The sequence below is a fragment of the Saccostrea echinata genome, unplaced genomic scaffold, assembly GCF_033153115.1.
Source record: "Saccostrea echinata isolate AGI-Se365-2 ecotype Australia unplaced genomic scaffold, CSIRO_AGI_Sech_v1 ptg000034l, whole genome shotgun sequence".
Taxonomy (NCBI): domain Eukaryota; kingdom Metazoa; phylum Mollusca; class Bivalvia; order Ostreida; family Ostreidae; genus Saccostrea; species Saccostrea echinata.
The window spans coordinates 3,755,026-3,899,204 of record NW_026889783.1 but is presented as its reverse complement, the minus strand read 5'-3'; the positions used below and the strand labels follow the sequence as shown (position 1 = coordinate 3,899,204).

The following is a 144,179-nucleotide window of genomic DNA, read 5'->3' as shown; positions in this document are numbered from 1 at the left end:
TAAAAAATTGTACTTTATCAATCTAATATGTTTGATTTTACATGGGTTAAACATACGAAAAAAATTAGGGCTCATTTATCCATATCCATGGGTATTTTATAATCTGGTGATGTTTTAAAGCCTGATTTCAATGGATAGTATCGTCTACACCCCCCCCCCCTCCCCTAAAAAGAGTTGTAATTTTAAAGAAGAACTTTTTGACACTGGTACTTGATTATTAATCAATTACTATTGAACTCTTCTTTACATTCAAAAAAGTTTTAATGGCCAAATTGTCAATGATATTGAATTAAATGGGTGTATAATTTAGGCAGGAATCGAGAGTTAGTGGGCGTAGTTCTTTTTCATGTTAATGACTTTTGTAAAAGTGTTTTGCAGTTTTTTGAGAATCCACTTTTGATTTTACACCAATTCTCGAACAAGTAAACCTTACTACAGCAAGAATTTTTGTTCTTCGTAAATAAGATTGTAATGAAAGAAGTCTAAATGTGGCATCACTAGTCCAACATTTTGATTTAACTAAGTGTGCACCCGTATACATGTTATATTATTATAATCTGACTGTGAAATAAGTCTATTGTTTGGGACAAAATAGTTTACATTGGCTTCTACTTAGGTGTAAAGGCAAAGATTATAAGAATGCTTTTTTTTAAGTACAGCCATTTATTTGATATGGTTTCGGGGTTCTTCGAGTTGAAGTATTATTGATGATAGTTATAATGTATATGCTTGGAAAATTCCAAGCTTGCCTGGAAATATATGTATATTATAAAAAGGCATTTTCCTAATATTCGGGGTAGATCATCATCATATGTACACGAGTTTCTCCACGAGGCCCAATCTAGCTGGAACTTACGAAAACGGACCGGTAATTTTTCTTTAATTTTGGATATATATTTGTATGTTCCGAGCTTAGAAAAATTTGATTGAAATTTTGTTTCCTTATCTTGATTGTAGCAGAATGGGGGGAAGTTCAAAATATGGACCATTTTTGTGGTTTTATACACAATTATATGCCAAAACTACCTTATAAAAAAAACACCCGGATGTAAAATTCCAAATTACGAGGCATTTGATCTTTCGATTAGGGAAAAAATTCGGCCTGGTAAGTTTACGAATTGCGACAAGACTCGTTCATTTCTTAACATTAGATCAAACTGTCTTGAGATAGATCATGCACTCGTGCAGAAATCACACTGTGACAGTTCAAAAACTCATGGAATTGACAAATCAAAAAAAAAAAAAAAAAACTAAATGGTGAATTTTTTGCTTTTCACACATTATGCAATATCCATTCTTCATTTAAAAAAATGAAAAGAAAATCGGGGGTATCCTTTATTGTAGTGAAAAGGGGGCTTATCAAAACACAAAAATAGGACTTAAAATTATATCTAAGGTACTTTATAAGTCGCAGTAGGTTTACATATATCAACAAATGATTGTTGCATTGAATACGTTTCCCAAAATTAAATACCCCTTACATTATGAAAATTTTTTCTCTCCATTCTTCATTTTATTTGACACAAAACGTTGTTTTACGTGGAAACAGAAGGGGGGGGGGGGTAAAACGGCAATAAGATTACAAAGTTTATGTACTTTATGCAGGAAACTAAAATATTCCTTCTTGGTTGCATTTAAATGACAGAATTTTTTTAAAAAGTTAATCTACTGCATGCATATTGAAGTTATCAACAAAACTGGTAAATAAACATTTACAAGGAGAAAGACTACATGTAATTACTTTGGTTGCAGTAGTTTTTCAATCCAAAAACTAAAATAAAATAAAACTTGTAATTTACTTAGAAATTGAAAATATCTCAAAAAGAAATTGCATATATATTACAAAGTGGCTTATTAATTTCAACAAGCACAATCAACTTGAATCAAGACCTACCAGGTATGCAAGAACAGCGAAATATTTTAGTGAAATTTGACGTCATTTTTACTGTGATATTATTGTATTCAATTGTTACGGCAATCAAGGACATTATGACGCATCTGAAACGCTGCGTTAAAACAAATGCGCAGATCAAGTAGGTTTGGCCTTGTTAATTATATGCCTTAATGGACTTTTAAGAATGATCACTGTTTGTTATCTTCCTTTTATCATTTCCTTCAGATTAACTATGGAATCAGAAGTATAGAGAGGTCAAAGTCGCCATAATTTGATGAGGGCTAAAAAATTTTTTACCCAAGATTCTTCTTGGCTCAAAGCTGTTCACAATACAATTGACAAAACAAACTGGAAAAGGTAGGTATTTATTTTGAATATAACTCTCAACAAAAAAAATATGTAAGTTATATTATGAACATGATGTATTTTCAATATTATGATGTTTATATTACAAGCATATATATTAATTATAACATGGGACAAATTATAGGAACATAGCATTCCATCCATATTAAAATATTTACAACTGGATTTGTTGGAAGTAAGATCAGTGCATTGTGGCAAAATGTTTATACTAAAGAAAATGTAAAAAAAAATACGTAAAACCCAAGAAATATTTAAGGCTACAGCATTATTGCAAATTATATAAATGATGCAGAATATGATTTACAACAATCTGATGATGTATACATACTTGTATGTGCAAAATTTTCAATGAAGAAGTTTACAAATTTTTAATAAAATAATGAAGAGAATTTCTCAATGATAATCACAGTTTAAATTGCATTGGTTAATGATGTAATATTTAACTATCACCAATGTGACAATGGTTGGATGACAAGCAAGGAACAGGCGATGACAAATTGGTACAACAATGACAACCCTTCACACCAGAGGTGATCAAAACCATGAAGTAAGCTTAAACAAAATGTATTATATACATACTTAAGTCAAAAATCTATAAATGTGTTGCTAGCATTCCTGGTAACAAATGTCAACCACATAAGGCTGACAGTAGGTGTACAGTAATAATTTGACACAAATTCAGAAATCTTTGCAATGAGTGGCTTTCCATAACTTTATGAGCAGAGCAGCAGTCAGCAAGTTTTTTTCTCAAAAAAGCTTCTAAACAAATTTACAATGAGAAGAAAAAGAAATATGTGTATGTTGCATACATTTCTGTAGCAGCATTAAGCTTCATGCCTGAATTATTAAAAATATTAAAAACTTGATCATGCACTGTATAAGATGTTTTCAACATCTGAAAAAGTAAACAAAATTCAGCACAAGATAAATGAATGTATAGTTCCTCCATTTTTGAAATAATGGAACATCTCTTCATAACCCCACACTTCTGCACTGGGTGTCCCCGCACTCCTCCTCGGGACATCCCCAGAAGATGCAATTCCCCACACAGTTGTAACAAATAAGAAACACAGCAGCAATGAAAACGATGCTGCATATTGTGCAGGGTTTTCTCTCCAAGAAAAACCCAGTCAGATAGAGTACCAGGAACATGGCATGATTATGGAGCAATGCTGGGTTCAGGGGTTTGGGGATAAGTAACACTGGAATCAACCACTGAAGACAATACATTATGATGCTTCTTTAAGTGATGATAATTGCTTTCATGATGATGTTCTCTGCAGTCGTGGTATTTCCCCAATATTGCGTATTACGCCATATTTTACGCAGCCGTAACAATGTTGTATTTGCTTTTCTTTCAGACTATACTGTTTCCAATGATGATTTCTTTTATTAAAGTTATTCTTTCTAAACAAAATTCTTTCCGTTGTTAAAAGAATCCAAAACAGCAAAAATTCCTCTCATTTCCCAAGATTTGTGAAGATTGTAAACAAGCAAATCTACTTTCGGTTTATGACGCATCCAAATCTGCCCATTGTTCTTCTGATGTAAAAAAGCCCGGAGCAAAATAACCTTTTCTGAGTAGAAATCGGATTAAATTAATTTCATATGAAACTGTAATATTGTAAAGTGAAATCATATATTTTTCTTAAAACAATAATGCTTTTAAGCCAAGTTTTATACTTTTTAAGACAGCTAAAAGCTGAGCATTATTACAATGGGGGCAGATTGACTCGTGCACTGCTTTCAATCATTTTCGCATTTAAAAAAATAAAAATAAAAAAAATATGATTGATTGAAGTTAATTTAATTCAAAAATTGTTCTGTGAAAAGAAATATATAACTGCATTATTAAGGCATTTAGTATATTATTATTTTTATATTTTCGAAAAAATATGCGAGAACATCAGTCTAACTTCATTTCCAGAAAAGGAAAGGTGAAGGTCGTGCTAACACGATGAGTGAATAAAAGACTAAAAGTAAAATATTTATTTCTGGAGGAAAAAAAAAACATGGGGAAGAATAAACCCAAAAGTAAGTAAGATAATGCTGCAGTTGTTTAGAACGATATATTTGTTTAATTGTGTAGAATAAAATGTTTTTTGACGAAATCACTAATACAGAGAAAGACCTAAACTGCTAAACTCAAGATAAATAATTCAACCTTGTGTTTTAGCAATCATTCCTGGGTCTACTCGTGAAGAGTTGCTTGTAATGACAGTGACAGAAATTGTCAACCAGTTAATCCAAGCACACAATCAAGGAAAAGATGTTAACCTGAACAGGTAAAGGTAAAAACACAGCTTAAGTCAAAGAAAATAAGCCAATATTGACCATGTTGACAGGTGAAGTGGTAAAAACAACAACACAATCAAGGAAAAGAAGCTAACTTTGACAGGTGAAGTGGTAAAAACAACAATAAAGTAAATTTCGAAATGACAGGTAAAGTTGGTCAATAACAACACAATCAAGGAAAAGAAACCAATAGCTGCAAGTAAAGTGGTAAAAGCAACAATACAGTCAAGGAAAAGATGCCAACCTTGACAGGTAATAAAACAACAAATGTGAAGGAAAAGTTGTCATCTGTAATATGTAAGGTGGTAAAAAGGGGGAAAATGGATATCAACCTTTAATTAACATTTTTAATCAACACATCTAAGGAAAAGATGTCATCCTGAACAGTTAAGACTACCTGGTAAAAATGTCCATGGAACAGATACCAATTATTATTATGGAGTACTGTCAGACAAAGACAGATTATTTGCTAGATTAAATTTATTTTCAACAGATTATACATTTAAAACCTTTGCCCTCCCCCCTTTCACAATCAAATGGTCATCCCTAAAGTTTAATTAAAACATCTAAAAAATTAGACGTACAGAATGCAGACTGCTTTTTTAGGATCTTGCCACAGTTGCTGTTTTTGAACACATCAGTTCTGGCTTTCTTCATGAACCGCTTTATTTAAATTAACATCTCTTTGATTGCCTCAACAATCCTTATTTTTTCCTTAATGCCAGTTATCAGCCTTTGAACACAAATGTGTACATTGTGTGTGTGTGTGTCTCCTTATGCACCTATTTCAAAACAAACAAGAAGTCTGTGAGCTAATGTTCACTAGTAATAACCCCACTCTGATGTGAATATAAGCTCTCATGAATCCCACCATATGACATGCCTAAACAAAGAATTGCTAAAGTTTCAAGCATCTGCCTTGAGTAGTTGCTGAGAAAACTGCAACGAAAATTTGGTACGGTCAGACACATGGATTAACAGGAAGTTGACATCGGATTTGTAAAAAAAAAAAAAAAATTAATCCCACAATATGGCATGCCTAAACAAAGAGTGTGCTAAAATTTCAAGCATCTGCCTTGAGTGTTTGCTGAGAAAACTGTGCCGAAAATTTGGTATGGTCAGAAGCATGGATAAATAGGAAGTTGACATCAGATTTGTAAAAAAACAAATCCCATCATATGGCATGCCTAGACAAAGAGTGTGCTAAAATTTCAAGCATCAGTGATGAGTAGTTGCTGAGAAAACTGCGATGGAAATTTGGTACGGTCATGCAGACATGGATAAAGAGGAAGTTGACATCGGATTCGTAAAAAAAATGAATCCCACCATATAGCATGTGTGGACAAAGTTTGTGCTAAAACTTCAAGCATATGCAATGAGTAGTTGCTGAGAAAACTGTGACAAAAATTTGGTACAGACAGACGCACAGATAAACAGGAAGATGACATCATATTTGTACAAAAATAGATCTCACCATATAGCATGCCTTAACAAAGAGTGCATCTGCATTGATTTTATACTTTTTTTGCATCTCTACTTTTACTTTCGGCCATGGCAGGAAATACAAGTCTTGTTTTAAGAAAAATGAACTTGTTATACATCTGAATCATCTAAATACATTTTGCTTATTTGGTAACTAAATGAACAATGACAATTATTGCTTCCAGGCAATATCAACAAAGATGTAATCAGCCACTTAAAGTTTTTGTGATGAGCATGAAAAAAACTTCTCCCATAATTTATGTACGTGTTGTTTTTGTCTACCTCATTGCTGTTGATATAAATTTTTAATTATTGTAGTGGTCATTAGAGACCAAATTTTCATTTCAAATCAAAGTGTAAAACTGCTACAAGTTTTGAGGTGTAAATCTCCCTCTTTTTCACCATATAGGTTAATGTATGTTCATTATGACCCTTTGAAATAAATTTTTGGGAACAAAGGGAATAAGGAAATAACAATTAAGATAAGAACACAACTGACTACAGTTTTGAACATTGTAACAAAGATATCTTGCTTTTAAGACAAAGGCATGTAGATTCTGAAAGTACATGTATGACAGTTGAAAGACTTTTTACCTAACACATTTTGCAAGAACTGCATGAACTTTTGATTTATTTCTTTAAATTAAAATATTTTTCAGAATCAAAAGCAAAGTTTCCAGTAAATATGGACTATCTAGTCAGCCCCGATTGGTGGATATTATAGCAGCTGTCCCACAGGAGTACAAAAAGGTCAGTAGGATAATAAGCTGCATGTATTTGTCTCTCATGATTATCATTTATCAAAATGCCTCCCAAATATTTGAAAAGAAGATTGCAAAATACAGTTTATAACTTTTTTTTATCTTTTAAGATATTCATCATTGATTTACAGATAAGCATTTCTTTTATGTGTAATGATAGAGGTCTATTTATTTAAGATTCTTCTGCCAAAGCTAAAAGCTAAGCCTGTTCGCACAGCCAGTGGGGTAAGTATTATACAATAGTGTTGTGTTTTGCATGCTTTGCCTAAATAGTAGTCAGGGTTTGACACATGGTGCATGAGCTGGAGGCGAGTGCACTATGTGTCAAACCCTGACTACTATTTAGGCATAGTGCATGCAAAACACAACACTATTGTTATTATTATGCTGACTGTTGTATAAAACGACAATATTTTCTTCATTTCCAATGTTTCATCACCTCTTACATTCATGTTAGTACACCCCTATTATGACGTCACATTGTACGACATGTACGTCATAATCTTTTTTTCTTTAATTTTGAATGTTCCATGGATTAGGTATATGTACAGATAGTTTCAGAGAATTTTAGTTGAATGAAGGGGAAAAAATTGCAAAAAACTATTTTATAAAAAATATTTTGTTTATTTTTTTCTTTAAATATTTGAAACCAAGTTTATATATATTATAATACGTTGCTTTAGATAACGGCGTCTGTGGCATAATCGGTAGCTCGTCGGACTGTCAATCTTGGGGTCATGAGTTCGAGCCCCAGCATGGGCGCTGTCGGATTTTCTTCAGTAAAAGAAGCCATGCACTATTTCGGCATAGTATGCTTACACTATATAAATCCTTAAAACACTATGCAAAAATAGTTGAGTATTGATTATATAAAGACAAACTGACAGGAAGCATAATAATTGATAATAATGGAGCACATATTGTGCTTTATTTTTATGCCCTGAGATCTATCAAAGATTTGGGGGGGGGGGGGGGCAGTATTGTTTTTGTCTTGTCTGTCCATCTGTCATTCTGTATTTCTGTCATGAACTTTAACATTTCCTAAGCTTTTGAACCACAGAAGGTAGAGACTCTTTATTTAGCAGAATTTTAGGTATATATGAGGGCAATAATATATTTTATCAAATTTTCAACATGCCAATTTATCTGTAGAAAAAAAAATTATAAATCAAATTTAAATGGATCAGGATTGGTATTCTGGAATTATAGATAAAGTATACATTGTACAAATTGTTTGGAAGGCTCCAAGTGTGGCAAAGTTCAGTCACATAATAGTAATAATACAAATGGTAAATAATTATCTTCTGGATTTCAATGGTTTATCTTGCCAGTGGAGTTCTTTGTCTCTGTTCAATGTAAGTTGCGATGTTGTACACTCCACACAGAGTTACTCTGAGAGTGATTGGCATTAACTATTTTTGTGTAGTATCAATATTTTGGAAATGAATTTGTTAGTTGTTAACACAGTTTATAATAATTTATTCATTTATATGACTAATTTATGATTGCTACAATAAATCATAGGACCTTGGTAGTTTTTAGTACATATGTACTTGTTGATTGTAGATAGCTGTTGTTGCTGTTATGTGTAAACCACATAGATGTCCACACATTGCTATGACAGGAAACATCTGTGTGTAAGTATGACACATGTAGACTTCTTATTCAAAAATATATATCAAAGAAAATTGTTATTTTATGATTTCAGCTCAATGAAAGTATTACATTAAAACATAAGGCCTAAGTATCGCAAGCTACCTAACGATATGATACATATCACGATACGGTTTTGCGATACAACATGTATTACTATACAGTATGAGTTGTCAACAATTTAATTAGCTGTTATCTTTACTCATTCCTGTTTGCTAACCTCCACAGATACAGAAAATATAAAAAGAATGTCTCGATACACATAACCAAACTTACTTATAAGTGGAATTTTTAGTCCTAGCATTGTAATTTTTTCTTTGCTAACTTGTTTTCAGCCATTTTGGAACGTTAAAATTTGTTAGGTTATATGTAGATTTTACTGAAAAAACAATGAAAATTAATTTGTACTGTATCACAATACATACAACTCGATACAATATGCGTATCCTGAGCCCTTGTGATCAATACGATCGATGTATCACTGTATCGTTACACCTCTATAGAATATGTTCCTGTAGATTCTAAAGAATGTTTGATCATTATTGAAATATCCTCATCCATCTGTTACACTTTCTGGACATTACTAATCCTTGTTCATTTCTAACTTGAGATGAGCTTTTGATGTATCCCTTACATTAGTGTCCCAGATTAAAGTTTTTGGAGCAAGTTTATTTCATAGTTAGCGACTTCTATTTTATACTCAACAGGACAGCTAGATCAGCCAGTCCATCCAGCATAGCTATATTGTCAAACTGTAAATGTCTTACATACTCTGTTGCATAAAATGATCATCACACAGATTTGAACTTTCTGTCAATATAAGATTTGCTAAATAAATACTTGATGTATTATTGAGTTACATTCTGTTTAAGGTACTATCCAGATTAATGAGTTACATTCTGTGTAAGGTACTATCAAGATGACCCAGATTAATGAGTTGCATTCTGTGTTAGGTACTATCTAGTTGATCCAGATTAATGAGTTAAATTCTGTGTTAGGTACTATCAAGATGATCCAGATTAATGAGTTACATTCTGTGTTAGGTACTGTAAAGTTGGTCCAGATTAATAAGTTACATTCTGTGTTAGGTACTATCAAGATGACCCAGGTTAATGAGTTACATTCTGTGTTTGGTACTATCAATATGACCCAGATTAATGAGTTACATTCTGTGTTAGGTACTATCAAGATAACCCACATTAATGAGTTACATTCTGTGTTAAGTACTATCAAGTTGATCCAGATTAATAAGTTACATTCTGTGTTAGGTACTATCAAGATGACCCAGATAAATGAGTTAAATTCTGTGTTAGGTACTATCAAGATGATCCAGATTAATGAGTTACATTCTGTGTTAGGTACTGTAAAGTTGGTCCAGATTAATAAGTTACATTCTGTGTTAGGTACTATCAAGATGACCCAGGTTAATGAGTTACATTCTGTGTTAGGTACTATCAATATGACCCAGATTAATGAGTTACATTATGTGTTTGGTACTATCAATATGACCCAGATTAATGAGTTACATTCTGTGTTAGGTACTATCAAGATAACCCACATTAATGAGTTACATTCTGTGTTAAGTACTATCAAGTTGATCCAGATTAATAAGTTACATTCTGTGTTAGGTACTATCAAGATTACCCAGGTTAATGAGTTACATTCTGTGTTAGGTACTATCAATACCGGTATGACCCAGATTAATGAGTTACATTCTGTGTTAGGTACTATCAAGTTGACCCAGATTAATGAGTTACATTCTGTGTTAGGTACTATCAATTTGACCCAGATTAATGAGTTACATTCTGTGTTAGGTACTATCAAGTTGACCCAGATTAATGAGTAACATTCTGTGTTAGGTTCTATCAAGATAACCCAGATTAATGAGTTACAATCTGTGTTAGGTACTATCAAGTTGATCCAGATTAATAAGTTACATTCTATGTTAGGTACTATCAAGTTGATCCAGATTAATAAGTTACATTCTGTGTTAGGCACTATCAAGATGATCCAGATTAATAAGTTACATTCTGTCTTAGGTACTATCAAGTTGACCCAGATTTGACCCAGAGTTACAATCTGTGTTAGGTACAGTCCAGGTGGTCCAGACTTGGATTATGTATCAATTAGTTACATTCTGTTTTAGGTACTGTCCAGATAGCCCAGACTTGGATTATGTATTATTGAGTTACATTTTGTTTTAGGTACTGTCCATGTGGCCCAGATGGATTATGTATGAATGAGTTTTATTCTGTTTTAGGTATAATGTCCATGTGGCCCAGACTTGGATTTTGTTTTAATGAGTAACATTCTGTTTTAGATACTGTCCATGTGGCCCAGACTTGCATTATGTATTTTTTGAGTAACATTCTGTTTAAGGTACTGTCAAGGTGGTCCATACTCGGATTTTGTATTAATGAGTTACATTCTGTTTTAGGTACTGTCCAGGTGGCCCAGACTCAGATTTTGTATTAATGAGTTACATTCTGTTTTAGATACTGTCCATGTGGCCCAGACTTGGATTATGTATTAATGAGTTACATTCTGTTTTAGGTACTGTCCAGATAGCCCCAATCTAATTAAAATTAGATGTTCCGAATCCGCTATCGCTTCTCAAACATCTAACAACATCCCATTCGGGGTCACGTCAGAGCGACCTTTCGATTATGAATAAACATAAAAATTTTGGCCAATCAGATTCAACCTTCTGTATTCAATTCTAAAATTAGTTCCACGGCTACATCTCTAGATTATTGATGCTCAGTAGACTTTCTTACGTTGAATTAAAGTAATTTTGGTATAAATTGAACGTATAGTCCGCCAATCTGGCATTCTTACCTGAATAACGCAAACGAAAATGCACAAACTACTATATATCCCGCACGTCACATTCATATATAGCACGGTCTTTACCATGCATATTTTGTTTACTACGAAACCTCTCGGGCGTTTAGGTTTGGCAGTAAAAAAAAGAAACGCATCCGAACTATAAGCCAAGATTTCGACGACGGCGATTTCATCAGTCTAGACGAACTCCAAAAACAGCGTGAACTCCGAAAACGAAGTCTTTGGCTCCATCATGCATCGCGCCAAAATGGCGTCCAATGTAAACAAACGATGGATTATCGTTCGCTTTCTCCAAACATACGGCTGCATAATGACTGTATTTAGTGCAATATTACTTCATTTTATTTTTTGTTGAATGGATAATTGCATTTATTAAATTATTTTGTGAATATTGACTCATTTATCGCTTCAAACTCTTGCATATTAGTGAATTGGATATACGGCATCAAATTCAATACTGCCGGTAAGAAATATTTTCTTATTAAATTTATTGTCTCCTTGATTTAAATTTTATGTCGTTCCTACTCTAAAGGTACTTTTATTTGTTTTTGAAGACACCCAACTTGTATTTATTTTAATCAGAAAATGTGCATTTTTCACCACGGAGCAGAGGTATTAACAGGTTCATTTTTAGAAGACATGTTGTGCCCTTAATATCTAGAAGAGTGGGTTTTAAAGTCTTCATATTGATAGATAATATAGTTTTAAAAATGTGTTCATAATAATATCTGTTCGTATATGATAAAAAATCGGTAAATAACGATGGTAAAAACTTACGCGTCCAATTCAGATGTCGTACACAAATAAAAAACCGTAATACTAATTTATGTGTAAAATTCAGTCAAGTTTTTAACAGTTACAATATATATTGCCCCATTTTGCAGATATATCCCTTTTTTATGCATATTTACTTCTCAAAACGTATCATTTTCTCTATGATTGATCTGACTTGAAACGTTAACTTTGAAAGTAAATATCTCCTTTTTTGCAAATAAAATCAAAAATCTGACAAATACGATCTCTTCCGAAGTCTTTTATTTAGCATTTCTGAGTACTGGTATAATTGCCATACTTTCCAAAACTTTGCACGGACAGTTTTTGTAGACCCATCATTTTTGCCGAAAAATCGCCATTTAGTGTGTGTGTGCGCATGCGCAGACTCTTTTTTCGGAGTCTTTTTCAGTCTCAATTTCTTACTTCCGGAAACGCTGTTTTTGGAGTTCGTCTAGACTGTTCATTGGGTAATCGAAAGGTCGCTCTGACGTGACCCCGAATGGGATGTTGTTAGATGTTTGAGAAGCGATAGCGGATTCGGAACATCTAATTTTAATTAGATTGAGATAGCCCAGACTTGGATTATGTATTAATGAGTTGCATTCTGTTTTTGGTACTGTCCAGGTAGCCCAGACCTGGATTATGTATTAATGAGTTACATTCTGTTTTAGCTACTGTCCAGGTGGTAAAGACTCGGATTTTGTATTAATGAGTTACATTCTGTTTTAGGTACTGTCCAGGTGGCCCAGACTCGGATTTTGAATACTCCACACAGTCTTATACAGGATATGAGGTAATTAAGCATGTTTTGGCCAAAGGTTCAGATCCACTCAGCTTCAATTGTTTATAAGATGACAGGAGTGGATTAAAACCCTTTATAGTAAAGATGCAGACCAGAAATACTGTACGTTCCTTATTTTACACAAGTTCTTTAAGATCACAAAATGCCTTGAAGATGTCAAATTGCGAGAGCAGGAATTCAAGAGTGGACTGTTGACATGTATTTCAGGGATATAAAAATAAAAAGGAATATTTTTAGTTTGTGAGCAGTGCTTCTCATGTAAATATCAATAATGAATGCATATATATATTTAGGATTTTTCTGTTTATGTACGTCTAGTAACACACACACATATATTTGGCTTACAATATTAGATTTTCAGCAAGTCGGAAAAAACCTGGTATGGAATATTTTGGCAGATATTAATTTATACTGAGTTGATTTATTGTAGCCAACTTCTATGCGAGCGATCAGAGCCAGGTACAATCCATATTTACAGACAAGACACAGAGTGGAACAGGTAGTTAGTGGTTTACAGTGTATTGCAAAAGCATCATAGAAACATCTTTAAATTTTTATCTTCCAGTTTTTACATACATGTATATGTAGATTCAGAATCTTAAGTTACACTGTAGATACAGACCAGAATATAAAGTTTGACAGTCTCGGTAATTTTGTAAATATTACAGTTAAAACAACTGGGCCACAGTGTGGACAAAGTGGAGTTTATTGTGATGGGTGGCACATTCATGAGTTTGGCCGATGAATACAGAGACTACTTTATTAGGAATTTACACGATGCATTGTCTGGACATACAAGCAGCTGTGTTGACGAGGCAGTCAAGTATGATGCTTCTGATTATTACACAAAATTTAGTTTATTTGTTTCAGAAAGTTCACTGAAAATGAAAGAAGGTTGGTTTGCATTTAAATTTATCTTTATGCTAATTTCAGATATTCTGAGAAAAGTATGACAAAATGCATTGGAATAACCATAGAAACTCGTCCAGACTATTGTCTCCGTAAACACATAAGGTAATTTCAATTCATAAATCATCAGTCTTATGAACACTGTTTGGATTTTGCATGTACTTGTAGAAATGTTCATATGTGAGGGGTTTTCAAAAAGTATGTGGACTAGTGCCATAAAATCAAAACTTCATAGAGATGCATCAATGAAGTTTTACACATTTAGGTAGCATCATATTTTCTGTCTATAGAATAAACTCTAAGTCATAAGTTTTATTTTTTAATTTTAATAAATTGGTAATGTTTTTGTACGCAATGGTATGACCAGGTGGGGAAACCTAAAAAAGATTCAGAGAGGGAACTTAAGCACACTTAATGTCAAATTGTAGTCAGAGTGTCTTAAGTCAGTCATGACGATGCTAATGTGTGGCAGACATTTAACTCTGTCAAACAAATTGTGCTGGCATAATCAAGTGAGGATCTTTCCCTTTGTATGGAATACATTACAATATTATGCATTGAAATCAGCTGTTCATGACATTGCAAAGTCATATGAACAAGGTAGGTCTTAGTCTCACTCAACTCCAATGAATCTCATCAAGAAAAATGTATTGAAGCAGAGGGAGTAGACATTGAGAAACAATCACATTGCCGGACATCATGAAACTCAACGGCGATAGCATTGGGTGATAATATTATGTCTTTATTTGGCAAATTATTAATGTGTCAAGCAAAAATTTTCAACACTTCTTAAACTTTTCTTGTTTTATGTTCCTTATCAATTTTGTAAGCACTTACTACATGTACATAATATCAATTTTATTGCATCAGCCCACAAACTTGTCGATATACATTGTATTCACATTTTTATGTTGTATACTTTTTTCAAAATAGTTTTCTTTATGGTGCTTATTAATTATTGTTTGCACATCATTTACACACATGTAAACTTTGTATTGAAAGACATAATCTGTTTTTTTTAGTGACATGCTTCGCTATGGTTGTACTAGACTAGAGATCGGAGTTCAGAGTGTATATGAAGACGTAGCAAGAGACACAAACAGGTGAACAAAACTCTGGCAAAAAGAGAAAAAATTTAAGAATTGTAGGCCTGTAAGTGGCAGAAAACGGAATATTCCATAGTCTTGGTAGATTACATGAAATATTTTAAACATTTGCTCTATTTTAGCATTTCATACAAGTGAAGAGCCACATGACCATTAGAAGATTCAGTATAATTAGTAAAGTATATTTGAAACATTGGAACATGAATCCAGAAAGAACCCTAAATGTTGTATGCTATGTCTTATAGAGGCCACACAGTAAAAGCAGTAACAGAGTCTTTCCAGATGGCTAAAGATGCTGGGTTTAAAGTAGTAGCTCATATGATGCCTGACCTACCTAACGTGGGCTGGGAGAGAGATGTCGAACAGTTCATTGTAAGTAAACTGAGATTTAAAAAAAAAAAAGGAGGTTGAGATTGAGTTTTGGAAAACAAAGTTGTACATGAGGGCATTGTTATTGCCATTTATCAGAAAGCTTTTAGAGTTCTAGCTCACAGAGGTAATCCCATCCCCAGATATATTACCACAGGTAAATACATAGGAGAATTGATATGAAATTAATTTGCTGAGAATAAAAGATTAAATACATGTATTGGTGTCATTTCCCATAACATTATTTGGAACAGAGGTAAAATTAGAGCATTGATCTCAAAATGTCAAACGATTCTATCAAAAAGATGTACTGACTTTTAAGAGAGTCAATTGTAAATCCCCGAAATAGCCTAAAAGATACATCTGACTTGTAAGTGGACCAACTTATAAGTTAATTGCATTCTTTTTGGTTAGTACCGGTACATTCTCTTTTCATTGATCACTTTTGAATCATTTTGCCCTCAGTTACATGTGAGTAATCATTTTCCAAATTGTTGTTCTATTTTGAAATTCATGAATAACATATATGTACCTCTACAGAAAAAGTAAAATGAACTGTAAATAATTGTAAACTTTACTTATGATAACAAGTTTTGCTAAATCTTATCTTTGTAAAATTTACAGTCATGTCTTTTTTTTTAAATTGAGAAGTATTTTTATTTATGCAAAAAAATAAATAAATAAAAATGATAAAACAACACAGAGTGAATTAGTGTATAAAATATGTTGCAATATTATCTTTGACTTTTAAAGAAAGTTGTTGAACACAAGTTTTGAAAAATATGTAGATCTATATTCTTTAAAAAATCACTTGATGTAATTTTTCTCCAGGAGTTTTTTGAAAACCCAGCATTCCGAGCAGATGGTCTTAAAATTTACCCTACCCTGGTGATCAGAGGCACTGGTATGCTCATTGTTACACATTATTTGTTGATCAAATTGAATTTGTTTTACTAAGTTCTAAAACATTCGTTAAGCTGACCTATTAGTTTTATGTACAGTATGTAAGGCTATTTTGTTGACTTGTTTAGGTTTATATGAATTATGGAAAACTGGTCGCTACAAGAGTTATCCCCCTAGTGGCCTCATAGATCTGATAGCTAGAATTCTAGCACTGGTTCCCCCATGGACCAGAGTTTATAGGGTCCAGAGGTTAGTCTCAAAGTTATTGATAAATGCAAAATAATACAAACAAAGAAAAAATTTAAAATAAAAATATGGATTTACAAACATATAATAAGTACATGTATATACATTACACTGTGTCTTATGAAGTACTGTGTATATATTTGGGGTTTTGCTGATTACAGAGATATTCCTATGCCATTAGTAAGTTCTGGAGTAGAGCATGGAAATCTACGAGAGCTAGCTTTGGCTCGGATGAAAGATCTGGGGACAAGTAGTCGTGACGTCAGAACACGGGAAGTAGGAATTCAGGAAATCCACAACAAAGTCAGGCCATATGAGGTGAGAATTCAATTTCTCTTTTCTTTGAACAATCTTTTACTTAAATCTGTGTAATGCACCGTTCCTGACCATGATAATAAACTTGAATAGACCAATTATGCTTATAGTGTTGCACAATTACTATTAACCTTTGTCAAATTTTATTAGGCTGATTTGTAAAAATGTCAAAAAAAAAAAAAAAATAGTCTTTTGAAATTCTTGTTGATAGTCTCAGTGCACATGTAATTAAGGGTTTTGTAAATTAGTTCCTCTACCAGTTTGGAAATTACACTGAAAAATTAAATGTAAATTTTAGGCAGAATTAATCAGAAGAGATTATTGTGCAAATGGAGGCTGGGAGACATTTTTATCATACGAGGACCCGGAGCAGGACATTCTGATAGGACTACTGAGATTACGCAAGTGTTCCCCCGACACATTTAGACCAGAACTCCGATCAGGCTGCTCTATTGTTAGAGAGCTCCATGTCTACGGAAGTGTAGTCCCTGTCCACGCCAGGGATCCCACTAAATTCCAACATCAGGTAAAGAGAAAGTCAAGCCAGTGGAATATGAAAGATGGAGAAAACATGATGTTTAGTTGTTACCCTTTCTCTAAGAAAATATTTCACAGGTTGATAAAAGGAAGGGGTTGGTTATTGAAGGGAATATGGTTCATTTTATAGGAATAACCATTTCCCTTTTGACCTTTCAATGTATAAACAAAATATAAGTCAATTTAAAAAATTCAGTTTTGTTATAAGTATCCAATGTGTTAAACCATCGTTATGTTACTAATGTTACATATGTTACTAAAACTTGTTTGCAGGGTTTTGGTATGTTACTTATGGAAGAAGCAGAAAGAATAGCCAGAGAGGAACATGGTTCATCAAAAATAGCTGTGATATCTGGTAGGTTGTTAGCTGTGATATCTGGTAGGTTGTTAGCTGTGATATCTGGTAGGTTGTTGGCTGTGATATCTGATTGGTTTTAGGTTTTTAGCTCACCTGAGCTGAAGGCTCAAGTGAGCTTTTCTGATCACATTTTGTCCGTCTGTCCGTCTGTCTAGCTGTCCATCCGTCTGTAAACTTTTCACATTTTCGACTTCTTCTCCAGAACCACTGGGCCAATTTCAACCAAACTTGCCACAAAGCATCCTTGGGTAAAGGGGATTCAAGTTTTTTCAAGTGAAGGGCCACACCCTCTTTCAAGGGGAGATAATTAAGAATTAGTGAAAATTTGGTGGTATCTTTTAAAAATCTTCTTCTCAAGAACCACTGGGCTGTTAAAGTTGAAACTTATGTGAGACCTTCATTACATAGTGTAGATTCAAGTTTGTTCAAATCATAACCCTCTGGGGGATCATAACCCCCACAATGGTGGATCAAAGTTTTACATAGGAATATATAGGAATAAATCTTTAAAAGTCTTCTCCTCAAGAACAACTAAGCCATGATTAGTCATATTGATATGGAATCATCCTCAGGTAGTGTAGATTCAAATTTGTTCAAATCATGACCCCCAGGGGTAGGGTGGGGCCACAATGGGGAATCAAAGTTTTACATAGAAATATATAGAAAAAAATCTTTAAAAATCTTCTTCTCAAGAACAACAAAGCCACAATTAGTCATATTGATATGGAATCATCCTCAGGTTGTGCAGATTCAAGTTTGTTCAAATCATGACTCTTGGGGTAGGGTGGGGCCACTATGGGGAATCAAAGTTTTACATATGAATATATAGAAAAAAATCTTTAAAAATCTTCTCCTCAGGAACAACAAAGCCACAATTAGTCATATTGATGTGGATTCATCCTCAGGTAGTGCAGATTCAAGTTTGTATCAAATCATGACCCCTGGGGGTAGGATGGGGCCACAATGGGCGATCAAAGTTTTACATAGGAATATACAGAAAAAAACTTGAAAAATCTTCTTCTCAAGAACAGCAAAGCCTTGTTAAGTCATATTGATATGGAAGCATTCTCAGATACTGTAGATTTAACTTTGTTCGAGTCATGACCCCCAGGGTTAGGGTGGGGCCACAATGGGGGGGTCAAAGTTCTACATAGGAATATATAGGAAAAAACTTTAAAAATCTTCTTCTCAAGAACAGCAAAGTCGTGTTTTGTCATATTGATATGGAAGCATTCTCAGGTAGTGTAGATTCAATTTTGTTCAAATCATGACCCCTGGGGGTAGGATGGGGCCACAATGTGGGATCATAGTTTTACATAGGAATATATAGGGGAAAAAACTTGAAAAATCTTCTTCTCAGGAACAGCAAAGCCATGTTTTGTCATATTGATATGGAAGCATCCTCAGGTAGTGTAGATTCAAATTTGTTCAAATCATGACCCATGGGAGTAGGGTGGGGCCACAATGGGGGATCATAGTTTTACATAGGAATATATAGGGAAAAAACTTGAAAAATCTTCTTCTCAGGAACAGCAAAGCCATGTTTTGTCATATTGATATGGAAGCATCTTCAGGTAGTGTAGATTCAAGTTTGTTCAAATCATAACCCCCAGGGGTAGGGTGGGGCCACAATGTGGGATCAAATTTTTACATATGAATATATAGGAAAAAATCTTTTCAACAACAGAAAAGCCATGTTTAATCATATTGATATGGAAGCATCCTCAGGTAGTGTAGATTCAAGTTTGTTCAAATGATGGGGGGGGGGGGGGATAGGGAGGGTCCACAATGTGGGATCAAATTTTTAACAGGGGAATATATAGGAAAAAAATCTTTAAAAATCTTCTGCTCAAGAACAGCAAAGCCATTTGTTATATTGATAAGGAAGCATCCTCAAGTAGTTCAAAATCTAAGCCCCCCCCCCCCCTTTAAACTTTTCAATACTGAAGTGATTTGTGCTTTTTCCTAGCCAATGTGCTCAGGTGAGTGATGTGGCCCATGGGCCTCTTGTTTAGTTGTGATATTTGGTAGGTTGTTAGTTGTGATATCTGGTAGGTTGTTAGTTGTTATGTCTGGTAGGTTGTTAGCTGTGATGTCTGGTAGTTTGTTAGCTGTGATATCTGGTAGGTTGTTGGCTGTGATATTGGATTGGTTTTAGGTTTTTTAGTTTTGATATCTGGTAGGTTGTTAGCTTTGATATCTGGTAGGTTGTTAGCTTTGATATCTGGTAGTTTGTTATCTGTGATATCTGGTAGGTTGTTAGCTGTGATATCTGGCAGGTTGTTTAATAGCTGTAATGTCTGGTAGGTTATTGATCTCTTCATGTGATTAAGGCTGTCTAGAGAATTTCAATATTGGCATATCAATTGATTAAAATTTGACAAATTGAATGATTTAAATAACAAAAACTTAACTCAAATGTTTAATTACATGTAAAAAGAATGCGGGATTTAACAGACCTTTGATGATGAGAAGTAAAATTTGCAAAAGGTTGCTTATGAGAGAAAGCACAAATCCTTTGAGATGAAGTAATGTGCATACGTTACTCTGCCATAGTTCTGTAACAACCTTGAGTGGTGTGAGTTACATGTACATATTGTAGGTACACTAGCATGCATGCCCTAAATACTCTGTCATAGTACTGTATCTACCACAAGTGGTTTTACTTACTTGTTCTTTAGTGTACATAATTTAAATAGTCTTCTCTCTATCTCTTGTAGGGGTTGGAACAAGGAATTACTACAGAAAGATTGGATATGAGCTGGATGGACCATACATGTCTAAATCACTAGTCTAAATAAATACATGTACTGAAAATCATTTGCATTGTAATTATTTTTCTTTTTTTTTTTGTTTGTTTGTATGTTGTTTAACGTCCCTCTCGGGAATTTTTCACTCATATGGAGACGCCACCACTTGCCGGTGGAGAGCTGCAAATTTTGTCATATGCTCGGCACTTAAGGCCATTGAGCAGTGAGGGATCTTTATCGTGCCAGCACCTACTGCGACAAGGGACCTTGGTTTATATGGTCTCATCTGAAGAACCGGTCTCCACGTCCCACAGTGGGATTCGAACCCGTGACGTAAGGATCAACTCCTTACTTTGCGACTCTAGAACAGACGCTCTAACCACTGCGCCACGCAGGAGACAATTTTATTTTTTTTAGTTTGTAGAAAGAAATAGCTGTGAATATACTGAATATAAACAGAGTTATTTAGAAAAGTAAAGTTATTTCAATTCTCCATATGAAATACCCTCATGGACAATGAAATTAAGATTAATGTAAAATGACACAAATTATGCCTAATTTTGGAAAAGTATTATTAAACTTTAGTCACTGGACTCGGGTGAATTGCGATTTGCTTTTGTCTTTTAATTTTCATCCACGATTCTCCTTAGCTTTTGAACATTTTTCAGTGTTTTGAAACAGTTCAACCATGCAATTTTAATCTTTTTTGTTGTTTTTTTTCGGGGGGGGGGGGGGGGGGGGGGGGGTATGCAGAAGAAAAATTGGGAATATCCTGACCCTTCACCATGTGGGTCAGGGGATGGGACGAAATGAAAATTTATTGGTTCAAGCTTTTGGCCCGAGGATTGAGCTGAATTTGTTATATATGTATATAACAGGTGCTCATTGAAAACATTTAGCAAGCAAACTGTATGCATGTTAACAAGAAGATAGGGGCCCTTTACCAAACTGAAATTTATGTTCCAAGAGTTTTTGGTCCCAGGGTGAAACTTAATTAATACGTATATATTGATAATACTGTAAACCAATTATTATTTGCGAGCCATGAATTTTAAAATTTTGGAAGAAGCACCCTTGCTCATAGTTTGTCTGCTTGGTACTCAGGAGCAGAGAAGAAAATTTTCAAAGAATTAATGCATTTTCACTGCCGCACCCTAAACACAAGATGCCTGACCCAGGGACTGTATTTCACAACTTGGGTAGTTTACTTAACTTAGCTTTTGACAACTATGTGCTGAGTTTGACTGCTTTGTACCAAGGAGTAAAGAAGATTTTCAAAGAATTAATTCGGGATGACAACAAGTATTTGAGTACTCCACTATCCTTCAGTCATACCGACTATCAACTAAATATATTTTACTCGGTTACTTGGTAAATATGTGCTACTTTATAATTATAAAAATAGATTCACCTTATGTGTTTAGGGTGGGGCAGTGAAAATGCATTAATTCTTTGAAAATTTTCTTCTCTGCTCCTGAGTACTAAGCAGACAAACTATGAGCAAGGGTGCTTCTTCCAAAATTTTAAAATTCATGGCTCCATTGTCAGGGACTCTGGTTTGAGGGCAGGGCTGTTTATCAAATAGTGAAAATGCATTAATCTGTGAAAAATCTTCCTCTTGGGCATCTAGCAGACAAACTAAGGGCAATGAGTAAGGGCATCTTCACTAAATTGCAACATTCATGTTTATTTATCTTGTACATGTATAGAAATGTTTAGTCTACTTTGAGACATCATCTCAAACCACGGTCCGGAGTCCGCATATACATGTAGCTCTCTCCTACCCATGGCTGCAGTGTCATAATCTTGAATATTTACGCCTCTATGTTGTGACGTCATGTTCAGTCAATGACAATATTTGTTTCCATCGCAATTGAAATCAACAACTGACATCAACAGTGTACAAGAAATGTTTTGTAGAATGTGATTGGGTATTGAAAGGTCTCGTCAAAGTTCATTATCCGACTATGCTTTACTCACATTGGACAATTTTTTAATGAGCTGCGAAATATTCTCTTCTCGTTCAACCAAGGCCAGAATGGGAGAGGATCATACATTTTGGCCGTGGTTTGCGACGATGACTTTGAGAGAGGTTACTGTATTCCCTTTAGAATATTCACCTGATAATTAATCACTACATAAGGTAATTGATAGGTATACCGAATAAAAGAAATATACAATAATTTTAATACATGTATATGATACAAAAATTACTTTCATAGTTTTGAATGGTCTGGTAGACTTGTAAGTAATAGATATATCAACATGACTAAAATACTTGATATTTAAATTTGTGCTGTAAATAAAAGTTAAAGACAAGGTTGGCCGGGAAATACCAGTAGTGGGAATTACCAGTGGTAAATACCGGTATTTCCCGTCCTGGGAAATACTACAAATTTTCTCTAAACTGGGAAATATTGGGAAATACTCGGAAATACAAAGTTAGATTTTTATTTCTTTAATTCATTCAGTCTTATACAAAATTCAAAAATAAAATTTACATAGAAACAGAAGATGAATAATATTGATTGTCTCAAATTGCAATTTTAACATATTCAGAATGTATCACTGTTCTACTCAAGGTAATTATCTCTCAAAACAGGAGCACAAAACTGTCAAGAGCAATTTGTTAAAACAACAACTCCAGGTCCCATACCCATAAGCATTCCAAAACATTTCCCTGACTGTATGAAACTGAAGTTTTACAATTCAAGTTTCTTTTCAGTTTTGTAAAATTATTAAGTTTATTAATAATAAATCCAAGAACAAAACAAACTCATTTTAATCCTTCTTTAAACAGAGTTCTTACAATCAATCATGTTGTTTTAACAAATTGCTCTTGACAGTTTTGTGCTCCTGTTTTGAGAGATAATTACCTTGAGTAGAACAGAATGGCTTCTTAGGTTTGATATTATTATCTATTTCTGTACTGTATCTGTTTGTATCATATTGTATATACTGATAAGCTGCAAAGCTTAAAGTAACAGTAACGAAGAAAGAAAGATATTTAGACCATACTGTACATTTAACAATTCACTTTAATAGATTCTGATCCTTTTTTAGTTACATAAAAAACCCAATGGGATCTTTGGGTTCATTGGACCTTTATAGACTACATTTGACTCAAGCATGAAACAAATGACACTCATGACTGGTATATGAGTATGCTGTGTTATGATTATATAAATGAATTACTTGAAAACAGAATTTTTAAATCAGGGCAGTGATACCAGATAGATAATTTAACCAATAAGGGGTACTACATGCCAATATGAATGAAATATGGAGCTATTTCTTATTTCCCAGTATTTCCCGGGAAATACCAGTAATTCCCGGTAATTACCAGTATTTCCCACCGTCCTGGGAAATATGAGTATTTCCCAGTTTTTTGCCAACCCTGGTTAAAGAGCAGGTGCTGTTAATAGAAGGAATTTACAGTGGACTATAGAGTAGTTCTTAAACATGATATATTTATAAGATTGGTGTTACTGGGAGTGTAGTCAGCACTGGTATATACAGGCGAGTAAATAAATCTACTTTCAGAGCTGCAGATCAGCAGACAAACCTCGATTGCCCTATTTCTCTTTGTGAGCAACTGGACTTCCTCTATCAATTTATTTTGGTTAATTATCTTAGTACCATTTTATGGATCCTTTACAGAGTTGTATCATACTCAGGTGACCGTTGGGCCTCTTATGACTGGAGTTCATCCTACTCTCCAGTTCATTTGCATCAAATATTTCTATCCATTTACATATTCTTGATAGTCATCCAACTTTTTACAACTGGTTGGCCATGGTAGTCTGACAGTGTAAAGAATTTTAGGTCATATTTTAATATCTGATCATTATCTTGGGAACTCTTTGCGTTATAGTTGAACGTACACCACTTGATCCGAAGGCTGACTAATCACAAGTAGACAACTTATCTCAGATAATACTTTGCTTTTGATTGATCATATGATTTGGCGAGTGAAAATGGCATGATCCAATTCATATCATCTTATTACTTACGCACATATACCATGGATTTGAAAATTCTCAACAATATTTTTTCTCCAGATATTTGTTCATGGTATATAGTCCACCATTAGAGATAAAATTTACATGTTCTGTATATGCCAAATTTCAGTATTAATGGAGTCAATCCTGTGTAGGATTTGACAATGTAAAGTTCTCTTTATAAACACAAATACATCATCTGCAAAGGTCTTTATTAACATTAATACAATAAATAATTTTATGTGTGGGTGAGGGGGGTCATTTTGCTGCAAAACATTTTAGAATATTGAATATTGTGATTTGTAAAATGAAAAAAAAAAAGATATGGCAGAAAATACTGAATACACTTCAAACAAATGCATAAAAACATTCTCAGCAGAAATGAATACATGGATTAATTGGCTGGCATTATAAATGATTTATTAGAAATTGCATTTTTAATGACAAGATCTAGATGTATTTCTGTAATCCTAAATGGAACAATGAAACGTTTCAAATGATCTACCTGAGCCAGTAACTTCTCAACATACAAGAAACACATACATTAAATATAAACATGATTAAAACAATTATTAATGATGATAACAATGTACTGGTACGCCACAAGTTTTTCAAAATGAGTGTACAAACTTTCCCTCAGTGACAGGAGGAGAATTGTCACCCTTCACATTTTATAACTGTGTGTATATGAATAACATAGAACCATTGTATATGGTCTTACTCATGTAATGTAAAGAGAATAGTATCAAAGAAAACAACATTGAGTACATGCTTTAGAAAAATTTTGAACAGCTTAAAACAATCTCAACCATCTAAACAGGAAATCAGATTTCATGTTTGTTAAGAAATATTCATTGAAAGAATCCACAAATGCTACTAAAATGCATATTTTGAAAATGCAGTACTAAATAACATAAATGACTGTGAAAGGCCTCAAAATAAAATAATGAACACACATTTATCAAGCTTTCCCTAGTACATGTGCATGTATTTAACAACCTTTCACACATTAGTTAAAAACACCAGATTAGATCCGGAGTTATAAAATATGTAGATTAGATATGAAACTCTGTCTTTGCTCCAGAAGAACAGGAGATCCTATAAGAGTGTTCCTTTGTTCCTGCTAGGAGGCATCTTGTCCCTCTGTGTGCTCTGCCTCTGTTTGTTGTATATACACTTGCTGACCATTTGGTAACTGCTGTATCTGATAAACACCCTGTCAAAAAACAATAAAAATATTATGCTTTTTGATAACAAAGGTAGATCTTGAGATTTTTTAAGTATGTACAGTCACAACATTGTATTTCTTTCAAAATGTTAGAACCCCTTTGGGCCCCATTCCTGCCCCAGAGGCCACGCTTTAAAAACAAGAGGCCCATGGACCACAATGCTCATCTGAGTAAGTTCTAAAGAAGATTTTTTAAGATTTTTCTCCTTTATATTCCCATGAAAATTTGTGACCCCATATTTAAGTCCCACTCCAACTTTAAGGGGTCTTTGAATCCACTCAACATGGGGATGCTTCAATATCAATTTGACTAACATGACTTTGCAGTTATGAAGAAAAATCTTTTCCTATATACATGCAATATGGAAAATTTAATCCCAGTTCAACCTTTTCAACACTGTAGATGGATACATTGGTCAGAAAAAGAGATTTTTAAAGATCCACATTTGTAACTTTTTTCCTTAAATAAGATAACATTTTATAATGAAAACTAAGTGCCAGGAAATGCTCAGAATGCAGGATTTTGCATCATTTACCCCAGACTTGGGGCCTAACCCCCCCCCCCCCCATTATATTTGAAGTCATCTTTAAATCCACTTCATTCATTTGACTTCAGAATTATGTCTGGAATATTCCTTATCTGATGCTTTCATATAATATCATTTACCAGGTTTTTGCTGTTCTTCGGTAGATTAAGATTTTTCCTATATATTCCTAAGTAAAACTTTGATCTCCCATTGTGGCCCAACCCTACCACCAGGAGTCATGCTTTGAACAAACTTGAATTTACACTATGTACTGAAGCTACTACACAAGTTTAATCTTTTCTGGCCAATAAGTGGTTCTTGGGAAGATTTTTGAAAGATACCATTAAATTTTCACTAATTCTTACTTATCTCCCCTTGACAGAAGGCATGGCCTTTCATTTGAACAATCTTGAATCCCCTTCACCAAGGATTTATGGCAACTTTGGTTGAAATTGGTCTCCAGTTCTGGAGAAGGAGTTGAAAATGTGAAAAGATCACAGATGACAGACAATGGACAACAGATGACAGATGGACACCAGACACTCTTCGATCAGAAAAGCTCACTTGAGCCTTTGGCTACTGAATAGTAGCAATCTATGTGAGTGGATCAAAGGATCTGATTTCAATTAGATTGTTTTTGTATACATAGATCATGATCTATCATGGTCATGATCAGAAGAGATGCTTTTAATTAAGACATCCACTTCATTGATTAGAATGGAAAATGAAGGTAAAGCTTATCATATACACTTTAAATGAATTCAAAAATATTTAAAAAACAAAGTATTAAATCTGTTAGAAATTTAAACTAAAATTTGAAAAGCTGCATCAGAATAAATGACCCTATTTTCAATGTTGACATTTTTGTGGGAATTATGTCCTAGCAAAGTTTTGGAGAACATAAGTTTTATAAAATAAACATTGATATATAATATAATTCTGGTTATAACATGGTATTTGATTGGATAAAAAAATTACTTAATATCATATAAATTGGGTTGCCCATGTCACAATGACTTGCATCAAAAACATATCAATCTGCCTAACATTACATTTAAATTTTGTACATTTTGAAATCATCTTTTAAGGGCAATCATCTTTTTTTTCTTACACTAAATAAATGAAAAATTATGAAGAATGACTATAATAGCTTCCCAATTTATACGGTATAAACTGGGTTGGAACAGTTTACACTTTTTTTTTAAAACCACTTTGCAGTTTATAAAGCATAAACTGCCCCAACCCATTTTATATAACATCACTAGGTTCAATGTATGTAGTCTCTCCCACAGGGGACTTGCTGAGTTCTGTCATCACATCTTCATACTCAGTCAGGGGGCTCAGATAATGATAAACAATTTTTTTCCCAACAATTCTTTTTTATTTAACATAGTGAAGAACTAAAAATCATCTAAGACTCACTGTATTTAAAATATTTTAAGTATTTTTAAATGTCTGGTCAGGGCTACTGGATGTAGGATAGGGTCTTGTAAAAAAAAAAAAAAAATTTTAGGAAGCCCAACTGGTCTGGTACTAAGAAAAGTAAATGTCAAATCTAGTGTTGTCAACAAGTACCCGGTTAACCATCGAACGATACAAGTATCGGTTATTAAAACTGCTACTCGGTTACTCGTATATATAAAATTTATATTTTAACATGTTGAAATCAGCAGGAAAAAATATAATAATTTTGTTCATAAATTTCTATAATTAATTTACCGTTATTTAACAATATACTCGACCTAGCTTTTTACAAATACGACCGATTTGTTTTGATAAGTATTTCACAAATTATCTAATTGGAGGCTTTGATTGCCAAGGGATATACAAGTTTTGAAGGCTTGGGTTAATTATAATTATCTCTTATAAATCCGTGCTAGTCCGCAGTATACAAGATTAAAGATAACGCCGCCAAATGCACCCAAATCTTTTAAAAGAGTGACTGAAATTAAATCCGTTAGTTGTAAAATATTGGTTGTATTGAAATGGAATATACATACACGGGTGGGACCAAAAATATGCTAAACCACCTTTGATTGAAATTTTACTCTGAATCAAGCCATATTTTATAAAGGACATCCCTCAAAACAGCAAAGTATTAAGGGATGTTCGAGAAAAAAATACTTTTGTTTGTAATTAAGAATAAAGTTGCATAAGCAGTGCATTTGTGTTTTATATATACCGGTATAAAATGATGAGATAAATATAGAAATGGTGACGTTACAAATACAAAATGTATTTTAATTACTTTTTAGTATTAAAACTGCAAAAAAGAGTGTTTTGAGGTCTAAAGAAAAACCATCCAAGTAACCGGTTACTCGATCGGAAAAGTAAGCAAGTACCCGGTTACTAAAAATCGTCCGATTTGACAACACTAGTCAAATCCTGTTGACCCTTATTTTTAACAAATTTGAATCCCAATATCCAAAGGATGCTTTGAGATAATGTAAGTTTTAATGAAACTAGGTAAGATGGATCTGGAGAGGATTTTTTTAATACTACCAGTCAAAATTTTTTGAGCAAAGCTGGATGAACAAAAGATGTTTGTGAAACACTTATGCCCCCCTCCCCCTGGACATACATTACAGAGTTTGCTCAATCGTACCCAAAACAGAACTTGACCTAGATAGTCTTATTATAAATCTGTATACCAAATTTTCATTTCGTATGTGCAACCCCTAAGGCGAAAATGAATGAAAACTGCAAATAATTGGAATTTTTCTAAGTCAAAGGGGCATAACTAGGGATGGGTATTGCCAAAAATTTCATATCGCAATATATCACGATTTTCTCCCAAAATATCACGATAATATCATGATATTTTTACAAGCAAGTTTTACAATGGTTTTAAATGAATGTTCATAATGAATGTTCATAATTTTTCCTGAAAATATACTGGAAAAACATAATTTTACTTTAAATTTTTTCATTTTTTGAATTTACATTACATTAATCATGTTTGGATGCTAAGATGCCGTTCTTTTTTTTTTTACACTTCCTGTAATTGTAATTAGAAAGATTGAACAAGTAAATGAATATTTTCTGGAATATACAATTATATACCTAAATACCAGTATTTTAGTCACGATATGTATCACACAATTAAAAATCACGATATACCGGTATACCAATAAAATTGCACATCCCTAGGCATAACTCTGTCAAAAATTGCTCAATCGTACCCAAAACAGAACCTGACCTAGATATTCTTACGATAAATCTGTATACTATATTTCATTTCAGTATGTGCAACCTCTGTGAAGAAAATGAAAGGAAACTGTTGGTGGAGTGACAGACAGACTGCCCAACAGACTGCAGCAAAGCAATATGCCCTCCCTTCTTTGAAGGGGGGCATAAAAACAGACAGCATTATGTCACCTTGTTTATTACATATAGCTACTTGTTTATTACATATACATGTAGCTACTAAAATTGAATTAAAATAATCAAAAGATATTATCCCCATTTAATATTTAGTCATCCTTTGGATTTCTTGGACTATTTCTGTGGTTATTTCATTGTACCTGTCCAAACTGTGACTGGTCTGCCTGTGTGACTGTCTGTATTGTTTGGACGGCTGGTTGTTCTGAGGACTGGATAATGATTGGCTGATTTCCCTGCTTTCCTTGTAGCTGCATCTGAATGGCTTGTAACTGGGCTGGTGTCAGTTGAATCTACAACACAGTTTTACCATCAGATTGTTTGTCTCTGTCTATCTTACTCTGCTAAAGGTACTGACAAACTATGATAGCCTCACATACTGTATGCAGCATAAATAATTATACATGTACTGTTCCAAACGTTTGCATGTAAATAATTATATTCTTCAAAACATTTACAAGTAAATTATTATATTATTCCAAACATTTACATGTAAATAATTATACTGCTCAAAACATAATTATACTATTCAAAATTTTTATATGACAGTAATTACACTGTGCAAAACAAATACATGTAAATATTATAATGTGCAAACAATTAAGTAATATATAACAAATTTAAAGAACTTCACTGGATTTGATCTTGTACCAATCCAATTCATTTCCCAGTGAAATTTTGAATCTTGTTTTTTTATTACTTATACATTTGAGACGGACAATTGTATATAAATATTGCACTAAATGCCATTGTATATTTTTCACAAAACGGCACAAGGTAAATCGGCTTGGAAAGCGGTTATATTTTGAATTCACTTGACAAAGGGTTCTGTTTCAAACTGAACATTCTGTGAAAGGCTACTTGTGATCAATAATTGTGAGAAGATTGTTATCTGGGATTTTTTGTTTCCCTGAGAACCAGTATTCATGGTATTCGATGGTTAAAAAGACACAAGAAACACAAGTCTGATATTGGAAAATAACAAAGTTGGGGGAATTTCGGTGGGATAAGGTATGGAGACACCAGGCCACTTTATTTCATATTCAGAATCAGAAATCAAACATATACCTTTATAATACATGTATTTACTTTTGAACTTCTTATGGTTAATTTGATTCTGACAGTATGAAGGAGAATACTATTTTCTTTGGAATATATCCTACATAATGTCAAGCTGAATGACGAACATTGAACTTTATCTAGAATTAAATGTATCGATCAAGTTCTGATGTAACTTATAATGATTTTCACTGAGTAGTTTCTTTTACAAATTCAGATTTGGTTCAAGATCATGTTAATATAAGAAAAATTATTTAAAAAATAAATTTCTTATCTTGGAATGTATCCTATTGACAATTGTTAAGCAAACTATTAATGACATTTATAACAGTAGCTGTTTTCTACTATACAAGGACTGTCCAAAAAGTTGGAGGACAATGGCGTTTTGTCATTTTAAAAGGTCTAATATAAACCGGTACATATTGTATACAAACTAGAAATATGTCCATAGGACATGAATGCCCCACTGAGGGTATATTAGTAATGCAACATTTTAACACAAATTGAGAAAAGTGAGGTCAAGATCAAAGGTCAAGGTGAAAAAATATTGATGCAGTTGAATAGCTTACATCAGTATGTATCAGCATATGAAGTTTGATTACACTATCTTGAATGGTATCTTTAAAACTGAGCTAAACACTAATTTAAGAAAAGTGAGGTCAAGGTCAAAGGAAAGGTCAAAGTCAAAAAATGTTGATGCAGTTGCATAGCTCTCATCAATATCTATCAGCATATGAAGTTTGATAAAAATATCTTGGATAGTTTCTTTGAAACTGAGCTTTGAACAGAGCTAAACGCAGAGTGTGACGGAAGGACAGATGGAAGGACAGAAAACGGACATGACAAACACTATTTGCCCCGGCCATATTCATGGCGGGGCATAAAAATGTTTGTTGTAAAAATTCAAGTTAAACTTGTTAGGTTTGATTTTTTTAACTTAAATTTTATGTAAAATTCATGATACCAGTAGCTAGGGTCCGGAAAGTGTGCACAGCCCAAGCTTAAATAGCATTGAAATTCACAAATTTTGTATCCCTTCCCTAATATATGCTGTATGCCAAAATTGGTTAGAATTGGTTTGGCGGTACCGCAGAAGAAGCTCAAAATGTTCAAATGTTAATGGACAACGCACAACGAAGAACAAAAACAGGTAGCAATAGGCCACCTGAGTGACTTAGGTGACCTTAAAATATGGTAAGTGTTTTTACAGTACATTATGAATTTAGCTTTACGTCGGACTGGACCGTGCGTCTTCAATATACTTAATATTGAAGCTGATAATATTTATAGTGATTTGAATTATGTATTTACTCACTAAAGGTCTATATTTTAATATTGTTTCACACACATGGCAGTGTTGTTAATGTAAACAAAAAAATAGCATGTGTCCATGAACATTTTTGAAAGCCCTCCTATATGCTGTAGTATTGAGATTTACCAACATTTCAAACTAAATGTTCAGATATTTCTACTTTAGGATACACTTTCAAATTTTCTGCTCCTAAAAGAGGAGTCACAGGGGTCAGATGCACTATGCCATACACTCTCTTTATATCTTAACTTGTATAATGATTCTGGCCCCTTGTGTGCTCTTAGTGCATTTTTGTTTTTTAATTGCACTGTCTTGATTACTCAATGCAATACTTATAGACAACATACCATCAACAGATCATTCCCCATACAAATGACTCGAAACCTTTGACTTTTTGTCTTAAAGTTAGAATAAAAGATTCATGAGTTACAATTCAGTTTATTTCAGTAACTTTTACACAATAAATTAGAAACCTGCATAAAACATATTTTGTATACATTGTGTTTTGCATACACTGATGTATTCATTATAAGGAAGTTGATGTGTAAAAAAAATTATAACTTTTTTCCCCTAACTTTAATTTTTTTTTTTTTTTCATGTAATTGTAAAACCAAGATTTTTTTTCCCATTTACATGTACATAATATCAAATTATATCCTGACCAGTGCTTTTGGGTTTGTTTTTTTTAATGTTTATTACACTTTTTCATTTTTCAAAAGTTTTCACCATATTTATAGTGCACATTACATACTGTAAATCATATAGCAATTTAAAATAACATTTTTAAAGAGGCAAGAGGACATAATGTGCCATCCAGACTCAAGATTTTTTTTGGGGGGGGGGGGGGGGGGTCTAAATTAGCAAAGGCATTTTCATTCATCAAATTGAATATAAATTTGATACCTCACATTTTTAATAATTTAGCAGTCAATGCTGAACTAGGTTTTTAACCACTTTCCTATTTATGTTATGAAAACATGTTTAAATATTATATCAGATTAAGAAATATATGGAATCAAATACCACATATAGTAATGCACTTTTAGTATCAGCTTTCAAAGAGGACAAAGAGACAGCTCTGAAAAAGGGTTATACTTCATGGCAAAGCAAGATTTTCAATCTTCAACAAAAACTAAACTTGACCTCTTTAAATACTTCCCATAAGGACTTGATGTTTAAAATAAATAAAACTTTTGTTGATATGACCTTTGAACAATTGAGCAAAATCTCATCTTCTAACTCAGGAATACTTTATTTCAATTGTAAAATCTTAAATTTTACTGATTATTAATTGCAGGATTACTTAAAGTTTCCCTTGAAAAAGCATGAAAGATCACGGCTAACAAAATTAAGAATCAGTGCACATTCACTCTTCAATGAAACAGGTAGATATTGTAAACCAATAATACCTAAGGAAAAAATGTTTATGCTAAGCTTGTAAATTAATGGTTGAAAATGAAAAACACTTTGTACTTTACTATCCTGTTTATGACAATCTTTGATTTCAATATTGTGATATTTGGATGATAAATTATACTGTGGTACTGATCCCATTAAAGAAATTGTTAACACGTGTGATTATAATGCTACAAAACGTTTATGTAACTACTTAGATAAATGCTTTATGCAGAGAAAACAAATAAAGGGACTATAAAGAATTGTGTAAAATTATCTTGCATGCTATAGCCATTATGTTATAATATTTTTTCTTTTCATCTGTTACCTGTCATTTGATTTCTTATTTTGACTGTATATCAACTTGGTGATGTCAATAAATTGAATTAATTATTTAAATATGATCTTTGCAGGGATTATAGCTTTAGAAAACAACCAAAAAGCGCATTTTCCTATCCATAATATGAACACTGACATTAAAATAATTCAAGATTTTGAAGTCTAAATCAGTTAACACGGTAAAGATTCTATTAATTTTTAGAGGCTAATTCTAATATGCCAAACATTGATGAATGGATGGATTTCTTTTAAAAAATATCTGACTTCTTTTTTTATTATTCAAATTGCTCAGTTTTTCCCACTGAGTACATAAGTATACAGTCCATATTTTTCCAGCATTAATTATACATGTACAAATTTCAAATGCATGTATACATGCAAATTCTTACTTAATTTTGTATTGTCACTCAAATTTGGCTAACACATGAGGTCCTGCCCTTAACATATATGCAGGAACTATTAAGTTTCAATGAACACAAATTATATGCCTTTTAGAGCTTCTTGTACATGTTTTTACGTTGGCTAAAACTTCATATATATTTTTTACTTACATGCAAATTTAGAAACATTTCAAAACCAACTTGAAGGTTTGTCTTTTAATACTGCTATGAAATATGACAAATCAGGAGATAATGTCTCCAATCTCTCTTATTCAGTATATTCTATATGTAAGCTATCCCTTACCATACTTTAAAGAATGTTTAAAATTGGTTGCAGTTGCATATGATAAAAACTCTGTATACATTGACTTTGTTTATTTTAGGAGGATGGAAGAAATCAAGTGGACTTAATCCTGGATTTGCTCTTTATATTGAAATAATAACTATATAGTTTTATTTTCTTTGAAAATATCACAAGTTCAAACAAGTTGAACTCAAATGGCTTGAGGGAAGCTATTTCATGTGTGAGTACACCCAAGGAACTTTGAGGCTTTTAAAATAAAGTGTACCACAAAATCAAAATTTTTACTGGCTTGAGGGAAACCATTTGATACTTCTTAAATGAAAATTGTAGCAGTTTCAGTGCCATCTAAACCCATGGTTTACAAAGCTAAATCAAATTCTAGGGAGACTTCTTAACGCAGTGCACATTGATCATTATTAAAACTATAAAAAAAATTAAATACATGTCAATGTATATATCTTAAATACATTAATTTCTTTGTATTACTTAAACATCCTAAGAATACTGAAAGAGACAAAAAGGTAGATTTAAAAAAAAAATATTGTTTGATATTTTCCAATAACAAGGCTCATAAATATCTAAGCAAAGAAAAATACACATTGTCAATCTAAAAGTTTTCATCTGATAGGCTTACGTTTCAAAGTAATTTTATTACTTGCATAGTATGCAAAATTCACAGTTGATTAATCATTTACATGATGTTAACATTTAAGATTCAAACATTTCTCTCTTCTCATTGTTCCATATTTTCAGGCCCTTGGCAAAGTCATGGTTTTGTTTTATTCTCTTCAAAGTTCATTTTAAATGACAAATTCCTTATCATCATTTTTTGTGAATGTGTATTTATTAATAAATAAATGAAAACAAAGAATAACAAATGTATTACTTTGTTATGAAAACAAGATCTACTACTGCATGCTGATTGAGCGAATTCATCATGCAATCAGCCTTATTTTTTACGTGTGATTGCACAAGACAGTTAATAGCTCTAAATTTAACAGTAAAATATGTTTGTATTCACAGCATAAATTAATCTTTTGACAATAAAAAAGGTACAAAATCATCTCTAACATCTTTGGTATGACATCCATAGCTGCCCAGTTGTTTTGCGTCTTGTTGTGTATAACTTGTAACAATGTACTTTTTCATATGCGGAAGCATAAATTCTAGACGATTCGATGCAGTGGTCATTAGCAGCGAAACAGGTACAAGTGCCCTGCTGACATTCATCTATTTCAGCAGTGATAACACCAAAAGTGACGATATTACCACGTGTTCTTAATAGATTTTTTAAGGTTTACAAAAATGAGGGAGAGAGGGAGGTTATGAAAATATTAAGGCGACTTAAACTTTGCTTTTTTGATAATTTATGGTGAAGTTTGAAGCCCAAAAGTAACTACATGTATTTCACCTCAATCGTCCCCTATGTTGGTCCTTGATGGTCAGACCAATTTTCTTGAGTCAGATACCTGACCCAGTCAATATTTCCTTGGGTAGAGTAAACTTACAGGGACATTTTGCACTCCATTGGGGGTGATGACCTGTTGATACACTTGTGTCTGTTGTTGGGGTTGCTGAATTTGAACTTGTTGCACCTGAGGTTGACTTGTTTGTATTGTTTGTTGATGAGGAGCTTGAATTTGAATCACCTGAGGCTGTGCTACCTGAAATTGTGAATCCTTTTCTTTCTTATCTAGTAAAGGTATGTTCACATGTGATAACTGACAAATTTTACTATTACTACATGTACATAGTAATTGTAAAATTTCTCAATCTAGTAATTGGTATCAATTAATATCAGGATAAGGTATCATCCAAAACTAGAATTAAGCCTTTGGAATATTGAAACCTACCACTGGATTTTGAGCTGCCACAGGATTATGAGCAGAAACAGGCTGATGAATCTGGAAGGGCTGTTGAATAATTTGACCCCCTGAAACATTGAAAATTAACATTTATTCTTCAGAATGACAACACTATCAAGTTACTGACATTCCTTTACTTTTCACTTCTTTACAAAATAAAAGTAACTTTTTAAGTTTTCTTCATGAAGACAGAGAATTGAATATGTTATACAATGTACCAGGTAGTTGTATCTGTGTTGCTTGGGGTTGCTGTTGTGTTATTTGTGTCTGGACAGGTTGTGTCTGTTGCACTGTTTGTTGTGGTGTGGCTGTCTGCTGAACTGGTTGCTGCTGCTGCTGTTGCTGTTGTTGTTGCTGTTGCTGCTGTTGCTGAGCCTGCTGACTGGCAAGTTGAAGATAATACTGTATTTGATCTGGCAGCATAGATGTGCTCCTTGTACTATCATCCTGTTTATATAGAGAAGAAATAGTAAATCAGGGCATTTGCATGAAACACACAAACATTTGCAATGAAATTACAAAGGTTTTTTGATTTTAAAACAATAGTTTACCAGTACCTGTCTTTTTGCAGGCTTGAGTTCATCTCTCGGAACTATGTCGATGAGAAAATCAAACTGGTCAAATTTGGTAATGGCCATGGCAATATCATTTCTCTGCAAAATGCATTCTATGTATGTATACTGATCCAGTGTCTCAAAAAAAAAAGAAAAAAAAGAAAAAAAAAAAAAAAAAAGAAAGCTGCATTTCAATTTCTAAACTTTTTTTTTTACTTTAGTATTTATTGTGGCAAAGACACATATTTAACAAGCTAAACGTTATGGACAATTCAAAATTCATGTGTGAACGTTATGTAGTAGAACAAAATGATTAAGTTCTTATTTTTTTCAAGACACTTCCAAATTTAGTTTTATAAATACCTGCAGAGTTCTCCTTTTGTTGTCCTCTGTGTGGATCCAGGCTCTGAGAGATAGCTCACTTATAAAGATTTCAGCAGCCTTGGCAAATAACACTGGTGCTTCTGCACTGATCATCTATAGCAACAAAAACCATAAGTATGAAAGGGGCTGACAAAAATGTAAATACTGCTAGTTAACTAAATACAAACTGGTAAAATATAGTAATTTAGTGCTAGTTTAACTAAATACTTTAAAATGTAATTTTGTATCTTCAATTTCTTGTACATGGTCTAAAACTGCAACTCTAATAGTTTATTACACAGTAATGAACATTAACAACCTATCATCTGCTGCTTTTAGAGCAATGTGCTAACCTTGACATCCTCATCAAGTTTCATTATTTTCTTTATTCTGGCCAAAGGTAACTCTTGTTGCTTAAAGTCATCCTGAAATATTTCATATCATAATTGAGAACATGTACCATCAACTTATCAGTATCGGATAAAAATAAATCATTACTTTTAACAAACTAATAAAAGGATAACTGCATGTATTATGATTGGTATTAAAGGAAGTCAATTAAATCATACATAGTTTTGCTATAAACTTGACAGTTATATATACTCAATGCTATCACCTAAATGATTCTGAATGAGTGTCTTGAATACTTAGGGTACAGATGTGTCAGTAAGATTGACTATGCAGAGGCATCGTCCCCTGGTGCCCTCTGTATTCAAGCCACACTATATACATGTATTAGCATACTGCTATTATTGTCAATTTCTTTATCTTCCTTCAGTTTTCTTCCTATACTCAATATTTTTGATCCAGTTTCAGACTATTGTGACTATGTTGCAAATCTTGCATTTTCATGAGTATCCTACTCGTGTTATTGTACATCTTTCATTTGTACCCTCATGATAGATATGATTTATATTCTGTCATATTACAATATACTTTAATATTATTTATATGTAATCATTCTGAAATAATTGTATATGCCCCCTGAGGGCCCTTGATTGGTGAATAAACATATAAAGTATACTCAATGAGATATAACAAAAAAATTGTTTTTTCTTACAACAATTCATTTCAGCACTGGTGACTGTTTCTATGTAAGTTAATTTATATTTTTTCAGTGACTGAACTGACAATCGCAGTTATTTTAAGATCAGGTGGCAAAATACAATATATACTTTATATAGCTACCTGCTTAAGGCCTCTAATGTTGCTGATGGTCTTGGGCCAAAATTGCTGGAGCATCATGTTTGCCTCACCACTGATAGTGACTCCCCCTGAGGGGGAGGATCCACCTGGAGTGTAGTTAGGATCAGACATTCTTCAAATCCTAAAAAAAATTACGATAAAATATTTTGTATATCAGTCTGGTTAGATAGTAAAAATGAAAAAAAGAACAGTGTAGAACACTCCAACGACTGCAATAAATGAATATAAAATGGAATCGTTTTGATACTAACCATATTTATCAGGTGTCTATACATTTTTCAACAGTACGTAAATCTTTTAAACACATTATTTATATACTATAATTTTTCAATCAAGACATTGTGTGACATTTTATAGTGTTTTGTAAATTGCAACAGAGTAAAACTACTGGCTGGCCATCTACAATACGATTGATTGTGGCATTTGGACCAATAATTTGGTCAGAATTTACATACCCAATCAACACATGAACCAATGACCTACCCACCAATGAGAGTGAAGAACTATCTAGTCCAAATACAGGTGCGCGAACACTGGAAAAGGGATAAAAAGGACTACTATTGAAAATAACTGGCACTTATTAGCAAAAGTTTGATATTATTTTTCAGCAAATTAGTATAGAAAACAAAAAAAAAATGTTTTGTTTCCTTCTTTATGGGAAGAGAAAATGGCGGATTCTGATTGGAGAAGTAATGCGCATGCGTCACGTACATAAACAGAAAGCACACACACACAGCTTCCGGTAGATGAAAAATGCAGGTGATTGAATGAATTAACGAATGTCAATTTGTTAAGATTGAATGTATTTATTCATTTGAAATCAGTTGTATACTTTCTGTCAAAGCATTCAAGAAAAGCAATGAGCATGAAGCAATCTATTGGAAGATCGAGTTTGTAATGTTCTGAGATTGTAGCTTGATCATGTTGATATGGTCTAAAGAAATTATATTAGAATCGAATAGTAAATTGGATGGACAATATCTGGTTGCCCATCCAAATGTTTTTCAGATCATTGAACTGAAAACTAGTAACTAGATGCCATCTTAACTTTAAAAAAAAATGTTGTTGATTAAGCTATATAGCTTGATTTAGCTATATAGCTTTATTAAGCTATTCAGAATAGCTTGATTTATCACACTTTTTTTTCAAATGTGTTATTTTCCAAGTATGCACAAAAAGTCGCACCTTGGTGCAGTGATGATATTCAACCTTGAACTCTTATGAAAATAATGTATGTAAAAATCACTAATCAAATTGTGTCTCCTTAAGAGACTTTGTACTCAAAGTTCTAAAAGTTTTGGGGCTATATAAAGCAATTGATACAGTTACTTCTTTGATGAAATTATAAAGGAGGCCAATTATGGTCAACAAGATAATTGATTGGTAATAATTCAGTACAATGAGAAGCAATCATACTTATCCATGCCTCAACGCACACAAGGTAGTGTACAGTTACCCAAACAATGGAAATTCATCTTTTGCTTAAAAGTATTCAAATGCTGCAATGTTAGAACTATCTTTGATTTGAATTGTTGATTTGATAACCCATATTACATATATGAATATAGTCAAATACTTGTGACTTTTTGTCTATTTTGTACAAATAACATTTTTGTGAAAACCTGCATATAAATAGCTTTATCAAGCTATTTTGAATAGCTTAATAAAGCTATGTAGCTATTTTAAGCTATATAGCTTAATCAAGAGATTGTGCTGGACCTGTTGAATATCCACAATTCAGATTAAAATATATATTTTACAATGTAGACCTATATCAGTTCAGATTAAAATATATTTTGCAATGTATATCAATTTCAGAAAGAAGAAAAACAACTGGAACAAACAGTGGAATCTCTTATTCAGAGAGTCCAGGACATAAAGAATTCCATTGCAAATTTTCTTCTGAAACTGGAAAATGAATACAACACCTTACAATGGTATGTGAATATTGCACAGCCACTGGAAGTAAATGTAAATATAGAGTATGTGTGTGCTTTTAATACACACTTGTATTTTATTACAATATTCATTAACTTTCAGTGTCCATGGTGAAGGTAACTGAATTTCATATAAGGTTTTTGTAATTTTTAGCCTTTCTAATAAATTGGAGAAGGTATTTTCTGATGAGAAGGTTCAACAAAATGGGTGTTTTTCAGAATCAGCTTATAATGCATTTCAAATTAAGGACCCTCTATACACTGACGAAAAATGTTTTTTGGACTTTGAGAAAATTATATAGTGTAAAGGAGGATATTTTGAATTTAACTAATTCATTTTTAATATAGGGAGTGTGCCTTTTTTATCCAGGAAAAATCTTCAAAGATAATGAAGTAGTTATAAATAAAATTCGCTTTTTCTTACTCAAATGGAGAAAATACATGTAAATAAATTTTTCAACTTCTCTATCTTGGTCTAATATAATGTTTGCAATACTTGGATTTATTTTAAATTATGTCATACAGTGCAGATTGCAATTTATTCTACTTCTATATCAAATGAATGGTCAGTCTAACTACACAAAAGTACCTTGAAATTAGGGTGAAGTGTAGAGAGGGTCCTTAAATAAAAATGAAGTGTATATGATCTACAAAAATCGGAAAATATTCAGTAAGTTATAGATCTCTGATTTGGTCTGACGATTTCAAAATTTATTGGATGCTGTAATTCACTTGTGGAAATGTTGATCGAATTCAATAATGTCTTTTATTTGAACTTATTTCACATAATATTTCAAGACACTTGCATTGTTTGCTTATACTAAAAAGTATATTTATTAGCCCCACTAATGAAATTGAATATACTTAACTTCTATTATTGCACTTTTGGATACATTTGTTGATTTTTATTTTGTTGCTTTTTTAATAGGCCCACAATGCTTGATAACTTTGCTCTTCTATCTGGGCAGCTGAACACCCTTGGAAAACTTCTCAGAAATGAAAAAGTTCCACCATTAAGAAATTCTGTGCTTCTCCCAATAGCTTTATCTGGTGACAGAGACCAAGAGTTGGAGGTAAGTAAATTTATTTATTTTATTCAATAATTGTATAGATTAATTACTTACACAAAAACATCACAGGTTCATCCCACAACACCTTGAAAAATAAAAATACTTTAAGTAAATAAGATTGCCAGATTAGAAATTGTATTAGTTAGTATACAACATGCAGAGCAGCAATAAACATAAAAATATTGTAACTGAGGATGGCACTTGAGATTTTCACCTTAGAAGAACTGCAGAATCTGATAATCATTCATTTATTTATACATACATTTGCTTTCTGAAATTGATAATAAGTTTACATATCTATGTCATTCAATTCATTTTTCCAGTACAATGAAAACTTAAAGATCAGGGCTGCATTCAAGATCATGGCAGGTATCTAGATCTATGATCTTGAACAATATGCAAACTTAGCTGCTATACATAGGGATAACAAGCAGTAATTAATGCAGTGCATTCCATAAACCTAAAATACCTTGTTAGCAGCTGGGCTATTAGCTATGATCTTGACCACAGTCCATGTTTTATCATTTTGAATTGAATGCTCCTAGGCAGCATATTTTGTTCAGCAACATATTGTGTCAAATATGGAGGGCAACAAGGATTCCAAGAAAAGAAATCATGATAAATGACAACAGAAATTTCTTAAATTATTTTTATTTCTAGAAAGTGACTGAGAGAAGAGTAATAGCTTTCAATGCTGATGTTGTGCCCCATTATCTGAGAACCAAACCAGAGCCAGATGTAGAGGAACGATTACAACCAGTTTTAAGCCGTGCATCCACTTTGTCACCTGAAATGGCCCAGGTATAGATCTACCTAGACAGAGTTTTACTATAATGTGCCTTTCAAAGAAATACTTGATATCACAATAACTTACTTAACGAAACTCTTTCATAGTGGAGGTAGGAAATGTTTCTTGGCAGGGGATAATGTGCTGCTGAATATAATGCAAGATCAATCATTGTGGATTTTTTAAGCACAGAAAAGAAAGAAGTCCCGGTGAAATATCTTGCTGAACATCTGCTGAACTACGCTTATAAAATTTAAGTGGAGTTAATCCTCATGTGTTACATTTTTGTTGAAATTTTTAATGAACTTTCTGATAATCGTTACTTTTGGAAGCTGATAAAACACTCTAAACATTCCTTATTAAGGCTGAAAAAAAATTCCTAGATTCTCATTCAAAATTTTTGAAAAATCAAGGCTGGCGGGTGGATTTTATTTTATATTTTTTGTTTTATGCATTCAATGTGTAGATTTTTTGTTGACCTGATCAATCAGTGCAGATTTATCTATAATGCCGGAATAAAAGTCACAGTAGAGGTCCATTTAAATCTGCATATCCCTTAATACACATCATCACCAATCTTTCACAACCAATGATCCTTGTTTAATACATATATATTACTTCAATTACCGCTTCAATTACCATCTTCATGATCTTGTCAGCTGTCAAAATCATGCCAACATTCATGGGATTTATAACAAAAGTTGCATGGTAGTTGAATACTGATCCCGATCAGAATCAAGATGAAATAAAACAGAAATTAAAAAAATCAAGGTGAGGGTAAAAAATCGGGGCGGGCGGGGATGAGAATCTAGGAATTTATTTATTATGGCCTAAACAACCTACTGTTTAAAGTTCAATCCTTGGCAATATATTGTACTTTCGGCATACTGATTGTTCGAAGCATTCAATTGTCACTAGCACACACGATGTTATGCCCCAGAAATCCTGCAAGATTAAGATCTCTATCGACTTCCTTGCAAAAGACCAGCCATATAATAGATGACCACAAGTAATCATGAAAATAAGAATCCTGCTTGTTTTTAAGACCTTATGAAAGTAAAAGAATTAATGTTATGTAGCCTATTTTTTGTTTGAAAAAGAAAAGCAATATTTATGCCTTTAAAAAATACCAAATATAGCTCCAAACTGAAGATGACTTCATATATTTTAACAATAAAAATGACTCTAATTGTATATATATTATGCAGAAACAGATCAATAATATGAACAAGATGACCAGTAACATTGTGGATATCATCAAGTCTCACCAGGAAACCATGGAAAAGGAAGCCAGTGAGTCACAGCTTGTCAAGCTTGGATTTCTGAATAAATGGGAACAACTAATCCCATATACCTGAGAAAGATGTTCTACAAACTGTAAATTAGAAAGAAAAATCCTTTCATTTATGTTTTGATAAATTAACTCACTTTGCTATATATATAGATTTATGCTAAGGGCATGTGATGTCTACAAACTCCATCATTTTCTTTGAAGCTGTTCCACATTAGAGTTGTTTTCTTCCACAGATCAGAAATCCTCTCTCTCCCAGACATCATCACAGGCTGATACAAATACACTTCTGTCAGCAGTTCTAACAGGGAAAGGGTTCAAGTCAGCTAGTATGAGGCGAGCAGAGATGTCACAGCAACAGAGCATGCAACCTCAGCAACAAGCAGCACAGCAGAAACCACAAGGTGCATATACATGTGTAACATGTATAATGTTTATTTACAGTCTGAGCCTATTTAGTTCAATATCAGCAGGTCATTTTGAATACAGTGTATAGTGTTATTTCTGTTGGCGGATGTTAAATTCTATATTGTTATTGCATTGATTAATTATTTCATTTTTGTCTTTATGCTTCAATATTTTTTTGTTTTAGGAAACAACTTAGGAAAAGTTCACAGTTCAATAAAGACCAACATTAAGCAGGGCTCAAGTTCTCATCCCTACCAGAGAAACTAAGACCAAGGACTGTGAATCTGATGAATCAGTGAACAAATTCTGATTATGCTGGTGTTGATGACTTGTTAAATTGTTGAACACTGAGAAGGCAAGCAAAGGAAAATCATAAGTGAAATGCAGTATGATACTTTGGAAGTGAAAGATATAGAATTTCAAAAATGATGAGAAAAAAACATTACATAAATGTATTTCTTGTTGGTGCTGAAATAAAAACCTTAAAAACACATGTATAAGAGTTTTATATAAAATACTACAGTTAAAACCTTCAACAAAAGATTGAAAACTAGATGCTCTCATATGACAATAATACTTGTATTCGCATTGTATTTACGGTAACGTGTGGGTTCGCCCCGATTACATGTTCACTTTGAGTTGTTTCGCCTCGAGTAGTTTCGTCCCCATTATACCTGTAACTTCTCATTAAAGTTGTCAAATTTTTGCACATGAGGATTTTTGCAGGCTAGTGTCACCTTGTTTGCTTTCTTTTACATGTCAGTGGCATCAGAAGAAAATTGAAGGTGGAGGGGATGGGGGCTAAACCAACCAAAAAACGTTGGGGGGGGGGGGGGGGGGGGTAAGTCCCAATTTTCAATGCCTGCATTATGTCTGTTTTTGCAAAAAAAGGGGGAGGGGCTTAGCCTCCTCTCTGGTTCCGACGCCTATGCATGTTTGTTCTGGCACCAAATTTGTCCTTGTTAATTCTTCTCTCACCACGTTTGATTTTCTGTGAACTTTTTATGTTCTATCCAAAGAAAGTAAGCATATCTTTTTCACTCTTTCTTACTGTATTATGTAGTACTATAATAGTATGAGAGCTCATTTGCAGAAATGTAATAAAACATTTTATGGAAAATTTTCCGAGGAAATGTGATACGTCATACTCTCCTTCTTCATGGAGAACTAGCGGAGTGGTCACAATAATTATTCTTTAATGCAAATTAATACTTGTATCAAATTAAATTGAAAATGCTCTGTTAAACAAACGGACCATGGGCAATCTAATTAAAATTAGATCAAATAGATCGCTACACTAAGCTATCTAGCGGATCAAAGATCTAATTTTAATTGGATTGGACCACGGGCCTCCTGTGTTAGTATTTCAAATAATAAATTCATTGTCTAAAATTAAAGAATTTAATGAATCATAAATTCTGTTTAAGAAAGAGCACGGAAAGGTTTTTCTTTATAAAAGGGGCGTTTTTTTTTTAAATTTGGCTACTATTTAGCCCCCCTTTCAAGAGCGGGTCTTATGAAAATACGAAATTTTATTTCACATCTGCAGGACATCACCAGTCATATTCCAAAAGTTTGAGGAGTTCTGTGAAAATGGTTTTGAGAAAAATCACTTTTTCGACCCCAATTTGGTCTTAAGAATTAAAATGAAAATTCCAAACCTAATGCACATCTACGTTACACCACCAGTCATATTCCAAAAGATGATTAGGCTACTGCGCAAAATATGAGAGGAGTTCTGGAAACCAAATCTTCGTAGAAAGGGGGGGAAGGGGTGTCGAGAGAGAGAGAGGGATCCATTGTATCCCCAAGTACTCGATAACATTCTAGCCAAGTTGTTTATTTGATAAACCCCATTAATTAGGGCTACATCCTTATCATTACATACATAAATAGACTATTTTATCGAACTTTAAACCTGAACTTAATCATTAGTTTTAATTAATTTTGTTACCTTTGACATTTTGCCATCTTTTACTTCACGTCCTTTTCATATCACTACACGAGTACAACCTGGAGAGGTCATCGATGAGTTGTTCTCTAGTGGAATCATTGGTGCTACAGCACTTAGAAAATACATCGAACCGAACTCGGAGTTCAAAGGCAGTAAGGTATGGAAGTACGTCTTTGATAATCTGAAAAGTTTACAGAGAAATGAGATTCATGTTTCCAAAATGATGCAAGAAGCTCTTGCAAAGAAATACTCTGATATCGCAGAAAGTCGCCAGCTTCGTTTAGAGTGTTCTTGGGACTGCACTTGTGAGGCAATGGATCCGTCTACACAAGGACGTCTCCACTCCATTAGTGATGCGAGCTCCGTCATCGCCCGAAAATGTGAATCCCGTTCGAATACCCCCGACATTTTGTTTGAGACACCATTTTCCACCAAGAAGTCCGAGGAAAAGTTAACTCAACCAGAAGAAAAGATAGTTTCACCTCTCCATACCCAGAATCCAGAAATTGTAGTCACTGCAGAAGAAAGTGTGCCGGGTAATGGGGGCAGGACGGAGTCAGGGTATTTCGATGTAGACACTGAAGATTCGTCTTTAATCACTGTACCCAAAACAATAACAAAAAAGAACTCGGAACAACTATTAAGACCTCCCCAAACTGAATACACCACAAGGAGCATCATAGATATTTCAAATACTTATCAACGAAAAGAAGACAGACAGGATGAAATTATTTACAAAAACCCATGTTTTGATGGTTTCATATTTTCAACTACTATCCATGGTGAAATACACCAAAAAATTGGCCCAGAAAAGGAGGATATGTGGAAAACGTTCTTCCCTAAGAGAAAGTCGGCTGGTGAATCGGGAGAGTCTATCGTTTGATTGTATATATTTAAAGAATTAATCATTGTATATAATTGTTGACCATTCTTACCTGTGGAGATATTGTCAAATACCAGACATAAAAACATTGTTTTATCGCACTAACATTTATTTAAATGTTTTTTTTTTTCAAGTACGGAAGGGTTGTTTTTGTAAATAACTAAATATTTAATGCTTTCAACAAGTTAACTTGGAACTTGCTATGAGGAAATTCCACTTCAATTCTATTCTCTTCACTGGTCTCAGTGAAATCCACCCTTTTCAGCTTTTATCGAATCCCCAATTGTACAAAGCATACTGATACATGTATTTGCATGCGAAGAAAATTAAATATTGCCCTATCCGGAATGTTAATTGCAAGTATGTAATGACCACGATTGTATATCCAACTTACATCTTACGCCAAGTTGTAGTAAATAACAATGCTTACTGAAAGATTTTTTTCAGTATAATTTTGAGACAAAGCGTTTACCAATGAATTTAACGTTATACATTTATTGACTGGGTTCGAGGGCAACATGCATTTTGTCGAACCCAAGAACCAAACTGTTTGCCAAAGGGCGTTAGGCCAAAGGCAAACAGTTTGGTTCGAGGGGTCTACAAAACGCATTTTGCCCGAGAACACAGTCAACAAGTGTTTTGTTATACCTTTTACTTTTTATTTTGACATAACATGATGTAAATTTTGTTTACCCCTACTGCGGTTTAAACTTGGTCAATTCAATAAAGTTCTGTCGAACTCTAACGAATGCAAATAAGATACAGCTGACCCCGTCCAAACTGTGACGTAAGCGGTCCAACATCTTATCGACATGTCCAATATCTCGCTCTGTAGTCAAACATCGATTTTTTTTAATGACCGCTCAGTAAAACATTGGAAATCTCTCAGTTGATTCGATACGCCAGAGCATGCTCTACGTATGAACAATTTCTAAAACGAGGTAAGTTATTGACAAACAAGTTGATGAAACAAGAATATCAGAAGTCTCGTTTATAGTCATCATTTCGTAAGTTCTATGGTCGATACAATTACATAATCAGCAAATACAATCTATCATTAATTCAAATGCTAACTGACGTTTTTCATACTAATTGTTAGGTCATTATTTACACACAATGAATTGTCTACGGATTTTCCCGATCATGACAAGGAGCACACGGCGGGGGTGACCGGTCGGCAGGGGATGCTTACTCCTCCATGGCACCTGATCCCACCTCTGATGTCTTAGAGGTCCGTGTTTGCTCTGCTTATTTTTTAACGTCCGTGTTTGCTCTGCTTATTTTGTAATGTTTAATGGACTTTTGAGCTTGAATACTGTTCGTTATCTCCACATATTTCATGTTAGACTTGTTTTAGTATAGAATTATATAGGATACAATTTTTAAAGGTATAACAAAATAAATTATAAAAATTTTCAAAAAAAAAAATTACAAGTGGTTTAAGTTATACATTTACTATTCTCTCATTTTATTTTAGGGACTTTCTCTCTCTCTCTCTCTCTCTAATATATATATATATATATATATATATATATATATATATATATATATATATATATATATATATATATATATATATATATATATATATATATATATATATATATATATATATATATATATGTATGTATGTATGTATGTATGTATGTATAAAATAATAGAACGCCGATTAAAACTCTACCGGTTTCAATTATATTTACATTACAAGTGTATTTTGCATATAAAATGTGTGGAAATTTATGGCATTCAAAACACCATGACACGGACAGGGGTAAGCGTTAGCGCGTTATGAAAATTTTGTTTGCACCCACCGTTGCAGTTATGAGACTATATCTTTCAAAAAATAGTGATTCAATGCTTATATTTACATTTTTTAACTCCTTGCCTTGACTGCAAATCTTATTTATATTTCAAAACCCCTGTATTATCCTTTGGGTAAGTTACAATTAAAAGAAGGGCCATTGCAACAGCCTCTGTTCAATGTGAGCGTGAATTTTGATTTTCGCTTTATGAAGTTGCAATTCTACGGCGTTCGACGTTTGTGACGTCAAAATAAAACGCATACTTTAACCTTTTGACCCCCTGTCCGTGTTTTAGTATTTTGAATGCCGTAGCCTTCCTCACACTTTATAAGCAAAATACATGTGGAATGTAAATATAGCAATATGTCAAAACTCCTGATGATACAATTGAAACCGGTAGAGTTTTATCGGCATTCTGTTATTTGTTATTTTTTATTATTTGAATACTTGTGTGGATTTCTTTCTCATACTTTGGATTATATATATATATATATATATATATATATATATATATATATATATATATATATATATATATATATATATATATATATATATATATATATATATATATATATTGCGGCACTTGACTAATGCCCTTGATGTCCATGTGAACTTTAGTTAGATACTAGAAATTTCCGTCGACGACCCCCCCAAAAAACCTTTCACTTTTCGACAGTTGACGCAGTTATACATTCCGGATCATGGTGCGTTAGTGCGCATAAATTATGTCAACCCTATATTAAAAAATACTGCAAAGAGGAAGCCTATTACAACAGCCGTGTCTGTGTACGCAGAGCACATAATTTTTTTCCCCGTTAAATATGGCTATCACGGTTCATCTCCAAGTAAGTGATCACTTCTACATATTTGAAACACGACGGAAGATTGTATTTTAAATAATCATTCGTGACTTTATGTTAAGCTTTTATGTCTTCATTTTTGTCGCTGTGTTGACATGTATTTTTGGTTGAAATTTGTCGTCAAAAACAGTATACTGTCAATGTTTAAAAACAGCAAATATCTTTCAAAAGGAAAAGTTAACATGATGATAATACATGTATTAACAATTTTTTTTATTAAACGGTATATTGTGCAAATCGTCTTTTAGGGCTATGAAACACTTTCAAATCAGCAAAATATATACTGTATATCTAGATTTAATTTCTAAAAACTGTAGTGTATCGGTGAAAATTGCTGAAGCGTATAAATATTTTAATATTTTCGGGAAAATGATAAGAAAATAACAGTATTTTCCGTCGGTGGCCGTAAATCTAATGAAACGTCACTTTGTTAGGGATTCGGAGACAGCACCAGTGTACCATGTTCTGAGTATTTGTTATCGTATACGATATAGTGTGATACATATATTATTTTTGAGATTCAGAAATGTTTCGAAGAGGGGTTTGGGAACATCAGCAGTAAGATCATAAGCTGAGTCGTTAGCATGATTAGAGGCTACTGCCACCATCATTACTTTTAAAGAGGAGGAGGACAAACGTATATTTTGCTTTTTGATCTGAGTAAATATATCCCGAAAATAATGGAGTTAAATAATCAAATCTCTTTTTTTTTCTTTTTGCTTATCAAAAATTTAACTTGGTTGACCCCCATCCCTTTTAACTTTGTGACTAAACTTATGCGATTGTCCGCAATGGACCAAAATGATAAAACCTCATTTTAAGTAATAAGGAGTCAAATATGAACTACAGATATTGACATTTTATCTGATACTATGCCTTGATTCACTGCTTACTTTTTTTGAGGGAGAAGAGAATCAAATGTGTGGAGATTCACGTCTATGTGGCGGATCCAATGTTTACCACATGATTACACAACATCAAACATTTACAGAGTTTATATATATAACCAGTGTTACTTTCATATATTGTTCCTTTCGATGCATCCACAAATAGGGCCAGGACTCAGTACTACATGTATTTAGGAATAGGACAGCGAAACCTGAGTGGTGGGACACCTTTTCATTTATTATTTTACTCATCACAATATTCATTATGAATTCTATGCAAGCATATATTTTTTATTTAAAGCAATATGAGCTGCATTTTTGAGAATTTTATTTTGCTGTTAAAATGTGCTATTATGATAAATATGTATGTACATGTAACTTAAACCTGTATAATCAAATAGACTATAATAAAGTATTACTATAGTTTATTGTTTCAAAAGAAAGATTTCTGTACAATGAAATGTATAGTATTATATAAGAAATCAATATTGTATTGGATGACAATAATGTAATTTTGCTTATATACAATCAAAGTTAAAAATTAGTTCTTCCATAGCAAATATGAACAATAGAAGTTTATAAACGGTCTTTTTCGGTCATTGAAATAGTAAATGATATTGCAACAAAAATTTCCAACATCAAAGTTGCAGCTCATATTGCTTTAAAAAAAAGATTGATGACTTTTATTGCCAAAAGAAATTATGGAAATTTTACTAGACTTGCACATACCTGGTATTTGATTTCTTCTGAATAGGAATGATTGATAATTGATATTTGCTTCACTGATGACAATCTATCTGCTCATATCCCTGCCCCCATCCCTTCAACTTCAAAACGTTTCTATTCTCTCTATAATCATATAGCAAGTATTTGACACTTCACACATGGTGCAATGCACATATGCCGTCGCTAAATTCCGAGTGATGTGACGTTTCATCAGCGGGTTCCAGTAAATGTTCTACCAAGCCCATTTCCTTGCTCCTCACTAATATATTTACAGCAGTGAAGGAGAAACTTAAGTGATACTGTACAATAGTATATATTCAAGAAGTGGTATAAATCAGATGTGGATACTCAAAAACTCCAAGGAACGTTTAGAAAATTTGAAAAATCACAAAATTTTACCAAAATCAATAAAATTAAAAACGTACGACTTTTCAACATTTTATACAACAATTCCCCACGATAAATTAAAGTCAAGGCTTTTTTGACATCAAAGACAGCTGCTTTAATGGAACTCGTAAATTTACTTACCTTGTCATTGGTTATTTATTTATTTTTATTTTTATTATTATTATATTATATTTTAATTATATTTTTATATTTATTTATTATTACCTTGTTCCAAAACATTCTGACTGTACACACAAGTACTCTGAAGTTGACGTTAAGTTTCTGATTGACAATATTTAGATAGTTTTTGGAGATCAGGTCTCTCAACAATCTGTTGGAATTCCCATGGGTACCAATCGTGCCCTCCTTATTAGCAGACCTATTCTGTATTCATATGAAGCAGAATTTACTCAGAAACTTCTACATGAGAAGAAGAAAACCCCTGCTGTGGCCTTCAACTCGACATTTCGATATATCGACGACGTATTATCAATTAACAATAGTTACTTCCATTCCTATGTCGACTCGATATATCACATTGAACTTGAAATAAAAGATGCCACACAGTCTGACACATCTGTTCCATATTTGGATATATTTTACAAGAAAAAAACTTTAATGGTAACCTAACAAAAAAAGCTTTATGATAAACGTGAGGACCAATTTTTCAATCGTTAACTTTCCTCACTTATGTAGCAATATACCCTTATCACTTGCATATGAGGTTTTTGTATCCCAGTTGATTCGATACGCAAGAGCATGCTCTACGTATGAACATTTTCTAAAACGTGGCAAGCTCTTGCCAAACAAGTTGATGAAACAAGGATATCAACAGTCTCGTTTGACGTCATCAAGTTTTATGGTGAAAACAATGACCTTGTCAGCAAATACAACCTATAATTAAGTCATATGCTGACTGACATTTTTTCAGACTAATTATTAGGCCATTATTTACACACTGAATTGTCTACGGATTTTTCCGTTTTTCCCGATCATGACAAAGAGTACACGGGGGGAGGGGAGGGGGGTGACCGGTCGGCAGGGAAACCTCACTCCTCCATGGTACCTGACCCTACCTCTGATGTTTTTGGAGGCCCGTATTTGCTCTGATCCCGATTTGTATTGTTTAAATTGACTTTGAGCTTGAATACTGTTCGTTACATCCATATTTTATTTCATAATTTTAGTAAGTCTGAACTTATCATAAATATATGCCATACATGACTTTAAATCAGTCTTAGCAATAAGAAATCATATATATGCAAATGAAAATTTTATAATTTCTTTTAATAAAAAAAATAAATCATCAATCTCTCTCCGAAATAAAAATATGTTTGCAAAGTAAACATAATAAATATTGTGATGAGTGAAATAATTTATTAATTACCGACAAGCTACCAACCCCTTCCCGGTTTCAATGTTCTTTTCCTAAATACATGTAGTACTAAGCCTATTTGTGGATACAGCGAAAGGAATGATATAAAAAAGTGACATTAGCTTTGTAAACTCTGTAAATAGTTTAAGTTTTGTCACCACACCATGTGATAAACATAGGATCCGCCATGCTCTTGAACCCCCCCCCCCCCCCAACAAAATATAAACAGTGGATCATGACAGAATATCATATAAAATAAATGTCAATATCAGCCAAACAGATCAAACTTCTTATTACTTAAAATTACAAAACATTACTTTTGCTTTATTTCATCAATCTGCATAAACTTAGTCACCAGTAGAAAAAAGGGGATGTCATCCAAGTGAAATATCTGACAAGCAAAAAGAAAGAAAAAGAGATTTGATATTTCAATTCCATTATTTTCAGGATATATTTACTACTCAGATCACAAAAGCTGTAGGAGGGGCAGAAGAATACTCTTGCCCCTCCTCAGAAGTGATAGTGGGGGTAATAGCCCCTTATGACTACGCTTCTGATATAACTGCTGATGCCTCCCCATTCCCCTTCTTGAAAACTTTAATAAAATAATTATATGTTTTACACTATATTTATTATCATATAAGAAAATACCGGGTATATGGTACATGTTTTGTGTGCGAAATGTGAAGATAACGAAAAATGATGATCTCAAAACAATCTATAAAGTATAAACAATACAAATCTGTGAACAGGGATAAAACACGGACCCCTGGAAATTCCAGAGGTTGGATCAGGTGCCAAGGAGGAGTAAGCATCCCCTGTTGACCGGTCACACACGTGTGAGTTGTATGTATTGATCAGGTAAACGGAACATTCCGTAGTTAAATTCAGTAAAAAAAAAACAAAGGCCTACCAATTGGTATGAAACACATCAGCCAAATTACGACCCAACGATAGGTTATATTTGCTAACAAGAACATCATAATCCCGAGTTAAAGGACATTTCATTAGAATTCAAGCCCCCGCGAAGTCAATAACAATATTTTCTCACCTTTTTTCCCTGGAAATATTAGTATGTTCATACCGATATACATATATATGTATTGTTGTATTGTTACATATCGACATAACTATGTTGTTATGATGAAAACTCCTGCTTTAATCAATATTTTCAAATCAATATTTTTAAAGTCGATATAACATGTAACGATAAAATCAATCAAATAAAAGAAGGAACCTTAAATTATGTTAAAATCCCCAGAAACATTTCAAAATATGTGTATAAATAAGGAGATGTAACACTTTATATGTTGATAAGACAATAAAGAACAAGGCAATGTACAAGTTATAATACAAATGTAGAGACCTATACACTTCCGTACTGTTGGGTGAGGCCCAATACGCCTTAAACTTCATTGTTATTTTTGATAGTTTTTGCTATATATGTATATGCATATTGATAGAAAGTGGGAACTGGAATATGTCTCTGTTGAAATTCTTTTTCAATTCACTAAAAAACTTTATCTTTTTCATATATTTAAAAATATTCGCTTAGAAATTGAATTCGCTGCTTTTGCTGATAACAATGCTTTATTTACGCAAATGCAAGGAACTAATTGTTCCGGGTTCGGAACCAACTATTCCATGTTAGGAACGCAATATTTCCGGGTTCAAATTTCGGATTTTTCATAACTATTTTCGTTGATATTTAGTAAATTAATCTTAATAGAAGAAAAATAAGTTCGGATTTGAATTTTTTAATAAAATACAAGGTTTAATATACTGTTCTATATGTAGTATACTTTTTTCCCAGGGGATCACAATTCCACGGAATATTACGCCGATATGTACTGTATACAGGGAAATTTTCGCCTCTTTCGCCCTCGTCAGAAGTGGGTGAATTTAAAACGGGCGAAATCAAAGTAAACAGTACCATATCTGTTTCTGGGCGAATTTAAAACAGGGCAAAACTGTTTGCAAATGTGACTTAATTATGGTCTTTACGTTAAGAACGCTAGCAATGACAAATTTGTGACCGCGTACACAACGTATATGAATCTCTCGCGGAAAAAAGTACGACTACAGTATTCCAAGCAAAGGACAATATCTACCGATTTACCATCATTTTAAAGCACAACAATCGATTTCTTGATAATCATAATATTATTTGATCATACTACGTTAGAAACTCCTTGCATTGTGAAGATTGATAAGAATAATGCATGTATCTATAGCCTTACCTTGTTTTCCTTTCGGTTATAGAAAATTTATGAAAAGCTTGAACGCATTGAAGAGAAGTTCATAAGAATTCTTTCTTTCGAGGAGAAATTGGAGAAGATTTTAAACATCACGGAATTCCTACGTGGATATCGTCCATGTAAGGATGGAACTGAAGATACGTGTCAAAAAAAGAGACAAAACTTCAAAACAAATGGAAAACTGGATGAAAACCAACAAACTTTTGAGAAGAAGAAAAGATACATGCCTGGTATTACTTGTTTTCTTACGTTTTAATGTTAATTCATGATGAAAATTTCTCTCTTATTTTATATTTCTGTGAAATAAAAAGTATAATCTTACCCTCAGATTTCCATGTCAAAGTTTTACAGAAGAACCATAAAGTGCTTGTAAATGAATTGTGTATTCGAGGGCACGTCATTGATGATCTTATTGAAAACGAGGCTATTTATCAATCGGATCAGGAAGCAATAATGTCATGCAGCTCCCAGAAGGATCAAATCAGGAGTCTTCTGATGTGTCTTTCTCATTACGGCGAAGATAATTTTCTAAAGTTCGTAACAGCTCTAGATTCAGAACGGCCAGATCTCGCTAAAAATCTCCAGAGCGATTATCAAAGACAAAAATCTGAACATCCCGAGGAAAACTTAATCTGTCTAAGGTGCTGCATTTACAATCAAGTGGACATCAAAGATGCTGTTGATGATCTCTATACTGATGGTCTTGTGGATGAATCTTTCTTGCAACGAGCGGTTGGGACTCCTTGTCGTCATGAAAGAAAACATCTTTGGAACGAGGTCTTCTCAAAAATGCAATATGCTTCAGTTGAAGATCGAAACAAGTATTACGAATCGTTACAAAATGTTATTCAAAGGAAATACAGAAGTCTTTTTTCTGACTTTTCTGATTTTGTCATTAACGAACTCACAGTGAAATGCATATGTAAGGAAAAACAGAATGGTGAACGTATTTCTTTTGACCAAGACAGTTCGAGAGAAGCAGCGACTTCATCAATAGACGTCCAAGCTTCCGGAGGAATAGAACAAACTCAGTTAAGCAAATCCCAGCCTACAAATGCAGTCACGGAAGTTCGTCGACGACCAAAGCTAAGAAAGAGACGAAATGGGAACGTCAGAGCTAAAAGCAAAACAGCAAATCTTCTGATCGCAAATGTGCTACACCACTGGTATAAAACCTTCCAGAGCCGACAAAACAAAGATCAGTCTAGTACAGAATCAAGTTTTGGGTTAAGTGAGGACGCACGGTACCAATGTTTTGTTAGGGGACATGACAGAGATTTTCATAAAGCGTATTTTTGTAAGTGCCGAACAGATAGCTGCTTTGCGTCCAGTGAAATGAACTCAACTGATTTTTCCCAGGACTCGAAAGACGATAAATAACCAAAACATCAAAATAGCAAAGACAACATCAAAATAGCATATACGTTAATACCCCATCGGAATATCGGTACGTCTGTACTCTGACGTTGGACAATGTACAATAAGTGAGGCAAGTTAGCAAGTCGAGCAAAATATCAAAGATTTGATGACATTTTGATTTAGATTCACTTTAAATGTATGTATTCCTTCAGAACAATATTATACATGTATGTAATTCCATAAAAATAACATACAGTAAATGTAAAACAGAAAAAAAGGCATTAAAGAATATAATGAAACTAAGCCTAAAATAACTTCAGAAGTGGTCGCCCGCGTGGCGCAGTGGTTAGAGCGTTCGCTCTAGAGTCGCGAAGTTGATCCTTACGTCGCGAGTTCGAATCCCATTGTGGGACGTGGAGACCGGTCCTTCGGATGAGACTGTATAAACCGAGGTCCCGTGTCGCAGTAGGTGCTGTCACGAAAACGATCCCTCACTGCTCAATGGCCGTACATGTAAGTGCCGAGTATAGGTCAAAATTTGCAGCTCTCCACCGGCAAGTGGTGGCGTCTCCATATGAGTGAAAAATTCTCGAGAGGGACATTAAACAATAAACAAACAAACAAACAAACAAACAAACTTCAGAAGTGCTAAGAAGTCAAAATATTTCAAGAATATTTCAGAATGCATTCTAGTAGGTTCAGATGTAGTAAGATTTAGCTTTTTTTCTGTAATACAAATCTTGTAAGATTACAAATAATATGAATAGTGGACTATGTACAAAAAAAGAAATCCCAGGTGACTTCGAAATAACCAAAACAACAGAATAAAATGGGAAGAATTTTAAAAGGTTAAGTGGTAAAATTAGTGGAAGCATATTGCCAGTATCATTAGCAGTTACTTTCAATGACTTCTATAGGCAGTGAACCTAATCTTGATTAAATGGTACCTGGGCTTCGAAAGGTCTTCTTTCTAATCGTTACAGTATTTAAATTCTGCATCTCATTTGCATATTCTCTGCATATTAAACAGGGAGAAGTCTGTTGTCCATTCTTAACATAATAATTATTATGCACTATGACCGGAAAAAAATTGAACAAATATACTAAGTACTTTGGACAGATGCGACTAAATTCCTCAAAAAGTTCCAAATTTCAATAACTGTTATAGATTTTAGTTGCGAAGGGGTTATAAAAAGCTTTCACTATTATACAAATTAATATTCTTTCAATTTATTTTTCTAAGATATGTTTGAAAGATATGTTAAACACACTTTTGTTTTATAGGAAGATGAAGGACGGTATAGTACGGATGTAAATACTTGCATATATCCTATTCATATTGTGTTAGATAGACGACACTGTTTCTTTGTGATAAGAATTAATAAGTCAAGTGTTTTTTAGACGGTGGCTATTTATAGCCACAGGCTATTGCTGCTGGTCTGGGCGATGAATAAACAACAGTGTAAAATGACGGGGACCCTAGCGGCAATTTTTGCAGAGACAAAATAATGAAAGTCGGGTCGTTTCGATGTTTGAAAATTAAATGTACATGGTTCTCAAGTTATATCAATGACATTTTGTTGATTGGCGCAAAGTTTAATTCCTGATATTTGCCGTTATAATATTTCTCGCCTCATGAATATTCATTAAATTACGCCGACTTAATGTTAATTCGTACAAAAACTGATTCGTATATAAGAAGTCAATTCGTATGCAAACCACAGAAGTCAATTCGTACATAAAGTTTGCTGAACGTGAAACAAATGCAAAAAGTCAGTTCGTACACACGGCCTTTTTTACGTTGTGGAAATGTAAAAATTCAATAAAATTTATTAAAAGTAAAAAATAATCTGGGAGAAAATATTTATGGATAATGGTTTCACATTACACCTTACCATCTTAGGAAATAAAATAATTATTGTTAAACCAACAGACTCTGGGCGGTTTCTTCGCTGTTGGATGTGTGACAAACGCTTATTACGAGATGTTCCCAATTTGGTATTCCCTAATTACGAGATACTCCATGCTTGGAAAGCGTCGATCCCAAAATTTCTCCATTTCCGAAAATTCAGTTAATATGATTCGAGGACTGTTGCAGAACTTGTTGCAGAACTGCATGAAATTTATTAACGCAAAAATTAAACTAAAATTGTCTCCTTTATTCAAACATATTTTAAAAAAAGAATCTAACTAAAGGAATCAGTCTACATAAAAAATTTAGCATGTTTTATTTCATAAATTTGACGATCAACATTTCGATTGACCAACACGCGAAGTTAAACTATGTCTTAGGAAAACATTTACAGGCAATATACAGGTAACATCCTGTGTATATAGGTAGGTATACACAAGCCAGCTTGGTTCCCTCGGGGCTTCACAGCCGTTTCAATTAAGCTCCACCCCACATCAAACTTACCTGAGGAAAACCGACCGGTTGAAAACCTCGGCCTTTAAATTTTTATTTGAGACGTTTTGTGGAATTTTTATACAATGATACTTATACAGTTTATTGAAATTTTACGTGTCTTTTCATTATTTGAATTTCTAGTATCTGTTGACGATACTATATTAGAAAAAGATATATTTTCGGAATGGAAAAAAAATCACGTCCTCTTAAAGTTTACATAAAAGAGAGTTGTAGAAGGCAGATACGATGCCATTTTGCAAAGTTTATTACGGTTCTATCTGAAAACAAAAGTCATTGCCTAATTATCTCGGACACAAAAACTACTGAAAGGATGCTAATTTATCAAAGCTATAATTACAGGACTGTGACGAACAAAAGTTATCCGTATATTTCATTTGTATTTGAAAATTCTATCGTGCCTCGAATAAAATTTACCCTTTAAAAAGTGTAAGAAAAAAGCTACACAAATACATGTACATGAAATATTAGGATTTTCTTGCGAATTCAGTTGACTTAATATAGGGCAGTCTTCTCCTGCATGTGTTTTCAAAACTTCGTATTACGCAATGACTAGCGGGGTCAGGGCATAATAAGATATTAAGAGAAATAGAGGGTGAAAGATATTTTATTATTCTGTTCTTCTTTTTTTTTTTCGAACAGTATATATATATATATCAAACAAAAAGGTAAAACTACTGTACAATTCTCGAAGTCTTTCAACCTTATTGAAATAAGTAAATTACTGGAAATTTGGCAAAAATGGGGATCCAAAGATAAAGTCTATTTCATTATCTTTCAGCATATGATTTATGTCGCACAATCTACAGTACAACGCCAAAAGTGATTCATCATTTCCCTTTTTACCATATAATTTAAGAAAAGTTAGTTTTTGTTTAAAAAAAATATTGTGAGTTCAATTTTATTCCAGATTAGCAAAATTTGATAATTAACCACAGAGTATAAGATTTTAAATTATAAAATCACAATTTCTAACTTCAAAACACTACGATTTCATGACACTTTTTGTTGTAAAATTTAACTTTTTCATTTGATACTTGATATCGCTGAAATGCATGCTGATAAGATTATTTTCAAATTATGCGAAGAAAGTACAATGAATTCGGAATTTACTGATACTCGCTCATATCTGCAACTCACAATAGGTTTATTAATTGTTCCTCAAATTTCTCAATCACATTTCTGCTAAAAAAAAAAATGCACATCTAACTTGGAAGAGCGCCTAAATGGAACCACACATGCATGTATCCAGTAATTAGAGCGTTTGCTCTAGAGTCAAGGAGTAAGGAGTCGATCCTTAGGTCGCGGGTTCGAATCCCACTGCGGGACGTGGAGACCGGTCCTTCGGATGAGACCGTTAAACTGAGGTCCCGTGTCGCAGTAAGTGCTTGCCAGAAAAAAAGATCCCTCACTGCACAATGGCCCTGAGTGCTGAGTATAGATATAAAATTTGCAGCCCACCAATGGCAGTGGTGGCGCCTCATTATGAGTGAAAAATTCCCGAGAGGGACGTTTTAATTAAAACAAACAACAATCAAACAAAATCATTCATGCCACCGTCTATCAGTACTCACAGTACTTTGATTCATAATCTTATCATATTTTTCTTAACCCCCCCCCCCCCCCCCTGAAATTAACCGATAAACGAAACACTTTCTAAAATATACATATTCTGTTGACAGTTGTCTAGAATGGTTTGATGTTGATAAACATTTGATAAATATTTAACAGCACTAATACGTACGTACTTTTTCGGTTTTGCTTTTTTGGTGTTGACCAGATGGAACTAAGGTTAACAGCAAAGCTAACTACAGTTTAAAATCTGTGTTACAAAGCTGGTTTTAACATTTGGCAGTCCAAAGGTGCACTTGAATTGTTTCTGACATAACTATCGTTAGTATCGATGATTTTTCACAGAATGAAGGCAAGGGGTTAAAATGGTGAAAGAATATATATATATATATATATATATATATATATATATATATATATATATATATATATATATATATATATATATATATATATATATATATATAGAGATAGATAGATAGATAGATAGATAGATAATAAAAAATATACAGTCATGTATATCAAATGAAAAATAAACATATGCACACATCCTTTTTTCGTTCGAATTATTAAAAGATATAAAGCTCAGTGTATATTTTCCTTCAGTATAGTCTGTCGTGGTTTTAAAACTGTACTTCACATTAGCTAGACCATTTCTTTGGAATGGAGTGCAGATAACTGTGATATTTTACTCTAAAAAATACCGTGAGGAACAATAATAGAAAAATTGTATATTCGTGAAGGAAACGGAAAATTGTGGAGATCAAGTACATCTGTGTGATAAGACTGTCATTTTGTAAAATTTTGAATTTACCGGGTGACAGTAAAATGCAAAATTGTTGTCACGTTGTAAATTTTGTATTTACTGTCACCCGGTAAATTCAAAATTTACAATATGACAAGATAACGATCTACTTTAACTTGATAATGAAGTGCAATCTTCTCAGATACGTGTAATATATAATAAGTAGATTATTGATTAAAGCACCATGGCTTTCCGAAATATTTTAATGTATTTGATAATTTCTTAGCTTTACTTTCTTAAAGACTCAATTCAATATTGAATACTTTTGCTCTTTTGAAAGATAATCTAAAATTTGAATAAATTTTTTCTGAATGTTATTGTAAGGTACAGAATAGTGACTGTTGTGACAATTTCGTCCATCTTTTTGGATTGCTTTGTTGACAAATATATTTGGAAGGAAATTTTTTGTCAGTTGAAATAAATACGACTTTTAGTGATCATCTGTTATATTATTTTGTAACATCTAATGACATTGGTTGACAATTCATTTTCAAATGGGAAAAATTAAACAGAACTACAACTAACTAAGCAAAGTTTTTTGACAAGAATATTGATAGGTTCGCCTGAAATTCATACGCTGCTTAATTTTACAGCTGTTAAATATATTGCAATGTTAGAGTTGGATAAACCTACGAAGTTTTGATTCAAAGTTATAGCGAGTAAGCTGACAGACTACAAGTATTGTCTCTTTAGATGCATCGCTCAAAACAGATTTTTTCCCTATCTTGTTTCTTATCATTGATGTAATCCACATCAAAGAATTGCAAACAGTAACTCTCGATTCCTGCCTACATTTCACACTCACATTATTCATAATGTTTGGGAAAATGCCACGCAAGTTATTTTGAATGCAAAGTAGACTTCATTAAAGTAATTCATTAATAACCCTGATAGCTAGCAGTGTTCAATAATTAATTGCTCTTAATTACACCTCTTTGCTAAAAAACAATTTGAAAATGTGGTTTGAAATAGTCTTTTAAAATTCCATTTCCACCTACTTGGTTAACATTAAATTGCCAGAGAGGTACCCTGCAAAAATTCCGGAAATGAAAAAAAAAGAATAAATGTCGGAAATGATAATAAAAATTGTCGGAAATAAAATTTAAAATATGTCGGAAATACTAAGCAAAATTCCGGAAATGAAATGCAGCGTTGTAAACTTGTAAAAGGAAATTTCGATTGGGGATGTCGATGGAGTGGGATGGGGGTTAGAAACACTTCCTGATTTCCATTGATTTCTTTAGTAAAATTTGCAAGTTTAAACAAAGTATGGAATTTTATCTCTTTCTTTTGATAAATAATCCAAATTTTATGGAAATTGACATAAAGATCTGTTTAAATTATACGAAAAATCATTGGAATATGAAAAGTTTTGTTCACTAACCTGGAAGTAGGTGCGAAACAGTAATAGTGTTGGCAGTCTATCTTATTATATCATTGTCAGCGTGAGTAGTAATTCTTGAGTAATCCCTGACCTCCAAATTAATTTCGAACCTGCGCTTCGTCCTAATTTCGCTTGAAATGGAAATCACGAACAATGATGGACCCATTTCCACAATATGTGGCCGTTTTCGTAATGTTAAGTTCTTGTAGGATTTTAACGTGATGATGTGGCAATACATTAATATTAGGAGCTTAGATAACTTGATTGATTGAACCTAAATTGAAGATCAACTTATATTCATGCATTCATATTGAGATACATTAGTAATGCAAAAAGTCATGCCCCTGGTACTGTGTGGGATCGACTAAAGCATATAATATTATATTTGACGTTTGTTTTGTAAGCAATATTCCTGAATTTTTTGTTTTGTAAACTTTGTCTTTTTGACGGTTGCTACATTAATGGTTTTTAACATGTATTATAGTGCATATATAAGTGCATTTGTTTAATTTATTTCCTCCTTGTATAAGGATATGTAAGAGGAAAAACTTAGTACAGCTGTATGTATGCAGATTACATAATTATTTGTTCATTAAATATGGTTATCAAAGTACATCCTCGAGTAAGTGATAATTTTACATTGACAAAGTCAACAGAAGATTGTACATGTATTAATGATAATTGCATGGTTTGATGCATCATTTTGTTCTGCTATTATGTACATCTGGTAGAATGCTGTTATCCAATATAAAATGTCAAAAATGAAACAGAAAACAACTGCAATTATTTTGTAATGACCATTTTATTTGGAGTAAGGAATGAAAATGGGACTGTAATTGGCACTGAAATTTAACTTTTTAAAAAACACCGAGAGGAGACTATTAAAAGTTTTATCTAAAAGAAATTGCTAGTTTGCAAATTTCTTTTTTTTATTTTATTAGTCCCCTACCGGTGAAACCGGAGGGGACTATAGGTTTCCTCTGAGTCTCTCCGTCCGTCTGTCTAGCTGTCTGTCTGTCTGTCCTTCTGTCCCTCTGTCTGTCTGTCAGTCTGTCCACTTAGTTTTCCGCACTTTTCTTCTAAACGCTTGCAGATATTGAGCTGATTTTTGGTATGTGAGTGTATCTTGACGAGTTACAGATCAAGTTTGCATTTCGTGCCGCTTCATTGATTTTTTACGGAATAACGACCTTTTCAATTTTTAAGAGTTTTACTTATAGATCAAGTTTGCATTTCGTTCCGCTTTAATGATTTTTGACGGAATTATGGCATTTTCAATTTTTAACGGGAACCAGATTACACTTGCAGGTAGGGGACTAGTACACTGTATTGCTAATGCAATACTCTCAGGATGCTTGTTTATATTATCTTGTTCATAAAAACTTACAGATCTTCACCTTTTCACCGAACATATAATTTATATGCCCGATACTCGTTGCAGACACTGCATGTTTTCATCAATATCTTGAAACGTGCGTATTCTATTCTTTGATTCCATTACATGAAAAGGGACAAGATATCGAAAAGTGATCAAACGCATAAATTCAGTAAAGAATACGAATCGTGAAGTGAACAGAGCAAAAAACAACAGAGGTGGCATCAGGTGTCTAGACGAAGTAAGCATTCCCTGTCGACCGGTCACACCTGCAATGATCGGATAAACGGAGTAATCCTGGTCAAAAAGATATAAATGCAATGGCCTAACAATTGGTGGGAAACACATCAGTAAAACTCAACAGTAGAGTGTAGTTACAAACAAGGTCATAATAATGACAACAGAATTTGTGAAATGATGACTTTAAACGATAAAGTAACATCAAATTATCTGCCAAGGTTTAAAAATTGATCGTACTCAGAACATATTCTTGAGTACCAAATCAGCTGAGAGAGAGAGAGAGAGAGAGAGAGAGAGAGAGAGAGAGCAGTGAAGGAGAAACTTCAGGAGTACTTTATAACAGTATATTGGAGAAATGCTATATAAATCAGATGTGGATACTTAAAAACTCCAAGGAACTTTAAGAAAATTTGAATTAACAAAATTTTAACAAAATCAGTAACATTAAAATGTACGAATTTCCAACACATTATACAAACATCCCCCTTGATCAATTAAAGTCTATGCTTTTTGCCATCATATACAGCTGCTTCTTCAATAAAAATGAAATTCGTAAATATACTTACCTTGTCATTATTCAATTGCAAAATTATTTTGTTTTGGGTCTGACACATCTGTTTCATATTTGGATATTTTATCAGAAAAAGACGTTAATGGTAATCTAACAACCAAGCTTTATGATAAACGTGATGACTTTAACTTTTCAATCGTCAACTTCCTTTACTTATGCAGTAATATACCTTCATCACCTGCATACGGGGTTTATATCTCTGTTGATTCGATAAACAAGAGCATGCTCTACATATGTACAATTTCTAAAACGAGGTAAATTAGTGACAAACAAGTTGATGAAACAAGAATATCAGCTGTCTCGTTTAAAGTCATCATTGCTTAAGTTCTATGGTCGATACAATGACCTTGTCAGCAAATATAATTTATCATTGAGTCAAATGCTTACTGACGTTTTTCACACTAATTGTTAGGCCATTATTTACACACTGAATTGTCGACGGATTTTTCCGTTATTTCCCGATCATGACAAGGAGCACACGGCTGGTGTGACCGGTCGGCAGGGGTTGCTCACTCCTCTATGGCACCTGATCCCACCTCTGATGTTTTGGAGGCCCGTGTTTGCTCTGCACCTGTTTTGTAATGTTTAATGGACTTTTGAGCTTGAATACTGTTCGTTATCTCCAGATATTTCATTTGTTAGAAACATTCTGATTGTACACACAAGTAATATGAAGTTGGTATTAAAAAGATGCTTGATTTTATGATCGACAATATCTAATGTAGTTTTTGAAGATCAGGTCTTCCAACAATCTGTTGGAATTCCAATGGGTACCAATAGCACCCCCTTATTAGCAGACCTATTTTTGTATTCATATGAAACAGAATTTATTCAAAAACTTCTACATGAGAAGAAGAAAACATTAGCTGTGGCTTTTAATTCGACATTTAGATATATCGATGACGTATTATCAATTAACAATAGTTACTTCCATTCATATATATGTCAACTCGATATATATCCCAGTGAGCTTGAAATAAAAGATGCCACAGAGTCTGGCACATCTATTTCATATTTGGATATTTCATTAGAAAAAGACTTTAATGGTTACCCAACAACAAAGCTTTATGATAAACACGATGAATTCAATTTTTCAATCGTCAACTTCCCTTACTCATGTAGAAATATACCCTTATCACCTGCATATGGGGAAATCCAATTTTATATTTACTGTTTATACATTGTATAAAAAGGAGAGTATAAGTGACTTTTCAGATGTTATAAACAGTTGTGATGTAAACTTGATATATACCATTTCATGATATATGAGCATCAAAAATAATTAAAATACCTAATCGACTTAAAATAATTCGTGTTTTAATTTCAAAATTGAATTATCTCTTTTGTACATCTTTATAATTATGCGCAAAATTAATATTCCGAATCTGGTTCTAAAACTAAAATAGATTTTGAAAATAATCTGACATCGCAAAAATTGAAGGTATTAAGAGAAATACTTTTAGTCAAATTTGAATCTTTACTGTGATATTATTTGAACTTTTTATTGTATTGAAATCATGAATACACTGACAATCATAACAAACATCTATAAAGAACTATCATCTTTACATGAACCTGAGTAAATATTAGATGATTGATTGATTGTATGTTGTTTAACGTCCCATTCGAGAAATTTTCACTCATATAGAGACGTCACCGTATGCCGGTGAAGGGCTTCAAATTTAGACCTATACTCGGCACTCAGGGCCATTGAGCAGTGAGGGTTCTTAATCGTGGCAATGCTTACCGTGACCTCGGTTTTTAAAGTCTCATCAAAAAGACCCGTGACTTTCACTTCTAGTTTCAGGCGCTTGGCGAAGGAACAGTCACTACCTATGTTTATGTCTTAGGTTTGATGTGGCGCGACGCACTCGGGAATCCAGATCACGAAGCAAGCGCCCTACCACTAGGCTACCGTGACCTATGAAATCGATGAAGCATTTATAAAAATAACAGATCAAGAAAATATACTAAAAATGCATGCCATCTATCCAAAATATTGAATATGGTGTTTATCTCTCCCAAATGATTCGATATTCAAGAGTTTGTTTTGAGTACGACCAATTTTTACACAGTGACAGGCTACTGACGTATAAATTGATGTAACAGATTTTTCAACTATATTGTTTAAAGTCAGCATTTTGCAAATTTTATGGTTTTTATAATGACCTTGTTTCTAAATACAACCTGGGTGGTACTAACATGTTAGGTCATAGTTTTCATACCACTCCGTTTTATCTGATCAATACAGAGGACTCACGGCGGATGTGACTGGTAGACAGGGGATGCTTACTCCGCCTAGGCACCTGATTCCACCTGTTTCCAGGGGTCTGGGTATTTTTTACCCTGTTCGCAATTCATATTCTTCACTGGATTTATTAGAATGATCACAGTTCGTTATCTTCACCTTTTATATTGTATATTGTTTGGTGAAATGAAATCTACGACTTTATTACGTCAAACTCTCATGAGAAAAGTCAACCTTAAAAAGAAAGGGGAAAATAACATGATGCATTAAATACTATAGAGAATGTCAAGATACACATTGCTCTGTATCTAGGAGAAACAAGATTTTTTATTCTCCAATACCTGTTTAACTTCTTTTGGAAAGAAAACAAACTGATGACATTTTGATAGACACTTGAATATGTTCTAAATATACATGTGAAAAGAAATGCTTCCTGGCTTAGAACTGTCATACATCTTTTAAAATCAAAATAAAATTGAAAACTTGGATGCATTTACAGTTGACTGTTCCATGGCTGAAAAAAGGAATAGAAATTACCAATAGATATTCTTTTTCCTCAGTGAACGTCTTCGTAATTTTTTCAGTTGCAAATCCGTGTTATTGATATATTGTTTAAATTGATTTATCATACATATTTAAATATCATAAACTTGATATTTCATGAATCGTTTTCGCTTTGTGAATATTCTTCCCCTGACAATTTTGATAATTCCAGTGATTTTCCTAGAGTAAATTTTATTATTCTATTATATAAAATGGAATTTGTTCTGCTTTGACAAATGAAACGATCTCTATTTTTGTATTCATTTGAAGCAGAATTTATTCAAAAACTTCTACATGAGAAGAAGAAAACACTTGCTGTGGCCTTAAACTCAACATTTCGATATATCGACGACGTATTATCAATTAACATGAGTTATTTTCATTCGTCGACTCGATATATCCCAGTGAGCTTGAAATAAAAGATACCACAGATTCTGACACATCTGTTTCATATTTAGATATTAACTAGACTAGAAAAAGACGTTTATGGTAACCTAACAACAAAGCTTTATGATAAACATGATGACTTCGACTTTTCAATCGTCAACTTCCCTTACTTATGCAGCAATATACCCTTATCACCTGCATATGGGGTTTATGTCTCTCAGTTGATTCAATACACAAGAGCATGCTCTACGTATGAACAATTTCTGAAACGAGGCAAGCTATTGACAAACAAGATGATGAAACAAGGATAACAATAGTCTCGTTTGAAGTCATCTTTTTGCAAGTTTTACGGTCGATACAATGACCTTGTCAGTACATACAACCTATCATTGAGCCAAATACTGACTGACGTTTTTCACACTAATTGTTAGGAAATTACTTATACACTGAACTGTCTACGGATTTTTCCGGGTTTTTTTCCCCCGATCATGACAAGGAGCACACGGCAGGTGTGACCGGTCGGCAGGGGTTCTCACTCCTCCATGGCACCTGATCCCACCTCTAAATTTTGAGGTCCGTGTTTGCTCTGCTCCAAATTTGTATCGTTTCATTGGACTTTCGAGATTGAATACTGTTCTTTATCTTCATATTTCACGATAACTGACTAGCATTGCTGAGACTTTTTTATATTTTTGGGGCCTGAATTATAATAACGATGACGAGTTATAACAGTTTACTTTTATCAATGCTTAAAATTACACCTATTTATACATGTTATATTTCGAATATTCAATTTATCGATTCTTTTATTACTTTGAAATAGATATTTTAGATAATATGAGTGATGGAAGACTTCTTATTTTACTTTTGTACATCTAGAGATGTTTATATAAATCCTAATATCTATATGGTTTATATGTGTGTAAACCAAACGTCACTAAGCAATACTTTATGTGCAAGTACGAATCTGATAAGATAAATAAGAAATTCAAGTGAATGATTTTCAAAAATAATAACTAAAACACCCGTCATTTGTCTTTTTCATCTATTAAGCATATTTTAAGCCTTCATAATATCCAGATAAAGGAATATATTTTAGCTAGTACTCTATTTCTTTATACTGCATATAATAACCTTGTTTTAATCAATACATACCTTGTTAAAATGTGCTGCTTTTCTAAAGAGTAACTTGGATTCATTTTTGCTGTAGCATTGTTACTGACCAGGTTCTACGTCTAAAACAGTCCGAACCAGAAGCAAATGCCCAATCCGATGCAAAGTTAAAAATAATTCAGAATTTTCAGCCCTAGTTCAATTGAATTGAAGTACACTAAAAGCAAATTGAACTAGATTAATATTCTTCAGGTTAGAACGAAACTAGCTCAATCAACAGAGAGAAAAGATGATGTACTGGTAACTTTCAAATTATAATTGTCACAATTCTTAAAAGTTGGGTCTGAGAGAAAGGAAGCCATACTTCCATGGACTGTGTTTTATCAATAAATTCAACGCGCAATTGCAACTTTATATAAATTCCAAGAAAAAAAAAACCTATGACACTCGTAAAATCATTAAACTTGATCCCGTTTTAAGGGGACCGACTGGGGTTTTCATTGCGCAATACTTCGCGCAGCATAGTAAAATAAAGCGTATTTACTCTTTTAAAGCAACTATTTTTACATAATTTATAAAAAATAACAAATTTAGGAAATATGAAGTCAAAAAATCTAATTACGTTTTTTAATAACTGATTTTTTTTAACGATTTTTCAAATGATGGGTAGAAAGACGTCGTAATAGTGTGTTTTTGACGTTATGAAAAACTGAAGTTCTTTAAGCGGGGTCATTAATTATGCCATAAAATAAAAAGTATAAAATATATGCTCCTGAAGTTTTAAACATAGGAAATTGGGAATATAGCAATCATTGTTATTATTTTTTATGTAAATCTATGGTATCTGTCATGTTTTGTTGTACTCCGTAAAAACAGGAAAATATCATGAATTTTGACATTTTGAGATGCCCCCTCTGGAAACCAGACGGTAGAATTTTGTGTTTCCTGCACAAAATGTACAATATAGTATAACCCATCAAATAATAAAATTTGAGCAAAAAGTCTATAGTAATATTTGTATAATTTGCTCCGAAGTGCGAAAAAATGGTATTTTCCTATATAATCCTATAGTAAATGTACCTGTATTTTGAGACGGTCCCTGAAAAATAACCAGACGATAGATTTTCACTAAACTTGGCATGTATACTGAAGTCAATGTAAGGTATATAGGGTATAAAATTAAAGAGTTTCTCTATAGTAGTTTTCACACAATAAAACCCCAGTCGGCTCCCTTAAGTAGAACATAATAACATCCGAAGGACTTCTTCTATTAATCATTCACTATAAGCTTTCTTATGTTAACGGTTATAATCTATCATTACAAAATTAATCAGATATTTATTTTTGCGCATTTCAACTTTTGTTGACTGTTGGACAGGATTTCCACAGCCTGACCCAATATATTTAAAATATCATAGCCCTCTATCCCTCTAATATTTTAGGAAGATAATCTGTGGTATTTGTAGAACTTACTGTTCCATCCCATTAGAAACAAAAGCACCGATAACAATAAAGTGTAAACAAGTGAAGAGCTGGGTGTGTTTAGTTCTACCTTGTTACGCCCTACTATTGATTTTCGAGTTTCACGTTTGTTTGTTTTCATAAGAAGCAACGGTGGTGTGTACTGGATTGCAAAGTTTGTTTTCCTACTCAATTATATGACTAGAACATCATTGAATAGCAATTTAATAAACAAAAATACAAATTATTACATTTGTACAGAACATGTTATCCCATAAAAGGAAGCTTCTCATCATTATTAACAAACTATTTCTTAATAAGATGGAGAAGATGCTGTCCTATCTATTCCAATTTTTTGCATAAATATTGCTAAGAATAAGTAAAAAAAAACTTTTTTAAGGGGAGGAGGTAATTTCTGATTATATATAAAGAACTTTGTATAATGTTAATTTGTGTGTATCAAAGTTATCATTAAAAAATCCTGATCATCTTAAAAATAATTGCATTTTTAAAAGTCCTAGGGATTAATAGTTAAAATTTATATCAGTAATATTTTTTTTGTATCTTTGGGTTTACTTATTTTCGCATTTTATTCAAGTTCCTTTTCTGTAAAAATATTTTTACGAAGTCAAATAATCTCAGATGAAGATATTAAGACGTTTACATTTCACTATCTGTAAACAAAATATTTTGGTTAAGTTTGTTTAGGTTTTAATTATGTCACACATAATGAGGAACTATTAGTCTGCAAATGACACATCATTATCCAAACTGAAGATAACAAACCCTCGTCAAAAGACACAGGACCGGTGGTAGAAAGCGCCCAGCTTATCAGGTCTTCAGCACCTCTGCAACAGTAGTCCAAGAGATTAGGAAACTTAAACTCATTGTTTAAAAGAATTTAAGCGGGCTTGATTCATTATTTACATTTGTTTATGCCATAAAAGGGCTGGCTGGAATAAAGTTCGTGTCTGAATTACTAGGCGGATGCCGCCTCCCCCAGAATTTGGTCAGATCTCAAGTTAAAATAACTTTACTATGGATTATAAATATTAGACCTGATATCAATAGAGTTTTTATTTGATTGTGAAGAATATGGATATCGTAAGGAATGCTTTCGGAATTGCCCTTTTTCTTTGTATTTTTACATCTTTGTCGCAGCAGGTAAGACGATTTTTCATATCTTTTAATTTTAAAGAGAAAATATATTTTGTGTTGTTTTTTTTTTCAGAATCAACTCATTTGAAAGAAAAGATGGAATGGGTACAAAGAGTATCTTATTTTATTGTATTTATGTCATTCATAACAATTTTTGATTCAAAAAGTGTTAAAAATTGTTTTAAATTTCTTAATCTGGGAACATGTCAAGTACAAGTAACTCATGCAGAATGCAAAAAATGTACTTACTGTTAATAAAGTTTTCTAGTCTAATGATTGATGGAGCCTAGATGTTATCAAAAACATTATCAAAACACAGGATGTATTGAACCAGAAGAGGCTAGGTATAGGACATAATGTTCTGTATCTAGGAGAAAATAAACTTCCAGAGATACTTAGATGTCCAATGTCTGGACAGTTTTAGAAAAGAAGGTAAAATAATGACATTTACTTGGAAACATGAGTATGTGTTCAGTGGAGAAGGAAATTCTTTACATAAAGTGGCTTAACATCCTTACAAAGGACAATAAAAAAAGGATAGAGGGACAGTTATCAACTATATATGTTAATAAATAGAAACTATTCCTTAGTTGGATTTGTTAGAAAACATCTATAAGTTTGTTAGCTTATGGATATAGGATACTAATTGTGTGTTTTAGAAAATTCATTTGCAAAGCAGTCTGTACAGGTTTAATTTTTGCTACAACACGAAGTCACATTTATCACAAAGTTTCTTTAAAGACATTCTTATTTCTATATATCTATAGAAATAATAATATATAGAAAAATCACTTAAAGTATCAGCAATTTTTCACGTTTTTGCATTAAATTGATTTCAATATATATACATACATATATTCTTAGGAAAATTGCAGAATAAGGATGGTTTTAAAGGAAAACTTCGTAATTGATGTCTATTTATACAATAAATATAGCCTGTACAGTTTTACAAAGGATAACTGCACTTAACGCTGGTTTTGGGTCTTTTTCCGTCGCTTCTGTTGCTTTTATATCTTAAGCTTATTTCACTTTTGTATATTTACTATGGAATTCTATCAATTTGGCATCAAATTTAAATGTTAAAATGATTTTAGACTGTGATGGAATAAAATAATTCTATGTTTTTTGTCCCTACTCCTTTCCAAATATGGAGATTTTACACTGACCTGTCCTTGAGGTGTGCATGAGAGGTGGAGTTAACATTGTAGAATGACTCTAAAATTAGACTACGTAAATAACAATGACATGTATTAAATTACGTGATCACTCTTTCGCATCTCTCTCTTTATACTGTATGGTACAAGTGCACTACTTATTTACAAAGGTTTCAAAACGAAATTAACAATATGAGCACATACATGTAAGTAAAGAATATTTTGAATCGATGCCCGACAATTCAACGTGTTCGAGAAGAGTGTCCTAGTTAGCACAAAACATGGTATCTTACAAGTCACGTGACGGAATGTAGTATTCACAGAGTTACCTGAGGTAAGAAATCACATGGTGAATTATAATATTCTACATGTCAAAGCCCTTGGTTACAACAGATCGCGCGAATGTAAGAAGAAGCAGTTTTTTTTCTCTTTTAAACCATGAGCTCATGTTTGTCTATTAATCTCCTTTTGACACAACATTATTAATGAAGGTATACAACTACTGTTAAACGGAGAACAATAGACAAACATGCGCTGACTATGTACAAAGTCAGTGAAAAAGTGGGCATCCTCATTATCGTACGGAGATTCAAGATATTGTGATGACCCCCACCTATGAAAACAGCTTCGTAAATCGTAAATACATGTTTTTGTTTAATGTAATTACGTGAAGTTGTAGATTACATGTTGACGATTCCTGCAATTAAAAGAAAAATGCTTGTTTTGAAAGTTTATTTTGTCGCAATTTTCGCATGTCCTTAAGTATCCCATTAGTATCCCATATCCTTAAACATTTGTGGCCCGCTACGAGGGATTCTATATCAATATCACATAAAGCTCTGTAAATAAAGTATGTAAAAAAAAATCATAGAATAAAAACCTCACAGAAATCCAGAAATCTAATTAAATTTGGTACCATATACAAATAGATATTCTATTGATAATTTTATATACTGCTGCTGATAAGAAACAATGTTTTACATGTGGGTTTACTTTGATCATTATCTACAAGAATTGCTTTATTTCAAGCATGTTTCCTTCAATTTTTTATCCGTTTTTTGAGGAGAGCACCAGGGCGACTTTATTTATCACTCTAAAGGAATACAACAACACAAACAGCGAGCTTTTTGATGGAAACTGTTGTGATGGACTCGCCGTGTCAAACAAGTGCAGTTCAGACAGATGTGATTACGTCATCAGAATATGTGTATCGCCAAATGAAAATGGGTGAGTACAATCCTTATCTTTGTTTATAGTGGTTCTAAAAGGACTTTATGTCAATTCAGAATTAATGTGTGCCATTGAATACAATTTTAAAAACAACTTAACAATAGCCCCAATGTTTTGAAATAAGTAGAAATGGTACGTGAAATTATAAATTCTATGATAGCGCTTTGTCTTTATTTTAATTAAAAAATACATTTTTTTATTCTCATTTGTCTCATTTTAAGAATTAAATTTTTGTTACTTTGATAGTCCTAAATTTTGAATATATCACAGCTTCAGCATATCCTTCAGTTTCTCAATATATATCTGTCTCGAAGAAGCATTATCAAAATGATTCATAACTGGGATTTTCATCTAAGCATTTAAAATTTATTTCTTTTAAAATATTGTTTGTATATGCCTCTCTTAAATAAATTATCTGAAAATGTCTTTTTATGCAATGTGAAGACGTCGTTGAACACTTAAAATACATAGTTACACCAATATCATCAAAATATTTCAAAGGAATATACATGTACAATAAGGAATTTTATCCTCTTTAAAATGCAAAAAGGTTACATTTGTTTTAGTTGCCTGATAGTCATAGAACACACTGTTTACAAAAACAAAAAAGAAATTGTTTCCTGTTATGAGTCACTGCACTTTAATTCATTATTTGGACAGACAGAACAAGGAAGTGTGTTTCTTTTTTCGGATTTGTCGCATTTATTCCTAAGATAATGTGTTTGATAGCCATAACATCTACAATATATGGCCACAAGTGAGTCCTTATTTCATTTTACCTCTGTATATTTCATTGAAAAACTCTATTTATTTGAATTTAAAAAAAAAACTTATTGTGAGGTAAATTTTGGCCCAATATCCAAATTTTTTCCATTAAATTATCCAGCATTTTTAAAATTTCCCTTTTCTTTGAAAAACTTTACAAAATCTGATATACTGAAAAATTGAAAATAATTTACGAAATCATCAAGTCAAAAATTTTAACCTCAAAGTTCTTAGTAACGTAACAAAAGGGTGCCATAAAATTTCAGCTTTGCTTTTGATGTGTGATTTCACACCGACATCTACAAATAAAAATGTTTTGAAATTCTGTGAAGAAACTGCAAATAATTCTGCTTTTTATGATGTTATATCCATAAACAATGAGCTACATAAAACGTTGCAATATATTTTTTGAAAAGACATTTTTCAATTAAAACATAAAGTGCAAAAATGAAATTATGACTCACTAACAGCCAAGTACCGTAGATGCAATCGAACAAGTGCGTATAAATGTTATACTTCTTGTTTGACAAAACACAAACATTTCCATTTCATAGGCATTCATTCTATTTAATCACACAGGAATGATTGAACGTGTATACATACTTTAAATATATAATAAAACCTGTCTTTGTTTTTTTTCCTTTTGTTTTTCTTTGATTTTCTCTTTGTTTGTCATCTATAATATAGATCATGAATCATTCTTGAACAAACAGATAAATAGATAATGCCTCTTCTCATGTATAAATACATTCCCCCAACAGGACTTGGTGTCAATCCGCAGAATTAAATGCAGATCAACCACCAGACCTTGTCTTCCTAGATCAGACACCAAGAGAGCTGCCTATTACAGAATGGAAGGTTATGAATTAAACAGGATGAATTCATTTGGCATAGTATATACAAAAAGCAAATCTTGCATTATGTTAAGAGATTCAGAGTCGAATACTTGATGAGATCATTGCTCAGTACTTACTGTTATTCACTAATTTCAACTTAACATATAACATATATTCAAATCACAATGTTGGGAAAATATATTCTTATTACATCCGCATGACATGGGTGGGAGAAGTTCCAGTTTTATGACAAAGTGATAACAATTTCTTTCTTTTCTAAAGTATCATGAAAGAAAAAAAGAGAAAAAAACTTAAAAATCCTTGGATAATGATAGTTTGAATATAGTTAAATGATAGTCATCTATTTCTGATTTCAGATATTAGTTTTCAAAATGATCTTGACATTTAAGATAACTGTGTAACTTATCGTGTTATAGGGGAGTGCTCGTGTGGACATCAGTATAACAGACATAGATGGTCCCTTCACACAGCAACTCGTCGATCAGTTCTCGTTTATTTACACAGAAAAAGGAAGCAAGATTCCAAAATCCCGGGAACTTCTATTGAATGGAACTCGTAAAAGGCCATCAAGGTATATCATCAAATAGATGTACAGTGGCGCCTCGTTAATCCGGACGCCTCCGTCCCCAACGAAATCGTCCGGATAAATGAATCGTCCGGATAAGTGAATCACTTCTTAAAAGACGTACCCTCTCAAAGCATGTACATATGAACATAGTGGTATTAAATGTGAAGGCAAAGAAAACACCTTTATTTTATCTTGACTTATTGATTTTATTTTTATTGTTTTAAAAGAAATAATCAATATTTAAAAAAGAAAAAAAATAATAAAATGTAATTTACACGATGAAAAATGGATAGCCAGTTTTATGTTGAGACTTCCTTTTCTAACACAGGAAACTTTACTCGCCTTCTATTTGACGTGTGGTTACATGGGCTGACCAAATTTTCATCTGCTACTGTTTTATTTCGGCACATTTTTTTTATTTATTCAAGCTCATATTACGTAGAATTGTTCATTATCACCATTGAGAATGTTCAAATGACTAACCGCGTATATTCACTACATAGGGAAGTAAGTAACTAAACACTGTAATCAGTGTACATGTACGTATTGTAAACATTCAACATAAACACAAGCCATATTCAGGATTATCAATATTTTTTCTATAAACTCTAAGTTATAAACTTGAAAAACGTGATCGGCATTTATAACTAACGCCAGTTACGTATTTCTTAGTGCATTAAATAGAAATATATTTTCTTGAATTATGTATCATAATAAATTGTCTTATGAAAAGAAAAAAATGTTTCAAATAATGTACGTTTTGAGAATTGGAAAATCGTATTTTGATAAACTTACGCAACTCAATACCACAACGAAATCTCGTGATTTATTATTCAGTAAAAAAATTTATCTACAACTCTCGAAAATTCTCATAAATTTATATACCGTTAGCAATTTATTCTATTCTGAACGGATAAATATTTAATTAATGCACAGTATATGCTAAATTCTTCGGGCTTCATAATATGATATAATAAAAGACGTGCGTTTTATCTGAGGTAAACACACGCTAATCATTGACGCTATTGTTTAGAGGTCACAGGTAACCGCCTTCAAACTGACTCCACGGACAATGTTTTCACAATAATTATCACTACTGCAAGAAAGGTGTGAAAAGTCGTTCTCAAAAAATTACCGTCCGGATAAACGAGTCATTTTTCAATGAAATATTACGTTTTGTAGTAGAAATTGACCGTCCGGATCCGGAACGCGAATTTCCGGATTAATGAGACAGAATAACGTGGAAAAAAATGGTTCCCAGAAAATATCGTCCGGAAGGTGAAGCGTCCGGATTATTGGCGTCCGGATTACCGCGGCGCCACTGTACATTCAAAATATCATAATTCAAGTATAAATATTCACTTTGAAATTTCAAATGAAAGAAATGTAAAACTGATTTCTCTGTATTAAGGTAATCATCTTTTTTCATGCGGTTTTTTTCCGTATTATCTTTTATCCATATCAAGTATAAATGTTTATCCAGACTGAGACTATCAATGGCGATACAGTGCCAGACTTACTACTATGGTGATGAATGTTCTGTGTTCTGTATCCCCTCCGTGGATTGTAAAGGTCACTATACTTGTGACGAGAGCACCGGGGCAAAAATCTGTGACCAGGGCTGGGAGGGCAAGGACTGTACTAGACCAATCGGAGATGGCAGCTGTCCAGGTATAACATCTGAATACGGTTCAAAAGAAACAATATTTCTATATACATATTATAATTAGTAACAGGCGGAGATTTCATTTTCCAACTGATAATAAGTATATTCATTATGGTTGGAGAAATATTACTAATTTAAGGAGTACTTACTATTTGTTTTACATGTATTAAAAAAATAAATTGCAGGACAACACTGTGAGAATGGTGGGACTTGTTCCATGGATAAATTCAGCAACACAACTAACGATGTCTTTTTCTGCTGTTGCCCTCCTGGGTATACTGGTAACCGGTGTGAAATCGACCTAAACGAATGTAGACAGAACCCATGTCTGTATGGTGGAACCTGTCGTAATACCCCGGGGAGCTACATCTGTAACTGCCACCCGAGGTATCATCAGCGTCTCAAAAGATAGGGTTGAAAAAATATTTTACCTGATTTAACTGATAAAGTAATTAACGCTCTAGACCAATTAAAGTTTTCATTTTTCTTCAACTTACGCATAAATTCAATCTAGCCGATGCTTAAACAAAAAAAGGTGTTTAAATTGTTTGCTTTCCAAAAGTATATGTATGTATGTTCTATTTTCACACAAATTGATAGATATCGCGGAATGAATTGTGAAATTCCAACAACCTGTAAGGACAATCCATGCCTTAATGGAAAATGTTCTGATGCGGCAAACGGCACATTTACCTGCCACTGTGGTTCAGAATTTTCGGGAATGTTCTGTGAAAATGTAATAACAACCACAATCAAAAGCACCACTACCAAATCCACAACAACAGAATCCACAACAAGCACAATCACAACGACTACACCAAGTACAACAACGCCAACGACAACTACAACAACAACAATTACAACACCAACGATAACACAAACTACAGAAACGTTTACAAGCACCACCACCTCTGTTGCAACAACAAAAACATTGTCAACAACGAAACCCACAAGCACCACACTTACCACAAAGCGCATGACGTCAATTATAGTCACACCATCATCCGGAAAGGTATCATATAACTGTTCAGAGAATGCATGCAGGAACAATGGTAAATGTATTAATAGTGCATGTCAGTGTTTAATAGGGTTTTCTGGAGAGCTTTGCCAGAAGGAAGTAATCGAATGCCAGAATGACACATGTTTGAATGGGGGATATTGTAATGATGTTGTTGGGAATTATTCGTGCGACTGTCTTAATGGCTTTGCAGGGTCTAGGTGTGAAAAGCTTGCTGGTAGTAGTACAGTTTCTCCAACAGTTAATGCATGTAGGTTTTGTGGAAATGGTTCTTGTTTAGTGTTGGGAAATGGGACCGCAATTTGTGTGTGTAAACCAGGGTTTAGCGGGAAGACTTGTGCCCATTCCAATACATTATGTCGTCCTTATTCAGATGCTTTATGTTTTAGTGGCAGTCAATGTATGTTAAAATCATTTCGAACAAACACAGAAATTTGCCCGCATGGTTGGAGGGGCCCAATTTGCAGAAATGGATCCATTGCTTTATCACGGGATCTGGAGTGCCCACGAGTTGTATGTAAGAACGACGGACATTGCTTTAATGGAAGATGCTGTTGTCGGCCTGGATATAAAGGAGAATTCTGTGAGGAAGAAGTACTGCATTGTGATAGTAGCCCATGTAAGAATAATGCAACATGTATAAATATATACAACGATTTTGAGTGTAACTGCAAAACGGGGTTCACTGGACGATTTTGTGAAATATCTATATTTTATCCGCTATTCACCACTGCATCACAGTCATCTAAACTGACGACGCATCTGTACAAACCAACTACAACTCAACAAATAACATTCCCATCCTCCACCGATTCACCATCAAAAGAAACATTTTCTAACAGCCCTACTACAGACGTTTCTCATGATGTGCAAACTGAATCATTAACATCTAAAACAACAACTTCACCAGAAACAACAGAAAAACAAACAACACGTTTAATAAATACTCCAACATCGTTTCTTGCATCAAGAAATGTATCATTGACGACAGAAGCTGCGTCGTCAACTAAGTCAGCTACTCCAACCACAACTCATGTGTCCACCACAGTATCAAAAACAGACTCTACAACACTTCCTCCTGGAACCACGAAACATATCATAAGTACAAAAAAAACTCAGGGCCCTACAACCACTGACTCAGTGTTTGCTCGCTGTCATGGTGATCAATGCTTCTTGAATGGAACCTGCTTAAATACTTCATTTGGTAGAACTGAATGTAATTGCATGAAAGTAGATATGATGAAAATATTTATAGTAGATTGCAAGGTTGTAGATAATCCAATGACAACCGTAACCTCTAGCATAGCTTCAAGTTCGTCATTTCAGACGACCACACCCACGGGTGTTTCCAAAACGACATCTCAGATAACTTCCTCCAAGACAAGTCCAACACCAACAATGAACTCTAAATCCAGCCTCAGAATTTCATCATCACCCGAGGTGGTTGTGACGACAGTACACTCGACCCCATCCCATAATGGAGGAAATATGTCTGTGACACTAAGCGGAAAAATTCCCGATAAGGAAATCCCAGCGGTCAAACAGGTGATAACAAATGCTGTCAAAAACACTTCCAAAGGTAAACAGTTACTAGTCATTTATACAAACATTCATGTTTAAGACAGCTTTTGTGCTTGTCAAAATGGCATCCAACAATTAATTTCTTTTTGAATCCTCTTTGGATAACTATCTGATATTACCCGTATATTTGACAACTTGAAAAAAAATAAATAACAAAGAAATCACGACCACTCTTTTCTTCTTTAGGTGAGAACTGTACTGACATCAACATCTTGGATAAAGAGTATCTTTACAGTATCTCCAGGTAAACTATTTTATTTCTGATCTTTGGAAACTTGTAGGTATGCGATGTACATAGGAACACCAATGCCTACCTCACTACGAAATAGAGGTAGGGGAACGAATCCTATGCCAAATGTCATACGAGTTCAATTCAGCATTCACAAAATAGTATACTGCTATGAATGTGATATTTCCAAATTATTCATTTTGTTAAATTTGTTTATAAAACAGAAAAGTATACACAAAAGTCATCTACAATAGCTCAGATTGTCCAGACGCATCTGACTTACATAAAAACCCAAACCTCACACATTCTTTAAACAACCAACTTGTCAACTCTGGTCAGCTCAGTAATCATGGCGTGTTCAAGGGTCAAACAACAGGACTGGGGCGAAGCTACTACGTGCCTCTGATTGGATACGTGTACAATATTTACAGAAGCGGCATCAAGGCCGCCATTAAACAAGCATGGTCGAACGCAGGTAATATATTAAATATTATAAATACATGTATATTAAATACATTTTTATGCTTATAATGCCTTATTTTTACATATGTCGGGACTGATAATAGAGATATATCACTTAAAAACTGTGCAAACTTATCCATTCCTTTCATAATATAGGAAACAAGGATGTTGATGTTCTCATTGTTGACGCTGCGTACAAAATTGGAGATTATGGGTAATTTTCACCAGTATAATGCACAATATTTAGTCATTACAAACTTTCTGGAGCTTATGAGTTCATTGAAATAGTTATTTAAGGGAAGAGAAGAGATGAATTGCAAATTCTTCTTACAGAATATATATAACGGACATATCATACCTAGTTACAAGTGGCCTAAAATTCCTACAACCTAGGCCAGAGAGCATCCCAAAAGACCAGTCGTTTCATAAAGAGTTCCAAACAGAATTTCCAGATATGCAAGTCCTGCTGTATTCCGGGAACGAGAGTTTCGGATATGAATCAGGACTTCGACTGTCTCTACAACAAAGAAAAAGGACCACCGTTCTCACCGCTGCTGATATCTACAATAAAGCTCTTGCAGCATATAAAAACGTCCTCAAAGGTACATAAATGTCTTAAAATAAGCATTGAGGCGTTAGCATTTTACAAGAAATAGTAAAATCCTCTTTTTGTTTGTAGACAATGGGTTCTGTCTGCAGCGAACGTGTACCATTGGAATGAAGCTCTCTCCATTAGAGGAAACTCCAACAAACCCCGGGTATTTCTCAAAAGACTCAGTTTTAATTAGTCTTTTGAAAGATTCAAAATTCTCAATTCTAATAACTCTAAATGCTAAAGTCACTCAATGCTAAAAACTCTTAAAGATGAAACAGAATGATTAACTGATGCATTACCTTTGTAGATCTGTTGATGTCGTTCTGTTCCCAACGTTAGATGGACATCTCACCACAAAATCAACAATTCTTAAAGCACTGACGACCAAGCTATCGACCCATTATCAGATTTGTAAGGACTGTAAGAACCCACGGGTCCATTACGTAGACGTAGCTAGGCGTGTGAAGCTCAAAGATGAAAATAACATCAGAAATGCAATAAATACAGTTTTTGGTGAGTTTTCTTTTTCTTCCTCAATTTTATACAATGCATGATTCTAAATAAAGTTATGACAATTTATTTGCACGTTTTAGGGTCCATATTTTTCGTAGATTTCTTTCAATTTTGCTGGTACTCTTAGAGGCATGGGCATAAAGGTTTAATTTCAAGATGAACATTTTCTGATTGACAAGTGCTATATCTTCTTCAGATTTCTCATATCTGCTCGGATGCTTTGTCACATAGGGACAAGATGGAAGAAAAAACAAAATCTGACCATAAATTTGATTTTGAAAATACAACAAAAAATCAAACAAATAATATAATGGTTTTCTCATATGCAGACTACATCTAATGCCCTATTTCATTAAAATTGAAGGAGGGCATTTTCATGAGATTGGATACTTTTCATTAATAGGGCATTATTGCCCTTTTCTGCATCTCTGTTAATGGTTTAATGTTTGTTTAATTAGAAACCGTTGATACTTCCTGGTGGAAACAATCCTTTTTAAGTACCCAAAAGTAAGTTTGAAGAAATTACTTCATATTTGATATATTTTCTGTTACTAGTATTAAATAATTATATTAAACTACTGATCATTCTATCATGCAAATCTAGTTCAATTGCCACAAGACTGTACTATCTACCGAGTAGTCCAAATGACACAAAGACAGAGTGGCCAAGACCAAATATGGAGGGAAAGTTAGACTTCATTAACAGTTCTCTGAGTCGTTTAAACCGGAAGTTAGCAGTAAATAGGATGAAGCAGTTACATCAGCTGGTACTGAAGGAAGCTGTTCCAAGATCAGAACAAAAGCCAACTTCACACTCACTGAACACTGCGTGGGCAACAGCAAATAAACGTACAGTATAGCTGACACTTGTAAAGGCTCTTCCAGTAACACTTAACGTGATGTCCTCTTCAGGTATAATATTTGACTACCGATATTGAAACCTTTTTTCACTTTTCAGATGTTTTCCAGCATGTTTTGACCACAGACATCCAATCATGGAACAATTTTTATGTTTCCTCAAAAGGGTAAAGACATAAACTCTATAAAGATATAAATTGATGAACTATACATTGTATGTTTACCACGTTGTGTTGTTCATGTAGTTTGTTATAACCTCTATTCCCAGGGAACCAGTAACATTAATCAAGTACACAGTAACTGTAATGAACGCCGATTCCAGTCTAGCAGCGGTATCCCCTCCCAGCGCCGGAGTCATGGAGAACGTTCTAAAATCAGTGTGTGACTGCAGAGCTTATAAGGTTAGAATGCTGTGGACAAAGGACATGCAGGGATTCAATTCAACAATTATACAGAAAGCTGTATCAAATGCCTGGATCCTCGCCAATAATGGTAAAAATTCTACAAGGCAACTTTAGTCTCTTAAATGCAATTCTTTGTAATGATATGGATTCCACTAATGAAATTCTTTTGAAACAAAGAAAAGTTGAAAGATTGAATGAAGCAATATACGCATTGATTTGGCATATTTTAGGTCTTGGTCTAATAATTCCAGTTAAAGTGCTCAATACAGAATCCGGATATGTCGCTGGATCTGGGTATGCAAAAAAGTTACAATGTAAAAGAGAATGCATATTATGTAAACATTCGTCGGCATCGCACCTTAATAATGAATAATGTACAATACTTTCCAGAGACAATGTACGTATGTACACATATTTCGTACAGCCAAGGAAAGGGGTAACTGAAGTTGAGGAGGAAGATTTGAACCAACCTTCTTCTGTACAGTTAGAGCAGGAACTGTCTAAACTAGTTCCCGGCTCACGTGTGTTTTCTACTGCCTCTAAAAAGTCAGAACCGGAAGGAACGGTGGGTTACGTTACAAACGATCAAAATCCGAGAACATTATTGGATAAAGTTTTTAAATGTTTTTATCAAGAAAGGAACTTTACTGTAATATACAATGGATATATTTTTAAAGAGTTAAAGAATTAATGATTCAATTTCAAAAGCAGGAAAATTCGTACCATTGTTTCATTTTCCAACACTTTATGTTTTTTCTTATGATACAGATAAAAGCAGGATTAGGCGGATTAATACTGCTTGTATATGAACAAATTAGATCAAACGGTAACAAGAAAATGAAGGCCTCAATTGAAGTTTTTTTTTGAACTGAATATGATCATATAAAATAAATCAACTTTGCTCAAATTGTCATATTGTAAATTTTGAATTTACCGGGTGGCAGTAAATACAAAATTTACAACAAATGAAAAAGGTGAGGATAACAAACAGTGATGGATCTCAAAAAGATCTGTAAACAAGACGATTCTGTAAAGAAGGCATAAAGCACGGACCCCTGGAAATTCCAGAGGTGGGATCAGGTGCCAAGGCGGAGCAAGCATACTCTGTTGACCGGTCACACCCGCCGTGAGCCCTATGTATTGATCAATTACATGGAACATTCTTAGTCAAATTCAGTATAAAAACAAAGGTCTAACAATTAGTATGAAACAAGTCAGCCAAAATACGACCAAATAATAGGTTATATTTGCTAACAAGGTCATTATAACGACCATAGAATTTACGAAATGCCGACTTTAAACGTGGTTGTTGAAATCCCTGTAACACCAACTTATCTGTCAAAAGCATGCCCTCGATTTAAGAATTGATCGTACTCGAAACATGCTCTTGAGTGTCGAATAAGTTGGGAAATGTAAACATCATATGCAGGTGAAAGCGAGATATTACACAATTCTGTATATTTTATTTACTGCCACTCGGTAAATTCAAAATTAACAATATGAAAGATGATGAACTGGAGTCTTCCAAGAAAGAAGATTTTAGAAGATAGCATGAGGTTATTTATACATTCTTCGCTGGGATCAAAGAATTCAATACAATAACATTTTTATGATATTTAAATAAAGCGTATTGGGGTTTGCAAAAATCATTTTCCAAGAGGATGGAGTCATAATAAAGTTATCTCTTTTTTTTTTACATTGGAATACATAGGATGAAAAAAAATCTTTCAAAGTCTTTTAAAGAACAACATACCATAACCAATGGTATGAAAATTAAATTGGAATTCCTGTAGCAGTGTTGTTCGTCGTAATATATTAGCTGAGAAAGTACAGATAATGAACTTTCTGATAAATACGAAACTATGATAATAACTCTATTTTTATTTTGGAGGTTGTGTTGTATTCACTTTGTGTTGACTTTAATTCAGATACCTTCTCTTTACAGGAATGGTGGGTTTATGTAGTTATAGCTATTGGATGCCTTGCACTGATCATCATATTAGCGACGCTCCTGATCACAGTCGTGAGAGCTAGAAAGTATGTACAGATAACTATACGGTATATCAGTATAATAGAATGAAAATAGTGTATACGAAAAGTAATCTTTCACAATTGTACGAAACTAATTTTCGTAAGTTTTGGCTCATATCTAAACACTGGTAAAAATGAGAATTAAAGCTTAAGCGTTGTAACATCACGTCAAAAATCGTATCGTTAAAATCTTGAGATTGTGGCCTTGTACTTAATCATTACTGCTTATCTTTAAGTCATCGTCAGTCAAGAACACTAAAGCAGGACCCGAAGCAGATGAATGGTTACGACAAAGAACATTTTTCTAAGGAGCCAGTGATGGAGAAGAATTCCAATGGTCTGTATACTGTAGAGGATGAAGACACAGACTATTCCAAAACCACCTACATCGTGAATGATGCTTATACCGAGACGTACCAAGAGTAGGGCACGGATCAAGTTTAATATTTAGACGTGTTCTAATAAGTTCTTGAAAGAGGAGTGTGGCATGCAAAGACTACGTTTATGTTTTTATAAAGGGTCTAATATGTTTTCGGTATGATAACATACAATGTAGCTACATGACACGTGTATGTGTATACATGTGTGAGGGTGTGTGTGTATGTTGAATGAAAAGATAAAGATGAGATAACGACATTAGAAGATTTATTTCAGTTGTTTGTGTTCAAAGCTTTTCAAATATTTAAGAAAAAATTGAACTAAATTAATTGTATTTTTTTGCTTATGAACTCATTGTACATATTTCATTAAAAATGTTGTACTAAGCTGTAAAGAAAAAATAAAGAAAACATATATGTCACAGAATATTTAACAGTCATTATGATCAATAAACACAATACGTGTACATCAGTTTTCACAAACATCTGCAGCACATGAATAAAATCATTTTAATAGTAATAGCAAATTCTTTAATTTATGTTGCATATACCTTTTTTAAAGAAGTCACACTGCTACTTAGTCGATGCTTTACATGTATGTATGGGTTGATATGTTTGATTAGAGATGGAATACAATGATACAGGGCTGATAAGATTACCTTGTATCACATCAGTACGTGTTACAAAAAAGGCCATATTTGTGACCGGTTAATTTACAGTAGTTAAAATATCACGTGCTGAATGAGGAAACAATTCTATTATTATGCAGGTAAGGAAAAAAGTAATCATGCTCTAAATAACCATAGAAGGGGAAGGAGTTAATTTATTTTTACGTCTTATATAGAGAAAAGGAAAAGGGATACGCATCAGGAATCACTTGTTACCAATTTGTAATAATATTTTCGTTCTTATCGGTACATTTTATTCAATATATTAAATAAATTCGTTGTTTTTCTCTTTAATCACACATTTGTTGTCTGTTTTATCTTATTTTTTCCCCATTTAACTAGTACATGTGTACTGCTGATGAAAGATACCCCGGAAGTACGTCATTAAATAACAGATGCCAGATTTATTTCACTTAATCTTTTATAAAGCAGAAGGAGCTTTATATACTTAGTAATGAAAAGTATATCGGGAGTTCGATCGTCAGCTATTCTTTTTTTCCGACGAAAATATTAAAACAAATTTTGATGCAAATAATGTAAGATTTCTGAAATATAATGATTGTTCATTCAATTTTTTTACTTGATCTATTAGGATTCACATCAATGTTTAAAATTAAGAGCAATTCTATGTAACTACTTTCACTTTCATATAGGAACAGTGGCACACATACTAGTACTTACAGAATTTTATTCAAGCTTGTTAAAGTTTTTGAAAACCTCATATCATTTGCAGCAATTAGAAAAATGGCAGTAATTGTTTTCAAAAGTCAAAAACCCGATTTCTTATACGCATGATAGAAATATTCAAGAAAGCAACTATTACATACGGGGTATATATCTCTCAGTTGATTCGATACGCAAGAGCATGCTCTACGTATGTACAATTTCTAAAACGAGGTAAATTATTGACAAATAAGTTGATGAAACAAGAATATCAGCTGTCTCGTCTAAGTCATCATTTCGTAAGTTCTATGGTCGATACAATGACCTTGTCAGCAAATACAATTTATCATTGAGTCAAATGCTGACTGACGTTTTTCATACTAATTGTTAGGCCATTATTTACACACTGAATTGTCGACGGATTTTTCCATTATTTCCCGATCATGACAAGGAGCACACGGCGGGTGTGACCGATCGGCAGGGGATGCTCACTCCTCCATGGCACCTGATCCCACCTCTGATGTTTGGAGGTCCGTGTTTGCTCTGCTCCTATTTTGTATTGTATAATGGACTTTTGAGCTTGAATACTGTTCGTTATATCCATATATTTCATACGTAACCTTGGAAACAAAGAATTGAAAAGCAATTATTTAATTCATTATTTTGATTAGTCATACATGCCAAAAATAAAAGCAATTATTGGTTGAAATGTAACCGATTAATAAGGAAAGATCTTTAATAATTTTTAAGGAAGAAATGTGATATTTTTTAACGTTGATAATGTTTATAAGTTGAAATGTAATCGATTAATCAAGGAAAATCCTTATATTATTTTAAGGAAGAGGTGCGACACTTTTTTCCTATAGTAACAATACCAAAAAGTGATTTCTAATTATTTCCCTGTATGCTTTGATCGGTTTCTATCTTTTTACAGAGAAAATTTCTTAACGACTAGAAAGCAGTTTTTTGAGTCCACATTTCAAAAAATTCAACATTTATTCTAAAAATAGAATGTTGTTTAGAGGGTTACATAAAACAAGAATCATGAAGTGTAAAAAGCTGGATGGAAAGAATGAAAGAATATATTGCAGTGCAATTAATTCCTGGATGGTCCTTAAAAAGTCAAATTCTGATTGCACGAACCATAAAATAAATAAATGTAAGCACATAGCTATGGTATGTCCCCGGTGTCACCATCTTTATACTATCCTGGATATTAGGAACCTTTACGTCTGGCTCAAAGGTGGCTTAATTGTGGCTTGAAGACTGTCTAAAAGCTACCTTTAAGCACCTATAATCCATCTTTAAAGCACGGCATAATGATAGTTTTATGATGGTGTGTATATATATGTATTATACTAAATGATAGCTAGCTTAGGGATGACTTAAAGATGATCTTTAATCATACTTTTAACACCTATAAGCCGTCTTTATAAGAAGCTTAAGGAAGTGCTTCATCTTATAAAAGAATTATCTATGGAACCTCTATAATTCAGTTACATGTACATCATAAAAGAACAGCACATCAAGGCATTCTCAGAACATTTCTGAAGTTGATGGCACTACAAATGCTGTAATATCAAAGAAATTATTAACAGCATTTTAAGGAAAGTTTAACAGAGATTGAATGCGAAGGACTTTTAAAAGATTTTGAGATATTTTTGGTTTTGGTCACATCGTTTAAATTTTCACTGGAAAGCATATTTTTTGTTATTTCTTGAAAAGACAAGAATCAACTAAAATGGATTACTGGAAAATGCTTTGGAAGATACTTCCGCTGATACTGCTAGATCATCCATGGTATCTGTGGAATATGAAATCGGTTTAATTTACTTATACTAGTATATGGCAAGTGTTAAGTGGGTCAGTAAACGATGTATTCACACATTTTCCAGCAAAAATGACGCTTTTTTTTCGATTAATTTCACTGGCTTACTTTTTCTTTTGAAAAGGATTTAAAACAAAAAAGCAACTGTGAAAATGTAATACCTTGCACGAAAGAAATTAAACAGTCTAAATCATGAGATTTACGCGGAGTTTAGCACAACATTGAAGTAGAAGATGCGGTATGATCGTTTGACACGGGTGTTTATATTAAATGAATGAAATTGAAGTAATATTGACAATTGTCATTGGTCATTTGCAAAATTACTTTGTTAAAAAACAATCTGATTGTACACACAAGTACTCTGAAGTTGACATTAAAAAGATGCTCGAATTTCTGATTCACAATATCTATGTGGTTTTTGGAGACCAGGTCTTCCAACAATCTATTAGAATTCCAATGGGTACCAGTTGCATTATTAGCAGACCTATTTTTGTATTCATATGAAGCAGAATTTATTCAAAAAACTTCTGCATGAGAAGAAGAAAACACTTGTTGTGGCCTTCAACTCGACATTTAGATATATCGACGACGTATTGTCAATTAACAATGGTTATTTCCATTCTTATGTCGACACGATATATCCCGGTGAGCTTGAGATAAAAGATACCATAGAGTCTGACACATCTGTTTCATATTTGGATATTTTATCAGAAAAAGACGTTAATGGTAATCTAACAACAAAGCTTTATGATAAACGTGATGACTTTAACTTTTCAATCGTCAACTTCACTTACTTATGCAGCAATATACCCGTATCACCTGCATACGGGGTTTATACATGTATCTCTCAGTTGGTTCGATATCTAGAGCATGCTCTATGAATGAACAATTTCTAAAACGAGGTAAGTTATTGACAAACTAGTTGATGAAACAAGGATATCAGCAGTCTCGTTTAAAGTCATCATTTCGTAAGTTCTATGGTCGATACAATGACCTTGTCAGCTAATACAATCTTTCACTAAGTCAAATGCTGACTGATGTTTTTCATACTAATTGTTAGGCCATTATTTATACACTAAATTGTTATTTCCCGATCATGACAAGGAGCACACGGCGGGTGTGACCGATCGGCAGGGGATGCTCACTCCTCCATGGCACCTGATCCCACCTCTGATGTCTTAGATGTCCGTGTTTGCTCTGCTCCTATTATGTAATGTTTAATGGATTTTTGAGCTCGAATACTGTTCGTTATCTCCACATATTTTATTGTTTTATATCAAAGACTAAAATGTTCCGTGATATTTCTTGTTTCTGCTTTAAAAATATGAGGAAAACATACATATTGCGCTTCTCCTTATTAGTCTCTCTGGATACCCGGAGTTAGTTATACGTTTCACCAAAGTAATGATAAACCACCACGATAAAAAATACATGTACTCTTGTAATTATAAGTGGTTCATCTTTGAATGAGCTATTCAAATAGTAATATAAATATAGAAGATGGAAAGTGCCAATATGACATAAAATCCCAACCAAAATTTTACCGTCTCCGATTCAAACATAAAGATCATGAAACACCACAGGTTGTGAATATATCTAACACAAAAGGTAGCCTTTATAATAACCACTCTCGTAAGTGTTAATAGTGCCTAACGATTCCTGATAGACTTTTATACAGAAACACATTTTTCTACTTTCACATTGATTAACAATTTCCATTTCAAGGCTTACCAGTTAGTTTTCGTCCTGCAGTTGATTTCGGTCGCAAATGCTACCCCATTCTGTATTGCCAACACTACTGTATCTACTCCAGCTCCCAATGGTAAGTGTTCAAAATAATATACACTTGTTTATGTAGTATGAAAATGTGTTTTCTTAGGAAAAAATTTAACAATCCATGGATCATCAAGATTTTGAAAGAAAGGTTGATAGCAATGTAACATATAATTATTAAGAAATAATCTATTTTATGCCGTATCAGTATGTGATATACCGTTACATTTGATCGACATTAGCGCCACCTTTCCCGACCTTACCCGGAACATTTCAAACCCGAGTGGAGGCCAACATTATTGACAAGAAAATGACAGTGTCTGCTCAGGAGTACTTCAACAGTCAAAAGGACAGAGCAACTCTGATTATGGCTTCAGAAGGCAACACGCCAGACACACTGGTGTACGACTATACCGACAATCAACTCTTCTACGTTCACGGTAAAACAAGTTTTATTTTGCTCTTGAATCCAAATTCCAGATTTTTAAAATAATATTAGTAAAGCATTAATATGACTTGTAATTATATATTTAAGTTAGAGTTATATGTATCTAGGTGCCTTTAAACTTTTACAATTTGAAACAAACACGTATATTAAAAGAAAACATCAGGAAAATTTGTTGACTAGAATGAACTAGAAGACAGTCTATGTGAAAGTTTTTTTGGACCACACAGGACATTCGGTTCTGTGTAATCACTTAACACATAGGCCTAATAGCTTTCCTTTTACCAGGGATCGCTCCCACATAATTCGATGGACGGTCCATGCGGTTTTAATGACATTTATTTACGTATTTGGAATTGTACGGTATTTTTTAATTATAATGCCCTGTTCACACGGAGAGTTTAATGCCCTGTTCACACGGAGAGTTTAATTCGCAGTAAATTAATGCGAAGTAAAATGATGCGAATCAAACTAATGCGAATTAAATTGCGTTCACACGACAGCTAATGCGAAGTAAATTAATGCGAATTAAAATTTTATTTCTACAACAAGGCTATTCAGTAAGGCTATTATGACGTCATTTACAAATCACGTCATTTTGTGCAGAGCAGATATACATTTGACATTATATAAATAGTGCACGTTTTTGAGGGTAACAGTTGAAATTGACACCCCAAGGAAAACCATTGTCAACCGACGCGTCAGCGGAGGTTGACAATGATTTTCCGAGGGGTGTCAATTTCAACTGTTACCCTCAAAAACATGCACTATTTATTTTATTATACTGAATGTCTTATTGATTTCGAATGTCATTAAAAAAAATTCGGAGATAGTCGTTAAGTCCACTCTTAGAAAGCTCTCAAACTCCCCGCTTCTATTTTTCTCAATTGAAAGCTTCGGAAAAGATTTACCAACCTCTTTATTGTTTGTTTGCTATACTCAAAAAGTCCTTTATCATCTAAAGTTTGCACTCGCTAGGATGTTTCGTCTATCGTTTGTTGTTTTCAAGTAAGCTACATCGGACGCAAGCTTTTATTGACGTCGTTTATTCGACTTCTTTCAAACGCACAACTGACGTTCTGAGAATTCTACGGTGAACCGTACGCGCATGATTTGAACGCATGTGACATTTTCGTAATGTTACCCATTGCCAAGAGTGTTGCTAACGCTGAGGATAACATTATATAAATAGTGCACGTTTTTGAGGGTAACAGTTGAAATTGACGCCCCAAGGAAAACCATTGTCAACCGACGCGTCAGCGGAGGTTGACAATGGTTTTCCGAGGGGTGTCAATTTCAACTGTTACCCTCAAAAACGTGCACTATTTATTTTATTATACTGAATGTCTTATTGATTTCGGATGTCATAAAAAAAAATTTGATTTGGAGATCGTCGTTGAGTTCACGCTTAGAAAGCTTTCAAACTCCCCGCTTCTATTTTTCTCAATAAGAAAGCTTCGGAAAAGATTTACCAACCTCTTTATTGTTTGTTTGCTACTCAAAAAGTCCTTTATCATCTCAAGTTTGCACTCGCAAGGATGTTTCGTCTGTCGTTTGTTGTTTTCAAGTAAGCTACATCGGACGCAAGCTTTTACTGACGTCGTTTATTCGGCTTCTTTCAAACGCACAACTGACGTTTTGAGAATTCTACGGTGAACCGTACGCGCATAATTTGAACGCATGTGATATTTTCGTAATGTTACCCGTTGTCAAGTGTGTTGCTAACGCTGAGGGTAACATTACGGATTGTTAAACGCGTCTAAACCAATCAGATTTTAGTATTTAACATGAAAGTATAATAATATATAAATAGTGCACGTTTTTGAGGGTAACAGTTGAAATTGACACCCCAAGGAAAACCATTGTCAACCGACGCCTCAGCGGAGGTTGACAATGGTTTTCCGAGGGGTGTCAATTTCAACTGTTACCCTCAAAAACGTGCACTATTTATTTTATTATACTGAATGTCTTATTGATTTCGGATGTCATAAAAAAAATTCGGAGATTAAGTTCACGCTTAGAAAGCTTTCAAACTCCCCGCTTCTATTTTTTCTCAGTAAGAAAGCTTCGGAAAAGATTTACCAACCTCTCTATTGTTTGTTTGCTATACTCAAAAAGTTTTATCGTCTAAATTTTGCACTCGCAAGGATGTTTCGTCTGTCGTCTGTTGTTTTCAAGTAAGCTACATCGGACGCAAGCTTTTATTGACGTCGTTTATTCGGCTTCTTTCAAACGCACAACCGACGTTTTTAGAATTCTACGGTGAACCGTACGCGCATGATTTGAACGCATGTGATATTTTCGTAATGTTACCCGTTGTGTTGCTAACGCTGAGGGTAACATTACGGATTGTTAAATGCGTCTAAACCAATCAGATTTTAGTATTTAACATGAAAGTATAATAATACGGATTGTTATATGCGTCTAAACCAATCAGATTTTAGTATTTAACATGAAAGTATAATAAAATGTCAATCTAATTAAAATTAGATCTTCCATTCGCTCCCCGATTTTTTAGTTCCTCGCGACAAAAAAAAATCGGGGAGCGAATGGAAGATCTAATTTTAATTAGATTGAATAAAATGTCATAGTGTCTGTACACATTTTAGTGATTGACATAATTTTCCTTTGTTTTCCACTCAAAAATAGCACAAGTATTTGACCATCGACATGTGGCCTGTGACTTAATTCTGCCCTTACGCATGCGTCAAAATTTAATTCTAATAAGCTTCGCTTAGCGTTCACACGGAGCTAATGCGAAGTAATTTAATGCGCAGTAAACTAATTCGAATTAAACTAATTCGCATTAAATTCTCCGTGTGAACGCGGATCAAATTTAATTCGCAGTAACTAAAGGTAAAATTCGAATTAAACTCTCCGTGTGAACAGGGCATAACAAACATTGAAATGACTCCGGGTCGAAATAGTTAAGCTCAAAACCAGACACTGAGACATCAGACATACTGGTCCGGTGTAAAAAAAAATGACACATCAGGCCAGAGGCACTGCACATCGGTCAGGTCCGATGGTCTGATGTCTTTCGCATAGACTTAGAAGAATTACTAAAAATTAATTTCACAATAGATACATGTACATATTATCGAAGTTAGTAATAAACATACATATTTACATTCAATATGCATTTTGCTTATAAAGTGTGAGGAAAGCTACGGCATTCAAAACACCATAACACGGACAGGGGGTCAAAAGGTTAAAGTATGCGTTTTATTTTGACGTCACAAACGTTGAACGCCGTGGAAGTGCAACGTCATAAGCGAAAATCAAAATTCACGCTCACATTCAACAGAAGCTGTTGCAACGGTTCTTCCATTAGCCTAATTATAACTTACCCGAAGGATAATACAGGGATTTGGATATATAAGTCAATTTGCAGTCAAGGCAAGGAGTTAAAAAATGTAAATATAAGCATTGAATCATTATTTTTTGAAAGATATAGTCTCATAACTGCAACGGTGTGTGCAAACAGATTTCCATAACGTGCTAACACGCGTTACTCAATTTGTTTGCACACACCGTTGCAGTTATGAGACTATATCTTTCAAAAAACAAGAAAACATTGATGTAACCATCAATTGTCGCCCGGGAAATAAATAAAGTAAACAATGGAAATGAGTCTTGATTATCAAACCGCTTCGATATATGTGAAAAAGGCATGCGTCTAAATGATGGAGACGATAGTCGAGAATATTTTGAAAACCTATAGTCGGATGAAAATCGAACAAAAACGATAATCTTTTAAACTTTATCAATTCCTCAAATAAATGTTGGCTGCATAAAATATAAATTGAAACCAGACACATGCATCACCTATTTTCAGAAATGTCTTTCACTTTAAGAATATAAAACACGAACTGTGTAAAGTACGTTTTTACGTTTTTATGCGATAAGTAAAATTCGATGTTCTTATAAAAAGGGACCTGTCGGTTTTTCGATAGTAAATGATAAGCAACTTTATATATTAAATATGAAAAACATATATATTTTTACAGATTCACTTTATGGAAGTAAATATATTGTGTATCTCGTAATTTATAAAGGGAAAGAACATTCTGATTAACAATCTTTTTAATGTTTAGAAAACCTTTAATTCTGAACAACTTCTCCCACCTCAATCCCCATATACCAACATTTAAACTTATATGTATAGAGCAGCCCGGTCCTCCGGGCTGCAATAATGATTCAATGCTTAAATGTACTGGTAAAATCCGGAGTTATATCTTCATAGCGCATCAACTCTCGAGTGACCTCTAAACTATTTTTTTGTATTCACATTTGGTTATCATTACTTCAGACATGCCTTAGCATGACTAAACTTCATTATTATGCTTCCTGTCAGTTTGTCTCTATATAATCAATACCCAACTATTTTCGCATAGTGTTCTAAGGATTTATATAGCGTAAGCATACTATGCCGAAATAGTGCACGGCTGTCTTTTCTAGAGAAAATGTATTTAGCACCCACGCTGGGGATCGAACTCACGATCTCGAGAACGTCAGTCCAACGCGTAAACGATTACGCCACAAACACCGCTACTTTAGGGAATGTATTTTCAAGTATATAAACGTAGTTTTTATACATTTGTCACAAAACAAGAAATAAATGAATATAATTTCTAAAAGACTGATATTATTGATAAGGATCTTGAAGAAAAATTCTCTAACAAATAATCGAATTTTTCAGTAACCAAAATTGCAACGTAACATGAACTGGTTCTTCGGAGTCAATAAAACGCTTTTTGATATAACGCTTGATCAAAGAATGTTCAAGAAAATTTTCATTTAGATTTAACGTCTGCAAACAGGTTTGGGATTTGAGAATTTAATTAAATTGTCGTATACAAACAACAGTCAGCATAATAATTATAATAGTGTTATTATTTGGATGTACTATGCCGAAATAGTAGTCAGGGTTTGACACATAGTGCACTCGCCTCCGGCTCATGCACCATGTGTCAAACCCTGACTACTATTTCGGCATAGTACATCCAAATAATAACACTATAATATAAATAAGCAAGAGGAAAATGGTCGGAATGTCTAAAAGCGGTAATATAGTGTTTATTCATAAGTTTTTGTGAAGTTTACAGTATCTGTATATATATCACGTTTGAGCTAGATAGTGATATAGTACCGATGAAAAAACTTTTAATACTATGAATCATCACTTCCTTTTGGGTCAGTTATCGACTTATACACACAAAAACGTATACATTCCTTTATGAAATGAACGTAACCCTTACAAAAAATACTATAGTTAGCTATTGTTAACTATAGTTTACTATAGTTAACTATAGTGATAACGTTGAAACTATGAAAACCATAGTTAACTATAGTGAAAACTTTGAAAATTTTGATTTACTATTATAGTGATAACTTTGAAAGCTTTGATTTAATTTTGTGAAAACTTTCACACTGTAGTGATCACTTTAAAAACTTTAATTTACTATAGTGATCACTATGACATTATAGTGATAACTTTGAAAACTTTTAATATAGTAATAAATTTGAAACGTTGATTTACTATAGTTAACTGTAGTTTACTTCAGTATTTTTTGTTAGGGAAATGACATATATTTCATTTATTTCAAAACTCTCACTACAAATTAGTTGCCTTTGACTGTCTTTCAGGTGGACGGTGCCAGGTAAATGACTTATTACACGACCCAAACAGTTTCTTATTTGGAAATAAAATACAGAATGGAGTTCCCCACACATTTACTTCTAATGGCGCTCTGCATTTTATGAAGACGTACGGCCAGGTAAGGACATAAATTCTCGAGATCGTAATATTATTAAGGTTAGAAACGATAAATGAACGAGAGAGAGAGAGAGATAGGGGGGTATTGAATTTTCTATCATTATAATTCGAACTCGAAATAAAAAACAGCACAGAATATACCACATTCGTTTCATATTTGGATGTTTTACTGACTATACACGTTCATGGCCAAGTAACAACTAAACTATATGACAAATGTAATAACCTGAGCTTTTTCATTGTCAACTTCCCTTATTTATGTAGTAACATACCACTGTCACCTGCATATGGGTATTTATGTATCCTAGCATGCTCTGAGTACGATCAATTCTTAAATCGAGGCAGGTAACTGACAAACAAGTTGATGTTCAACAATCTCGTTTAAAATCAGCATACTGCAAATTGTTGTTTTTATAACCAAAATTATACCTATCGTTGGGTAGTATTTTGACAGATGATTCATACCAATTGTTAAACCATTGTTTTTATACTAATTTTTACAAATGATTACTTCGTTTACCGAATCAATTGATTGTGATTTTTTTTTCTCTAGACATATATGGGACAATCACTTGTGCGAGGAATAAATGCCGATCACTGGCGAGCATGCTTATCATGGCCAAATCCTAATGCCACTTTCTTTTTGGATTATTATTTTACGGGTAAGATTGTTATCAATCCACAAGAATTATAAATATCATACTTTAAGATACATTATAACATCCTGTTATTTGGCAATGTCAGCTATGGACTGGGTGAACCCAGTTTCTTACCAACAACTTCCCCTCAGAGCCGAGGCTACCGGGGTTCAGGTGACAAAGAACTCCACTCAACGGATGTTTCACCACATTTATGACTACTTTGAGTTCCGGCTAGATTTAACTGTTGAGGATACAATTTTTGAGGTGTGTCCCTTTTTTTTTAACTTGAGAAAGTACATTTTAAGTTTTCTATTAAAAAATTGGGAAAACATTTAATACCCATTATCTTTTATTTTCATATTTCAATACCTGAAAGTTTACTTTTAAAATAAAATTGTATGTGTTCAGACACCTGCTGGGGTTTATTGTGCAAACAGAAAACCGACAAAGAAGATGGTAGGAATAATTAATTCTAAGGCTTACCACTACCGACTAGAGGTCATATCAGAGTATGATGGAAACGTTCAAACCAGTATAGTAAGTATCTACAAAGGGATGGTCTTTAAAGGAATTGTCATCTTGACATGTTAAATACTACGGCAGTTAGCCGAACCATTTCTTCTTATTTATTGTTATAGGTATATTACAATGAAAACTACAAGCTTGTGCGGTATGACTACAAGAATTTAGCCAACTTACCACCCACTTATTCTCAGAACCCTCTTTCTGAAGTTCACGATTACAACGCAGGTAATGGACGCCAAAAAATTGTGTTGTAATCTACATGCACTTTGAATTTACAAGCTGTAAAATTATTAATTTTTTATAAAATTTTCAAATTAAATTTTCTCTTCGGAAAAGTTTCCTGCAAATTTATGCTTCAAATCAAATACCTTTCTTATAAATCAAATATATATTTTATTCAGGCGTTCGGTATATTAAGGATTTGGTCATCGGTAACTGTTCTGTACTTCCTCTAAGTAATGGCTCCATAGACAGCGTTGAATCACATGAAACCTTTTACGGGAACGGAACTGAGAAATCCGGATATTCCCTTCACATGAAGAACCCACTTCAATTTCTAAAACTAGACGCTAATTATGATTATGTTGGTCAGGTAAGGGGAATTAAATTGATTTTATCTGTTTGATCATATATGTTTAAAATTATTAATTAAAATTTAGTTCATGTAACTTCTCCTGCTATAAAAAAAAACAAATCTGTTATAAAATAAATAACATTTTTAAAGGAAAAAATCTTAAATTCTTGATTTCAAAAAAGGTGATTTAACAAAAAAAAACTTGATTTATTGAAATAGAAACATATACGTCTTTCTCTGATATCTCCTTTTTAATTCATAGAGGCGTTGTCGTGGTAATGCCATGTGCGATGTTTTCAGTGGTATTCGATCGGATTACCTGGACACTAATGGATTTATTAAGAATGCTACATATGACTATTACTTTCTCTCAGTAAGATTACTGATTTTCATTCAGTTGCTATAAATCGAATGTTGTTTGTCTTTTTTGTTCGTTACATATTTTATTTTCCATTACATGATGAAATACAAACTGTTCAAGTTCAGTTCCATTTGAACATATATCAATAGTTTTGTATTAAATTGTTAAATCTTTTCATATAAAACAGTAAATTTTGCAACATTATGTGAAAAAGATGTTAATTATTCTTATGTGAATCTCATTTAGAGAATAGAAAATTTTGTACATTTGTTTAAATGTGTTGAAATTTCAAGTATAGTTATTTAATACGTAATTTAAATAAATTTACAGGAAGATTTTTCAGAGATTTCGATAGACAGTTCTAGTTATGATCCTACTGATGTACCATATCAACTTTTAGTAACACTTCTAGGTGTAAGTAAATTTCTATGTCAAAAATTGAATAAATTAAGAAGATGGGTGAACAAGGCGGGCGAAGTGCCTATAGTGCGACAAACATGAAGTGAAAAATAAAATCTCAATTAAATAAAAATTTTCTTTGATATTTCATCTAACATTAAAGTATATTTTATTGTGAAATCTCTACAATTTACAAAAATCTCACAAAGACTGAAATTATTAGCCTACGAAATAGCACACAAACACTAAAGAGGACAAAAAGGATCATTTTCTCACACTTTAACAAAATTTTTCGATATGAGTGGGTCTTCGCTCCATTTTTTTGAAAGTTGATCCTAAAAGTTTGCATAAAAATATACATTTTTTGGTTAACAAAAACATGGAGCAAAGACCCACTATACCTAAAAAGTACACTTTTATGTCAAAACAATCGCATCTTTCCGAGAAATACTTGAAGTCCATTAAGTCAAGGGTCATATCACAAACACGATTTAAATGCCACTATTTACAGAAGCTGCGTGGCGGAGTGGTTAGCGTGCTAGTCTCAAAGCAATATGATACTCCGGGTTTTTATTGTTAGGGGTTCGAATCCCACGAATACCATTTTATTTTTTTAATAAAAGAATAATTTTTTCCGAGATCTTTTTTTATCAGAAAAGTTTTGTTGGTCATAATTTCATAAATTTCAATAATGAGAACTTTATTTTAAATACTTAATTCAAAAATTGAATGTGATTTTATTAATATCTGAAGCTATAGGCATTCTGCACGCCTTGTTCACCCATCTTCTTTATGAAAAAATAAAATGCTAAATACTTAATGTGGTTACTACAGCATTAAGCCTTATCCTCTTCTCTGTAGACGGACGGTTCCCCTGAGTACTCTGTAACTTATAACTTTGTGGACTACGTGTTTGAGGATCAAGACATCAGTTTGTTCGACGTGTCTTCTTGTTACTCGGCAGCAGCAAACCTACAATTCCAAGTCAGAATTCCCGGTAATAAATTCACCTCACACAGCAAACTTACAATTCCATGTCAGAATACCCGGTAATAAATATAACCAACCTTACGCACAGGAAACCTACAATTCCAAGTCAGAATACCCGGTAATAAATACAACTCACACACAGCAAACCTACAATTCCAAGTTTGAATAACTGGTATGAAATACAACTCACACACAGCAAACCTACAATTGGAAGTCAGAATACCCGTAATAAATTCACCTCACACACAGCAAACCTACATTCCAAGTCAGAATACCCGGAAACAAATACAACTCATTACACAGCATACCTATAATTACAAGTCAGAATATCCGGAAACAAATACAACTTAATTACACCACAGCAAAGTTACAGTTCCAAGTCAGAAACAGAACCGTAGCAAGTGTTTCAAAAGGGGGGGGGGGCATATTAAAAAAAAATACCTAAACCGACCAACATTGGGGGGACAACTTCCCAAAATTATCTGAAAAGCAAAATTGAAAAAAAGAAAAAAAAGGGGGGGGGGCAACTAGCATCTAAAGGAAAATTTGCTAATTTACTAAAATAAAATACTATCCCCACCCCCTCCCGCGTTCTACGGGCCTGAGAATACCCGGTAACAAACACAAATCACACAAAGCAAACTTACAATTCAAAGTCAGAATACCCGGTAACAAAAACAACTCACTCACGGCAAACCTACAATACCTAATCGGAAAACCTGGTAACAATTACCACTCACACACAGCAAACTTACCATTCCAAGTCAGAATACCCGATAACAAATACAACTCACACACAGCAAACTTACAATTCTGAGTCAGAATACAGTAACAATTGCAACTCATACACAGCAAACTTGCAATAAAGAGCATAATGATTATGCGTTTGAAAAAGTTCGTCATATTCTAGTTTTTATTTTATTATCCCGATTTAATATTTTTTTGTCCCAAAATAGGAGTCTTTTACAAAACTGATGAAAACCTGATGAAAATCAAGGCTCAGGCAAAATTCGCAGAGATCCTTCAGGTGTCATACATCCGAGTACAGGACGTACGCTTAGATTACGATAACTCCAATGTGTATATATCAGCCACTGTACTAGACAGGACACCCCCATCAGGTCAGTCTTCACTGACCTTTATATAAATATCAGGGCATCCGATTATGTAAAGTTTACTCTGGTAAACAATTATTTCATAGAATGTTTTTTCCAAAGAAAACTCAATAATGGCAATGTAATTAAAAATATCTCTAAAAATGAATAGCTTACGCATACAACGACACTGATGAAATAACAAAAGATTATATTGAAGTTTAAAAAATCGGTAAAAAATAAGACTTCATGGTCAACTTGCATCTTTGTTTCTTGTAGCTCAATTTACGTACATACCAGCAAAAGAACTGAGCAGATCAGGTGACCTACAGTATAGCAATGTTCTCAGTCCCCAGGACTGTGCTAAAAACTGCATCACTAATTATGATTTTACCTGCAACAGCTTCGAGTTTTGTCCCGTTGGTACCGGAAATTGCAGACTGAACAGGCGACACAAAGAAGATGGGACAACAACCCTTTCTTCAAGCCAGTGCGATCATTACTCAAGTAGTGTATCTTAAACGGCTAAATTCTAGTCTTCATTTTCTCCCCAGTGAAGTATTCTTTTCTTGAGATATGATATTAGTGGTATGGATTTCATAATACAATAAATCTATAACAAAAGTAGATTTAATATATGATTTGAACAGATGGTGATATATCCGAATAAAAAAAAAGAAATTTATCTTTTTGGTTGAGAAAGGTAATGAGTTTATGAAATGGCAATGGTAAGTTGAAAAGCAGCACCTCTACAGATATTGTGTATTTTTATTCTAGCACTTTTTTCCAGGAAATATAAACGGGCCAACAGTTCAAGAAACACCGGTAGATGAGGCATACGATAATTTGAAGACGGCTGTTTATCAAAAGAAATTCCGACTTCAAATCTTCGGACAACAGGTAAAATACAGGTTAGATTAACCCCAGGAGAGGTCAAAAATTAGATTAGATTTACGTTAGAAGACTTAAACATTAGATTAGATAAACTTCAGAAGAAGCTAGATTAAAATACAAGAGATCAACTGACTGGATTAACCTTATGACAAAAGGTAAGTTTTACCCCAGAAAGGGTTTTAAAAAAAGAGGTTACTTTAACTTAGAGGAAAAGTAAATGAGAGGAAAATTAACCTAGAAGAAGAAAACAAAAAGCTTAGATAAATCTTTAAATCAAAACCAGATAAGATTAGCGTTTATTACCTTTGAGGCAACTTGTTAGATTAACCTCAGTAGAAAAGTCCAAAATCATGTTAGATTACACCTACAAGAGGTCAGCAAATTTGATAATCTTAAATTAAAGTAACATGTTAGATTGACTTTGGGACACCAGGCCCCAAGACCATAAACTGAGAACAAACTAAAGTCAAAACTTTGATTTTGAATATCTTGAGTAAATATTCACAAATGTGCATGAAAATTTGCAGGTATGCATAATACACAAATTCATGCACAAGTTGAAAAATTTGTTTCAATATCAAAATTGTTTTAAATAATGTATTGATTTGAAATTTGAACTGCAGTTTGTTCTCAGTTTATGGTCATGGAACCTGGTTATATTAACTTTTTGGACAACAGGTTGGGTTTAGCCTTAGAAGAGGTTTAAAAGTCACTTATTAATTAAACTTCTCCATTGCACAAATTTATATACACTGTACATATTTCATAATTAAGTTTAAATTATTAATTAGATTGATTTCTTTTCATGCAGACCTTTGACTCCTATGCAGTAGACATTAGAATTCTGTTTGGTAAGTTATAACATCTTATTACATGGAGTAATGGTGTTAAGTAAAAAGAATCTTTGTTTTTGTATTGGAGTGTCTTTATGTAGACGAATTTGAATATTGAAGGTTGGATGGAGAATGTATCTTTACCCTCCATAACAGGACAATTTTCCTACGGATTAGAAATAGTTGATCCAGCCACACAAAATGTGATATCCTCTAATGTAAGCTTACAAAATCTCCCTTAGATGTCTGATACTTTGATATCAACTTTTGTGCATGTAATTAAGCTATACAACGTTTTCTGAGAAGTATGATCTAATAAGTTAAGTAATTATAAATTGTTTAACGATTAAATAGCGTATGATAATAATACGCTAATGAATAATTAAAAAAGTAAATAAATAATTTGAAAATTTACAATACAATGTTTATTTATAAGGTTTGGTACGATATGACCTACGGATTGGTCAGGTTCGATTTGACAAATACAGAGCCTACTCCGCCTTTTTACACAACAAATCCCACCACCACGATAGAGGATTTCAATACAGGTAACGGTCACATTTTGTTTCTCTTTGATTATCCAAATGTATCAATATTAGTTCTTGTTCTTATGACATTTTTGTTCTTGCTGAATTATAATGGTCATATTTGCGTTTTTATGGTGTTTACTTGTATTTAAGGTATATCATACACCATTGATCGGTCTCTTGGAAACTGCTCAGTAAATTCTATACAGCTAGGATCCTTTGGAACAGAACAAGACAAAGCCGCCATGATGAAAAATGGAGCTTTTGTAATAAAGATGAAGGGACCACTCGACATATTCTCCTTGAATGAATCATACCGCTGGGCAGGACAAGTATGTTTTTCCTATAGCTGTCATGACGTTTACTCAGATGACAAAAAAAATCCACTGATAGGAATGAAAAACTACCTTTTGTGCATTGTAGTGTTTATGATTGTAGTGTTATTCACATTCAAATAACTAGGTCAATGACCTGCTTTAATATGCTCCTGGGTATTTCTTGGAAAATACCTTTATTTTTTACACTATGACCAATATTTTCTTTATTGATGAACAATGCTAAATAACGAAACTCTCTTGATAATAAAATATGGTGAAATTGGAATAAAGTTGCTATAAATATAAATTAATATTTTGAGTTTGAGCAATAAACTTGTTAAATTATTTCAGTCCGAATTTTCTCTGTCGATTTTCAAAATTTTCTCAATTTAAATCTAATATAACGAAAATCTGAATGATATGAACTCTAAATTATTTATTGCAATAATTTACATGCATTGTCCCGCGCTTTTTTTTTCTTTTTTTTTTCTTTTTTTCTTTTTTGCTGGTATTAAAATTATATGAGGTCAGTGATGAAAATCTCGAGATAGGTTATCTTGAATGATTTTTGTTAATATTTTTGATATTTTTCCCTCTAATAATGCAAAGTCGCAAAATTTAGTCCGAATTTCCTCTACATCACCATAAATTTACCTTTGTTTTGGCATACTTCAAATAGTGAAACATTAAACTTTTATATTGATTTTGCATTATTTCTTGCCTATTTTGTCCATTTAGAACAATTTTTGATTTTAAGAAAGTGTGTTTTATAGCAATCCGTTTCTGTCAACTGAGTAAACGTCATCCTTAAGTACAGAAAGAAACCCACAAACCAAACTAAAAAGGAAACAACAAATAAAAAAAATATTATAATAGTCAAAATCTTTGCCAAAGCTTTTGTAGAATTCGAAAAATAATAATCCCTTGTCTTTATACATGGTTTGGACCTCCGAAAAAATAGTTGTTTTATGGTCATAGGTCTCTCTTTTGTAGACATTTCATTTGAAATATACTTAAGTTGCAATATAAATGTCAAAATATGGCTGAAATACTGCCAACTCGGTGTATCATTTGAAATAAAATATTTATTTACTTGACTGCCACATATACAGATACGTGCTGACAAATCATGATTCTGGTGAACTCCGCAACTACTGTAAACTAACACTCAGAATAGAGAATGCCCATATTCTTTTAACATATTCATTTTTGGCAACGCCAAAAGAAAACAATATTGATTGGTTGACATTGTTTAGAGAACAGTACGTGGTATGCTTTGTGACGTGTTTGAAGCGACTACAACGGACTTTAAAGTCCCATCCATCACCCAAACCTTCACCAGTGTTCTTCAGTTCTTTTTCATGACGGTGAGTGCCTTCTTATTAATTACTTTCATTGCTTAGCAACTTTCTAAATTATTTTTAAGTACATATTTAGATTTTTTCTAAATTTTTGGGTTACCTGAATTTTATAATGAAAAAAAAAAGTTTTAAGTCTTTTGCCTCTTTTGTATTCTTAGGTAACGTCAAAACTTAATCGAAGCTTCATTCTACAAAATTGTACATGTATAATAGTATTCAAATTTGTTCAAACCATGTCCTCTAGAAAAAAGGGATGAGGGCACAGAAGTGGCAAGAGTCTTACGAAGAAATGCACTTTATAGGAAAATCTTTAAAAATCTTCACAAGAAGTACACGTCTACCAATTGACAATACACAATGTTTAAGCATCGTGATGTAGTGTAAATTAAAGTCTGTCCAAATCATGGCATTTGTTGCATGGATGAGACAAAAATAGTGGTAAAATTTTTTACATTGAATGTAAGGAAATTCTTTAATAATGCCTTTTCTCAATAACTACAAGACAACAAATAGTCATATTTGTATGCAAGCATTTCTTCTAGAGTAGATTCAAGTTTGCTCATACATTTACTTTTGGGAAAGACCGAATGGGACCACCATGGGTGTAAAAAATTCTACAAAGATAAGGAAATTTTCTTTTAAGAATAAAGGACTGTATTGGGGTTTTCTAGTTTTAGAAGGTAATACTAAGATCAGGGAAAAAAATAGGATAATGTGATTCAGAAAAAAAAGTTAGGATGACTGCTTAGACCCTGTACCTCATTTTCCATATAGTTATTATTCTTGTCAAGATCAGATTTCGTTCCGAAAACTAGAAAGAAATGTGAAACAATACAAAGATAATTAAAAGAAGGTGAATATTGCTGACTGCTTCTTTATTGGCCGACCTATAATTTATTCAAAAACTTCTACAAGAGAAGAAGACGCTTGCTGTGGCCTTCAACTCGACATTTAGATAAATCAACGACGTTTTATCATTTATCGATAATTACTTTCATTTATATGTCGACTCGATATATACAAGTGAACTCGAAATAAAAGACACCAAAGAGTCTGTCATATCTGTTTTATATTTGGATATTCTTCTTTTGGTAGACGATAATGGCCAATTAACAACTTAACTTTTTTGACAAATGGTATGACTTCAAACTCTCGATTGTCAACTTTCCCAATTTATGTATTACTATCACCTTCATATGGTGTTAATGACTCCCAACTTATTCGATACGCAAGAGCATGATCAATTTTTAAATTGAGAAGGGCTACTGACAAATAAGTTGATGTTACAGTGATTTCAACCATCTCCTTTATAGTCAGCATTTCGAAATTTCTGTGGTAGTTATAATAAACCTGTTTGCAAAATACAAGCTATCATTTGTCGTACCTCGGCTAACAAGTTTCATACTATATGTTAGACAATTGTTTTATGATTAATTTGACTACGGACTACTTCTGACTGCTGACGGCAGATGTGACCGGTGAACAGGGGATGCAGGGGATGCACCTGATCCTATCTTTTGAGTTTCCAGGCGTCCGTGTCTTATACCCTGTTTACAAACACACAAAAACAAAATGTGTATTGTTTTTAAGAGTTTTGAGATCGATCAATGTTCGTTGTCTTCTTCACCCTTTTCATAAGAAAAGGGATATTGTGTATTCTATTCAGAAAAAAAAATCCTGCTGATCTTGAAATTCTCAGACATTAATATCTGATAAGGTAGACAAATGGAGTATACTTTTATTAGTAATACAGATTGAGTTCTTTCTGTACCTTTTCTGAAAACTTTGATGATGGTGGAAAATAGATGTTGTAAATAAGAGAATTATTTTATCATCGAATTGTTTTTAGGACAGCTGGTCACAAACATCCGATACAGATCCCAATCCTGTAAACTCACAGCCAGTCAAACTGACAATATCCTCAGCAGAGGTAGGTAAACTCAGAACCAGTCAAAATGGCAATAACCTCAGCAGAAATAGGTAAACTCAGAACCAGTCAAACTGACAATATCCTCAGCAGAGATAGGTAAACTTAGAACCAGTCAAACTGACAATATCCTCAGCAGAGGTAGGTAAACTTACAGCCAGTCAAACAGGCAATATCCTTAACAGAAGTAGGTAAACTCAGAACCAGTCAAACTGACAATATCCTCAGGCAAGATATGTAAACTCAGAAATAGTCAAAATTACAATATCCTCAAGTGAAGTATATGAAAACTCAGAACCAAACTGACAATATCCTCAGGTGAAGTATGTAAACTCAGAACCAATCAAAATGACAATATTCATAGCCGTTGTATGTAACTTAAAAGCAATCAGAGTGATAATATCTTTAGCTGAAATATGTAGCCAAACATCCGCTGACAATTTCCTTAACCTATGTATGTAAACATACAACCAATTAAATTGACAACATCCTCAGCTGAGGTATATATACACACAGCCAATCAAATTGACAACATCCTCAGCTGAGGTATATAAACGCACAGCCAATCAAATTGACAACATCCTCAGCTGAGGTATAAAAACACACAACCAATCAAATTGACAACAACCTCAGCTGAGATATAAAAACACACAACCAATCAAATTGATAACATTCTCAGCTGAGGTATATAAACGCATAGCCAATCAAATTGACAACATCCTCAGCTGAGATATATAAACATACAGCCAATCAAATTGTCAACATCCTCAGCTGCCAATCAAACATTATGTCCTCAATTGACAATCGATCTGTCAATATCCTCAGGTGCCAATCAAACTGGCAATATCTCCAGTAAACTCACAACCAACCGAGCTGACAATATTCTTAGGCAAGGTGTGTAAACTCACAACCAGTCAAACTGACAATATCGTCAGTTGAGGTATTGACTGATTTTCAGCTCTACTGGTCAGAGACCAGAAGAGCTTTCGCGATAGTAAGGTGTCAGTCTTTCGTACGTCTAGCTTTGTCTATTCGTCTGTCTGTCTATATGTCTGTAAACAATTTTTCAAAATGCTAATCCTCGAACAGTTTCGGTCTTAGTTCAACAGAACTTTCTACACAAGTAGACTATACTAAGGTATACATAATTCTCTGCATGTTTTTTATTTCAATGAACAGTGTTCCATAGTTACTAAAGATAGAATATTTTGTGAAATTCTTTAAAAACGATACTTTTTGTACAGTTTTGTACTTATTACAAAACAAAATATTACACACGTAGACTATTTAATGTGATACACAATTCTGTTCAATGAATTTGATGAATAATTTTGTTACTATCAATAGAAAATTTCTGTGAAATTCTATTAAAAGGCTACTCTTCCTCAAGTTTTAGTCAGATTGCTATAAAAATTGCCACACAGAGACTAAACCAAAGATTTTATCTATTACTGTTGTCTTAAGTTTCAAGTTCAAGTGCTCTGTTATAAGTACATACTACTAGAAATACAGTCTCGTCAGAAACACCTGGTTTCATTGTTATCCTTTACAGCGAATTAGAGGGGATATGGTAACACGCTTGTGTGTGTGGAGTGGGGGAGGGGGAGGGAGAGTGAGTGCGTGCGTAACGGAAGTTATGCAAACTACAATTTATGTCGGGGTTGAGGTGTTCTTTTGCCAAAAGGGGAATCTTATCCGCTCTGTTCTCTATTGCATATATTTATCATATGCTTTTACGAGGGGATGTTCCGCTTTTCCTGTGCCAATGTTATATTTCTCTGGTAAATATTATTTGTAATATCTCAAAGAAGAGGTTGTATTACATTGAGTGTAAACTTAAAACATGAATAGGATTAAACTCAAGGTATGTTAAAATACGACATCTACCGAAATAGTAAGAAGAGGTACACATTAGCAAAACTGTTAAATCAGTATGCATACATCAATTCAGGATTACATTATATATTTACATGTATGTAGAACTGCCTAATACTAGCACATCGTTGATCAAAAATACATATGTTCAGATGACAAGCAGTGGTATACATTCATGTCGCTACATACTTTTAGGTTGGCCTCTTCATGACTTATAATTTCTACAACTTTAACGAAGAAGACCCTGATTTGAAGAATTTCGATATCACGCCATGCTTCACTGCGGACAAACAAGAAAACTTTGTCATGGTATTCAATGGTCTGTATTTACAAAAGACATTTGTTTATGAAAACATATATATCATATGTATATATATATTATGATATATTATGGTAGAATTTAGCACAAAATTTGGCAAATATGAAACAATATTTGTGTGGAAGAGAGTATTATTTCCATTCTGATATTCTTATTTATGTAATATTCCATTATGTTTTTAATTGTAATATATCTTTGATCTCTTTTTTTCCACTACGTGTAGGTAGTTATCATCCTTACTTAGACGTCAATCTAAAAACCTTTGAGAAGGCAGTTAGAATTATGATGGCGGAGTCATCTAAAGCCTCGCCTCTACGGTTTCAAAACTTGGAGGTTTCGTACGATAGCTACGCGCCATACATATTTCTTATTGGAACACTTGTTGACCCAGCTCCAAGCATCGGTGCGTAAAATATTCACTTTGACTTTAAAATATTTTATTACTTTAGACTTGCAGAAATGAATCTTGAACAATTGTCTATACGTCACAGTATGATGTTCTTTAATTAGGTATCCTTTTAAGAATTCTTGAAAAATCACAAAGCGGTATTTAAAGAGGCCTTGTCTAAATGTTACAAGCACATTTAGTTAACAAGATGAATAAAAGGTTATGCAAAAATATCTAGAGCTTTCGACCATAAGTTTTTAACGAGGTTCGCTCCTGAGCTTTTGAGCATATTGTTGTCTTAACCTATATTTCAAAAATTCTGCATAATGTTTTAATTTTTACAATACATTTGGATTCTACAATACCAATTAAACTATATTCAGTTAAAACTGCATGATCAAATTCCATACCAAAAGCATTAAGTGAGGAACTATATTTTGTGGCGGAAGGTTTTTTTTAGAAGAAAATGATCATTTTTTTTTCTTTCAAAGTATTTAAAGTATGTTAAGTTTGGATTCCTATTTTTACATGCAGTCTACACACAGTTATTATGTGCCGTGAACTATTTTATGCTGGTCCTAAATTATTTAATAAATAAACTATCATGAATTCTATCATCATATTTGATCAATATAGCAAATATATTGTGAAAATCCAGAAAGAAATAGCCCTAATTTAAGCTTAAAATTAGCACTATTTTAGTAATATCTAAAAATTAACATCACAGACCCCCATTTTAAATTTTCTTTTCCGCGTATATAAGACACTTTTAACCATTCTTCTTAAATTCAGTAAATTGTCATTACTTTCAAATGATTTTATTGCTTGTTAAATATTTAATGCCAGAAAAAAGATATTTTTTGAGTGCAAAAAGGTCAAATAATTGAACATGCGAAGTAATTTGAAAATTTTCTGTTGTCAAAAATTTTAATGTATCTATTCAAGATGAAATAAGACTGTGCTTCTGTTTCCATAGTTTATTTGAATAAAAATATTGGAGGAAAAACTTTAAAAATTGATTTATGTGTAAGACGTATTTACAGTGCAAAAAGGTCAAACTAAATGCTCTGTAGCGCCAAAAGAAGTGCATTGACCCCCTTTTTGTTTCGATTTTTAATTAAGCTATGTGTGTAGATTCTAAAAATATACTTGATAAAAAATTCTCATTACTTTTGATGACAGGATCCAACCTCCTTAAGTGTTCATTGATCAAGACAGACAATTCAATAAATGGAATTTACATACGTGGTGAACTAAAGTAGTTCTGATTTAGATTAAAATTCTGTTTTCAGATGATTTCACATTAACAGAAAAAGGCATGCATCCACCAAAGAGCGCTGCCACAATTTCCAAGATTACATCAGCTGCGGCATGTGCCAATCAGTGTCGGCAAAACCAGAATTTCCTTTGCCAAGGATTCTATTTCTGTGTTTCGAGCTCAACATGTGTAATTAGTCAGTCTCATGTCGATTCCGGTCCTTTACTCTACACTGCATTATCGTGTGACCATTACTCAAGTACTTACTATTTTTAGAAATACTAGTATTATTTTGGAGTCATATTTTTATTGTTATTTTAGCATTTTTTAATGAAAATTTCGTAGGATCATCATAAATGAAAAATATATACTAAAATTTGGAAGTTATCAACTGTAATTTGAAAAATAATTTTAAAAAAACCTTATAGCATTAGTTACCACATTTACTGCTATAATCACTGTTTCTGACAAGTACAGGTCACATGTTAAAATCTGTCTTTTTCTTGACTCTCCAATCAGGAACCGTAAATTCTACAATCGCAGTTCAGCCTACCGTCGATGAAGCTCTTTCCAGAATTTCAAACGCGGTGTACGGCGGAGAGTACCAATTCCCCGTTAGTTATGGGACATCGGTCTATGTACGTATCAATAAAAGATTGACAAGAATGTTAATATCATTGTAAGATCGACATACTGATACACGTACCAATACTCGACTTAACTTTCAGAAATGCTCTGATGAATTATTTTTGTTTTAAGACCTTCAATGCAACAATGGTCCGAACTAGTGTTCTGAGAAATGGAAGACCAAACGAGTCAAGTACTGAGTATTTATTTTAATCTTCTATTACCATAGTGCATTACTTATAATGATGATAATGATGTTTTCTAGAAAAACTTAGGAATCTTTCCTGATTAAGAATTCCGTTACAAGAAACAATTCTATATTGTATAAGTTGAGTTACTACCGTAGTAAACTGTTGTCTTTTACTCCGTTTCGTATCCTTTACATTTCAGATCTACTTCTAACACATTTCTACATATATAGGCAGTACTTCATTTTCACAAAAACGGACACGTCTTTTAGCGGAATTTCGGTGGAGGACTGCGCGAGGCGCTGTATATCGAACTTGGAATATGAGTGTCTTTCTTTCAGTTACTGTTTTGATCTTGGAGATTGCTTTCTTAGTCACATCCACGCTGATAACTCCTCTGGAATCGCCCAACGTCAAGAATACTGTGACTTGTACTCACGTAAGTCACGTGTTATCACAAAATTGCTCATGTTTAATCCAGAATATCATATCAAACGCGTAAAGCAAGGAACTTTTGATATTTTAGGTTACTTCCTGGATCAGTACACCGTGTCTTCCGGAGTGATATATTCCGTCAAGGCAGACGCAACCATTCCCAATGTACCTACAGCAAACTTATGTGCTAAAATGTGTTCACAGTACACCAAATTCCCCTGCAAATCATTTGAATATTGTACAAGCACAAAGAACTGTCTTTTGTTGAAGGTACATGAGCTTGACCTGGAGGCCACTGCAGCTTCACCAAGTCTAACATGTACTTTCTATAGTAGTAAGTAGACGAGTAGGAATGGACTGTATCTTTCACAATTATTACTGATCACTTTTACTTGCTGAAATATAATTATGTTCCTTTAAATTTATAAAAAAATAAATTATAAATATGAATATGATTAAGTCAAAAAAAAAAAAAAAACACAGGAAAACTTAACACAATCACAAAACTTACATTGTTTTAATATAACAGTGCTATGTAATCAATACAATACACGTGCAATGACTGCAACGCGTATTAATTAACTAGGCCTAAATTTTAAACACTGTAAGTATTAAAAATCAAACATCTATTTTTTCACAGGAAACTTTATTCATGATTTCAAATTATTGCAAAGAAAGACAATTACATTTGCAAATGTGTTGGAGTTTTCGAATGTATCGAGTTCTCAATGTGCCAAATTGTGTGTGGAGCAAGAGGGGTCAGCTTGTAGAAGCTTTGCCTACTGTAATATGACGTCATTATGTAGACTGACGTCATCTCATCCAAGACAAGCTGATAACTCTGTGTCCCAGAGTGACACGTGTGACTTGTATTCCAGTAAGTTGAAGTAAAACTCCATATTTATAAAAGACTTTGTATTCGGTTTTTTTTTTTCTCAAATGAATTGTGCGTAGTCCTTCAATTCAGAATTATAATTATTAATATTTACATTTGCCAATGTCTTTCCTTATATAACAATACTAATTAAATTGAAATTCAATTTTCAATGACATGCAGTTGGTCACATGATCAGACTTTCTTGCGTTTGGAAAGCAAACTGCACGAGTCATTTGCAAAGTTCCGATTGTGACGTCATATGACGTCTAAGGTACGTTATGTTGCATTTCCATAGAAAAGTCTAAATAGTGCCTATATTTCTTTGTAACACGAATAAAAAAGTAAAATATGAATATAAGAAATAAAATATCATTTTTTAGAGTTTCATTGGGCTATGACATGAAGTCGGTACGTGATCAAATCTACTATAACGCCCTTCAGGCGTTATAGGATTTGATCACATGACCGACTTCATGTCATACTCCAATGAAACTCTAAAAATGATATCTTATTTCTTAATTATATTACTTTAAATTTATTATTTAAACAACTGAGAGAAAATTTTACATCGTTATAATTTTTCAGTGAAAAAAATTCGTATTCATATAAAGAAACTTTGAAGATTTGTCTTTAAAAAAATGAAAGTTCTATGAATTTATTTGCAAAGTGACATTGAAAGTTTTTCTATGAAAATGTTTGTCTTGTATGAAAAAGATATATTGTTTTCTTGTCCCATTATCATGACCTTGTGGCAAAATACCATAGTTCATCATAGCGTTGCGAAATCTTTTCAAAAGAATGGACTGGCCTCAACTTGGAGTTAACATTTATTGACTGTTTATTTGATAGTGCTGAATGAATGTCTTTTTATAACAGGGAGATTCTACAATCCGTCGTCCTATTCTAGACCTAGTATCAACAAAGCTCAGACTTCTAGTAGGAGTCAGGCCAATGGCTACAGTCCAGGTAACGGCAGATTAAAATTGTTGATCTCCTATCAGATGCTACAGTATGAACTGTAGATCACTAAATTTTCATGACATGTTATATTAGCGAGATTTTTGTTTAGAATTATAAGCGAGCAGACAGTCTCGCGGATTTATGCAAAAATAAAGTTTTCGCGAAAAAACATGATTTACAGTATTTTTTTTATACAAAACGTATAGTAAATGATAAATTCCATTACTGTTTAGAATAATGTCTTTGGTTAACTGTTTCAGGAGCCATGGCGGCCGTAGCCCTTTCCCTCTTCATTGCTGGATTAGCAATTGGAATATTAGGACTGTATTTTTATAATTACAAAAAAGCAATTAAATCAGGCGACAATATTGATCTAGTAGAACAATATGGAGATAATCCAAACTATGATAATATATCATCTGAGTCGGATAGCAATAGTGAAAATACTCCAAAAGAAGAAGCTGCCGATTCCTAACATGGGGTCAAATGTCATGTCACCAAGGAAAAATCGATAATGAAAGAGTCTGTCTGATATATATATATATATATATATATATATATCTATATCTATATCTATCTATATATATATATATATATATATATATATCTATATCTATATATATATATATATATATATATATATATATATATATATATATATATATATATATACTTGTTTGTTTACGAAACAGCATATGCATTAACTGATCCTTTCTTGTTCATGAGTGAATGAAATCTCAAAAATGTATAGGGGTGGAAAGAATGAGTAAATGTTTTGAACATTTTTAAGACATACATTGTAAACTGTTGAATAAAATTTTGTTTAAATCTGAAAATCTCTTTTGAATGAGAATGACAGTGACTTGTATTCCTTTTTTGTATTCCTTTTTGTTAAAGAAGAAGGTACAGTTTTAGCTTTATTGTGCCCTAAAAATTTAATGTTATCAAAAAATTATGAAACTGGCTTAAATATTAGTTGAGTATATGACTGTGATAAATCAAGAAAGAATATGGCATGAAGGGGTACCATTCTAGAAATATGACGTCATTAATTTGATACATTTCTCTATTTTAAACAGAAAAGGACTCAAAATGACCAATTTCAAGGGTTATTTTCCTTAAGAAAATAATGTCCACAGCCATCGCCCACTTTAATTTTCGGATATGTTGTGTGAAATTCTTTGAAAAATCACATATCTCAAAATCTTTGTGGGCGATGCCTGTGGACAATATTATCTGAAAGAAAATTCCATTGAAAATTGGTGTCTTCTGCAACTTTTAAGAAAATACGGGAAAATGCACAAGTTTATGACGTCACAATTAGCATTTAGAAAGTCATGTGAGAAAAATGATTTGTATGATCTTTCTTCATGGAATTTCAATGATTCAGAATGCATGAGTTTTAATTTTTTACATCACTTTCATTTTTAAGAAAAACACAGGGCAAGATTTGTATTGAAACCGTACCTTGTTCTTTTACACAAAATATAGAACATAAACAATAAACAATGAATTTTAAAGAATTGCTGAGTAAACAAAGTAAATAACAATGTAAGTTATTTGCAATAGTAAATCTTTTACTTGTTTATGATTTATATGAAATAACAAACTTTATTGATAAATGACAAATTTCGGTATTCAGCAATTAAAGAAAATTTAGATCACCTGTTAGTGAAAAAAAAAATTTTGGCTTATTTAAAAAAATTGCTACAACAGAAATATGAATGTTATTTATCTCCAATCTGCTATCTGCATAATCTACATATTCTTTTATCTATTTCAATTCTATTCCATCTGTCAGTTTCCATATACACATATAGTTAATCAGTTATATTATCTATCACTGAAAGTTTGAACTAAGCAAAACTGCCTTTTTGATGTTAACTAATTGGGATATAATACAATATTCCAGTATGGATATCAAATTACAACTGGTAATCCGTGTTTGTTAAAATATGTCCCCTCACCTTTAATTTGTTGTTCTATGAAAGTATGTTTTTATCATAAGTAAAACATGCAGATTGTTTTTAATTTCAAAAGTTATAAAACTTTCAGTAATGTAAGATTGGTTTCAAAGGATGACTGCACTTAAGAACATGCGAAAATTGCGACAAAATAAATTTTCAAAACAAGCATTTTTCTTTTAATTGCAAGAATGGTAAACATCTACAACTTTACGTAATTACATTAAATAAAAGTATGTATTTATGAAGTACAAACCTGTTTTCAAAGGCGGGTGTCAGCAATATTTCATCACTACGATTATGAGGATGCCTCCTTTTTTACTGACTTTATCCATAGTCAGCGCATGTTTGTCTATTGTTCTCCTTTTAACATTAGTTGTATATTTGCATTACTAATGGGTTTTTTTTCCAAACATAGATTAATAGACAAACAATCGCTGATGGTTTAAAAGCGAAAAAAAAAACTGCTTCCTCCTATATTCGCTCTATTTCTGTTGTAACCAAGTACAAACTATACCATGTAACTGTGAATACTAAATTTCGTCACACGACTAATAAGGTAACTTATCTTGTGCTAACTAGGATACTGTGCTCGGGTATTGATTTGAAATATTCTTTACTTGCATGACGTGCTCATATTTTTAATTTCATTTTAAACCATTGTAAATAGTGCACTTTTGCCATACAGAATAAAGAAGAAGATAGTAAAGAGTGCTCTCTTATTTTTTTTAATACATATCAAAGTTATTATCAAGTCTAATATTTAGACCCATTCTTCCAATTTTAGCTCCACCTCTCATGCATACCTAATGTTCAATCAAGGGCAGGTAAGTGTAAATTCTCTATATTTGGAAAGTCTGGATTTTTATGTTTCAGACAAATTATCATATTATTTTGCATACCCGTTTTGGTTCTACACAGAATGTAATTTTGCGATAATGACTGTGAATTGAGTCAACCCCTTTATTTTGAAGATAAATACCAGTATGCTGTTCCTCGGACCCGAATCAAACACGGTATTTGCAATCAGTCATATCATTTGAATGAAAAAGGTAAATATAACGAACAGTGATCTAAAATAAAATAGACAAACAATAAAAATCGTGAACATGGCATACAACACAGACCTCCGGAAATTAGAGAGCAATCACAGACCTCTAAAAATCCCCTGTTGACAGGTCACACGCGCAGTTAACCCTATGTATTGATCAGGTTGACAGAACATTCAAATTAGTCAAATTAAGTAAAAAAAACAACAACAAAGGCCTAACAATTAGTATGAATTTATGGAATGCTGACTTTAATCGAGTTGCTTGAAATCCCTGTAACATCATCTTATCTGTCAGAACCCTGCCTCTGTTTAAAAAATGATAGTACTCAGAGCATTTTCTTGAGTATTGGATGATATGGGAGACGTAAACACCATATGCAGGTGATAGCGAAATATTAATACATAAGGAAAGTTGACGATGGAAAAGTTAAAGTCATCTCGTTTGTCATACAATTATTTTGTTAGTTTGTCCTTATCGTCTTTAGTCAGTAAAACATCCAAATATGAAACGGATTTGGCATATTCTGTGGTGTCTTCCATTTCAAGTTCACTGGGATATATCGAGTCGACATATGAATTGAGGTAAGTATTGTTAATTGATAAAACTTCGTCGATATATCTGTCGAGTTGAAGGCCACAGCAAGTGCTTTCTTCTGGTGTAGAAACTTTTTAAATAAATTCTGCTTCATAGGGAATATAAAAACAGGTCGGCTAATAATGGAGCAGAATCAGTGTCCATTGAAATTCTAACAGTCTTTGGAAAACCTGCTCTCCAAATGTTACATAAATATTGTCAATTAATAACTCAAGCATCATTTTAATATCAACTACAGAGTACTTGTGTGTAGAACAGAGTGATGTTAAACAAACTGATTTTGTTGATGACTTGTCACAAGATACAAAAGTCCGAGTAACATTTTTATTCAAGAAGCAGTTATCCATGACATTACAAAGAATGGTTGTATAAAGTGTAGAGAAGTCATATATTTTGATGTTATTGACTTTTGAAAAATTTGGTGATTTTAAGTTCTTTAGAGTTTTTTGAGAACCCACATCTGATTTACACCACTTCTAGAATATGCTTTAGCACAGTACTTCTGAAGGTTCTCCTTTACAGTAGTTAATATTTCTGTAAGGAGTACAGATAGGGACTTGGTATTCAACGTTTTATATTTTAGTTAAAACCCTAATCATGTTTATTGTTTTTTTTTTTTTGTTTTTTTTTTGTTTTTGTTTTTTTTTTTTGTTTAATATGGAGATAGTACACAAGAAAATCTGTAATTTAACCAAAGGTTCATCTTAATCTAGCTTACCTGGTATCGTTTATGGATGACTGGTATTAAAATAAATGATAACTTTATTTTAAATGCAAATATTGAGATGGATTTCATAATTTATTCCATTTTTTAAACATATTCAACATCGATATTTATATAACTTTGGCATGCCTTAGGTACACCAATTGTTTATGATGGAAAAGACTTGTCGAAAAAATATATCATTCTTTAATAAATGCGATGAATTTAGATTTAGCCAATTTAAATATTTTTATCGTAGTATTACAATGGAAAAGATGGAGATTGATTTTCATTTCTATTAACTTCTTGATATCAGTTTAATATTATGTTTGTTAGATTGTTGTTACTGAAATTTTATATGACATAGCATATGTTATATAATAAGAGATGAAAGAGAGAGAGAGAAAGACGTGTACTTCGAAAAGGTAGAATGAATTTGCACACAAGAAAAATACAAAGATATGATATGTTAATTGTATATAGAAACCAAAACATCACAATTTGATATAGTATTTAACAAGCTCAAGTATAATGAGTGGAATATCATTTTCTGACAGATTTGTAAAAATACCAATATTGATTTTATAAACCTGTAACAGTATCTCGCAGATACATTATTGCTAGATGTTTCTTCTTATGTTTCCAATACATATACTTGTATTTCTAACAGTAAAAACAGGTTGCCTGGAAACAAAATGTGCAAATGCCACCTTCTTTGCAATAAACACACAGTAAAACAAGTCAGCATCAAATTAAAATCTGTAGAATCTGGTTATTCTGATGTGAGATTTTTTTTAAAAATGTTAAATATATTTATTAAAAGATATTACTCCGCCGAATTCCCTACATTTAGTTGAATGTTATCGATCTAATCTTGCGGCATATAGTATTTAGAGAGATCTTAATACGGTGTGAGGACAAGGAAAAATGTTCTAATAACGAGTAGGAAAAACAAATAAGCGCGTAACAAGACTGATATTCTAGGAAGGATAGTCTAAAGATGAGGAACCATCAGTGCTTTGTTTTATATACTATTGTCTTTGCAGTGACTGGATTTGCAGGTAAACGTACAGTTTTGTTAATTTACTTTTTAGCTTTATTTTATGTATTTATTTTGCTTTCATTATTTTTTTTTTCCGATTTCCATTATATGCATACAGTGAATGAATATGACGTATGTCCTATTGGATTTCCCGGGTCTATGAATCCACGCCCTATAAGGCCGCCATCGTTTACCAAAATGAAACCCAATGGGATACTATGCGAGAAGGATTCCGATTGTCCTTCCGGTAAATGTTGCGGGATATTGGGCCAAAATATGTGTGTTTATCGTCATGGTAAGATATTTTCTCCAAAATTTATTATTTAAATATGATTAAAAAAATCATTGAATAATCGTTCGAGAGAAAAAAAAATTGGCTTAATCATGTTTCAAATTCTGGGTCCATCTATAATCATCTTAACAAACATAGTGACTATATTTAGGCACAATTTAAGGCAAAGATAAACCATATGCAAAGGAATGAACAATTTCAGTTGAATTCTTTTATAATATATATGAATAAGAATTCCGCATCTGGTCATACTAACTCTGAAACAGATTTTTATTATTAAAAAAAATGACGTATATACTTCTTATGTTCGAATTAGTTCAGAAATGACGAGTAAATACAATACTTTTCATTTCGCTATAATAGATCACCATCATAAGCCTCGCCACCGACACCTCGACAAGAACAAGGATGATATGAAAAGTAACTCTGTGCGACCTCTGTCTAAGTTCTCCAACATCATTGACCAATCACATTTAGAGAAACCCGCAGAAAACAAGAGTGTCCATGCGGTTACTATTGAAAAAACGAAGAGATCCAGAAAAGGTGGAAGATGCCAGAGCACAGAAGGAAATGGATCAAAAAGAGGGTGTGGCAGAGTGTCTAGGTGGAGACATCTGTTTTTTATTATCTGCTTGGGTGCAGTTTGCGCGGCAGTTAGTTTTATTACTATATCAATCTTGTAAGTATACTCACAACAAATTTGAAGTTCATTGATCATCTTTTCTTAATAAAAATATGTTCAACCTTGAAAACATCCATATTGAAACAATTTGTTTTGAAAAGATATTACGACAGTCTAACGGTATGATCGCTATGAAATCTTTTTCTAAAGGAACAATAACATGATAATTTTCATTTATCCGTCTGAGTTAATAAATAATAAGGATACCACCAAAGATTTAGACATAATATTAGAAACAAATTTTAAATTTTGCTGAAGCTGGATTATGTAGCCTATATATTAGTGTGATGTTTGAGCCACTGGTTCTGTTACATTAAAAAAAAGCCTTTTTTTTTTTTTTTTTTTTTTTTGAAAGCATTAACTTTTACAAGAAACCCCAAAATAGGTTTAACAATCACAGCACATTCATAGCTAATAACCTTTTATGATGAAAAAAAAAATATGATAAAATGAAACTTAAAATCAAAGAATTGTCACAGTCTCACATACCAAAATTTTTTTTATAAAAATAGTTGCAGGAAACAGAAGGATTCCAACTCTAAGACGGTTGTCGTAGAACAGGATGTCGTCTCCGTTGCTGCAGTTCGTAATCCTGACGTCTCAGTAACAACCGATTCCAAGGAAATGGTTGTCAATTTGGACGACTGCCAATTGTAACCTAGAACCAACTTAAGGTCAAGATCTAACTTTAGACTTCTTTTTGGTGCTAGATCCATTATGACGTCATAATCAATTTAAACTTTCCTTTTCCGGTACTTTTAACGGCTCTGATAGAATTATGAAGAAAAATAAAGTATTTTCATGGAATTCAATTTGAAATCACTTGAAAGGAATCCAGATACCTATATCATTTCAAATAAAAGGCTAAGAACATACAAATTATACAAATTACGGTTTTTTGAGAGACTGTAGGCAATCTTGATACATTTTCTTTGTCTGATATGGAAAAAAACTCTTATATTCATGACTGGTTTTCTTAATTTTTCATTGAAAATGACAGTTTAAAAATATGATTTTTCGTTTTGTTTAATTACCTACAAATTATTCCCCGATACACCTTATTTGACCCAGCTATAGTTATAAAGCATCATTAAAGCATTTATTTCTCAAATTTGAGAAATCTGTATGCTCCTTCCATTTACTAGATCTTGACCTTAAGTAACAGAAATCATGGCTTTAAAATGACATTGGTGCAACTGACTACCGGTACTTATAATTCCCAGGGACATTAATGTTCATTATGGGATGTAAATTATGATAAAATTGTTATTAAAATATTGTAACCTGCTAATTGGGAAATTACATTTTCTGGGGGAAAAACCCACATGAATTCTATACTACACTAATGATCACCATGTTTTTGCCGTTTTCATCACAACAATATTGTATAGGAAGTATTCTTTACCAAGAATAAATTTATGTGTTACAATTCCATTATAAATCATCTTTATATAGAATCACAAAAAACAACCTCAGGTTTACGACAATTAGAGAGTACTATTGATATTTTGTTAACATTTTATAGTTTACATCTAAGAGTTTAATTACTGGAATGTTTTTTTTTTCTTAGATTGAATAAATGCTCTTGTAGGTTCTTTTAACGTTTTATTTGAAAATTGTGTGCCTTATAGAACAATGTATATTGACGATGTAATTAGCTTCGGAAGCGTAAAGGTCTCTACATTTGTTGTGTTATAATTTGTATATTGTCTCCTATTTTATTGTCTTATCAACATATTATGTGTAATAATTCCTTATTTATACACATATTTTGAATTGTATTTAGATGTTTTTACATAATGTAAATCAACTTCTTTTATTTAATTGAATTTATTGCTATAAGTATTATCAACTTAAAAAATATTGATTTTAAGATATTGATCAAAGTAAGATATCTAATCATATCAATATAGTAATGTCGATATGTAAAAATAAATATAGAGTTATATCGATATAAATATATGAATATTTCCGAGAAAGAAGTGAGAAAATATTGTCACTGAATAAACTTCGCGGGGCGGGAAATCTAATGAAACTTCACTTCACTCGGGATTCAGTGAAAGATCCTGTACCTTGTATTTTCTATTGTATACGGTTATAGACTAAAACAGATTCAAAAAATGTTTTGAAAAAGGGGGATGAAAAGGCATTTGCAGTTAGATCATAGTCATAGGGAGCTACTGTTCCCATCACCACTTTTGAAGGGTGGGACTTTGTGCCCCACCTCCAGTTTTTTTATCTGAGTATAGTATAGATCAGCTAATATATCCCAAAAATAAAGAAAAATACTCACAATTTTCTTTTTAATTTTATTTGGCTGACCCCCACTCTTTCCCCCTTTTAACTTTGTGACTAAGCTTATGCAGATTGGCTGAAAAGAAGAACACTTTTTTTTACATCATTCAAAGTAATAAGATGTAAGATATCTGATGTGCTGATATTTATACATTTTATATCATATATATTGTATCATGATTCACTTATATTTTTGTTTGACTTTTGTTATATTTTTGAGCTCGAGGGGTGGGAAGGGGATCTTTCGTTTACCACAGAGTGTTAAAACATCAAACATTTACAGAGTACATAGCCAGTGTCAGCTTTATAATATTGTTACTTTTGATTCTACCACTATAATAGGACTACTACTAAATGTACTTATGAATGGAACATTGAAACAATGAAGGGGGGGGGGGGGGCAGCTGTCGCGCATTATTTTAATCATAGCAATTTCTATCATGCATACTTTGCAAGCACATAATTTTTATTTCAAAGAGAGGTTGATGAACTTTATTAATTAAAAAAATATAGAATTATCACTAGACTTGCATATATATTTCTTCTTTATTAGAATGCTGTAAATCGATATTTGCTTCAATGGGGACAATCAATGCCCCTCTCGCCCCCTTCTTCAATAAGTTTTTCTCTATACTAGTAGTCATACAAATAATGTCTGACACTTTACATATGTGTCATCTACAAAAATTTAGAATTTTTCAATTCAAATTTGTATATGACTTTAGAATGAAAAATTCTAAATTTTTGTAGAGGACATATGGTACATTGTGCATGTGCCGTCAATAAATCTGCGTGACGTTTCATTATAATTCCCGCGCCCGCAAAGTTATTTGGAGGACAATATTTTCAAACTTTCCCCCTAGAAAAACTAGCATATTAAATCAATTTAACAATTAATCATATAATTTTATTGTTGTGTGTCGAGTTAACTACATCGATATCTTAAATTTTCATGCTTAAATCAATATTTTTTTTAAGTCGATATAACTTTTAGCAACAAAATTTATCATACAGAGAAGAAGCTTTAAATTATGTGAAAATACCCAGATACAATACAACACATAAATGAAAATAAGAAATCGTAACAGATTACATGTTGTTGATAAGACAATAAAAAGTAAGACGATGTACAAAATGTACAGAACTATAACGTAAGTGTGGAGACCTTAACGCCTCCGTAATTAGCAGAGTGTTGTATCTAAGTGATATCCATCTTTTTGCTATGTTTTTCTTAAAAGGTTTGATCTTATTGTTTTATAGGTAGTTTTTTCTAGTCATTTTTTGAAAATTCAGACATTTTTCATATTTTACGTAACTTATAATCTGAGCTTGTGAGTCTGATCCCCCTTCTTTTGTGTTAAGGAGGTTGGATCCTTCCATCAAAAGTAATGAGAATTTTTTTATCAAGTATATTTTTGGAACTTATACACATAGCTTTATTAAAAATCAAAACAAAAAATGGGGGTCAATGCGCTTCTTTGGCGCTACAGAGCATTTAGTTTGACCTTTTTGCACTGTAAATACGTCTTACACATAAATCAATTTTTTAAAGTTTCTACTTCAATAATTTTTGTTCAAATAATAATGGGGACAAAATCGGTCTAATTTCATCTTAAATAGACACATTAAAATTTGTGACAATGAAGAAATTTTCAAATTACTCCGCATGTTCAATTATTTGACCTGTTTGCACTCAAACATTTTCATTTTTCTGGTATTAAAAATTTAACAAGCAAAAAAATCATTCGAAAGTAATGACATTTTACTGAATTTAAGAAGAATGGTTAAAAGTATCGTATATATTCAGAAAAGAAAATCAAAAGTGGGGGTCTGTGATGTTAATTTTTAGATATTACTAAATAGTGCTAATTTTAAGCTTAAATTAGGGCTATTTTTTTTCTTCATGTTCACAATATATTTGCTATATTTATCATATATGATGATAGAATTCATGACAGTTTATTTAATAGATAATTTAGGACCAATATAAAACAGTCCAATGCACAAAATAACTATGTGTGCAGTCTGCATGTAAAAATAGGAATCCAAACTTAGCATACTTTAAATACTTCGAAAGAGAAAAAATGATCATTTTCTTCTAAAAAAAACCTTCCGCCACAAAATATAGTTCTTCGCTTAATGCTTTTAGTATGGAATTTAATCATGGATTTTTAACTGAATATAGTTAAATTGGCATTGTAGAATTCAAATTTATTGTAAGAATTAAAACATTAAGCAGAATTTTTGAAATATAGGTTAAGATAAAAATTTGCTCAAAAGCTCAGGAGCGAACCTCGTTAAGTATTTTCTTTTATACCGTCATTTAAATAAATGGCATTATTCATCTCTGTGAATGTGTTTGAGTTAATCTTTAGTAAGCTAAGCAAAAACTAGCTGAGGTGAGCCTGCCGAGCATTTGAAGACATAATATCCTTCACTGCTTTTTTTTTTACGTATCCGAACATTCGATCTACCTAAATTAATAACCCATTTCTTAATCTTTAGATTTTATTATAGTTATATGGTAGAAATGATTAAAGGAAATTGCTTTTGTTGTCTCATATTTCCAAATTGTTTCTGATTGTTTTGTTTTTATCTGTATGTGATTTTTTTTCTTGAAGAAAACACAAAGAATGTTGTGAAGCTATATCAGTCTCATGAAGTGTCACTGAAAGAGAGATAAAATCGGATTTCCTAAGTGTTATATATATATATATATATATATATATATATATATATATATATATATATATATATATATATATATATATATATATATATATATATATATATATATATATATATATATAAGGGATGTCAACGAATAGTCGACTATTCGACCATCAGTCGAATGGACCGACGATCGAATAACGAAAACATTCGAATAAATAAATTTCAATAAAAGAGTGAAAAAGAGATGGAATTTTCATCCTAAAATTGAGAAACCGACCGTCTTTCCTCAGACACAGTCAAAAAGATAATTTTCCTCATTAAAAACTGCTGGCTGAATATGTAGAAAGTACAGTAATTATAAACGCTTTTCTTCCGCGAGTATTATTTGTCAATTAATGTGTTGTTTTTGTAATAAAATTATCTCGTTATACTGCGCTTTCTTTGTAAAATTATTAATTGGACTTCATCTCATACCATGTACACATTACAGCCGTGACATATTTGGACACTAAGATGATTATTATAAAATTAATATTCTTTTATATATTTTAAAGACATTTTGATAGTTGGTACAAAAAGTAAATTCAACTAGAGCGAGCTCGTTGCAAAGCAACGAATAGGTCTTCCGTTGGAGCTGCGGAAGGAAGAAGTGACCTTGAGTCAAGGTCATGCAACATTCTAAAGTTATACATGTAAGCAATCTTGTAAGGGGAAGCAACTTACAATATTTCGCTAGGAAAAACTGTAAAGGAATGTACGTGACCTTGAACATTCCAAATGACCAAATGACAAGCCATGTCACACTCTCGTCATAAAACCCAATCTGTGTGTTACCGACTTGAAAAGTTCACAGTGACACGCCATGTTCTTTAAGTCCATACATACAGTCAAAACATCTTATCCTTAGTGACCTTGAACTTGAGTCAAGGCCATGTCACACTCTGCATGATACCAGCAATGTTTCACTAGTACAAATACGGTAGCGAAATTACATTTTCTCTGTCAGTGACCTTGACTCGACCAAATGACCTTGCATCAAGACCATAACACACACTGGTTAAGAGCAATCCCAGTCTGAGTTTCTGAATGGATAAGTTCAGCCATGTTTTTTCAGACCATACAGCGAGTCGGAATAATTTGTTAGGTTCAACACAATGATTTAAAAATTCATTGAGAATGTTTTATGCTCAGTTTGGATAAGTAGTAAAACGTGGAGAGCGGTTCTTTGGATGAGACCGTATAAGGTCTCGTGTCGGGGTAAGTGCTATAGCATGAGTGATCTCATGCTATAAATTTTGAATTTACCGGGTGGCAGTAAATACAAAATTTACAACATGACATGTAAATTTTGTATTTACTGACAACAGGTAAGTTCAAAATTTACAACATGACAGATCCATGGCACTTGATTCTACCTCTGATTTCAAAAGATTTGCACTGTTCCTAATTTGTATATATTGTTTGAATGGTCTTTTAAGCTTGAATGTTGCACAGGTGCTTGTGGACAGGAACCCCCCCCCCCCCCCCAATATACACCCAATACACACCCCGGGGTCCAAGAATATTTTTATTCGTCTTTTTCCATAAATTAATCTTTTAGTACACATTTACAATGTATTCCATATGAAAAATCAAAAATTACCGTAGAATTAACGTTTTATTCAAAAATCATACCCGCGGTATTATGAAATAGAGAAGGTAAGTCACTTCCATTTATTTTGTTAACACTGGACCTCTCTTGGATATCGGGCCTAAAATATCATATACCTACCACATGTCACCAAAATATGTTATTATATCTTGTTTCGGTAGATATTTTTTGTCTTTAATCGTGCTATTTAATTGCCTATGCATTCCACAATAATCCGAGTATTCATCGTCAAACGTAAGAAATGTAAGATTTGGAAATATCAAAGTAGAAATTATACGGAAGTGATGCAGAAACGACACCTAGCGGGTAACTCTCGAGTTCCGAGTGTTACAGAATTAAAGGGAAAAGCCAGAGGTCTACGGAAAAGTTCGGGAAAAATTTTGATAAAGAAGTCGAAATCGATTCATTAGAATTTTAAATTTTGCTGCAGATTTTCCAGATGAGTTAGGGTAGTCATCAATATTCTTTTTAAAGGATTTTATTACTCAAACCAAATAGCGTTTTAAAAAACGCTTTCTAACTGCATTTAACCAGTTTGTACAATTTCCCTGTTGTTCTTCATACTCACATATGTTTATGACATGTCCGCAGAATGTAATTATTTGTATTGAGCAAATTACACCAATAATTCAGAATTCGAAGTTTTCTTTGAACATACATTGGGCATCTACCAAATTCGAAATAAACCATTAAGTTATTTGTAGATTTTCGAAGCGACATAATTTTCTTCAAAAAGTTAATATGTACTTGCTCAACATGTGGGGCTTTATGAAATCCCCACATCTCACATCCATAATGAAGAACAGAACCTACATATGTATCAAATAAGGAGAGTGTAGTATCCACATTTAGATTATTCTCTTTCACTCTTTTCCACAAAGAAAAAGTACATTTTTCATTAACATTTCACCTGTGGAATGCTGATCATTTTCTCCGATTTCCATCCCTTATTGCTCAAAGGCCGTAAGTACCATGTACATTATAAAATGTATAAATTTTCAGCCATTCACCATTTATATCCTATCAAAATTTTAATTCCATCTATTTTGTTAACATTAAATTCTGGAAATATAGTCAAAAATCAGGAATGAAAATAATAAATGTTAAAAGTGAAATTTATTAATTGTCGAAAGTGCAATGCAAAATTCCGGAAATCAAATGCAAAAACCGAAAATGGTAACTCCCCTCACCCAGAGAAACTATTAGTAAACACTTCGACGCTCAATTGACCACTCCAATGAACACATTAAATCGTTACATTTTTTAAGTTTTAAAATAAAATAAAAGACCTTAAAAAGTTTATAAAATAGGAAAGCTTAGTCACAGATATTAATCGTTGCAGACCTTGTTTTTCATTCATTTGACGATTCGCGAATAACGAATGTCGCGTATGATTATTGGTTTACATTAAAATAGGTTGTGGATATCTCTCGGAATTCAACACGAGCCCTCACCTATATGTATACGTGCCTGAACAAACCAACCGATTGACATTTTCGGCTCTAAAGAAAAACATTGTATTCTTTAAAGGGGGGGGGGGGGTACGTATCGTAATGAGAGGAAATTTGATCACCTGTCAGTCCATTAAACATGAAAGATTATTTTGGAATATTTGTATACAACTGCGTGGCTTTCTTAGAACCAAATTAGTATTTGTTAGATAAATTAAATAATTATTTAAATTAGATGTTTAAGATTTGTGACATATTTGTAAGAACCACTTTATTTACCAAACAAAGTTTCACCCTTATATGGACGCCGTGATATATTTGATAGGCTGTTTAATTACTATTCGGATATATTGCCATTCAAAGGACCAACACATTTTTTTTAATTTGGATAAAAAGTCCGACAATTTTCAACCACGTTTGCTATAATTTTACCGAATCGGATCTTTTTTCCGTATAGTCGAAATGCATGGACGCAGGATAAAAAACCGTATGCTGATCAATCAAAACATCATTGCGATTGTGTATTTAATTTATGGAGATATGTTTTTTTTCTGTTTTTCCTTATCTGTGAATTACCCGTTTGCTTTGTACACAAGCATGTATATTCTGAAAGCTCAGGATGTATTTACTTTGGGCGCTCTTCCATGTAAAACTGCATGTACTTACAAGCATGTATCCGTAAAATCGTGTATTGGGATATTCTGTTTATTCGACGAAATAAAAGAAATGCATAAGTATATCATTCTGTACAATACAATTGTAAGTTTGGTAGCAAATAATGCAAACTCAGAAGTGATTAATTTAATTTTCGATTTTCCCGAGAATTGAAAACGTCACCTCCACTTACAATTATTATGCATGTGTACATGCAGTTTAAAACATGAGACAGAAAAATAAATTGTTGCAAACCTAGTGGTTAAGTCGGCAATTAAAATGCATAAAACTTAAAATGAATAAATACACAGGCGGATAAGATAATGATAAAAATAAGCGTGAGATAGAGTGAAATTAAATAATATTTAAGATTTGAAATGATTTCAAACACATGTACAATTTTCCATTAATCGCTATGAGTACACATTGCATTAAATTTTTAACACCGATATGACCGCGGCTCGCTAATCTCTGCGGCCACGTGTGAACGACGAGTGGGTTACAAATTTTGAAGTTAAACACAGAGACAGAGCGGAATATAAACTATCTGCTGTAAGAAGGCGCGAATTATTGTTTGTTTAAAAGTATTATTTTACGTATATAGTTTATTTAATATTAAATGAAAAATTAAATGAAGAAACAAGAGACTGATAGTAAAAATTATACTTTACACAAGTATCACTAAATACAATTCTTTGCCGTAGCACCTTTTCAATTACAATTGAAATAGAATACTATAACACGGGATAGAGAAATATTTTTTTTTAATCGTATTGTTGTGTCAACAGTGACCAGGTCGATGAAAGCGATTAAAATTCGTAAAGATTAAATCAAAGATGAGATTAAGTTATCTTAAAGATTCGATATAAATAAAAAAAACATAATGTTTCATTAATCGTTGTTTCTACACAATGGATTTGTCTTCTCAGATGTTTGTTTTGTTTACATGGCTTATGACCGCAGGTGCCTGGTACACTGGTGACCTCGGCAACGTGGGATCGCGGGTTGTGTTACATAACCATAACATCGAGGTGAACATGGAGAACGTAAACTGGTAAAATGCGTACAGTTAATGTTCATTAATTATTCGATGCTTAAAGTTTAATATAAGTAATATTAAACTTTAAGCATCGAATAATTAATAGATACATTTAATTCCTTCCTTTATTTGAAGACGTGTTCCCTTTAAATCTAAATTAAAAAAGAAAAGAAAGTTGTAAAAAATAATTTATGAGTGAACCACAGAACACGTTTAAAACCTTATTTAGAAGAAAATTAGCAAAAAATACAGTAGGGTATATAATTTATTGCAAGTTTGTTAAAGTTATACACATGAAGAGTTCTGATTTACTTGCCGATTGAAAACGCTTACCTGTTTACGGGACCTGCTTTTTACCTACATATTACGACATATTACGCAATACTCGAACAAAACAACATTTGTATGAGATTAATAAGGTGTTAAAGAACAACTTTAATTCCGAAAGCCATATCGAAATATTTACCGTTTCTGAGTTATAAAGCGAAAACTTTAAAGGGCTCTAGATCCCTAATTATAGGGGCCAGCCCCTTTTAAATGATATCAAATGAAAGCTCTTGCTATTATGCACAACTTTTATTCTACATGTTTTAACAAAATATTTTTAGTTTTAAAGATATAAAGGAAAATATGTCAAAATTTTTGCTCTTTTCCGCGTTCTAACTTTTGACCCCTCTCTAGCGCCATTTTTAATGCAAAAATCAAAAAAACAAAAACCGATGTGCACAACTTCAATGCTTCTTCTTTTCAATTTCAAAGGGTTTTGTGCTCCAATTATTACAGTTTCAGAGCCTTTGTCTGGAAACCAGAGGCATAAAAATTTCAATCAAAGGGGAATAACTCGTGAACAGAAGGTAATTTCCGAACTGTATTACAATATTCTGAGAGTGTTTAGTAAAGGCTAAAAGCTCTGAAAATTTGAACAAAATCCGTTCAGAAATGAGGAAGATATGAAGCTTCAAAGTTGGCGTCTAGGAAAAAAAAAGAATAACTAGAGCAGAGCTCGTTGCAAAGCAACGAGTAGGTCTTCCGTTGGAGCTGCGAACGGGAAGAAGTGACTTTGAGTCAAGGTCATGCCACATTCTAAGGTTATAAGCAATCTTGTAAGGGGTATCAACTTGCAATGTCTCACCAGTAGAAAGACAGTTAAGGAATGTTGTTTCTCCGTTGATGACATTGAACTCGTTCAAATGACCTTGCATCAAACCATGACACACTCTGGTTATAAGCAAACCCTATCTATGTGTTACCGACTCGACAAGTTAACACATGTTCTTTCAGACCATTCATCCAGTCAAAACATTCTTTCCTTAGTGACCCTAAATTTAATCAACATGGCCGTAAACCGAGGGGGGGGGCACGGGGGGGCGTGCCCCCCCAATAATTTTGCTGATATATAGATTACTATAGTAGACATAGATACTATACTTGTGCCACCTCAATAAAAACGTCTGATTTTTTTGCTTGTCAAGGAATTTTTGGTAGTTGGTGACCTTTTTTTTTTTTTGCTTGTCAGGAAATTTATGGTAGTAGTGCTCCCGTAACTGTCAACTGAAAGTGTATGGCTGTGCCCCCCCCCCCAAAAAAAAAAAAAAAAAAAACTGAATTTGCTTCCTATGGGCCTGATCAAGGCAATGATAACACTCTGTATGATATCAGCGATACCCTTTTGTGTGTTTCGCACTTGACAAGTTCACAGTTTGCATTTATTGCATGATAGTGAGGGAGACATGAAGATTTCTTCGCCCATAAAAAATCATATTCCAAGAGGGCAACATGAAGATTTCTTCGCCCATGAAAAATCATACTCCCCGAAGGCAACGCCCGAGGGAAATATGATTTTTCATTTGCGAAGAAATCTTTATGTCTCCCTCACTATTATGCAATAAATTGTTTATAATACCGAATTAACCAAAATGTAGGAATTACAAAGGAGATCCAATGAATAAAGCAAACATGCATTTGATGAGAACGATATGAAAGATATGTAAGTTACAGGTACACCAATAGCCTCGTTTCATTAAAAAAAAAAAATTCCTACGTGACAAGTTTGTGTGATCACACCAGTAACATTCAAACACCACCATTACATTTTTACACATTTAAATCGACACAATCAATCAACGATAATATGTTAACGGTGCGACCGTTGGGGCGAGTGCATTGTTCACTTAATTTTAAGATCCGCCTCTTCAAACAGCACAAGACATTTGGAACGTCTAGACTGTGACGTCTCATGACGTATGTTAGCTGTATTTCCATAAACGAATTTTGAAAAGTGCAAACATTTTAACAAAGAACGTTTAATCTACTATCTGTATGCAATTCTATTAATTAAGGTGATTTTTTGGGGTGAATTTTTAGTTGTTGTTACCGCGCGAACGAAGTTAGCAGCGTCGCTATAAACAATCTAATTCCTAACTCGTTTAATTGTGACGTCACAATCGTTAAACACGACGTTTTGTTGCAGAGCAAACATGATGGACACGTGACTTTCTCGGCCAATCAAATTCTATTTTACTAGTGATTTTTCACTTGTAAGCTAGTTTTCACAGAGGTATAATAAACTTTTTTTTAGACCATACATCGAAATAAATTATCATAATTTCTATAGTCGTAATTTATTAGGTTCAACTCACTGCTTTAAAGGATCATTGTAAATGTTTTATGCCCGATTTGGATACTGAACAACGTGTGATTTTTGAAACACTGATGCCCCCATATGGCATCTTATGGCAAAAGTTAAAGTTTCTCAAATGCAAGTCAAACTCCATGGTCAAGATCAAAAGATAAAAAAAAATGTTATTACCCAAATAAAGGTCTTGAACAAAGAATATACTGTGAAATATATACTAGTATGAAAGCCACAGCAGCAACAGTTTAAAAGTTATGGCGAAGGTTAATTTCTTTAAAAGGTCAAACTCCAAGGTCAAGGGATCATAATTGTTTGTACTTGAGGGAAGGTCTTAATTGTTACAAGGAAAACACATGTGGTATTAAAAAAGCCTTAGCACCAACTGTTCAAAAGTTAAAACCAAGGTTAAAGTTTTTCAAAAGTAGGACATACTCAAAGGTCAAGGTAAAATGGTCAAAATTATAGGTATACAATGACAGGCCTTGTCACAAGAAAATTACCTATGTAATATAAAAGCCCTAGTACTAGTCATTCAAAAGTTATTGTCAAGGCTAAAGTTGTTTAAAAGTTGGTCAACTCCAAGGTCAAGGTCAAATGGTCAAACATATTTATACCCAAGGAGGAGACTTATCACAAGGGATACAGATGTGAAGTATAAAAGTCCTAGCACCAACTGTTCAAAAGTTTTGGCCAAGGTTATAATAGTTTGGTAAAATTTTGCGAAAGAGGATCAAACTCCAAGTTCAAGGTCAAGAGGTCAAATATGTTGGTACTTGAAGGAAGTCCTTGTTACTAGGAATACACATAAGAAATATGAAAGCAGTAGTTCCAACCAATCAAATTTTATGGGCATAGTTAAAGTTTTTGCGGACAAAGAGGCTAACACAGTCTAACAGACAAATAGACAGGTGGACAGGACAAAAACTGTATGCCCCCCGGATCTTCGATTACAGCAGCATAAAAAAATGTCGGCGTCTTTGGGTTTTTGCATTGGCCTTAAATCTGAAAATCCAAAGGATTACAAGGTGCATTACGATACGCTTTCACATCATGTTCTATAACCCAGAGCATATTGTCTGCAAAGATAAATATTTAATTCAGTATTTAATTAGCTATGCATAATTATCTATGTTGTTTTAAAAAGGAAATATAAAAAAAAATATTTGTTTTATATTTTTCGATGTAGAGATATACAGAAAATGTTTTCCAATTTTAAGTCCTATCGCAATACACATTAAAAAAAAGTGTGTGTTGGAGGGGGGGGGGGGGGAGGTCATTACATTTTTGCTGGGATTCGCCTATGTATGACCGTAGAGAAACAAAGAGTGGGGAGGGGGCAAGCAGCAACTAAATCAAAATTTACATATTAAAACTACAGCAAAAGACTATTTTCAGAAGGTCTGCCCCCCCCCCCCCGTACAATCCGTACAACGGACCTGTGAAAAAAATACTGATCCTACATTCAGAGTCCCAGGGCACCAGGAAAGAGTGGCAAAAAGAGAATATCGGTTTATTTCAGTCTATAATTCGAACCAAAATATCTTTTCCTCAAGAGTCTTCTTTCTTTGAGTTCATCCCAGTGATCGTGTGATTTATTTCATTTATTTTACGTTCTGTACTGGACTTGGAAAATGAGGATATCTTTAGGTTCCTGAGCTGGCCTTGAAGCCCGCAAAACAGATTTTCTGCTTTATGATAAATTCAAGTGATATGTAATTCGGTATTTATTTTGTGTTGATTTTTTTAATGTTAATTTCATCAAGAAATATGAAAATTTAATGTTTTAACTATACATAGTGAGGCATTTTTGTGTGGAACGATTATTTTGGGGTTTTCACGATTTTTTCATATGGTACACATGATAAGTAAGTGCAATAAATATAATTTGTGGAAAAAATGTCCAAGCCCCGGGGTTGAATATCGGGGGGGGGGGGGGGGGGTCTGTCAACAAGTACCTGTTGTCAATCCCGTAGAAAGCAATTTCAGTTTTTTTGGGAGGGGGGGGGGGCAAATAGAAATTTCCATAGGTACTTGTACTCGATTTTTTCCTATGGTACACATGATGAATAAGTGTAATAAATATAATTTGTGGGAAAAAAATTGTCCAACAAACATCGGGGTTGAATTTGGGGGGGGGGGGGATCCTGTCCACAAGTACCTGTGGAAATTTCTTGATACATAAACAGAATTTAAAAGCATGTATAAGACATCAATTGAAGGGGAGAGGGCACGGCCGTAATTAAAAGTTATATAGAGACTAGGAAGGAATGAACTGTCATTAAATTTTGGTTAAGAACTATTACCTAAACTCTTCACTTTCACATTTTCAATTACAGATTCTTGTTTTTAAAAAGCTATACATGTACATTTATATGTATCTATTAGATGTATAAATTATGTTATTAATCATTTTATCTTAAAGAAAAAGTAAAAATCTCAATCAAACTTGTTCCGCATATTATGCTCTCTGATTCATTACTCAACAGATGCTTCACATACATGTAAGAAGAGAAGACTTCAGACTGCAGGTGTGATAAAGTCACAGCATGCAGCTCCAGCCTTAATTCCAACTTTGTTCCAAAATATTATTATTCAACGCGAAAAATTAGAATTAGCAGAAAGAATATTTTGAATCACTTCGGAAATGCTACCGTAGCACCAGACTGAGTTCACAATATCGAGTGATTTTGATTGACAGGTGTAGCGACGTTGTGCATGCATTTCGTGTAACTATACATGTACTGCAGATTGTGGTTGAAAATAATAAACAAACAGCTTTAAAGAAAAGATATTGTATACTGTACATATATTTGTTAAGAACCAGTTCATTCATGAAACGAATTTAGTCGTATTATGTGGGCCCATGTTATATTTGACAGGTTGATTTACTAGTAGAAATTCAATGGACCACAGTCATTTAGGGTATTCCGAATCACCCCGCAAATCGCGACTCTCGGTAATTTACCTTAGTTACCGCTGTACCTCGCACGACACATGCACAGGTGTGACAACCAAACAGTCATTATTAGTAAGGTCTATACTTATTGCATACAACAAATAAAGAGGTAAACATAATGCGTTAAGTAAAAGAATTAATTATTTTAATTCATTAACTTCCTATCCTTTTCGAAGAAAATGCCCGTGTGGAAACGTTGCATGGTATTTCTCATCGATGTCGTGGCGTTGTTGGTGGATGAAACATGGCATATAAGGTATCGATAGAACGGCAATCTTATAAGCTTTTGTGAGTATTATTTGTTTTTAATAACACCTTAAAAATATACTAGTTATGGCCGCATTTATAGCCCCCTACAGTTTCGAACCACGTGTGTACATGCCCCTAGCCAAATAAATTGCACACGCTACATGTATACTTGTTATATGTCAGATTATTATTATGTTCCCCAAACGAAGTTTGGGAACATATTGTTTTTACTCTGTTTCTTATTCTTATTATTATGTTCCCCAAACGGAGTTTGGGAACATATTGTTTTTACTCTGTTTCTTATTAGGGTCTTCCGTCTTCAGCGGAAGACCCTTCTATTATTCTTCGGTTTCTTTTTTACCTTTATTAGGGTCTTCCGTCTTCAGCGGAAGACCCTTCTATTATTCTTATGTTTCTTTTTCACTTTTATTATTATTCTTCTTTTTTTTCTCCTTACCGATTTTGTGCAGAAGATTTCTCGGAGATGAATTGATCGATTTACTTCAAATTTTCAGAGTTTATGTCTTATCATCTGAAGTTTGTACCGGCATTTTAAAATTTGAAAAATCACTTCCGGTCGGAAGTTATCGCCCTTTTATCAAAATTTAGAGGACCTCGTTGTCTGCGATGGAACTCAAAAACGGCTTAAGCTAGAGCGCTGAAATTTTCAGTGATGATAGAGGACATGTTGCCATTTTGCACCTGGGTTTGGATATTTTCCGAAGTGCCTAGTATGGAAGCTCGGTAGGGGTCGAAATTTAGGACATGAATCATGAGTGAATTTTTGAGACATTTTGTATCATATCTTTTAAAGTATAATTATTTTGTAAAAACATACTGAACAATATTTGTGCAGAATGACAAGATCTTTAATATGATATCAAGAATAAAGGGCTGACTTGTCATGTTAGGGGCCGAGAGGGGCCAAAAGTATTAAATCAATAACTCTTTAACGATCAATATTTTGGTATACATTACTGAAGCAAAAATGTTTATCTTAACAATTTACAACCATATATTATGATATATACATCATATGTTACATAATTAAGGGCCATAAAGGGCCAGAATGCCAAATCTTTGGCACGCTATATTTCGAAAGTGGGAAATATTTTGATAAGCAATATTGAACAAAAGATGTTCAAAATAATGTTCTAAACAATATGCAACCTTTCAACTTTTGCTAAACTTCCCCATTAAGGAGTTGAAGGGCTGGCCCCTAAATATATCTTTTGCATATAGCTCGGAAATGAAAAAGAATTTCTGAATAGTTGTTGAACAAAAAGTGTTCAAAATCATGAGAGCGTTAAAGTGATATGAAGAAAACGGGGCTGGCCCCTCAAAATAGGGGCTGAGGGGGGCCGAAAGTCTTTGAACAATAACTCCTTATCGATCAATATTTTGTAATACATTACTGAAGCAAAAATGTTTATCTCAACAATTTACAACTATATATTATGATATTCACATCATATGTTACATAATTAGGGGCCATAAGGGGCCAGAATGCTAAATCTTTGACGCCTTATATCTCAAAAGTAGGAAATATTTTGATAAGCAATAATGAACAAAAGATGTTCAAAATAATGTTCTAAGCAATATGCAACCTTTCAATTTTTGCTAAACTTCCACATTAGGGAGTTGAAGGGCTGGCCCCTAAATATATCTTTTGCATATAGCTCGGAAACAAAAAAGAATTTCTGACTAGTTGTTGAACAAAAAGTGTTCAAAATCATGAGAGCTTTAAAGTGATATGAAGAAAAAGGGGCTGGACCCTAAAAATAGGGGCCGAGAGGGGCCGAAAGTCTTTGATCAATAACTCTTTAGCGATCAATATTTTGTAATGCATTACTGAAGCAAAAATGTTCATCTCAACAATTTACAACTACACATTATGATATTCACATCATATGTTACATAATTAGGGGTCATAAGGGGCCAGAATGCTAAATCTTTGACGCTCTATATCTTAAAAGTGGGAAATATTTTGATAAGCAATATTGAATAAAAGATGTTCAAAATAATGTTCTCAACAATATGCAACCTTTCATTTTTTGCTTAACGTCCCCCATTAAGGAGTTGAAGGGCCGGCCCCTAAATACTTCTTTTGCAAATATCTCGGAAACGAAAAAGAATTTCTGACTAGTTGTTGAACAAAAAGTGTTCAAAATCATGAGAGCGTTAAAGTGATATGAAGAAAAAGGGGCTGGCCCCTCAAAATAGGGGCTGAGGGGGGCCGAAAGTCTTTGAACAATAACTCTTTAACGATCAATATTTTATTATAAATTACTGAAGCAAAAATGTTTATCTCAACAATTCACAACTTTATATTATGATATTCACATCATATTTATATAATTAGGGGCCATAAGGGGCCAGAATGCTAAATCTTTGACGCTTTATATCTCAAAAGTGGGAAATATTTTGATAAGCAATATTGAACAAAAGTTATTCAAAATAATGTTCTAAACAATATGCAACCTTTTGATTTTTGCTTAACGTCCCATTAGGGAGTTGAAGGGCAGGCCCCTAAATATATCCTTCGCATATATCTCGGAAACAAAAAAGAATTTTTGAATAATTCTTGAACAAAAAGTGTTCAAAATCATGAGATCTTTAAGGTGATATCAAGGAAAAGGGTCTGACCCATTAAATAAGGGGCTGAGAGGGGCCGAAAGTATACACTCAATAACTCTTTAATGATCAATATTTTGTAACATATTACTGAAGCGAAATAATTTATCTTCACACACTTTATCTAAATAACATGATGTTGATATCATATATTACACAGTTAGGGGTCTTTAGGGGGCCAGATTGCATAATCTTTGGTGCAATATGTCTCGAAAAGGAAGAATATTTTGATAAACAGTATTGAACAAAAGACGATCAAAATAATATTCTGAACAATATGCACTCTTTGAATTTTTGCTAGACGTCCCCATTTAGGACTTGAAGGGCCGGCCTTTAATATTTCTTTTGCATATATCCCGAAAACAAAAAAGAATTTCTGACTAGTTCAAAAACTAGTCAGAAATTCTTTTTTGTTTTCGGGATATATGCAAAAGAAATATTAAAGGCCGGCCCTTCAAATGTTCAAAAAGTGTTCAAAATCATGAGAGCTTTAAAATGATATCAAGAAAAAGGGGCTGACCTCTCACATTAGGGGCTATGAAGGGGCAAAAGTCTTTAATCTATATTCCTTTAATGATCAATATTTTGTAAACCATTATTAAAGCAAAATTGTTCGTCTTAACAATTTATTTATATCATTATATTTGAACGAAAATCTCAGTCAAATTCTTATCTCATCTTATCAAAAATCGGACGGAAGACCCACTAGTTGCTCGCAACGAGATCTCATCTAGTTATTATTCTTTTTTCTTCTTACAAAATTTGTGCAGACGATTTCTCGGAGATGGCTCGTTCGATTTCATTCAAATTTTCATGGTAGATGCGTTAATATCTGAAGTTAATTCCGGCAATTTCGTTAAGGGATATTTACTTCCGGTCAGAAGTTATCGCCCTTTTTTCAAAATTTAGAGGACCTCCTTGTCTGCGATGGAACTCAAAAACGGCTTAAGCTAGAGCGCTGAAATTTTCAGTGATGATAGAGGACATGTTGCCATTTTGCACCTGGGTTTGGATATTTTCCGGAAGTGCGTAGTATGGAAGCTCGGTAGGGGTCGAAATTTAGGACACGAATCATGAGTGAATTTTTGAGACATTTTGTATCATATCTTTTAAAGTATAATTATTTTGTTAAAACATACTGAACAATATTTGTGCAGAATGACAAGGTCTTTAATATGATATCAAGAAAAAAGGGCTGACTCATCATATTAGGGGCCAAGAGGGGCCAAAAGTCTTTCATCTATAACTCTTTAACGATCAATATTTTGGTATACATTACTGAAGGAAAAATGTTTATCTTAACAATTTCCAACCATATATTATGATATTTACATCATATGTTACATAATTAGGGGCCATAAGGGGCCAGAATGCTAAATCTTTGACACTTTATATCTCGAAGAGAGGAAATATTTTGATAAGCAATATTGAACAAAAGATGTTCAGAATAATGTTCTTAACAGTGTACACCCTTTTAATTTTTGCTAAACTTCCCCATTTAGGAGTTGAAGGGCTGGCCCCTAAATATATCTTTTGTATATAGCTCGGAAACGAAAAAGAATTTCTGAATAGTTGTTGAACAAAAAGTGTTCAAAATCATAAGAGCTTTAAAGTGATATGAAGAAAAAGGGGCTGGCCCTTCAAAATAGGGGCTGAGATGGGCCGAAAGTCTTTGAACAATAACTCTTTAATGATCAATATTTTGTAATGCATTACTGAAGCAAAAATGTTCATCTCAACAATTTACAACTATATATTATGATATTCACATCATATGTTACATAATTAGGGGGCATAAGGGGCCAGAATGCTAAATCTTTGACGCTTTATATCTCAAAAGTGATAAATATTTTGATAAGCAATATTGAACAAAAGATGTTCAAAATAATGTTCTAAACAATATGCAACCTTTGATATTCTGTTGAACGCCCCCATTAAGGAGTTGAAGGGCCGGCCCCTAAATACTTCCTTTGTAAATATCTTAGAAACGAAGAAAAATTTCTGAGTAGTTGTTGAACAAAAAGTGTTCAAAATCATGAGAGCGTTAAAGTGATATGAAGAAAAAGGGGCTGACCCCTCAAAATAGGGGCTGAGAGGGGCCGAAAGTCTTTGAACAATAGCTCTTTAACGATTAATATTTTGTAATGCATTACTGAAGCAAAAATGTTCATCTCAACAATTTACAACTATATATTATGATATTCACATCATATGTTACATAATTAGGGGCCATAAGGGGCCAGAATGCTAAATCTTTGAAGCTTTATATCTTAAAAGTGGGAAATATTTTGATAAGCAATATTGAACAAAAGATGTTCAAAATAATGTTCTTAACAATATGCGACCTTTCATTTTTTGCTAAACGTCCCCATTTAGGAGTTGAAGGGCCGGCCCCTAAATACTTCCTTTGCAAATATCTCAGAAACGAAAAAGAATTTCTGAGTAGTTGTTGAACAAAAAGTGTTCAAAATCATGAGAGCTTTAAAGTGATATGAAGAAAAAGGGGCTGGCCCTTCAAAATAGTGGCTGAGAGGGGCCGAAAGTCTTTGAACAATAACTCTTTAACGATCAATATTTTGTAATGCATTACTGAAGCAAAAATGTTCATCTCAACAATTTACAACTATATATTATGATATTCACATCATATGTTACATAATTAGGGGCCATAAGGGGCCAGAATGCTAAATCTTTGACGCTTTATATCTCAAAAGTGGTAAATATTTTGATAAGCAATATTGAACAAAAGATGTTCAAAATAATGTTCTAAACAATATGCAACCTTTGATATTCTGTTAAACGCCCCCATTAAGGAGTTTAAGGGCTGGCCCCTAAATACTTCCTTTGCAAATATCTCAGAAACGAAAAAGAATTTCTGAGTAGTTGTTGAACAGAAGTGTTCAAAATCATGAGAAATCTTTGACGCTTTATATCTCAAAAGTGGGAAATATTTTGAAAAGCAATATTGAACAAAAGTTATTCAAAATAATGTTCTAAACAATATGCAACCTTTTGATTTTTGCTAAACGTCCCCATTAAGGAGTTGAATGGCCGGCCCCTAAATATATCCTTCGGATATATCTCGGAAACGAAAAAGAATTTTTGAATAATTCTTGAACAAAAAGTGTTCAAAATCATGAGAACTTTAAGGTGATATCAAGGAAAAGGGTCTGACCCATTAAATAAGGAGCTGAGAGGGGCCGAAAGTATACAATCAATAACTCTTTAATGATCAATATTTTGTAATATATAACTGAAGCGAAATAGTACATCTTCACACACTTTATCTAAATAACATGATGTTGATATCATATATTACGCAGTAAGGGGTCTTTAGGGGGCAGATTGCACAATCTATGGCGCAATATATCTCGAAAAGGAAGAATATTTTGATAAACAGTATTGAACAAAAGACGATCAAAATAATATTCTGAACAATATGCACTCTTTCAATTTTTGCTAGACGTCCCCTTTTAGGACTTGAAGGGCCGGCCTTTAATATTTCTTTAGCATATATCCCGAAAACAAAAACGAATTTCTCACTAGTTGTTGAACAAAAAGTGTTCAAAATCATGAGAGCTTTAAAATGATATCAAGAAAAAGGGGCTGACCTCTCACATTAGGGGCCAAGAAGGGGCGAAAGTCTTTAATCTATAATCCTTTAATGATCAATATTTTGTAAAACATTATTAAAGCAAAATTGTTCGTCTTAACAATTTATTTATGAACGAAAATCTCAATCAAATTCTTATCTCATCTTATCAAAAATCGGACGGAAGACCCACTCGTTGCTCGCAACGAGATCTCATCTAGTTATTATTATTATTATTATTATTATTATTATTATTATTATTATTATTATTATTATTATTATTTTTTATTCTTATTTCTTCTCCGGTACTTTTTGTTCCGCGAGTGTTCTCGGAAACTGCTCATCCAATTGAGTTAAAATCTTTTTAGGGTTAATAGGTATGTTGTATAGATGTGCGGAACGAAGGTCATTTTGCGCGCACATGCATGCACGTGCGGGCGCGTGCAATGAGTGAAATGACTGACATAATTTATATAGCCGTAACTTTTACATTTTTTTATGAAATGCTTTGAAACTCATAACATAAGTATATATTAGTAGAGTAAACAAGATGAAATGGTTGAATTAGCATGAACTCACGCGCATGCACGTGCGCTTCGCTCTGATTGGCTGAAACAAAAGTCTCAATATCTTCCTTGTTTTGTGACAAAATACTTTAAAATTTAAAACATAGTCATACATTAGAAGGTTCTACAATATAGTATATAAGAATTATCATGAAAACACGTGCATGCGCGTGTGCTGCAATCTGATTGGCTTAAACTTTAAATGGCTATATCTCTCTTGGTTCTCAACAAAACAGGATGAAATTTAGAATATAAATAGGTATAATGGAATCCTACATTATGCTACTATCAAAATTGAATGCAAGACCATGCATGCGCGTGCGCGCACGTGCAATGCGAAAAATGACCAATATAATTAATATAGCCGTAACTTCTATACTTTTTGATGAAATGCTTTGATACCTACACTATAGAGAGTTACTAAAAGTGTAGAAAAGATGATATGGTCAACATGCACATGCATACACGTGCGCGCGAGTGCAATGCTAAAATGACCTATAAATTTGATATAGCTGCAACTTTTATACTTTTTGATGAAATGCTTCAATACTTATAATATAGAGAGATATTAATGCTGTAGACAAGATAGTTTGGTCAACATGTACATGCTTGCACGTGCGTGCGCGTGCAATGCTAAAATAACCTATACACTAATATAATCGTAACTTTAATACTTTTTGATGAAGTGATTTAATATTCATTATATAGAAATATATTAATAGTGTAGACAAGATGATCTGGTCAACACGCACATGCATGCACGCGCGTGCCTGCAATGCTAAAATGACCTATATACTTGATTTAGCTGTAACATTTATAATATTTTATGAAATGCTTTGATGCTCATTATATTAAGATATATTGATAATATAGACAAAATGGCGTGGTCATCCTGCACTTGCGCACGCATGAAATTCTAAAATGACTCATATACCTGATATATCCATAACTTAAAACATTTTTTGATGAAATGTTTTGACACTCAGAATATAAAGATGTATTAATACTATAGACAAGATGACATGGTCAGCATGCACATGCATGCACGTGCGCGCTCGTGTAATGCGTAAA

At 33.1% G+C, this 144,179-nt stretch overlaps 6 protein-coding genes across 7 annotated transcripts; 5 read left to right on the top strand and 1 right to left on the bottom strand.

Moving 5' to 3' along the window:
- Nucleotides 1-4,202: 4,202 nt before the first annotated feature.
- Nucleotides 4,203-20,437, top strand: LOC133199584 (elongator complex protein 3). Its single transcript, XM_061335400.1, has 17 exons — nucleotides 4,203-4,294; nucleotides 4,437-4,545; nucleotides 6,697-6,787; nucleotides 6,976-7,023; nucleotides 8,365-8,435; nucleotides 12,802-12,865; nucleotides 13,305-13,373; nucleotides 13,543-13,697; nucleotides 13,808-13,888; nucleotides 14,806-14,886; nucleotides 15,135-15,261; nucleotides 16,090-16,162; nucleotides 16,290-16,410; nucleotides 16,569-16,725; nucleotides 17,021-17,248; nucleotides 17,533-17,614; nucleotides 20,338-20,437. The coding sequence occupies exons 1-17, from the start codon at nucleotides 4,273-4,275 to the stop codon at nucleotides 20,412-20,414; spliced, it is 1,656 nt and encodes a 551-aa protein (XP_061191384.1). The 5' UTR covers nucleotides 4,203-4,272; the 3' UTR covers nucleotides 20,415-20,437.
- Nucleotides 20,438-24,563: 4,126 nt separating this feature from the next.
- Nucleotides 24,564-38,995, bottom strand: LOC133199579 (nuclear transcription factor Y subunit gamma-like). 2 transcript variants are annotated; one of them, XM_061335396.1, is made up of 10 exons: nucleotides 38,765-38,995; nucleotides 38,264-38,402; nucleotides 37,429-37,500; nucleotides 37,076-37,189; nucleotides 36,716-36,811; nucleotides 36,377-36,605; nucleotides 36,147-36,226; nucleotides 35,802-35,957; nucleotides 29,648-29,797; nucleotides 24,564-25,584 (listed from the first exon to the last, which is right to left on the bottom strand). In XM_061335396.1, exons 2-10 carry the CDS (start codon nucleotides 38,390-38,392, stop codon nucleotides 25,492-25,494), a joined length of 1,119 nt encoding a protein of 372 aa, XP_061191380.1. In that variant the 5' UTR covers nucleotides 38,393-38,402; nucleotides 38,765-38,995; the 3' UTR covers nucleotides 24,564-25,491. The 2 variants fall into 2 exon arrangements, with proteins under 2 accessions (XP_061191380.1, XP_061191379.1); XM_061335395.1 differs by having other exon boundaries at nucleotides 38,769-38,994.
- Nucleotides 38,996-40,092: 1,097 nt separating this feature from the next.
- On the top strand, nucleotides 40,093-44,267 carry LOC133199578 (mediator of RNA polymerase II transcription subunit 8-A-like). Its single transcript, XM_061335394.1, has 6 exons — nucleotides 40,093-40,218; nucleotides 41,147-41,291; nucleotides 41,949-42,089; nucleotides 43,284-43,368; nucleotides 43,603-43,770; nucleotides 43,959-44,267. The coding sequence occupies exons 2-6, from the start codon at nucleotides 41,154-41,156 to the stop codon at nucleotides 44,039-44,041; spliced, it is 615 nt and encodes a 204-aa protein (XP_061191378.1). The 5' UTR covers nucleotides 40,093-40,218; nucleotides 41,147-41,153; the 3' UTR covers nucleotides 44,042-44,267.
- Nucleotides 44,268-49,183: 4,916 nt separating this feature from the next.
- On the top strand, nucleotides 49,184-56,567 carry LOC133199397 (uncharacterized). The gene is made up of 3 exons (XM_061335200.1): nucleotides 49,184-49,261; nucleotides 54,914-55,139; nucleotides 55,238-56,567. The coding sequence occupies exons 1-3, from the start codon at nucleotides 49,238-49,240 to the stop codon at nucleotides 56,287-56,289; spliced, it is 1,302 nt and encodes a 433-aa protein (XP_061191184.1). The 5' UTR covers nucleotides 49,184-49,237; the 3' UTR covers nucleotides 56,290-56,567.
- Nucleotides 56,568-77,607: 21,040 nt separating this feature from the next.
- On the top strand, nucleotides 77,608-85,969 carry LOC133199695 (uncharacterized). The gene is made up of 17 exons (XM_061335565.1): nucleotides 77,608-77,795; nucleotides 77,976-78,177; nucleotides 78,391-80,387; nucleotides 80,576-80,633; nucleotides 80,843-81,093; nucleotides 81,237-81,294; nucleotides 81,414-81,682; nucleotides 81,760-81,838; nucleotides 81,983-82,188; nucleotides 82,647-82,695; nucleotides 82,793-83,037; nucleotides 83,147-83,213; nucleotides 83,315-83,538; nucleotides 83,681-83,744; nucleotides 83,841-84,015; nucleotides 85,396-85,487; nucleotides 85,718-85,969. Exons 1-17 carry the CDS (start codon nucleotides 77,621-77,623, stop codon nucleotides 85,905-85,907), a joined length of 4,401 nt encoding a protein of 1,466 aa, XP_061191549.1. The 5' UTR covers nucleotides 77,608-77,620; the 3' UTR covers nucleotides 85,908-85,969.
- A 1,301-nt stretch (nucleotides 85,970-87,270) lies between these two features.
- Nucleotides 87,271-114,891, top strand: LOC133199694 (uncharacterized). The gene is made up of 31 exons (XM_061335564.1): nucleotides 87,271-87,276; nucleotides 90,743-90,839; nucleotides 91,033-91,230; nucleotides 96,885-97,015; nucleotides 97,568-97,676; nucleotides 97,759-97,919; nucleotides 98,064-98,192; nucleotides 98,294-98,405; nucleotides 98,582-98,772; nucleotides 99,017-99,127; nucleotides 99,446-99,529; nucleotides 100,376-100,511; nucleotides 101,461-101,625; nucleotides 101,878-102,105; nucleotides 102,389-102,498; nucleotides 103,304-103,343; nucleotides 103,446-103,543; nucleotides 103,762-103,873; nucleotides 104,006-104,184; nucleotides 105,426-105,536; nucleotides 107,380-107,460; nucleotides 109,528-109,651; nucleotides 109,875-110,054; nucleotides 111,332-111,556; nucleotides 111,817-111,935; nucleotides 112,057-112,117; nucleotides 112,315-112,551; nucleotides 112,639-112,881; nucleotides 113,188-113,424; nucleotides 114,301-114,390; nucleotides 114,645-114,891. Exons 1-31 carry the CDS (start codon nucleotides 87,271-87,273, stop codon nucleotides 114,857-114,859), a joined length of 4,320 nt encoding a protein of 1,439 aa, XP_061191548.1. The 3' UTR covers nucleotides 114,860-114,891.
- The last annotated feature ends 29,288 nt before the right edge of the window (nucleotides 114,892-144,179 follow it).

What these genes read in the sequence shown, in the direction of transcription:
- LOC133199584 (XM_061335400.1), top strand. Translation starts at nt 4,273, where the DNA reads ATGGGGAAGAATAAACCCAAAA. An exon ending in AAAGATGTTAACCTGAACAG is followed by an intron (nt 4,546 to 6,696) that starts GTAAAGGTAAAA and finishes AATATTTTTCAG; the next exon opens with AATCAAAAGCAAAGTTTCCA. An exon ending in CAAGACACAGAGTGGAACAG is followed by an intron (nt 13,374 to 13,542) that starts GTAGTTAGTGGT and finishes TAAATATTACAG; the next exon opens with TTAAAACAACTGGGCCACAG.
- LOC133199579 (XM_061335396.1), bottom strand. Translation starts at nt 38,392, where the DNA reads ATGTCTGATCCTAACTACACTCCAGGTGGATCCTCCCCCTCAGGGGGA. An exon ending in AACACAGATACAACTACCTG is followed by an intron (nt 36,227 to 36,376) that starts GTACATTGTATA and finishes TCAATGTTTCAG; the next exon opens with GGGGTCAAATTATTCAACAG. An exon ending in TGGCAGCTCAAAATCCAGTG is followed by an intron (nt 35,958 to 36,146) that starts GTAGGTTTCAAT and finishes TCACAATTTCAG; the next exon opens with GTAGCACAGCCTCAGGTGAT.
- LOC133199578 (XM_061335394.1), top strand. Translation starts at nt 41,154, where the DNA reads ATGCTTGATAACTTTGCTCTTCTATCTGGGCAGCTGAACACCCTTGGA. An exon ending in AACCATGGAAAAGGAAGCCA is followed by an intron (nt 43,369 to 43,602) that starts GTGAGTCACAGC and finishes TTTCTTCCACAG; the next exon opens with ATCAGAAATCCTCTCTCTCC. An exon ending in AGCACAGCAGAAACCACAAG is followed by an intron (nt 43,771 to 43,958) that starts GTGCATATACAT and finishes TTTTTGTTTTAG; the next exon opens with GAAACAACTTAGGAAAAGTT.
- LOC133199397 (XM_061335200.1), top strand. Translation starts at nt 49,238, where the DNA reads ATGGCTATCACGGTTCATCTCCAA. An exon ending in CTATCACGGTTCATCTCCAA is followed by an intron (nt 49,262 to 54,913) that starts GTAAGTGATCAC and finishes TTTCGGTTATAG; the next exon opens with AAAATTTATGAAAAGCTTGA. An exon ending in GAAGAAAAGATACATGCCTG is followed by an intron (nt 55,140 to 55,237) that starts GTATTACTTGTT and finishes TCTTACCCTCAG; the next exon opens with ATTTCCATGTCAAAGTTTTA.
- LOC133199695 (XM_061335565.1), top strand. Translation starts at nt 77,621, where the DNA reads ATGGCGATACAGTGCCAGACTTACTACTATGGTGATGAATGTTCTGTG. An exon ending in ACAAGCATGGTCGAACGCAG is followed by an intron (nt 81,094 to 81,236) that starts GTAATATATTAA and finishes TTCATAATATAG; the next exon opens with GAAACAAGGATGTTGATGTT. An exon ending in GGATATGTCGCTGGATCTGG is followed by an intron (nt 83,745 to 83,840) that starts GTATGCAAAAAA and finishes AATACTTTCCAG; the next exon opens with AGACAATGTACGTATGTACA.
- LOC133199694 (XM_061335564.1), top strand. An exon ending in TTCAGTTCTTTTTCATGACG is followed by an intron (nt 105,537 to 107,379) that starts GTGAGTGCCTTC and finishes AATTGTTTTTAG; the next exon opens with GACAGCTGGTCACAAACATC. An exon ending in GTTATGGGACATCGGTCTAT is followed by an intron (nt 111,936 to 112,056) that starts GTACGTATCAAT and finishes TTTTGTTTTAAG; the next exon opens with ACCTTCAATGCAACAATGGT.